Genomic DNA, 144,179 nt, shown 5'->3' with positions numbered 1-144,179 from the left:
CAGAAATCTCCACAGAGCTCTCCATAGTGGTTGGACCAGTTTGCACTCCCACCAACAGTGCAGAAGAGTTCCTTTTTCTCCACACCCTCACCAACATTTGTTGTTGCTAGTTTTTTTAATATGTGCCATTCTCACTGGTGTAAGATGGTATCTCATGGTAGTTTTGATTTGCATTTCCCTGATTACAAGTGATGTTGAACATTTTTTCATATGTCTGTTGGCCATTTGCATTTCCTCTTCAGAGAAGTTTCTTTTTAGCTCTTCTGCCCATTTTTTGACTGGATTATTTTCTTTGTTGTTGTTGAGTCTCATCAGCTCTTTGCAGATTTTTGTGATCAGTCCTTTATCATTAGTGTTGGGTGCAAAAATGTTCTCCCAGTTGGTGGGGTTTCTCTTTGTTTTTGTTATTGTCTCTTTTGCTGTGCAGAAGCTCTTTAATTTGATGTAGTCCCAGCTGTTTATCTTTGCCTTCACTATCACTGCTTTGGGTGATGTGTCTGTAAAGATATCTTTGATGTGCAAATCCCATAGTGTTTCTCCTATATTTCCTTCTATGTATTTTATGGTTTCAGGTCTTATGTCTAGTTCTTTAATCCATTTTGAGTTGATTTTTGTGTATGGTGTGAGGTAGTGGTCAAGCTTTATTCTTTTGCATGTAGCAACCCAGTTTTCCCAGCACTATTTATTGAACAAACTTTCTTTGCTCCAATGCATAGTCTTTGTTCCTTTGTCAAAGATTAGTTGACCATAAATCTGTGGGTTTATTTCTGGATTTTCTATTCAATTCCATTGGTCTGTATGTCTGTTCTTGTTCCAATACCATGCAGTTTTGATGATTATGGCTTTGTAGTATAGTTTGAAGTCTGGGAGTGTGATGCCTCCATTTCCTTCTTTTTTTTTTCAGTAGAGCTTTGGCTATTCGGGGTTTAAGCTTTCAGGGCTATGTATTAAACAAGATTGACCATGAGTTAATAAGTGCTGATGCTGGAGATATATTCTTAACAACGTCTGCTGAGTTTGATATTTACTAAAATAGAAAAATACAGGGTGACACCAAAAATCACCCTGTATTTTTCTATTTTAGTAAATATCAGACTCAGCAGACATTGTTAAGAATATATCTCCAGCATCAGCACTTATTAACTCATGGTCAATCTTGTTTAATACATAGCCCTGAAAGCTTCAACTATCTGTGGTAAATCACAGATATCACATAATTTTATCTAAGTATCTAATTATCAATGTGTTCCAAAAGATTAAGACTTTTATAAAAGATAACACCCACTGTAAAATAAACCATATGCACAATGAAAAGGTAACCTATGGAATGGGAGAAAATATTTAAAAAACAAGTATATATGACAAAGACTAATATTAAGTATATAAATAATTCATATAGCTCAAAATAGAATAAAATGAAAATCAGTTTGATTAAAAATTGTCCACAGGATTGGAACAGAATACTTCCTAAGAAAATATACACGGAGCTAACAAGTACATGTAAAAGTGCTCAACATCACTAACAATTAGGGAACTCAACATCATTAGCCATCAAAATCATAGTGAGATCAATACCTCAAACCAAGTAGAAGTGTTATTATCAAAAAGTCAAGAAATGACAAGTGTTGGTGAGATGGGGAAAAAGATCACTTGTAGGCTGATGGTTGGAATGAAAATTGGTGTAGTTATTATGAAAATAATATGGTTTCCTAAAAAAAATTAAAAAAAAAAGAGTTACCATATAATCCAACAATCCCTGAGTATTTATCTAAAGGGAAAGAAAATGTTAAAGATATGTCTTCACCTCCAAGTTCACTGCAAAATTGTTTATGGAAATGACTTAGCTATCTATTGATAAATAAGTGGATAAAATAAATGAAGGGTTTGATTACCAGCCAGGGATCTGCCCACATTGGTGTGGCGGACCTCTCCTGGCTTGCCTGCTGCTCCCTTCAGCAGTATATTTCAGTCAGTCTGCCTGTTCTGTTCCCTGCTCTGTCTCTGGTGAATCGTCTCACCCCCTGCACCTCTGGCCTATGCCCCAGCTCTTGTATGAATAGATAAATAAATCTTTAAAAAAATTAAAAAAATAAATGGATAAATATAATGGAATATTATTCTTCTATAAAAAAAGAGGAAACCCTGTCATTTGGGACAACATAGATGGACCTTGAGGAAATTAGGCTAAGTGAAATAAGTCAGACAGTGAAAGACAAATGTTGATCATTTCACATAGAATTATTATCTAAAACAACAACAGTAAGAAAAACTTATAGATACACAGAAAAGATTGGTGATTGTAGAAGTGTGGGATTGGGAGTGGGCCAAAATGAAACAAATAGGAATAAATGAAACAAACAAACCAAAAACATAACCACACATTAGTGCACCAGTACCAATGTTGAAAGTTTATTTGAGTTATTTCATAACTCAACTATTTCATAACTGCCCTTGTGGAGTTTACCAAAACTTGACTTTTTAGTCTGAATTCACTTAACCTGCTGTCTTAATCTGTGAACCCCAGGCATTCCACAATTGACTCTAATAGAAACATATATCTCAGGTCCTGCCTTCTCTCTCTGCTGACACCCAGACTTGAGACATGCTTTGTAATTCCTACAGGACATGAGAGTAATAATCTTCTCTATTTCAATTTATCTGTGGTCTATTGTTGAACCACAATTCAGCATCTGACACCTTGTGTTGCAGTTAACATGTAAATTTATTGAAATCATAGCAACCTAGAATGATAAAAAATAAATGGAATAGGATGCAGAAATCTAACATCTTGGGACCTCCTTGGTAGCCTACAGTTTACATTTCAGCACTACCACTGCTATGGCCTGAGTTCCATTCCCAGCCAGGGAGCTAACCCACATATGGTACAGCTGACCTCAGCTGTTTCACCAACTATTCCTCTTAGTCCTGCTTTCCATTCTGCCTCTAGTAAATATTCTCACCCCCACACCTCTGGTATATACCCCACTTCTATGCAAAAATAAATAAAAATAAAAAAAAAAGAAACTTAACAGGCTGACAATCTTATAAATGAAGGAAGGCCACATCTATTCCTTGAAGTGTGAACTCCTAAATCATGAATAGTTTGCATTTTTTTAGATTACTTTTTATGCTAAGTTTATTTGCTGTTAATGATTTCCAGTTTCACTAAAAAATACAAGTAAAGAAAATCCTTGATATTGATTTAAAGAAAGGAAAATACAACTAGGCAATACTAATTAGGTAATTTGACAAGCTCTTTTTGAGCATTCTAATAATAGAGTTGTCATTATATTTGCATTAACCCAAGTCGAAGAGAAGTTGATCAGTAATGTAAAACATATTCTTGACAGTATTTTCCTGTTATTTCTTATGGTACCTATTGCTTAAGGCTTCCAAGTATTTGTAATGGGTAGTGATTTATAATTCACTATGGGGAAATTGTTTTCTTGATATAAACAAAAGTAGTCAATTATTAAAACACACCAAAATCTTCGAACATCGATAAACAAGTAGGATACAATAATAGGGCCAGTTTCTTGCCAGGTATGTCTTTAGACACAACTGAAAGTTTGTGGTCCATTTATTTTGATAATCCTAGACTTAGCACAGTGTGTAATAAATACTCAATACATTTTGTGGGAAAAAGACTGAGTTACTTAATAGCATTTAATTTTAAGTTTTCTCCTGGATCACAATCATGAGATGAGGAAATATTTTCTAAAGTAACTTTCCTAAGATAATTATTATAAGTATGCAATAATTGTTCTGTACAATACTCAAGGAAGGCTTTTCCAAGACGACAGTTGTATAGCTGGGGCTTGATAACAGGTCAATACTCCTGACTCCTTATTTTACCTCTATAGAGAATGAGGTCAGCATTATGGTGTGCTCAGAACAGTCAGAATGGTTAAGGCTGATGGTACACTTAGCTCCAAAGTACCAGGATAAACTCTGGCTGAAATATTTAAGATATGTATGTTAACAGTGATTATTGCCAATTTCTTCAGAAAATTGTTATTCTTGTTCTTTTGCTGGTAGTGATCTCAATCACCTTTTCATTAACATCACTCCTCCTTTCTAAGGGGGAAAATTAATTAAATTTAAATTTCTTCTTAAAGACAAACACTAAATACCAAACAAAACATGTTTTTTCCCAGTAGAGGTTATGCTTTGAAGGGTAAAAGACCATGGAAGGGTAAAAGACCATAATATATATATATATAAATTTATAATATATACACTACTGAAGTGTACACAGTGTCTTTGATTTTTAGCAGTTTGAATGTTATGCCTGTGTGTTTGATATATATTTCTACTTGACATTCTATGAAATATTTTGATTATAATTTATTTATCAATAATTTTGGAAAATCATTCACTATGCTTTTGAAGTAGTTGTGCTTTCTTATCTTTCTTTACCTACTTACTTCATTTGTACTAATTTGTTAAATTTCTACAGCTCTTACTTGTGCTGTTCTCCAGGGTTTTCCCACTTCTTTTTTTCTTCTTGCTGTTCAGTTTAGGGTATTTCTGTTCACCTGCTTTCAACTTGACCAACTCTCTCCTTGATTCTACTGATTAAGGAATTCTTATTTTCTATTACTATGTCTCTGGAGAAATTGCCAGTTTCTTTTCACATATAATTTACTTTTTCTACAAGAGCAAAATTTAATAACAGCAGCATTATTGATAACTTGGACTAGTTAATTTTTGTTGTCAGGTGTTTTTCTTTTGCATTGTAGGATATTTAGCAGTAGCTCTGGTCTCTATCCCCTAGATGCCAGTAGCATTTCCCAAGACAGAAAATCAAAATATACCCAGAAATTGTCAGAAATCTCCTGGGAAGGGCAAATATATTCACTCACTCTCCACGGGAGAACCTGTGATACATCTACCACACCCTGGATGCATCTTCTATGTCCTATCTGAGTGTGATTCTGGTGATAGACTCTTCAGACTATATTCTCATTTTTTATATACATCATAATTTTCATTAAAACCATACATATTGTATGAAACAGAGATATTAAGGTAAATATTTTTTATGCTGAACATAAGCACACTTAGGCTTTAGTGCTTACTTGCATTAATGTTAATCTTTTATTTTATTTTTAAGATTTATTTATTTATTTTATATAAGAACTGAGGTACAGGCCAGATGCACAGGAGGATGAAAGGATTCACCAGAGACAGAACAGGGAACAGAACAGGCAGACTGATGAAATACACTGCTGAGGGAAACAGCGGGCACGACAGGAGAGGTCTGCGGACCATGTGGGACCCTCACAGGCTGGCCAGGATTGAACCGGCTCTGCAGAGGCTGCAGACAGCTTCAAAGCACAGCGCTCAACCACCTGCGCCACCAGGGGAGGCCCAATGTTAATCTTTTAAAAATTAAAAAGTTTTAAAATTATTATTTTTAATGTTAATCATATCAGGAGGTAAGCTGTTCTTTTTTTTTTTTTTAAGACTTTATTTATTTTGAGAAGAAGGGATAAGACCAAACATGTTTTATGAGGCTAATATTACACTAATACCAAAACCAAACAAGGACAACATAAAAAAGTAAAACTGCAGGCCAATCTCTCTAATGAACACTGATGCTAAAATCCTCAACAAAATCTTAGCCAACAGAATCCAACAATGCATCATTATGATAATTGGCCATGACCAAGTAGGATTTATTCCAGGGACACAAGGATAGTTCAACATCTGAAAATCAATTATGTAATCTAATACAGCATCAAAAATAAAAATAAAAACCATACGATCTTATCAATTGATGCTGACAAAGCATTTGACAAAGTTCAAAATCCATTTATGATAAAGGCCCTTGAAATTCTTAGGATAGAGGAACATAACTCAACATAATAAAGGCCATATAGGTCCTTCCTGGTGGTGCAGGCAGTTGAGAGCAGGGCTGTGAAGCTGTCTGCAGCCTCTGCAGTGTGGGTTCAATTCTGGCCAGCCACAGAAACTCCCACATGGCGCGGCAGACTTCTCCTGTGTCACCTGCTGCTCTCCTCAGCACTGTATTTCGTTAGTCTGTCTGTTCTGTTCCCCACTCTGTCTCTGGTGAATCCTCTCACTCTCCTGAACCCCAGTTCTTGTATAAATAAAATAATCTTTTTTTAAAAAAAAGGCCATATGTGACAAACCCATACCCAATATCATTCTCAATGGTGAAAAGCTGAAAACCTTTCCCTTAAGATCTGGAACAAGACAAAGATATCCACTCTCACCACTGCTTTTTAGTATAATACTGGAAGTCCTAAACAGAGCAATAAGACAAGAGAATAATATACAAATAGGGAAAGAAGAAGTAAACCTATCACTATTCACAGTTGACATGATAATATACATAGAGATCCCCAAAAACTCCATAGAAACACTAATCAAAATAATAAACCAGGTAAGTAAAGTAGCAGGAACAAAATCAACACACAAAAAACATTTCCTTTTTTATATGCGAACAATAAATCTGAAGAAAAAGAAATCAAGAAAACCATCCCTTTTATTATTGAAACCAAAAAAAATCAAATACTTGGGAATAAACCTAACATAAGAGGTAAAGGACCTAAAAAAGGAAAACTATAAAACATTATTAAAATAAAAAAGGAGACACAAAGAAATGAAAGCTGTCCTCTGCTCATGGATTAGAAGAATTAATATTATCAAAATGGTTATCCTACCAAAAGGAATTTACAGATTCAGTGCTAGCCCAATAAAAATCTAAGTGACATTCTTCAAAGAAATAGAACAAATATTGATGAAATTCATATGGGACCACAAAACCCTGAATAGCCAAAGTTCTCCTGATTAAAAAGGAAGGGAATGGAGATATCACAGTCCCTGACTTCAAATCGTACTACAAAGTCATAATAATCAAAACTACATGGTACTGGCTCAAAAACAGATACAAAGACCAATGGAATTGAATAGAAAATCCAGAAATAAACCCACAGATTTACAGACAACTGTTTTTTGACAAAGAAACAAAGAATATGCAATGGTACAAGGACAGTCTGTTCAATAAATGGTGCTGGGAAAACTTGGCTTCTACATACAATAAAATGAAGCTAGATTACTACCTCTCACTATGCACAAAATCTAACTCAAAATTGATGAAAGAACTATACATAACACCTGAAACCCTAAAACACATAAAAGAAAAAAAATAGGTAAAACATTTCATGACATATACCTCAGTAACATCTTTTTTTTAAAATATTTATTTATTTATACAAGAACCGGGGTATAGGCAAGATTTGTGGGAAGGTGAGAGGATTCACTAGACAGAACGGGGAATAGAACAGGCAGACTAACAAAATACACTGCTGAGGAGAGCAGTGGGTGCGACAGGAGAGGTCTGCCATGCCATGTGGGACCCTTGCCGGCCGGGATTGAACCAGGGCTACAGAGGCTGTGGACAGCTTCACAGCACTGCGCTCAACTGCCTATGCCACCAGGGGAGGCCCACCTTAGTAACATCTTTTTTTATTTAAATATTTTATTTTATATAATTCTTACATCTTTTTTCATCTTTGCACAATGTATGCATTTTCATTTTGGTTATATTCCCCATACAATTGCTCCCCCTCCCCTTATTTTGACTCTAGTCCTTCCTTTCCCCACCACCCCTGTAGTGTGTCTCTGGTTTATAGTTGCTTGTTGATTTTGATTTTTACTTTGTATTGATTAGTCTTTTTCCTGGTCTCTAATTTAGGTTTTCTAAATTCCTGCTATGAGCGAGACCATCTGGTATTTTTCTTTTTCTTTCTGACTTATTTCAGGAACTCTCCTTTACTGCTGGTGGGAATGCAAACTGGTCCAACCACTATGGAGAGCTGTGTGGAGATTTCTTGAACTACTAAACATAGAGCTTCCATATGATCCAGCAATTCCACTCCTAGGTATTTACCCAAATGACACAGAGACAGTAATACCATAGGGCACCTGCATCCCTATGTTTATAGCAGCACTAGTTACAATAGTTAAGCTATGGAAGCAACCCAAATGCCCAAAAATAGATGACTGGAGCAAGGTGATGTGGTACATATACACCATGGAATATTACTCAGCAATCAAAAAAGATAAACACATGCAGTTTGAAGCAACATGGATGAAGCTAGAAGGGATCATGCTCAGTGAAATAAGTCACCTCAGTAACATCTTGAAAGACACATCACCCAAAGCAAAGATAGTGAAGGAAAGGATAAACAGCTGGGACCGCATCAATTAGAGAGCTTTTGGGCAGCAAAAGAGACATTAACCAAAATAAACAGACACCCCCCTGACGGGGAGAACATTTTTGCACACAGTAGAACTGATAAAGGGCTTATCAAAAAGATCTACAAAGAACTGATGAGACTCAGCAAAAACAAAGTAAACAACCCACTCAAAAAATGGGCAGAATCGTTAAAAAGACACATCTCCAAAGAGGAAATATAAATGGTCAATAGGCATATGAAAAAATGTTCAACATCCCTCATAATCAGGGAAATGCAAATCAAAACCACAAATGAGATAGATACCATCACACACCAGTGAGAATGACACATATCAAAAAAACTAGCAACAACAAATATTGGTGAGGATGCGGAGAAAAATGAACTCTACTACACTGCTGGTGGGGATGCAAACTAGTCCAACCATTATGAAAAGTGCTGTGGAAGTTCCTCAAACTTTAAAAATGTAGCTTCCATATAATCCAGCAATTCCACTCCTAGGGATTTACCAAAAGGACACAAAAATAATTCAAAAGGACACTTGCACCCCTATGTTTACCGCAGCACTTTTTACAATAGGTAAGTTATGGAAACAACCCAAATGCCCAAAAATAGATGACTGGATCACGAAGATGTGGTATATATATGCAATGGAATATTATTCAGCAATCAAGAAAAGATAAACTCATACTATTCTCAGCAACATGGATGGAGCTGGAAGGGATCGTGCTCAGTGAAATAAGCCAGAAAGAAAAGGAAAAAATACCGAATGGTTCCACTTACAGGAGGAATGTAGAGGATCCAAATAAGTGATCAGGAAATAAAAGAAAGTAAATATACTAAAGTAAAAATCAAAAGTAAATATACTAAAGTAAAAATCAAAATCAATATATACTAAATATACTAAAGTAAAAATCAAAATCAAAGCAACTATAAACCAGAGACATTCTGCTGCGGGTGGGTGGAGAAGTGAGTAGGATCAAAATAGGGGTGGGGATAGCACAAGGGACTATGGTGATGGCACATGGGTGAATTGGTGGTGGGAATTTCATGGGGAGTATAACCAAGATGAGAAAGCATACATCGTACCAAAATGAAGAATGTTGTAAAATAAATAAATAAACAAATAAATAAATATCTGTTTATTTATTTTTGCATAGAAGACCTGGGGTGTGAGAGGATTCACCAGAGACAGAGTGGGGAGCAGAACAGGCAAATCTACTGATAAACACTGCTGAGGATAACAGTGGGCGAGACAGGAAAGATCTGCTGCTCCAAGTTTGTTAGCTTCCTGGTAGGGATTGAACTTAGGCTACTGTGGTGATCGTGCTGGGACTTAACCCCTAGGCCACCAGGGAGGCCACAGTTTAGCTGGTTTTAAGTCCATTGTTGCACCAAGGACTAAAGTTATCTATTGTTTGCCTTCTTGATTACCTTTATTTTTCCCTTTTTCCCTGTTCCCTAGAATCTCTCTTGCAACATTCCCATGTTTATTCCACTGATAATTTTACTCATTGCTACTTAACATTTGTGGTAGGAAAGGGGAATGTTGAATTTTCTGATACTCTGATTGAGAATCAGTTTTATATCTTCTGAAGTAGTATTCCTACTCTTCCTCAAGCTGTAAAGCTGGGTTTAACAAGCATTTCTACATGTTCCCAGGACCAGAGTTTATTTTTTGTTTCTTTTCTTCCCCAACTTTACTTTATTCCCATCAGTGCTCTTAGAATAATTTGTGTTTCCCTAAACCCTACAACTGAATGAACATGTTTGTTCCTGAGAGGGGATATAAGCAATGGACTGGGTAGCTTCTTGTTGCAACAGGATTCCATCACCATACAGATTTGCAGGAATATTTTTTCCCTGCATATTAAGCCTTTGCCTTCATATTAGAAGCCAAATAAGGTATCAAGTCAGATGATTAAATTTGGAGAGCAGGAGATCCACGGTTGGTTTTGTAAGGGAAATTTAGAATGTTTGGATTTGCAGGACCAATGTAAAATTTATGCTGAGAACTAAAAGGAAAATAAAGCATGTACAATGTGGTTTTATGAGCAAAGAAAATCCAATGCACAGTGAATGCATGTCATAGTTCATACTAAATATATATATATATATATATATATATATATATATATATATTTATATATATTTGTTAAGTGATGTGAGGAAGGAAGCAACTAAGGGATCTGGTACACAGAACTAAATGTAGATTAGATGTTCAGTGAAGACAACAGATGAAGTAGAAATTTATTTGAATAAAGAGAGGATGATCTAATTCACAGATGTGAAACTAATACTTATAGTAATAGTACTATTAGCATTAGTTCACACTTACATGGTGCTTAAGCTGAAAGTAGCATAGAGTTAAATATATTAAAAATTCAGATATGAGATGCTACTAAGAAAACAAGTCAGAAAGCAAAAGACAAATACTGTATTATTTCACTTATATGCAAAATGTAAAGAAACTAAGGGTCAGACTAAACCAAACCAATATGAAACTAAACATCAAATTATAGAATTGAGCATCCAGAGGAGGGACAGGAGTGTTGGGAGCTAAGTGTGGAGGGTGACAATGGGCTATGGTAGAGGGTTATGGTGCCTTGGTGGTGGGAGTGGTATTGGTGACATACATATTAAAAGGTATTTATCTATATTTCTGAATAATATGGGGTATTAAGAACTTTACCAAATGTTCTATCTATCTATCTATCTATCGTCTATCTATCTATCTATCTATCTATCTATCTATCTATCTATCTATCTATCTATCATTTAACATCTGTTATCTATGGAGAGCTCCTCTATCCATAACTACTAATATATTGTGTATATCATCTCTATGTATATCTACACATAGCTATGTCTATGTATATAATCTATCTGCCATCTACTAATAAATCATCTATCATCTATGTATTTATTCTTATTTGATTTTTAAGTCTTACAAGTTTATATATTATTATGTGTTTCCATTTTTTAATGAAGTCACTGTCACATAGAATACTGAAGTTTCAAAACTGGGTGCTTTGGTCTTAGGTATGTTGTGGTAACATAAATCTGAGGAGATATAAACCTATTTCCATGTAACCTATGAATTATTATAAATGAGTGTTATGTAATAGTGTGTGTGTATGTGTGTGTTTCTATGCACACAATTTACCAAAGGACACTTATAGCTGATGAGAGGTATAATAGAGGGTGAAACTGAGCTGGGCTTGGCAATGGCTCATATTTCTTTACTTGTTTTTTTTTTTTTTTTTAAGAATTATTTATTTGTGTATACAAGAAAGAGCTGGGAAACAGGCCAGAGGTATGGGGGTGGGAGTGAGAGGATTCACCAAGACAGAGTGGGGAACAGAACAGCAGATTGACTGAAATACACTGCTGAGGGGAGCAGCAGGCGAGTCAGGAGAGGTCTGCTGTGCCATGTGGGTAGCTCCCTGGCCAGGGATCAAAATCGTGCTGCAGTGACTGGGGATAGCTTCATAGGTTGTGTTTGAACCCTTTGCACCCACAGGGAGGCCCAAGAATGGCTCATATTTCCAACCTCTGTGCTTTATTGAATTTCGTGTTTGTGAAGCTGGTTCTTTTAAGTGATCAAAGTCCATCTAAGGTTTTCTGGAAAGATGTTTCTGCTTCTTTTATCATCTCATTTAGGACTTGTCTATCTCCTTCAGACAGGGTCTCATCTGCTGGGCTAGTCAGCTGCCCCCATTACCTGATTTTAATTTTGTTGCTGAATTGTATTACATTTTTTTAGGGTAAATTATAGGGACAAATTAAGAAAACTTTTTTTAAAGATTTATTTATTTATGTATACAATAATTGGGCTATAGGTCAGAGGTGTGGGGGGTGTGAAGATTCAGCAGAGACAGAGTGGGGAACAGAACAGGCAGATTGACTGAAATACACTGCTGAGGGGAGCAGCAGGTGAATCAGGAGAGGTCTGCTGCACCATGTGGGTATCTCCCTGGCCGGGACTCAAACTCGTGCTGCTGTGGCTGTGGAGAGCTTCATAGGTTGCATCTTAACCCCTTGCACCACTAGGGAGGTCCAAATTAAGAAATCTTAGGAACAAACAACTACTTCACTAACATACATCAAATTCAGTTAAAAAATAAATACAAAAACTCAATAAAATGCAAAAACAAATTATAGGGCACATCAAGTATGAACATACTCCCATAAAGAAACTAAGGATATAAATATATGTCATATTTGAAGGAAAATTAGACAACATTAATAAACTTCTTATCTAGTTACTTCTTCAACTGCTGCCTAGTAACTCTTTCTCCTTATTTTTTTTATTTTCAAAATTTCAACAAATGCAATATAATTATGACTGCAAAGTAAATATTTCCCTAAACAGCTGTCAAATGAACTTTATGAGACACTTCTGTAATTCATCACTCTGCCATACCACTTTCATAAAGATAACACTGGCATGCTGTCAAGTTCGTCCCCTTTGTCAGGAGCTCTGTCTCTGTCCCTCTTGTTTATGCTATTCTTTTGCCCCTTTGTCTCCCATGTTATAACAGTGGTTAAGTTTTATTAGAATTTTCCATCAAATTGAATAAAAATTGCTGGGTTAAAATGTCAATTTACATTTTGGAAATTTTTAATTAATGTTCTTTTTATTTCCTGTTTACAAAGTAACATGTTTATTGCAGAAGTGGAAATAGTTCACTAAAAAGTAAATATTGTCCATGTTCTGGACTCAGATGATAACTTGATAATTTTTATATCTTTTTTTTTTTTAAGATTTATTTATTTATTTATTTATATAAGCACTGGGTACAGAAGCGCAGGAGGATGAGAGAATTCACCAGAGCCAGAGCAGGAAACAGAACAGGCAGATGGACCGAAATACACTGCTGAGGGGAGCAGTGGGCACAGCAGGAGAGGTCTGCGTGCCATGTGGGACCCTCGCCGGTGGCAGGGGATCGAACCGGCACTGCAGAGGCTGTGGGCAGCTTCACAGCCCAGCGCTCAACCGCTACGCCACCAGGGGAGGCCCTAATTTTTATATCTTATTGTCTCTTTATAATATTTTGATTATGAAAACTGCAAACACATGCTAAAGTAGAAAGAATAATATAATGGATATCCATATCCCATAATGACTCTTTAGTTATTTTCTAACAATCAATATTCTCCACTTATCTCCCACCAATCCCACTGGGGTTATTTCAAAGAATTTTCATGAGATCATATTTTTTTTTTCCAGTGAGTGGCTCAGTGTAAATTTTTGAGAGATAATATTTTTAAAATTTAATTTAATTCATTATTATCTTTATGTGAACATTTACATGTTTGGTACCAGTTCATAAACATAAAAGACTGCATGTTCAGCAAAGTCTTACTTTCACCCAAATTCTCTTCCTTTTTCTACTAATCCATCTTTCCTCATGTGGGGAAACATTTTTGATTTATTCTTACATTCTTCTTGGAAACCATTTGCAAATGATTACATAGGTTTCCTATTTCTTTATTAAATAAAAAGCATTGGATCAAATATTTTTCTTTACTTTGCTTGTTTGAAAAATTGTGCCCTTCATACTCATTTTCCACAGTATATATATATATATATATATATATATATATATATATATGCATGTGTGTATATATATCTCCTTCATTACTTTTTTAACACTTGCATAAAACCCAATTGTGTGGATTTATTGATGATTCGATTTTCACTGATGGGTGTTTGCCATGTGCTCAGGTTTTTGCCATTATATATAATGGTTCATAGAATAAATATATGCATGCATTAGCTTATATATTTGTCAGTTTGATTTGGGGACACATATACAGAGGAATACTCCCCAAAATAAATGTGATTCAGAGGAAATTTTCTTCTGAACAGTTAACATTTTCTTTTTTTTTTTTAATGATTTATTTATCTATGCGTACAAGAACTAGGGCACAGGCTAGAGGTGTGTGGGGTGAGATGATTCACCAGAGACAGAGTGGGGAACAGAACAGGCAGACTGAAATATACTGCTGAGGGAAGCAGTGGTGGGCAAGACAGGAGAGGTCTGCTGAGCCACGGGGGTCACCTCCCTGGCCAGGGATCTAACTCATTCTGCAGTGGCTGCAGGTAGCCTCCAAGTGCTGCATCTTAACTGCTTGCACCACCAGGGAGGCCCCAACAGTTAACATTTTCTACAAGAGTTCCTTTGTTTTAGTCTTTCCACCAGATTATGATGTCAAGCATTTAGATTTTAGTCAACCTGATATGTGAAATATAACATTTTTTTTTACCTTAAAAATTATCAAACTTGGGCTTCCCTCGTGGTGCAGCGTTTGAGTGCTAGGTTGCGAAGCTGCCCGCAGCCTCTGGAGCGCCACTTCTATCCCCCGCAGCCGGCGGGCGAGGGTCCCACATGGAGCGCAGACCTCTCCTGCTGCCCCCTGCTCCTCTTGGCTGTATACTTCGTCAGTCTGCCTGCTCTACTCTCCGCTCTGACTCTGGTGAATTCTCTCACCCTCCCGCACTTCTGACTGTACCCAGTGCTTGTATAAACAAATAAATAAATCTTAAAAAAAAAATCAAACTTTGGGCTCCCCTGGTGACACAAGGGGTTCATATACAGCACTATGAAACTATCTGCAGCCACTGCAGCACCAGTTTGATTCCTGGCCAGGGAGCTGACACACATGGTGCAGTAGACCTCTCCTGTCTCGCCCACTGCGCCCCTCAGCAGTGTATTTCAGTAGATCTGCCTGTTCTGTTCCCCACTCTGGCTCTGGTGAAGCCTCTCACCCACTCCCTCCATTTCTGGCCTGTACCCCAGCTCTTGTATGCATAAATAAATACCTCTTAAAATATATATTTGTTATTGAAGTATCATTGTCCCACTGTTACCTGTTTCTTTATATTTTATTTGATTATTTCTGGGTCATAAATCACATTTTGAGCTTTTATTTTTTATGGTTGTATTTATGATTTAAATTAAATCTGTCAAGCATTTATTTCATTAGTCTTTAATTTCCAGGAGCCTGCTTTAACTTTCCTATCAGTGAGCTGCAAAATTAATAAATATGTGAATACAAATCTAAGCAGAATTCTCATATAAAACTGAAGAAGTCATGAGAAAACAAAATACCAATTGATACGTTTTACTGTTCTAGGGGCCTCCCTCTTGTCCTAGGGGCTGATCTCAGTGCTGTCACCACCATGGCCTGAGTTTGATACTCCGCCAGGGAGCTAACCCACATATGGTACAGCAGACCTCTCTTGTCTCGCCAACTACTCCCCTTTAACTGTGCTTTTCAATAAATCTGCCTGTTATGCTCCCCACTCTGTCTCTGGTGAATCCCCTCACCCCCTGCAACTCTAGCCTACACTTCAGTTCTTCTTCACACACACACTCACACACACCCCACACACAGGACACACCCAAATACTTTTACTGTTCTAGGAATCTAAGGTGGTTGAAGTGAGTTATGTGGAATTAATATAATTCAATGGAAGAGATGAATTTTAAATGAAGGGAAGAATTGTAAAGCCATGTAATATTTTATTTTATTTTTTATTTTTTAACATTTATTTATTTTTGCATGCAAGAACTGGGTACAGGCCAGAGGTGTGGAGGGTGAGATGATTCACCAGAGACAGAGTGGGGAGCAGATCTGGCAGGGTGACTGAAATACACTGCTGAGGGGAGCAGCCGGCAAAACAGGAGAGGTCTGCTGTGCCATGTGGGTCACCTCCCTGGCTGGGGATCAAACTCATGCTGCAGTGGCTAGGGATAGTTTCATAGGTTGCATCTTCACCCCTTCCCTTGCGCCACCAGGGAGGCCCTATATTTTATTTTTTTAAATATTTATTCATTTATCCATACAAGAACTGTGGTACAGGCCAGAAGTGCTGGGGGTGGGGTGGGGGGGGAAGATTCACCAGAGACAGAGTGGGGAGCAGAACAGGTAAACTGATTGAAATACACTGCTGAGAGGAGCAGCAGGTGAGACAAGAGAGATGTGCTGTGCCATGTGGGTCACCTCTCTGGCCAGCCCGGGATGGAACTCATGCTGCAGTGGCTACAGATAGCTTCACAGTGCTGTGCTTAACCCCTTGTGCCACCAGGGAGGCCCCATGTAATATTTTAAAAACATAGGCATTGATAAAATATTGGAGTTTACTTTTTGTGCATGTCTTGTTTCCTCATTAGACTGTTATTGGCAAGTTGTATGGAGGATGCCAGTTCCCTGTCTACCCCCCATGAACTGTTTATTCATTTTGTTCAGCTACAATTGTGTCTTCTCATCCTCCATTTTTTAGTTTAGTATCCAAAATCAGACATTCTGCAGTGATTACCTTCCTTTTGTTTTTCTCCCTATATATTTTGTATCCTTTTGTATAGCCTTTCCTGATGAAGTCTTCACGTTTTCATTTTTTTATTATTTTATTTTAATAACTATCCTTGAATATTCCTCTTTCAATACTTTGCAACAATACTTTCTCATTAAATGAGATATGTTTAGGTAGCATGATCAACACACTCATCAAAATAAAACAAAACAAAACAAAACAAAAATAAAAACCTATAAGATGCTGTAAATGCAATGAGTAAAATCAGGCTATTTTTCACCTTCCACACAACAGACAGTCCACAACTTGAAATGTTATGTTTCCCATCATTTGGACATTTAGCAAACAACTGATGGGCCTTTTATTTGCAACTATGTATCAGTTGTATGGTATTGGCACTTTGCAGTGTAAAGAGGGCAGGGGAGTTGCTGTTCTGCCTCTCTGTCTTTTGGAGTCTCTTGCTCTGTCAGCCTGCCTGCATGCATGGTCCTCAGTTTCTTTATTAAAAACCTGCAAAATCTGAAAGGCCCCAAATTCTCTTTTTGTCTGACAATTAACCTACCTGGCCTGGGATGGTTGCACAATCGATGCCCAATTAAATTTGAATTTTAACATAATAATTTAATTAATATGTTACAATTAATGTTGAGGGAGTAGAGAAGCAGCTAGCTAGAGAGCTGGCCTGCCAGAGATGGCTGGCAGGGGCTGGTTGCAAAATAGCAGACTAAAGTTAGATGCTTGAGAGAGCAGAAAGCTGACAGGTAAAGTCTGCTAGCCACAGAGCAGCAGGTAGAAGCTGGTAACCACAAGTGGCATATAGAGGCACACAGTAGCTTCTTCTGGCGTCACACCTCTGGGTGGCAAAGTGGGATAATGAGGCAAAGGAGGGTAATGGAAAAGCACCAGAAAGGGGAAAGTCCCCATGAGACATTATAAAAGTAAAACTATCCCCAATAGTAATGGGCTCCTCCTTTGGACCCCCTCTTGCTCTCAGGAGTCTCTCTTGCAATAAACCTGACATTGCTAACGTACAGTCGAGTGTGTCGGTGATTACTCTTCAATGGTTTGAACACAAGAATCTAAATTGGTGACAATATCATAATTGACTGAAAGTATGTAATAATTTGCTGAATCTGGAAAACTTGCCTCTAACATTCTCCGTATTTTACTTTAAAAATTCTGTTTATCTTCATTAAATTACAAACCTGCAAAGACAAGGTTTTTGATTATGTTGTTAACTGCTGCATCCCCATTCATAGAATAGTACCCAAAAAATAGCCTATGGTCATTTAGCATTTGTGGAATGAATTATTGGAACAGACTTTTCATGTAATTACATTTCTCTCATAAAACTATACTATAAAATGTAGATTATAGTGTTTGGCTCACATAGCCATTGTATAGTTCTGTTTTAGTATGGAGACACAGGATTTTAAGACATTTCTAATCAAAGTCATTGAAGATATTTATCTACTTACAGTATACTCCCTCTACTAATTTCATATTTGGTGAAATGTTCAAAGCTTGCAGATCTAGTATGAATTATTTGCATTTTTGCTTGTAGATGTGGTAGTTTTTATTCACTAAATATGCTAAACTTTCTGGATTTTGTTATTGCTTTCATGTAACTGGTAGTAGTGATTCCTTGATACATGTAGTTCAACTACATTTTTTAATTATTAAAAATTACAACACATAAATCTGAGCATTTTAACCATTTTTAAGTGTACAGTTAGTAACATTAAGTACATTGACATTGTGGTACAACCTTCTTTAGAACTTTTTCATCTTGCAAAATTAAAACTTTTTACCCATCAAATACTAACTCCCATTCTCATTTTACCTCCCCAATAACCTCTAACCCTGGCAATCACTGCTTTATTTTCTATCTCTCTGAATTTGATGATTCTTTTAGGGAGAAAGGATGTCATGAGCAAACTACATACAGGCTTTGTGGACTCCACCCCCAATTCATCAAGACACTGGAAACTACAAATCCCATAATCACCAAAGGGAGGGTTGAAAGGACCTGAGGGCAGAGTTAAGCAGCCATGTTTTCTGTTTGGATATATAAGCAGCCATGTGAGCTGGGGTCACCCTTTTGGCCCCATGGTGCTTGGATATTCACGAGCTCTCATGGGTCATGGGAATTCCAGGTCAGTGGAACAGGCAAGATGCATTTACAAATTTATCTCCCTCTTTTTCTCCCTGAGTTATTCATTTCCTCATTTCCCCTTCCCCATTTCCTCATTTCCCCTAAACCTTTGATTAACCTTTTGTGTGTCCCTGCAGTTTAGCATTAATAAGTCCTTTTTAAGCATGCAGGTGAGGACCCACAGTCAGGCTGTGGGTTTCATATTGAGGTTGCTCTGTAACAATTCTATTAACTCTATATAAGATAATTTTATTTTATTTTATTTTTTTTAATTAAGATAATTTTATTTTATTTTATTTATTTTTTTTAATAGAGGCATGTTTTATTTATTTATTTGTTTGTTTGCTTGTTTGTTTATACATGTACTGGGTACAGTCAGAAGCATGGGAGGGTGAGAGAATTCACCAGAGCCAGAGCGGGGAGCAGAGCAGGCAGAAGGACCGAAGTCCACTGCTGAGGGGAGCAGCGGGTGGCAGGAGAGGTCTGCACGCCATGAGGGACCCTCCTCCGGTGGCCGGGAGCAGCCCCCTCTATATAAGATAATTTCAAAGTGTTTTCCTTTTGCATTTTTTCTTCACTTAATGTCTTCAAGGTTCATTCTTGTTGTACTAAGCATCAAAATTTCCTTCCTCTCTAAAGCTGAATACAATTCCACCGTATGTATATACCACATATTTTCTGTTGAATTGTCAGTGGACACAAGTTGCTCCCACCTAAAAAATATTTTGAATATTCCTTCTATGGACACCCGTCTATGGTTGTACAGATATGTCTTCATGATTTAGTTTCCACTTCTTTTGGAAATATACCTAGAATTGAACTTTCTGGATTATATAGTAATTCTATGTTGACTTTAAAAGATATCACCCTGTAATTTTCATGAATGCTGCAACAATTTACCTTCCCACCGGCAATTCAGAAGGATTCCAACATCTTCACACCTTTGACAAAACCTATTTTCTTTTCTTTTTTTTTTTTAATAGCTATCTTAGTGAGTGTGGTATGGTATCACACTATGGTTTTCTCTATCCCATTACATCTCTGATTTCAATTTGAATTTTCCTAATGACAGAAAAATTCAAATTCTTCATGAATAAAGAAGGCCTTCTGTAACATTTCTGGGAACTTAGTCTTATTTTCAGAATAGTTCCCATTCCAGTGAGAAGGCTAGTCTTTGAATCGATATGCAGGAAGAATGTAGAACATCTGAGGTCTTTCAAACATCATGAGCCAGAACAGCTTGCCCTCTTCTTACTTTATTTGCATTTGGGTTCTGAGAAAATGTGTATTACATTAAGAAATGGCTTAAATGTTTAAAATGGTTTAAATAATAAATAATGAAAACTTAGACTGAACAATTTGCAAATCTTGATGCATTTGCTTCAAAATGTTTATTTAAAAATCCTATTGACAGTGTTTTATAGTTTTCTTTGTATAGGTCCTTTACCTCTTTTGTTAGATTTATTCCCAAGTATTTGATTTTTTTTTTGTTTCGATAATAAAAGGGATGTTTTTTGATTTCTTCTTCTTCAGATTTATTGTTTGTGTATAGGAAGGCTACTGATTTTTGCATGTTGATATTGTATCCTGCCACTTTACTGAACTGATTGATGAGTGGAATTAGTTTTTCTGTGGAGTTTTTGGGGTTCTCTATGTATATTATCATATCATCTGCAAATAGTGATAGTTTGACTTCTTCTTTTCCTATCTGGATTCCTTGTATGTTTTCTCTTGTCTTATTGCTCTGGCTAGGACTTCCAGTATTATATTGAAAAGCAGTGGTGAGAGTGGACATCCTTGTCTTGTTCCAGATCTTAATGGGAATGCTTTCAGCTTTTCACCATTGAGAATTGTACTGGCTGTTGGCTTGTCATATATGGCCTTTATGATGTTGAGGTATGTTCCTTGTATCCCAAGAATTTCAAGGGCTTTTATCATGAATGGGTGTTGCACTTTTATGAAAGCTTTCTCGGCATCTATTGATATTGTCATATGGTTTTATATTTCTTTTTGTTGATGTGTTGGATAATGTTGATTGATATTTGGATGTTGAACCATCCTTGTGTTCCTGGAATGAATCCCACTTGGTCGTGGTGAATTATCTTATGGACACATTGTTGGATTCTGATAGCTAAAATTTTATTGAGGATTTTTGCATCAGTGTTCATTAGGGAGATTGGCCTGTAGATTTCTTTTTTTTCTGTTGTCCTTGTTCGGTTTTGGTATTAATGTAATGTTGGCTTCATAGGACGTATTTGGTATTATCCCTTCCTCCTCAATTTTTTGGAAGAGGTTGTGAAGGATAGGCACTAATTTGTTTCTGAACGTTTGGTAGAATTCATTTGTAAATCCATCAGGTCCTGGGCTTTTGTTTTTGGGGAGGTTTTTGATTACCATTTCAATTTTGCTGCCTGTAATTGGTCTGTTGAGATGTTCTATTTCTTCTTTATCTAGCTTTTGTAGAGTTGTAGGAATTTGTCCATCTCCTCTAGATTGTTGAACTTGTTTCCAAATAACTGTTCATAGTAGTTACTGATTATTCTTTTGATTTCTGCTGTGTCCATTGTGATTTCTCCTCTTTAATTTATGATCCTGTTATTTGTGCTTTCTCCCTTTTTTCCTTTGTGATCCTGGCTAGGGGTTTGTCTATTTTACTGATTTTTTCGAAGAACCAGCTCTTGGTTTCATTGATCTTTTGGATATGCGCATCAAAGACATCTTTACAGACACATCACCCAAAGTAGTGATAGTGAAGGCAAAGATCAACAGCTGGGACTACATCAAATTAAAGAGCTTCTGCACAGCAAAAGAGACATAACAAAAACAAAGAGAAACCCCACCGACTGGGAGAACATTTTTGCACACAACACTAATGATAAAGGACTGATCACAAAAATCTGCAAAGAGCTGATGAGACTCAACAACAACAAAGAAAATAATCCAGTCAAAAAATGGGCAGAAGAGCTAAAAAGAAACTTCTCTGAAGAGGAAATGCAAATGACCAACAGGCATATGAAAAAATGTTCAACATCACTTGTAATCAGGGAAATGCAAATCAAAACTACCATGAGATACCATCTTACACCAGTGAGAATGGCACATATTAAAAAAACTAGCAACAACAAATGTTGGCAAGGATGTGGAGAAAAAGGAACTCTCCTTCACTGTTGGTGGGAGTGCAAACTGGTCCAACCACTATGGAGAGTTGTGTGGAGATTTCTGGACCTCTAAACATAGAGCTTCCATGTGATCCATCAATTGGACTCCTAGGCATTTACCCAAAGGACACAGAAACATCAATTCGAAAGAGCACCTGCACCCCTATGTTTATAGCAGCACTGTTTACAATAGCTAAGCTTTGGAAACAACCCAAATGCCCAAAAATAGATGACTGGATCAAGAAGATGTGGTACATATATACCATGGAATATTACTCAGCATTCAAAAAAGATAAACACATGCAATTTGCAGCAACATGGATGGCGCTGGAAGGGATCATGCTCAGCGAAATAAGCCAAAAAGAAAAAGAAAAATACCGGATGGTCTCACTCATAGCAGGAATCTAGAAAACTTAAATAAGGGACCAGGAAAGTGAATAACTATAAGAAAGTGAAAATCAAAATCAACAAAAATCTATGAACCAGAGACACTCTTTGGGGGGTGGGGGCAGGGACGGGAGGGATTGGGGTCAAAATAAGGGGGTTGCAATTGTATGGGAATATAAAAATAAAATTTATTTAAAAAAAAAAAACAGAGATTCATAAAGAAAAAAAAATTCTCTTAAAAAGAGCTTGAAAAACATGACTTTCCTGGGAATGACTGGCAATAGCTTTCATGAGGCGTCTCACCTGAGTAGTCTGGTTTCTAAACATGGTCATTTTGTTTGAGTTTTTATTCCTACATTTTACTTATAATCGCTATGGGTTTGGAAAAAGACAGCACTATGATTTTATGCATCCATTTTACCCATGAATCTTATACCCAGTATGTTTCTTTTAAAAACCATTAATTGTTATGTGTTGAATGGGGAAGTTACCATATGGGACTAAGTGAATTTCTCATCTAATTAAGATTTCATTCACTATAGAGACTAAAATAACAATAACAAAGAACTGCATGGCCCTATGTCCCTTTCTGTTCCAACTCTATTACTAACCCGGCGCTATTACCAGTCTGGCAGGACTCTGAGTGACAGGGCTAAATCTTTTCTGGGTTGGTTTCTAACTCATCAGAGCTTCCTTTCCTTCTTTCCTTTTAATCTTCACTCAAAGAACAAAAATAATGACAGTCAATATTATCTCAATTAATTGGGAAAGTGATCAGTTTCCCTCTTGTGGCTATAAATCAAAGAACACTGCACACATTTAAGAAATGTCAACTCTTTAAAAGTTAAATGGTGTGAGGCAGGCATATGTCTGGGTTTCACCGTGACTGATGCTTATAGCATTTGAATCCATTTTAGAAAAATAATTATAAAATCATGAATAACATTTAGAAAAAGAAATGGGAAAAAATGTTTATGCAATCAAAATGTCCGATGGATCAAAAGTTGTGGTATATGTACATAATGGAATATTGGATCAGTGATCAAAAAGGTCAAACATATGCCATTGTGGCAACATGGATGGATCTAAAGGGATTATGCTAAGCAAAATAGGTCAGAAGGAAAAACAGAAATATCAGATGGTTTCACTTATATGCAGAATATAGCGAAAGCAAGCAAAATATGAAGAAAAAAAATTAGCAAGCTGGCCATAGATCTGAGGCATACAAGGGAGGAGAAGGGAGAGGGGTCATAATAGGGAAGGGGAGAACCCAAGGGAATATGGTGATGGTTCCCAGGTAATATGGTGGCAGGAGAACTATGGGGACTGAGCCTGAGGGGAGATACCAATTATTGTACAAAAATGAAAAACAATGTAAAAAACTTAAAAAGTTTATGCTTCTTATTAATTTTCTTTTTCTTTTTACTTCCTGTTTGTGTCTTTCTTAGTACCATTAATTAATGGTACTAAGTAACTTAAGTAACTTCTTTCTGATATTTACTCACACCAGACACTGCACTGGATATATTCATAGAGAAAACACTGATTAAGTAATTACTATGGGGTTTGTATTTATAATTTAATGAAACCATCATCATAACCAGGATGAGGTTCTTCTGTGGTCTCCAGCTTTCAGGAGAGGAAACTGAAGTAAGGAATTTAAATATCCAACTAAAATGTTATAGACGGTTGAGAATGCAAGAAGTTTTAATCCAACATGTGATTCCCCTGGTTAGTACCCCCCACTGAGAAGAAGCAATATCCCTTCCTGTCAAGTTGCTGACAAATTGCTGAGGTCTAAACAGCATGTGCAATGACAGAGAGATGCACAGGATGCTATCAGGCAAGTAAGGATGCAGTCTGTTAACTCTACCTGAATAAAAAGATGTTTCAGTCTTGAAATTGAAATGTCTAATTCAACTTTGTTAAGAATGCAGTGAAAAAAAAAAAAACACACACCAAATTTCTTTTTTTTCCCCACTGATGCTCTATGTACAGGGGACCTTCTTTGTCAGATCCCAGTAGAAGAAGTACACCCTGACAATATGCCTTTCCTAGGACAAGAGACACCTCCAAGTGACAGCATTGATGTTACTACCTCAGAGGGAGTTGGTTGCTACCAGCTCAGATGCCTAGTCTTCTTAGTGCTCAGATGAGCACTCATCAATGAGAACAATATCACACATCTCAAATCTATACTTTAAATAAAAACTTTGATCAGAAACAGCACCAGGTTGACTCTTTAGCAAAGACAGAAGTAAACTTCCAAATTAAAAACTTGAGGCAGTAGTAAAAAAAAGTTTGATATAAATACCTTTGTCATAGATTATTTTCATCTTAGGTTGATTGTTGCAAAAAAGTAGATTAACAAAAAGACATATCCAAAAAAAATTTTCTTCAAATCTAGAAAACAACTGAGAATGCCAGTGATCTGCTTCATTCCCAGGGTGCATTGTTAGAATAGTTCTTAAAGCTAGCACCTCTACCTCTGAGGTGTGGGAGAATGCATTTCTACATGGAAGAAGTTCCATCAACTTTCTTTTCTCCCTTCCCCAAGCTTACCTGAACCTCAGAACTTTGGTGGGGTGCACATTTCTATCACCTCCAACTCTTACTGAAACCCACTCTTGATGCCACTCTGATGTTTGAGCACTGCCCCTAGAATCTGGGGCCAGAGCACAGCTTGGGAAGAACCCAGATTTCAGAATTCCACATACCTGCTAGGGAGGGCTGTCACTCTGTTTCTGAGCATCATGAGTCCCTGAGACTACTGCTGATGTATAAAATAGGAAGGTAACCCATGCACTGAGTTATTCTGTGAGCACCACGTGGAGGCACAGACATGAAGCCCCCACCCTGGGAGGACAATCAGATACACGTAGATCTGAGAACTCTTGTCCCTATTGAAATAGCTTAGACTTATGCCCTGCTAATGGCTCAGAGCACCAAATAAACCAGGGTAACTTGCTGCTCTCCAAGAAGAAACTCCCTTCCCAGGCTCTCTGCCCTTTTTTTACTGACCTCCCCAGGTCAGTTTATCTGTCATCTGAAAGATGGGATTCTCCTCAGTGTTGACTCTGTTTACTACAGTTTCCCTTGCTTGCATTGGTGCATTGGTGGACAGTTGGCATTTCCATTTGGGATTGTAAATTGCTATTTCCTTCTTTTGACCTAAACTTCTTTTAAAAACTCTTCACAGAACAATTTTTTTTGTTGTTGTTGTTATCAGTTTGACACTGGCATATTGAAAGGAAGAGAAACTGTCTTCCAAGTAAATATATATGTATGAATTTAGTGAGCAGAAAAAGGAACAGTCTGATCGCCCTGCATGATATTTTACCAGAGAATGGGAAATGTTCAGGAAGAGTGGAGCTTATTTGTAAGGAGATTTTTGGGCCATTTCAGTCAATATCATTAGAATTATTATTTAGCCAAATAATTCACAAGTAAACGTTAGTAAATACAGACATTTAGAATGGCCCATTAGACTTCTGTGTTTTCTGAAGGAACAAGGGGGGATAAGATATTGAGAAAGAACCTTATTACTATGTATTAACACCAAAATGTAACTGAGACACATGAGACAAACATTTCATAGTGTAGATATAATAAAAGCTAGAAAATTAAGAATTTTTTTGTTACTCATATACTGGCTACTTAAATGTGTTGTCAAAATACATAATGAATGGAAGGAAGAATAATGATATGGTTTTAAAATGAAAAATTCAGGCCTCCCCTGCTGGCGCAGGCGGTTTAGCACAGCGCTGTGAAGCTGTCTGCAGCCTCTGCAGTGTGGTTGGATCCCAGCCGGTGGGTGAGGGTCCCACATGGGGTGCCAGACTTCTCCTGCCATGCCTGCTGCTCCCTTCAGCAGTGTATTTCATCAGTTTGTCTGTTCTGTTCCCTGCTCTGTCTCTGGTGAATCGTCTCACCCTCCTGCAAATATGACCTGTACTCCGGTTCTTATATGGGAAAATATATAAATCTTTAAAAAAATAAAATGAAAAATTCAATAATTTATATTTATAAGACATAACTGGCTTGATTTGATTTTTTTCCTAATCTCCCCTCATTGAGCAGTAACTTGAATATTGAAGATACAAGTTGAAGAAATAGACTTTATTTCTGAGATATCAACTTGTCATTAGCTACTTATTTGATGAATAGTTATTTGTCAGTTGTTTACCACCCTCAAGCTCAGCTTTTTCTCATATAAAGTTGGAATGCATTCTTCTACCGTCTATAACTCTGACAGAGTTATTGCTCATTGCTGCTACTGCTTCTACTACTATTACAACTGCTACTTATGTCACTGCTGTGACAATCAGGATATCCATAAAGTGTGAAAAACCACTGGCACATATGCAAAGCTCAGGTGAATTGCACTTTCCCATAAATATCCCAAAGATGATGAAATGAAGTTCCTTAGATCAAATTTTGATAATAGTGTTGGTCTACATCAATTTTCTTTCTTTTTTTAATATTTATTTATTTATTTATTTATTTATTTATTTATTTATTTATTTATTTATTTATTTATTTATATATACAAGCACTGGGTACAGTCAGAAGCGTGGGGTGGTGATCATCAGAGCCAGAGAGGGAAATAGAATGGGCAGACCAACAAAATACACTGCTGAGGGGAGCAGCAGCGGGTGGCAGGAGAGGTCTGCATGCCATGTGAGACCCTCGCGGGTGACTGGGGATCAAACCTGTGCTCAACCGCTGCACCACCAGGGGAGGCCTGGTCTACATCAAATTTTATGATACAATTATGTGAATTGAGGAAATTATAAGTAGACTATAACTATTATTTTTCTAACAAATTTATGTATCCCCTTGTTCAAAAATGACTAGATTTGGAAGTCTGAGAGTATTATGGAAAGGGGAGCCTCTGGGAAAACTTTGAAAGATGTTTGGGGTCAGAATTTGGAAGATTATCTTGAAATATTCTCTGGTCCACTAGGTCATCATCCTCCCACTAGAATTATATTCAACTGAGTCTATCCCCAGTATGAAAAGGAATATAGATAACTTTATTTGCAGAACCATGACAGTGAGAAGAGACCTACAAGAAGGTCAGAATGGTATTTCCTGAGAAGTGGTAATTGTGCTGAGAATTTAAGTCAGCGGGGCTATCTCAAGGGATGTAAGGGATGGTGATTGCAAGCATTGAGTTGAATGCAAGAACACGTAGATATGACCCATATAAGGGGTGGGGGTTAGACAGGCAAGGTGAAATTTAGAAACTGAAAGAATATCAAGGAGATTCAAATGTTGAGAGTGAGTGAAAGGATGGCATAAAGTCAGAGTGTAATTGTTATAGCAACAAATTATGTGGGATGCCATATATCATTTGATGTATTTTGATATTTATTAGAAAAACAATTAAAAAACAAAAACATTCAGATTAGAGCTTGAAATATCTTTGGTTGTATGTAGAAAACGGAATTAATAGTGAGTAAAACTCATGTGTATAGATTGCTTAATAAGTTCTTAGTGTACTCCAGGACAGGAAAGAGATTATGACTTTGATTAAAATACTAATAAGGCAGCTATAACAAAGTGAGGAGATTTTCTAGAAATAAAACACCAGGACAAAGTAATATATTATAATTGGAGGACAAATTGGAGAATGTTATCCAAACCTGCTTGTAGTTTTCTAAACAGCATAAAAATTATGAATATTGGTAACATTAATTTTCTTTTTTAAAGGAAAATATAGGTTTAATGATGGGTCTAGATCATAGTCAACTGTTTGAATACTTTAATTAAAGTGTGAGCATGGGTAAGAATATCTAGGGAGAGAGAAGAGATTAGGAAGACAATATGTGAAAATGAGAAATTTTCTTATCTAAAAAGAATAATGTGTAGCTCATTATTATAAAAAATGAATATAAGTATTCATAATGAGAACTTAGAAAAATGACAAAACACTTAAAACAAGTAACAAAATCTATTCTTCTTAATTTGCATTCTAAAACTGTTGCCAATTTTCAAGTAACCCAATAGTAGGCTTATCATATAGAGTAAGTTATCTATGATTTCAGTGAATTCCAAAGCCACTGTATCTACAGGTGAAGAACAAATTCAGAACTCCTCCTGACTTTAAGACATTGAATTGTAGCACTCCACATCTGAATTTGGCCTGGATGATTGTGTGAGGGAATAGACAATAGGTAGAGAAGTGTGGGGGATATTCTTTAATTTAGCCCATTACTCCCCACTTTTCTTGTAGAACACAGTTCTACTCCTCTATTTGAAATATTATTAGAAATGTTGAGTTTACCAGCGGGAAAAGTGAATGGGATAAAAACTTGGGAGTCTTTTATCTTTTTTTGAGCCACTCAGAACTTCTGCTGAGAGAAGCCAACGGGTGATAGAACAGTAACTCAAAAATGTTCATCCCCACCCAAATACACTAATAACTAGTGATCTTCTGGGAATGAAAACTCCTTAATGTGGGAACCAAATATGTATAGCTGATCCAGGTAGCATGCATGAGGCAAAAATCTTCAAATTGCTTGAATTTGATCAGCCAGAATAAAAAAAAAAAAAGGGCACATTACTCAGCTTAGATCATGAACCATGAATCAGTTACAAACTAAAGAAGTTTCAGAAGACCTATAAAAAGCATAAATGCATCCAAAACTTAAAATCCCACAGGAAACTTAGGAAGCTTAATGAATATGAGGTGGAAAAGTGAAAAAATTAGTGTGGCTAATGTAAGAAACACCTCATTTTAAGTCACAAGGAAATTGATTGGACTCGTGAGATATCTGATTAACAAAAGACTGATCTCAACTCTCTCATATTGCCTGTACCTCCATAGATATTTAAGCTTGGTTGTTAGCCATTATAAAAGCATTATAGAGTGTTGTTTTATAGGTATGTAATAACAATATCATTTGATAATGCCATGAAAATCCTGAGAAATGTTGAAGTTCCCTGTTACATAACCGTTACTTCCTCATCTTACCTACTATGCTACAATCAGAATCCCCCAATTTCATTATCTACTCACTTCCTTACACCAGGTTAGAGATATAAGTATGTTCTGTTCCTGTTGTCTCTGGTCTGTTGTGAATAGACTCTACTATTTAAATTTGCTATTATGTAGATACAATAACATAGTAACAAAACAAGTATTTTAACATTTTCTCCAGTGAAAGAGAAATAACTCAACTATGATATCTTTTGGAATTTTAAACATTTATTGATATTAAGAAATATATGCCATATTTAGACTATTTGAATATTTGAAACCCTTATTACAATATGACATTTAAGGAGTATAATACACCTGGTCTTAAATAGTGCTTTTGGCAACTTTCTTGAATAAGTTGTGGAAGATTCAGTGATAAAATAAATGTGTCATATCATCATCTTAAGGCTTAGTTAAAATCTTTCTCTAGGCATTGGGCTATTTTGTTGGGAAGGAGAACATTTTTATTTCTAGTGCCTGGACATTTTTTTTTAAGATTTGTTCACTTATGCATACAGGAGCAGGGGTGTAAACCAGAGTTGTGGGGTGTGAGGATTCACCAGAGACAGAGTGGGGAGCAGAACAGGCAGATTTACTGAAATACACTGCTAAGGGGAGCAGCAAGCAAGGCAAGAGAGATCTGCTGTGCCATGTGTGTTGCTCCCTGGCCAGCTGGGGATCGAACTCATGTTGCAGTGGCTGCAGATAGCTTGTTAGTGCTGTCTTTAACCCCTGTGCCACCAGGGATGCCCAAGTGCCTAGACTTTCTGAGAAGAAAATATGTGATGCTCACAGAAAGAGAAGACAGATATTCAGACTAAAATAAATGCAGAGTGTTTTACAGAACTTGGAGAGATTGGAACAGCAAGTTGGAGACATTGGTTTGCTTTTCTAGCTGCTGTTTTTGGAGAATTTCAGTCTAGTTACACATTGTGCCTAATTTCATGCTCACACATCAAGGGGGAAACATGAACCTAATAATCATGCCTGGAGGCTGGTGAATAATTGGGAAGGGGTTTCATTTTTACTTCAATGGACATAAGCAGGGTATGCATGAAGATTTATGTCAGTGTTAATTTTAAGGGAGAGGACAAAATGTTAATTTCCTTTTCTGGAAACTATATGTCTTCCCATATGTATATGTTTATACACACATATCTAGATAGAGAGATGGATAGATAGATTTACATTTGTTTCTTTCATATATAAATAAATGTATTAGATAAAAGACCATAGTGAGTTAATGATACTATGAGTTTAAGACTTTTCCTCATTCTTTAGTTCTCACCGAACTCTGATTACCATATAGAATATATATAATTATAGTCCCCATTAGTATGTGAAAGTTGTTCATGCTTTTTGCTTCAATAAGTTCATTGGGAGTCTATTAAATGGGTATTACAAGTTATATTTTCATATATATACATTAAAGTGTAGAGAAGTCATGGGCATGTCAAAAATCAGCTACCCATTAAAAGAAAATATGACCCCATTGTATACTTTTTATTCCTCCATTTTCTGACTTGATGGGTAAGAATGAAACCCAACTTTCATTAACATGCAAAATCTGCCTTCTTTCTGCCAATTTGCACACTACATAAAGATAAAATGAGAACCATTGTGAGACAAGCAATTTATATCTACCTAGTTTAGATAACTGGGGTTTTTATAAGATCTGTTCCACATGGTCAACCCAGTTTCCAGAGGTAGTAGTCTATGAGCTTAGGGCCCATAGCTTAACTTTGGATATAATGATGTTTGTTTTATCTCTCAATCATTTTGTTTCTCAATCTCCCTCTCTCTTTACTCTATATTAATTTCTTTCTCTTTCATGATAAGGAAGACTGTGCTTACTGATTAGTAAATCAGTATAGTAATGTAACAGAATATAAAATCTATTTACAACAAAATTAGTTGTATTCTTATATGCAGCAAGCTGAAAAGAATCAAGAAAACAATTCTATTTACAATTTCATTAAAAATAATTAAATACTTAGCATATTTAATAAAATAATTAAATAAACTTAGCAAAGCAAAGCAGGTGAAGGTGCTATTCAATTAAAACTATAATATACTGTTAAAAGAAATAGAAGACACAGATAAATGAAAAGAAGTGTATTCCTTGCTAGTAGAATGGCATGGGAGGTTTAATTATTAAATGTCCAGCTAATCCAAAGAATTCTATCCAATGCTTATTCAAATTTCAATGTCATTCTCCAAAAATATAAAACAAATATCATAGATACTTAAACAGAGCCATAAAAGACTGTGACTAGTCAAAGCAATCCTAACGAAAAAGAAGAAAGCGGGTATCACATGCCAGACTTCAAACTTATATAACAAAGCTATAGTAATCAAAGACAGAAAGGTACTAGAATAAAAACAGACACAGAGATCAGTGGAATAGAACTGAGAAGTAGGGGGCCTCCCTGGTGGTGCAAGGGGTTAAGCACCATACTGTGAAGTAATACACAGCCTCTGTAGCATGAATTTCATCCCTGGCTGGCCAGGGAGAAACCCACATGGTGAGGCAGACCTCTCCCATCTCATCGGCTGCTCCCCTCAGCAGTGTACTTCAATCTGCCTGTTCTGTTCCCCACTCTGTCTCTGGTAGATCCTCTCACCACCTGCATCTCTGGCCTGTGCCCTAGCTCTTGTATGCATAAATAAATGAATCTAAAAAAAAAACAAATTGAGAAGTAGAAAATGAACACACATTTATATGGACCTTCAACCTATGACAAAAGAGCCAAAACTAGATATTGCAGAAATAAATGTGTTGGGAAACGGGACAACCACTTGTAAAAGAACGAATCTAGAACAATCAGACACTACAAACAAAAATAATTCAAAATGGATTAGACTTGGATGTATTACCTGAAATTATATACCATCATAGAACAAAATATAATGAAAACATTGCATGATATTGGCTTCAGTGATGTCTCTATGGATGGAAAGAAAAACAAAATAGAATATAAATAAATATAAATAAATGGCATTACAACATACCAAAGAGCTTTATGAGCTATGTATTTAGTGATGCCAGGGCAGTATAACCCATGAGAGAGAGGGGTGTCTGCTGTGGAAAACACCCTGTAGTTATTGGCTCAGGGGAACATGCCAACATTGGGGACTATGGAGATCCAATCCTGTAATAGACAAGAGGGGGTGTACAGAGTTGCCATCTAGGACAATGGCTGTATAAGAACAGAAGTACAAAGTGATCGTTATAACTTGAGACTGAAGCTCTCAATACAGAACAGTTAGAGCCAAAAATAATGGGGAGAGCCTGGTAAGATCACCTGTGTCTTCTCATAAAGGAAGGGTACTACTTGAAAGCTAAGGATGGGATATTCATAACAACTTCCAACTCAACAACGATGGATTAAACCAAGGCAACAAATAAACACCTTCATTAATCAGTTTAAGCACCTGCTTACAAAAGGAGTAAGCATCATAAAATAAGGCTTTGTGCTGCAAAAACTAACAACAAAACTCCCTGCTTGTAACCCTGTACCAACTACAAGCAGTGTTCAAGACTATATCTGGTGACAATTTCAGTGTAGAGTTGTAAACTGACATCAGTCAATAGGAGATATTTAGGTCAAGAAGTCAGCCTTGGGAATAGTGGTGGATACCCACCACACAATTCTGGTAGCAAAACTCACTGGAGGTGATCCTTTGCTGCCCTACTACCCTAAATCTTCTCTACCTACTATCCCTTGCAAGTAGCACATCTCCAGTCAGTTTATTATAACTGATAACAATTAAAAATGAAGACACAGAAGACAATACCACAAATGCTAAGAGAAAAAAAACAAAACAAAACAAAAACAAAAAATAGAGACAGAGAAACCAAGGGAAGTATTAATTTAACAAAAATGCAGAATATTCCTAAAAATAAGTTCAAGGCAGCAATGATAACATTGCTCAAGGAACTAAAAAAAAAAAAAAATAATAGCGGATGATATAACACCTGAAAATAATAAATGTCAAATATTAGATGGGTGCAATAAGATGTGCAATCTAAAATAAAAAATTATATACTATAACCATATAAAAATATAACAATGAGGGTTACAAGAGTAGATGCATGTCAACATTGGAGATAATAAGGTTGAAAACAATGTCAGAGAACACAGAAATAGAACAATGGAAAAATAATCTAAAAAAATATATAAAACAAAAACATTTGTATCATGGGGATCCCAGAGGAGAAGAGAAAGAGAATGGCAACAAAATTTATTTAAAGAAATAAAGACTGAAAACCATTTCAATTTGGGAAATGGTGCAGACACCATGATCTAAGAGGTATAAAGAGTTTCAAATAAATTAATATCAGAAAGACACAATAAAATAAAAGTTTTAAAACCCAATGTAAAGGATTGACTACTAAAAAAATAAAAAAAAGGCAATATATAATGGAGCATCAATCAGAATGTCAGTGGACTTTTCAGTAGAGACACTTCAATCAACTAGTGAATGGCTGCAGATATTTCAAGTATTAAAAAAAAAAATCCAGGGCCTCCTAGTGGCACAAGGGAGGGGTTAGACACAGGCTATGAAGCTCTCCTCAGCCACTAAAGCATGAGTGTGATACCCAGCCAGGGAGATACACACATGGCACAGCTACACACCTGACTCGCCCGCTGCTCCCCTCAGCAGTGTATTTCATCAGTCTGCCCGTTCTATTCCCTGGTCTGCCTCTGGTGAATCCTCAAGAAACATAATAGTAAAGCTCCCAAGAATCCAGGACAAGGAAAAAATAATGAAGCTGACAAGAGGGAAGAAACAGATAACATCCAAAGGGAAACCAATCAGGCTGACATCAGACTTCTCCGAAGAAACACTACGGGCAAGGAGAGAGTGGAGGGACATGGTCAACAGACTCTAAGAAAACAAATGCCAACCAAGAATACTCTATCCCGCAAAGCTCTCCTTCCTCTATGAAGAAAGAATAAGGACCTTCCCAGACAAACAGAAACTCTGGAATTTCATTACAACTAAACACCCACTCTAAAAAATACTACAAGGGGTCCTAAAGCCAGAACCTCAGAGGGACGAATAACAACAAAAGAAGGCCAAAAAAAAAAGTTATTAAAAGAATAAATAAATAAAATCAAAGGAAAGACAAACACAATGGCAACACAGATGCTAACATATCAATATTAACTCTAAATGTAAATGGACTAAACTCTTCAATAAAAAGACACAAAGTCGTAGGCTGAATTAAGAAACAAAACCCAACCTTTTGTTGTCTCCAGGAAACACATTTAGCTACAAAAGATAAAAATAGACTCAAAGTTAAAGGATGGAAAACAATCCTACAAGTATATGGACCAAAAAAATAAAGCAGGAACAGCTATACTTATATCAGATAAAACAGATTTCAAACTCAAAAGTTAAAAAGACACCCCAATGGTCACTACATTATGAACAAGGGGACAATACTTCAAGAAGAAATAACATTCATTAACATATACTCCCCAAATGAGGGAGCACCAAACTATATCAGACAACTGTTGTCCTCTCTGAAAACAGACATCAGAGAAAACACATACGTAGTGGGAGACTTCAACACACCACTATCAGCAATGGATAGATCAACAAGACAAAAAATAAGTAAAGACACTAAAGCTCTAAATAAGGATCTAGAGTGCTTGGGCTTAACAGACATCTATAGAACAATAAACCCCCAAAAAATATGAGTAAATATTTTTCTCAAGCTCACACGGATCATCCTCCAGGATCGATCACATACTGGGACACAAGACAAACATCAACAGATACACCAAGATTAATATCATACCAACCATCTTTTCTAACCATGAAGGCATCAAACTAGAAATAAACCATAAGAAGAAGGCAAGGAATTCTCCTGCCTCATGGAGATTGAAAACCACACAACTGGAAGACCACTGGACTAATGAGGAGATCAAAGAAGAAATTAAAAAATTCTTTGAATTGAATGACAAGGAGGACACCAATTTCCCAAATGTATGGGATGTGCAGCAAAAGCATTAATAAGGGAAAATACAAAGCAATAGACGCTCACATCAAGAAACAAGAAAGAACTCAAAGAAACAACCTAATCTCAAAGCTCAAAGATCTGGAAAAAGAACAACAAAAAATCCCAAAACCAGTAGAAGAAAAGAAATAATAAAAATGAAACAGAAATAAATGAAATTGAAACTAAAAAAACAATCCAAAAGATCAATGAAACCAAGAGCTGGTTCTTCGAAAAAATCAATAAAATAGACAAACCCCTAGCCAGGCTCACAAAGGAAAAAAGGGAGAAAGCACAAATAAACAGGATCATAAATGAAAGAGGAGAAATCACAATGGACACAGAAGAAATCAAAAGAATAATCAGTAACAACTATGAACAGTTATTTGGAAACAAGTTCAACAATCTAGAGGAGATGGACAAATTCCTACAACTCTACAATCACCCAAATCTAGATAAAGAAGAAATAGAACATCTAAACAGACCAATTACAGGCAGCAAAATTGAAATGGTAATCAAAAACCTCCCCAAAAACAAAAGCCCAGGACCTGATGGATTTACAAATGAATTCTACCAAACATTCAGAGACGAATTAGTGCCTATCCTTCACAAACTCTTCCAAAAAATTGAGAAGGATGGGACAATACCAAACACGTTCTATGAAGCCAACATTACACTAATACCAAAACCGAATAACACAAAAAAGAAAACTATGTCCTTTGGGTAAATACCTAGGAGTGGAATTGCTGGATCATATGGAAGCTCTATGTTTAGTAGGTCCAGAAATCTCCACACAGCTCTCCATAGTGGTTGGACCAGTTTGCACTCCCACCAAAAGTGCAGAAGAGTTCCTTTTTCTCCACACCCTTGCCAACATTTGTTGTTGCTAGTTTTTTAAATATGTGCCATTCTCACTGGTGTAAGATTGTATCTATGGGGGGTAGGGGGCATGAGGGGAGGGATTGCGGTCAAAATAAGGGGGTTGCAATTGTATGGGGAATATAAAACTAAAATTTGTTATTAATAAAAAAAAAAAAGAAAACTACAGGACAATCTCCGTAATGAACACTGATGCAAAAATCCTCAATAAAATTTTAGCTATCAGAATCCAACAATGTATTCATTAGATAATTCATACGACCAAGTAGAATTCATTCCAGGGACACAAGGATGTTTCCACATCCAAAAATCAATCAACATTATCCAACACATCAACAAAAAGAAATATAAAAACCATATGATAATATCAACAGATGCCGAGAAAGCTTTTGACAAAGTGCAACACCCATTCATGATAAAAGTCCTTGAAATTCTTGGAATACAAGGAACATACGTCAACATCATAAAGGCCATATATGACAAGCCAACAGCCAGTATCATTCTCAGTGGCGAAAAGCTGAAAGCATTCCCATTAACATCTGGAACAAGACAAGGATGTCCACTCTCACCACTGCTTTTCAATATAATACTGGAAGTCCTAGCCAGAGCAATAAGACAAGAGAAAGACATACAAGAAATCCAAAAAGGAAAAGAAGAAGTCATACTATCACTATTTGCGGATGATATGATAATATACACAGAGAACCCCAAAAACTCCACAGAAAAATTAATTCAACTCATCAATCAGTTCAGTAATGTGGCAGGATACAAAATCAACACGCAAAAGTCAGTAGCCTTCCTATACACAAACAATAAACCTGAAGAAGAAGAAATCAAAAAAACCATCCCTTTTATTATCGAAACAAAATAATCAAATACTTGGGAATAAATCTAACAAAAGAGATAAAGGACCTATACAAAGAAAACTATAAAACACTGTTAAAAGAAATAGAAGAAGACACAAAGAAATGGAAATACATTCCCTGCTCATGGATTGGAAGAATAAACATTATTAAAATGGCCATCCTACCAAAAGCAATATACAGACTCAATGCTATTCCAATCAAAATTTCAATGTCATTCTTCAAAGAAATAGAACAATTATTGATGAAATTCATATGGAATCACCAACAACCCCGAATAGCCAAAGCTCTCCTGGAAAAAGGAGAAGGGAATTGAGGCATCATACTCCCAGACTTCAAACCGTACTACAAAGCCATAATCATCAAAACTGCATGGTATTGGAACAGACCAATGGAATCAAATAGAAAATCCAGAAATAAGCTCACAGATTTATGGTCAACTAATCTTGGACAAAGGAGCAAAGAATATGCACTGGAACAAAGAAAGTCTGTTCAATAAATGGTGCTGGGAAATCTGGGTCACTACATGTAAAAGAATGAAGCTTGACTACTGCCTAACACCATGCACAAAAACCAACTCGAAATGGATTAAAGAACTGGAAATAAGACCTGAAACCATAAAATACAGAGAAGGAAATATAGATGAAACACTATGTGATATGCACATCAAAGACATCTTTACAGACACATCACCCAAAGCAGTGATAGTGAAGGCAAAGATAAACAGCTGGGACTACATCAAATTAAAGAGCTTCTGCACAGCAAAAGAGACAATAACAAAAACAAAGAGAAACCCCACCGACTTGGAGAACATTTTTTCACACAACACTAATGATAAAGGACTGATCACAAAAATCTGCAAAGAGCTGATGAGACTCAACAACAACAAAGAAAATAATCCAGTCAAAAAATGGGCAGAAGAGCTAAAAAGAAACTTCTCTGAAGAGGAAATGCAAATGGCCAGCAGGCATATGAAAAAATGTTCAACATCACTTGTCATCAGGGAAATGCAAATCAAAACTACCATGAGATACCATCTTATACCAGTGAGAATGGCACATATTAATAAAACTAGCAACAACAAATGTTGGCGATGTTGTGGAGAAAAAGGAACTCTCCTGCACTGTTGGTGGGAGTGCAAACTGGTCCAACCACTATGGAGAGCTGTGTGGAGATTTCTTGACCTACTGAATATAGAGCTTCCATATGATCCAGCAATTCCACTCCTAGGCATTTACCCAAAGGACACAGAAACATCAATTCCAAAAAGCACCTGCACCTATATGTTTATAGCAGCACTATTTGCAATAGCTAAGCTTTGTTAACAACCCAAATGCCCAAAAATAGATGAATGGATCAAGAAGATGTGGTACATATACACCATGGAATATTACTCAGCATTCAAAAAAGATAAACACATGCAATTTTGCAGCAACATGGATGTCGCTGGAAGGGATCATGCTCAGTGAAATAAGCCAGAAAGAAAATGAAAAATACCGGATGGTCTCACTTATAGCAGTAATCTAGAAAACTTAAATAAGGGACCAGGAAAAAGAATAACTATAAGAAAGAAAATATCAAAATCGACAAACAACTATGAACCAGAGACACTCCATGGCGGGTAGGGGTCAGGGAAGGGAGGACTTGGGGTCAAAATAAGGGGGTTTTATTTGTATGGGAAATATAAAAAATAAAAGTTAAATAAAAAATATAAGATATAGAGACATTGTATTATGAATAAGCACCTAATTAAACAAAAAGTAAATAATATTAATAAATACATGCACTGAAAGATACAACATTAACATACATATGGCAGATAATAAAAGAATAAAGTTATTGACAACAATATGAGAATATTAGGATATTTTAATACCCTATTGAAAGTATGAAAAGATAAAGTAGACATAGAATAAATGAGGAAAACATACAGTAAATTAAAATGTTAGGCAAATTAGGCTTAACAGATATCTACACAACACTCCACCAAAAAACTGGTGCAAACACTATTTTGAAGTGCACACATAACATGTCAAAGAGTATTATCATATATTGGGACATAAGTCAATTGTTAATAAAAATGCAAAGATAAAAATCAAGTACTCTTTCTTGATCATATTAACATAAAACTAGAAATCAATTATAAGCAAACTGGAAAAGCTGTGAATACTTAAAGACTAAACACTATGCTGAATATCTGTTGGATAAAAGAGGAGATAATTAAAATAATGCCATAAATAACAAAATTGAGGTTACTATCTTCCATAATCTATGGGATGCATCCAAATTGATCTTAAAAGGGAGGGTATTGGCCTCCCCATTGTCGCAGCAGGTGTAGCGCAGCAGGTGTAGCGCTATGTCTGTAGCCTCTGCAGTGCAGGTTTGATTCCAGGCTGGCTAGGGGAATTCCCACATGGCATTGCAGACCTCTTCTGTCATGCCTGCTGCTCCCCTCAGCAGTGTTTTTGGTCAGTCTGCCTGTTCTGCTCCCCTTTCTGTGTCTAGTGAATTCTCTCACCCTCCCATGACTCTGGCCTGTACCCCGGTTCTTGTATAAATAAATAAATCTTTTAAAAATAAACAATAGATGAATATAGCAAAACAGCATATTACAACATCAACATACAAAAATTATAGTTTTCATATATATAAAAAATGAAGTGGTAGCAAAACACAGAGAAAATAATTCCATTTACAATTGCTTCAAAAAGAATCCAATACTTCAGAATTAATCTAACTAAAGAGGCAAAGGAAAAATTACAAGACATTATTAAAGGATTTAGGTATTGATATAAGGAGATGGATAGCTATCCTATGCTCTGAATGGGGTGATACAATATAATAAAAAATACTAGACTGCTTAGAGGGATATATAAATTTAACACAATCACCATCAAAATAATAATATTTTTAAAGAAATTGAACAAAAGTATTAACACTGCATGGAACCATACAAGAGCTCAAATAACAAAAGCAATCTTGACAAAAAGGGAGAGAATCAGAGTCATCACATTTCCTGACTTCAATCTTTTTTATAAGGCAATAGCACTAAAAATGTGTATGATATTGGCATAAAAATAGGTACATATATTAATGAATGTGCAAAAATAAACACATACTAATAGTAGTTATTCTATAATAAGGTAACTATTACCATAAAATGAAATAAGGACAGTCTTTTTAATAAGTGGTTATGGAAAACTAAAAAGCCACATATAAAAGAATGAAATTGGGTCATTCTCTGACTCCATACCCCAAAATAAATTCCAAATGGACTAAAAATTTAGATATAAGACTTACATCAATACAATATATAGACTAAAACATTGGCATTACAGGGCCTCCCCTGGTGGCACAGAGTTTGAGCGCTGGGCTGAGAAGCTGTCTGCAGCTTCTGGAGCACCAGTTCGATCCCGGGCCACAGGTGAGGGTCCCACATGGCATGACAGATCTCTCCTGCCACACCTACTGCTCCCAACAGTAGTGCATTTCGTCAGTCTGCCTGTTCTGTTCCCTGCTCTGGATCTGGTGAATTCTCTCACACTCCCATGCTTCTACTATACCCAGTGCTTGTATGAATAAATAAATTAAAAAAAAAAACATTGACATTACATTCCATAACATTAACCATAGATTTTGCTTTTTTTTATTTTTTATTTTTTTAAATAATAAATTATATTTTTATATTCCCCATACAATTTCAACCCCCCCATTCTGATCCCAATCCCTCCCCTCCCGCCCTCCACCCCCCAAAGAGTGTCTCTGGTCCATAGTTTTTTGTTGATTTTGATTTTCACTTTCTTATATTTATTCATTTTCCTGGTCCCTTATTCAAGTTTTCTAGATTCCTGCTATGAGTGAGACCATCCGTTATTTTTCTTTTTCCTTCTGGCTTATTTCGCTGAGCATGATCCCTTCCAGCGCCATCCATGTTGCTGCAAATTCCATGTGTTTATCTTTTTTGAATGCTGAGTAATATTCCATGGTGTATATGTACCACATCTTCTTGATCCAGTCATCTATTTTTGGGCATTTGGGTGGTTTCCACAGCTTAGCTATTGTAAACAGTGCTGCTAGAAACATAGGGGTGTAGATGCTCTTTGGAATTGATGTTTCTGTGTCCTTTGGGTTAAACACCTAGGAGTGGAATTGCTGGATCATATGGAAGCTCTATGTTTAGTAGGTCCAGAAATCTCCATACAGCTCTCCATCGTGGTTGGACCAGTTTGCACTCCCACCAACAGTGCAGGAGAGTTCCTTTTTCTCCACATCCTCACCAACATTTGTTGTTGCTAGTTTTTTTAATATGTGCCATTCTTACTGGTGTAAGATGGTATCTCATGGTAGGTTTGATTTGCATTTCCCTGATTACAAGTGATGCTGAATATTTTTTCATATGCCTGCTGGCCATTTACATTTCCTCTTCAGAGAAGTTTCTTTTTAGCTCTTCTGCCCATTTTTTGACAGGATTATTTTCCTTGTTGTTGAGTCTCATCAGCTCTTTGCAGATCTTTGTGATCAGTCCTTTATCATTACTGTTGTGTGCAAAAATGTTCTCCCAGTAGGTGGGGTTTGTCTTTGTTTTGGTTATTGTCTCTTTTACTGTGCAGAAGCTCTTTAATTTGATATAGTCCCAGCTGTTTATCTTTGCCTTCACTACCACTGCTTTGGGTGATGTGTCTGTAAAGATATCTTTGATGTGCATATCATGTAGTGTTTTGCCTATATTTCCTTTTATGTATTTTATGGTTTCAGGTCTTATGTCTAGTTCTTTAATCCATTTTGAGTTTATTTTTGTGTATGGTGTGAGGTAGTGGTCAAGCTTCATTCTTTTGCATGTAGCGATCCAGTTTTCCCAGCACCATTTATTGAACAAACTTTCTTTGCTCCAATGCGTAGTCTTTGCTCCTTTGTCAAAGATTAGTTGACCATAAATCTGTGGGTTTATTTCTGGATTTTCTATTCGATTCCATTGGTCTGTGTGTCTGTTCTTGTTCCAAACCATGCAGTTTTGATGATTATGGCTTTGTAATATAGTTTGAAGTCTGGGATTGTGATGCCTCCATATGCCTGCATTTTTTTTTAAAGTATTTTTTTAAAGATGTATTTATTTATTTATACAAACACTGGGTATAGTCAGAAGCGCGGGAGGGTGAGAGGATTCACCAGAGCCAGAGCGGGGAGCAGAGCAGGCAGAAGGACTGAAGTGTACTGCTGAGGGGAGCAGCGGGCGGCAGGAGAGGTCTGCGTGCCATGTGGGACCCTCCTCTGGTGGCCGGGGAGCAGCCGGGGATGGAACCGGTGCTGCAGAGGCTGGGGGCAGCTTCACAACCCAGCGCTCAACTGCTGCGCCATTGGAGAGGCCCCCATATTCCTGCATTTTAACTGATAATTTTGTGTTAGGTAAAGAGTGAATAGACAAATATTTTAAGCAAATATAAACAAAACTAAAAAATTCATTAAGCAGAATATAGATATAGTGGATAATTATTAAAAATAGCATTCACATTGTATATTATCCAGATATATTATTTTAAAAATAGTAGTTGTATATTATTTCTAACCTTAAATTTTAATTGATTTATAAAAAAATATTTTGTACCATTTTTACATTAATGTAATTTTATTTTCTCACTGTTTAAAAACTATGTATATATAAATTATTGCTGTCCTTTCATCTTCCCCTTCAAATATCATTCATGGTTACATTTATTGATTCTGAAAAATAAGAATTTCAAGACACATAAGAAAATTTCTGGACGATTGAGGATTTAAAATCCTTATTAAACAATTAAAAGTTTTTCATAAAGTTAAGCTTTGAAAGATTCATTTCTATGGAAACATTAAATTAATGGCACCATGAATGCTGAATTATTTACTTGAAAATGTAAAACTATATGAAAATCTAATAGAAATTTTGCTTTTTTAATTTTTAGATTTTTAGATTTTGTTAATGTAGTACTCTTTTATCATATCATTGTTAATTTTGGGACAATATATGACTTAACCCCTCAGTTGTGGTCACTGTAGTTCTCCAAAAAACAAAGCACCCATAGTCCATCACCATATTCCTTGGTTCTTTTTCTCCAACCCAATTTTTACCCCTCCTCACTTTCCAACCCCTCCTGGAATCTTCATATCTATGGTCACTTTTTAAGGTTTGACTTTGTCTGACACTGTATTTGGGTTTTCCATAATTCCACATATAATGAAAACATATTATATTTTCCCTTTTTTTCTAAACTTAATTCACTTAGCATCAACAATTTCAGCTCCATATATATAGTCACAAATAGCATGTGTTTATCTTTTTCTTCACTGAGTAGTATTCCATTATGTATATATACCACATCTTCTTGATACACTCATAAGTTTTGGGGCACACAGGTTGTTTCCACAACTTGGCTATTATAAATAGTCCTGCAATTAATATAGGGGTACAGATTTCCCTTCAATTTATTCCTTTTTTGTTCTTTGGATAGATTCCTAGAAATTGAATAGCAGGGTCATATAGTAGATTCATTTATAATGTTGTGAGAAACAGCCACACAACTTTTCATAATGGCTGGAACAGTTTAAATTACTACCAATATATTGAGTTTCTTTTTCTCCACATCATTGCCAGGACTTGAATTTTTTTTTTGAAAGATTTGTTTATTTATTTATTTATACAAGCACTGGGTACAGTCAGAAGCGCGGGAGGGTGAGAGAATTCACCAGAGCCAGAGCGGGGATCAGAGCAGGCAGAAGGACCGAAGTACACTGCTGAGGGGAGTAGCGGGCGGCAGGAGAGGTCCGCGCGCCATGTGGGACCCTCCTCTTGTGGCCGGGGAGCAGCCGGGGATTGAACTGGTGCTGCAGAGGCTGGGGGCAGCTTTGCAACCCAGCGCTCAACCTCTGCACCACTGGGGAGGCCCTTTTTTTTTTTTAAGATTTATTTATTTATACAGGAACCAGGGTACAGGCCAGATGCATGGGAGGGTGAGAGGATTCACCAGAGAGAGCGGGGAACAGAACAGGCAGACTGACGAAGTACACTGCTGAGGGGAGCAGCGGGCAAGACAGGAGAGGCCTGCCGCGCCATGTGGGATTCTCTCCGGCTGGCCGGGATCGAGCCGGTGCTGCAGAGGCTATGGACAGCTTCACAGCGTGACACTCAACCACCTGCATTACCAGGGAGGCCCAAAATGTTTGTTTTTTTCCTTTTTTACATATGGATCATTTTTCCAAGTGTGAGGGAATATCTCATTGTAGTTTTGATTTGCTTCTCCCTGATAACAGGCATGATGAAAATTTTTTCTTATGCCTTCAGTGTGTTTGCATTTCTTCTTTGAGAAGTGTCAATTTAGCTCTTCTGCCAATTTCTTCATTGGGTCGCTGCTTTGTTTATATTGAGTTGTGTGAACTCCTTGTCAATCTTTGATAACAGTCTTTTATCACTTGTATGGTGTGCAAATACTTTCTCCCATTCAGTGGGATGCATTTTCATTTTGGTTACTGCCGCTTTTGCTGTACAGAAGATTTTTGGTCTGATGTAGTCCCAATATTTATATTCTTTTTTTTCCCCTTGCTTCTGGACATAAATTCTTTCTGAAAGTTTGTCATGGAGTGCTTTGTCTAAGTTTTTATCTAAGTCTTTTATGCATTTGAGTTGATTTTTGTATATAATGTGACATAGCAGTCTAATTTCATTCTTTTCCAAGAAGCAGTCCAATTTTTCCAGCAAGAGACATCGTGTTCTAGTGTATATTCTTTGCTCCTCTGTCATAGATTAGTGGGCTTCTTTGCAGATGAATGAAATAGAGAATTATTGTTATACAGTATTGTTGTATAAATACATATTATATAACAATGCACAATATGCTATGTAACAATATATAATACTGCAATATAATACACAATATAGATTTATATAATATGTTCTACTGGAATACATATTGTATAGAAACAATATTTGGAGGAAAAGAGTTCTAACTCTTTGAGTCTTCTATGTCTCTTAAGAATGTTCTATAATTTTCTGTGTATAGGTCCTTTACCACCTTAGTTAGGTTTATTCCCAGGTATTTAATTTTTTGGAACACTGTAAATGAGATTTTTTTTTTTAATATCTTCTTCAGGCTGATTATTTTCATTATAGGACAACTACTGGTTTCTGTGCCTTTATTTGTGTTCTGTCACTTAACTGAACTGGTTTATTGTTTTAATTAATTTTTGTGAACTTTTGAGTGTTTGCAATATATATGATCATGTCATTTGCATATAATAACAACTTTACTTCTTTCTCAAGTTGGGTTCCTTTTATGGAATCCTTATGCCTAACTGATCTAGCTAGGACTTACAGTACTATGTTGAATAGGCAATACAAATTTTAATATTAATTTTTATTATTGTGAATTAGTTCTGATCTAGAATTTGTCATATATACCATTGATTTTATGTATTTCTTAATAACTTTAAGTGTTTAAAATTTGAATGAGAATAGACCTGCATCTTTGATTCAACAGAAACAATTTTGGAGATTTTATTTTTCCATAGAGTATATTTATAAAATTTTGAATAAAGGTTTATGTTAAAAAACAAAAGAAAACAAAACAAAAGAAGACTGAAAAATATCCCCATGGAGGGAATATATTGCCTTTCCCTATAACATGGGATCATGAAGACAATGCTCAATTCCTATTTTAGGGAAGCAAAATTTGCTACCCTTTAATATCTGTCTTTGGCATGAGAATATTTTTAAGCTAATTATTTTTTTAAATTTATTTACTTATTTATACAAGCACTGGGTACAGTCAGAAGCGCGGGAGGGTGAGAGAATTCACCAGAGCCAGAGCGGGGAGCAGAGCAGGTAGAAGGACCGAAGTACACTGCTGAGGGGAGCAGCAGGCGGCGGGAGAGGTATGCGCGCCATGTAGGACCCTCGCCCGGTGTGGCCAGGGAGCAGCTGGGGATTGAAACGGCGCTGCAGAGGCTGCGGGCAGCTTCGCAACCCAGTGCTCAACTGCTGCACCACCAGGGAGGCCCCTAAGCTAATTATTTTTTAAAAAGATAGTAAGGTTGGGAACTTTGTCTTTATCACTACCAGATTACCTAAAATAATTTAGATAAAGCCTTTAGCAGGAAGAGTTACTATCAGAAGTACAAAGAGTATAAACTAAGTGCAATAAGCTGACAGAACTTAATAAGGCCTGTTTGTCCTCTCTATGTCCCTTTGTCTCTCATGATTGGTTAAACATTTGTTTACTAAACATCTATTCTTTCAGTTTCTTGTGAATCTTCCTCCCATTTGAAGTTCCAGACACACCCCACTTCTCCCTAACTTACAATGGCACATAAAACTCAATTTCTTGTCTTTGAATGGAGTATTTTTGGGATACCCCACTAATCCTGTACTTAAATAATCTGGAATGGTAGAAAGAAAACTTATTATTCCTTCCCTATACTGCCAGTGACTAAGGTGGTAAAAAAAATCCTTAGTGTGCACAGTCAGCTGTGCATATGTTCTCCAACTGGAGTGATCTGTGATCTGCAAATGATAGACCTCAAGGCAGGCTTAATAATTTCAACCACTTGGGTTAGGCAGGAGGTAGGGTCTAGTGGATCTCAAGAATCTGGACTTTAACCTAGGCTGAGGCTGACCAAGTAATTATTAGGTAGAAAGAAGTATTTTCTCTACCAAAGATGAGAGACGGGCCTCCCTGGTGGCACAAGGGGTTGAGCACAGCGCTGTGAAGCGGAAGTTTGATTGCTGGCCAGGCAGCTACCAACATGGCACAGCAGACCTCTACTGTCTTGCCCACTGCTCCTCTCAGCAGTGTATTTCAGTCAGTCTGCCTGTTCTGTTCCCCAATCTGTCTTGGTGAATCCTCTCACCCCCCTCCCCGCACCTCTGGCCTATACCCCAGTTCTTGTAATCATAAATAAATAAATCCTAAAAAAAAAAAAAAAAAAAAAAAAAGATGAGAGACAAGGTCACCTACCTTTACTCTGATAGTGACTGTCCCTATCTCTAAGAAGGAATTCTTCTTAAATGTATACTTAGGGGCCTTCCCAGTGGCGCAGCGGTGGAGCGCTGGGGTGCGAAGCTGCCTGCCACCTCTGCAGCGCAGGTTCGATCCCCGGCCACCAGCGAGGGTCCCACATGGTGCGCAGACCTCTTCTGCCACGCCTGCTGCTCCCCTCAGCAGTCTGCTTTGTCAGTCTGCCTGGGGCTCTGGTGAATTCTCTCACCCTCCCGCACTTCTGACTGTACCCAGTGCTTGTGTATATAAATAAATAAAATCTTAATATATATATAATCTTAAATATATATATAAAATCTTATATATATATATATAAAATCTTATATATATATATAAAATCTTATATATATATATATATATATATATATATATATATACTTTAGGCAAAACAAAGATTTTACTACTAACAAATCCTTTAGGCTAACAACTCTCTAAGCTAACGATATAAAATCCATTATGAAGAGGTCATATGTACCTGATAGCATGAGTTTCAGAAATGGAATTACCTCATGGAAGGGAGAGCAAAGAAAGGACTCCAGTCCTTTAATTATGTTGGATTAAAACTGCTTAAATAGAATCTTCAGCTATTTCTCAGGGAGCAGCATAATGACTCTCTCCCTGATGCAGACCTTATGATGAATTGCACAGATTAATACTTGATACTTGATACTTGCAGGATTAGAATCTTCATTATTTTTTATCTCTCAGAGACTTCAAGAACACAGAGTTCAGTAACATAATGTCTAAGCCTCATGTGAACTTTTTAAGTCTTTTAAATCTAGATCTTTATTTTTTTTCATTATACCATACATATAAGAAAATATTTTAAAAATCATATTTGTACTGTTCAAATATAATTGAAATATATTAAAATCATTAAGAATTCATTTGAACAACAAGAATTTATTTGAACAACAAGATGGTGCAAGGGGTTAAGTCTCAGCATTATGATGCTATAAGCAGTCACTGCAGCTCCCCGGCCAGGGAGCTAGCCCACACGGTGTAGCAAACCTCTCCTGTCTCGCCCGCTGGTCCCCTCAGCAGTGTATTTCAGGGGATCTGCCTGTTCTGCTCCCCACTCTGTCTTTGGTGAATCCTCTCACCAACCCCCACCCCGTACCTCTGGACTACATCCCAGTTTGTATATCCATAAATAAAATAAATCTTTAAAAAATGAATTATAATTGGGTAGCAGCCAAACAAGCAGAAAGAAAGGAGATCCAAGCAGTTGTATAAAATGCAAGTCTTTTATAGAAATAAGGAAAAACCAGAATGTTATACTATGCAAAAAAAAAAAAAGTAGTTTAGTGATTGTAAGATTATTTTTCTTTAGGGGATAGCAAGGCTCTATCATGTGAATAAACTTAGTACTGGTCTAACCAATCCTAATGGGATGATTTAAGATTCTGTTGTTGAGATCCTAACCATAATTTAGTTAAATCTTGGTTTGATGATGTAAGGATAAGCATAGGTGACTTCATTTCAGGCATGTTGTCTTTCCTTAAATAAAATTTTGCTGTTTAAGCTTTGATATACAATACTGTATACATTTTGGGAACATAGCTTCCCATTTTGATATGTGCATGTACTGCACACAACATTAACGAAGTAGTGCGTTTCATACTATCAGATTGAACCCCTTTGCCCATACTCCCCCCTCTTTTCCTTCCCTCTGGTGACCACCATATTTTTTTTTTCAGTCAGAGGAGTTATTTTTGTTGTATTTTATTTATTTGTTTGCTTTGGTTATTTATATTTAACATGTAGAGAAACTATATGGTCCTTTTCTCTCTCTTAGTTACTTTGTTCAACAAAATTCCTTCAAATTCCACCCATTTTGTCACAAAAGTCAAGGATTCATTTTTTTAATTGTTGAGTAATATTCAATTGAGTAGACATAGCACACATTATTTCCAGGCATTCATGAATGAGCATTTAGATTGTTGCCTGTTGTAGAACAGTGATACTATGAATATAAGGGTTTATATATCTTTTTCATAATCATTTTTATATTTCTTGGATAAATTCCTAGGAGTGACACTGCTAGATAATATGGCATCTCTTTTCTAGTTTTGTATTATTATTATCATTGTTTCACATCCTTGTTAATGCTTTGACAGTAACAAAGTTGGCACTCTCCAACCAACAGAAAGGAGGAAAAACAACAACCACCACAAAAAAAAACAAAAACAAACAAAAAACCAAAAAACAAAACTAAAACAACCAACAAGAACAAACTATTCATCAAGCGGGACTTGGCACTCTCCAACCAACAGAAAGGAGGAAAAACAACAACAACCACAAAAAAAAAAAAAAAAAAAAAACAACCTAAAACAACCAGCAAGAACAAACTATTCATCAAGCGGGACTGTGAGTGTGTTACGGAGCAGCCCCAATATAAAATGGGTTGCCTGGCTGTGGGTCCTCACCCACGCACTTAGAAAGGGACTTATTAATACTCCACTATAGGCACACACAAAAGGTTAATAAAAGGTTTATTTACAAGGGAAAAGGAATTGAGGAAATGCACAACTTAGGGAGAAAATAGGGAAATAAAGTCTTTAATGTGTCCTACCTGATCCGCCGACCTGGAAACCCAAAGTCACTCTCAGAGCTGGCCCTGAGCTGCGAGCTGGCAGGGAGCCAAAATGGGGAATCCCCCAAAGCCCACGTGTCTGGTTTTATACCAAACCTGGCTGCTTAACCCCACCCTCAGGTTCCAGCAACCTTCCCTTTGGTGGCGATGGGATTTGTAGTTCCCAGTGTCTTTTGGGGTCTGGAGTGGGGCAGAGTCCACAAAGCCTGTATGGAATTAGCTTTAGAACATCCTTTTCCCCCTAACAAGTGGAAAGGAACTATTTCAGGTACTGCACCCTGTGAACTAGAACCATGGAGAACCATGTGGAGAACCATGCAGGAATCGCAGCAGAGGTGAGCAAATAACTCCAGAATCATTAGAAGAGAACAAATACTCCAAGAGACCTACAAATAGCCCAAGGCCAGCTGGTAAGCTTGTGAGGAAAAGCAGCACTCTCAAAAACCATATGAGGATCGTGGATCATGGCTGCCCAGGTCCCTGTGCCTGCAACCTAGGCTTGTGGGGAGATGCAGGGGAGCCCTCATTAAGGTGAATGTCCCTCACTGAGTAATCAGAAACCAGGCATCCAGACTGAGGAGCAGGGTGCATAAGGCACCATTTCTGCAGACACTGAACTGGGCTACAGTCTGCTTCCTGGATATGAGGGCTTTGGAATTGAGACGTGGGGCATGAAATTTGGGGCATGGGATCCCCACGATGGTGGGGCACAGGGCAGATACAGCACCCCCACACCATTGAGATGCTCCATGCCACTCCACTCTGTTCCCCTGGACCCATGGGGGAAAAAAAAGTACAGTTCTGGAAGGACACTAGTAAAGATCTCTGGTGCCACCTAGCAACCAGGAAAAAAAATCACCAATATCCTTGATAGTTGGAAACCAGGGATCCCCAAAACACCCTCAGCCTCTGAGAGAGGGTGGGCCATGCAAATGGGGGTAAGGAGGGAAATAAGGCGTGGAGCAAGACCCCATCCAGGAACTGAGAGCCAGGCGCAGGATCCGGGCGTGGGATGCACCATAGCAGCAGGCATTGCATAGGGTGACAGGCAGCATTTTGGATCTGATAGCCCTGAAACTGAGACCTATAGTGCAGAATTCAGGGTGCAGGATCCATATAGCTGCAGTCACAGCACCCGGTGACCACCGGGCAGACACAGCACCCAGCTTGAATAAGAGCTCCTGTGTTGAGGTGCTCCCCTCCACCCCATATCTCTTACTCAGAGAACCATTGGGAAAAAGCACAGGTCAGCAAGTAGGGGTTTCTGGCGCCACCTTGTGGCCAGAACAAAATCACCAACTAGCTGACTCCCTCTTGGAACTGAGTAAATACAGAGGGCGGGAACTGTAAGGGACAGTGCCAGCAACACAGCATCAACACCCTGGTGGAGTTTTGGCCTACTGGTGCTGGTCTCAGTCTGGTAAACAGTTTCCAACACCTCTAAAGCAGCACTCCAAAGAGATGCCTGCCAACTCCAGTGGCACAACATCCCAATTCATAGAACTAATTAGAAAGCAAAAAACAGGGAGAAGAAAAAATATAAATAACCAAGCAAGCCAGTAGGAGGACACACCACAAAAAGAAATACAGGCACCAGAGCTCAACAATGATGGAAGAACTTCTCGGCCTTTCAGATAGAGAATTAATGATCATCATGATTAAAAAGCAGACAGAAACGAAAAAGAAAAAAAAAAATATTTGAGACAAATAATTGAAGAATGAAATTGAGACCTTAAGAAAAGAGAGGAAAAAAAAACACAGGAGATTAAAAGATTACTAGAGGAGATAAAGAACTCTGGGAAAAGCAACGAAAACAAAATAGATGTACTGGAAGAACAGATCGGTACTGTCAAAGATACAGAAATAAAAAGAGCCAAAAAAGAAAAGGAGAGAGAAGTGCAAATGAAGCAGTATGAGGAAACTCTTAGACAATTATCAGACTCCATGAAGAGAGGAAATGTAAGAGTTATAGGCATTCCAGAAGGTGAGGAGCAAGACAAAGGAACTGAGAAATTATTCAAAGAGATAATCGAAGAAAACTTCCTGAACATGAAAAAGGAGACAAATATAGACATACAAGAAGCGAGAAGAATTCCCAATTACCACAATGAAAAGAAAACTACAGCAAGACACATAATAAGAAAGATTGCAAGAGTCCAAGACAAGGAAAACATAATGAAACTGGCAAGGGGGAAGAAAGAGATAACTTATAAGGGAAAACCAATCGGGTTTATTTCAGATGTCTCCAAAGAAACATTATAGGCAAGAAGAGAATGGAGTCACATATGCAGCAAGCTTCAACACAGCAAATGACAACAAAGAATACTTTACCCTGTGAAGCTCTCCTTCCTCTATGACAAAAAAATATGGGCCTTCTCAGAAAAACAGAAACTCCAGAAATTCATTACAACTAAACCCCCACTCCAAAAAATTCTACAAGAAGTTCTAGAGCCAAAACCAATGGAGGAATGAACAAGAAGAACAGAATAAAGCAAGGAATAAAATCACAAAAAAGACAACAAAACGGTAAGCACAGATGCCAACATACCAATATTAACTCTAAATGTAAATGGATTAAACTCATCAATAAAAAGACTCAGAGTAGTACACTGGATTAAAAAACAAAATCCAAGCTTTGCTGTCACTGGGAAACACATTTAACCACAAAAGATAAACATAGATTGAAAGTAAAAGGTTGGAAAACAATCCTACAAGCAAATGGACCAAAAAAGAAGGCAGGAACAGCCATACTTATATCAGATGTAATAGACTTCAAATTAAAAAAGGTAAAAAAAGACATAGATGGACACTACATTATGATCAAAAGGACAATATATCATGAAGATTTAACACTCATCAACATATACTCACCAGATGAAGGGGCACCAAAATATATTAGACAATTATTATCAGCTCTGAAAACAGACATTAAAGAAAATTCATATATAGTGGGAGACTTCAACACCCCACTCTCACCAATGGACAGATCAATGAGACAAAAAATAAAAAGACACTAGAGCACTAAATAAAAACATAGAACTCATGGACTTAACAGACATCTGAGGACACTGCACCCCAAAAAATCCAAGTACACATTTTTCTCAAGTGTGCATGGATCATTCTCGAGAATTGATCACATACCGGGCCACAAGACAACATCAATGGATACATGAAGAGCAAATCAATCCAACTATCTTCTCTGATTATAAAGGCATCAAGGTAGAAATAAATCATGAAAAGAAAACAAGTAACACTCCCACTTCATGGAGATTGAAATCCACACTACTGGAAGACCACTGGACTAATGAGGAGATCAAAGATGAAATTAAAAATTACTTTGAGGGCCTCGCCAGTGGCGCAGCAGTTGAGCGCTGGGTTGCGAAGCTGCCCGCAGCCTCTGCAGTGCCAGTTCGATCCCCGGCTGCTCCCCGGCCACTGGAGGAGTGGACCACATGGCACACAGACCTCTCCTGCTGCCTGCTGCTCCCCACAGCAGTGTACTTCAGTCCCTCTGCCTGCTCTGCTCCCAGCTCTGGCTCTGGTGAATTCTCTCACACTCCTGCGCTCCTGACTATACCCAGTGCTTGTATAATTAAATAATTAAATAAATCTTAAAAAAAAAAAAAGATGTCAAAACTACCACTTTAAAAAAAAAACTAAAAATAAAAATTACTTGGAGTTGAAAGACAAGGAGGACACCACTTTCCAGAATGTATGGGATGCAGCAAAAGCAGTAATAAGAGGAAAATATATAGCAATAGAGGCTCACATCAACAAACAAGAAAGAACTCAAAGAAACAACCTAATCTCACATCTCAAAGAGCTAGAAGAAGAACAACAAAAAAACCCTAAAGCCAGTAGAAGAAAGAAAATAATAAAAATAAAAGCAGAAATAAACAAAATGGAAATTAAAAAAAAATCCAAAAGATCAATGAAAACAAAAGTTGGTTCTTTCAAAAAATAAACAAAATAGGCAAACCTCTACCCATGCTCACAAAGTAAAAATGGGAGAAAACACATATAAACAGGATCATAAATGAAAGAGGAGAAATCACAACAGACTCAGTAGAAATCAAAAGAATAATCAGAGATTACTATGAACATTAACATGCAAACAAATTCAACAATCTAGAAGAGATAGACAAATTCCTAGCATGATATAATCATCCAAAGCTGGTCAAAGAAGAAATAGAACAACTAAACAGACCAATTACAAGCAGCAAAGTTGAGACAGTAATCAAAGCACTACCCAAAAACAAAAGCCCAGGCCCAGATGGCTTCACAAATGAATCTTACCAAACATTCAGCAGTGAATTAGTGCCTATCCTACACAAACTCTTTCAAAAAATTGAAAAAGAAAATTACAGGGCCTCCCCTAGTGGCGCAGTGGTTGAGTGCTGGGCTGCAAAGCTGCCCGCAGCCTCTGCAGCTCTGGTTCAAGCACTGGTCTCTGGCGAGGGTCCCACATGGCACAACAGACCTCTCCTGTCTCGACCCGCTGCTCCTCTCAGCAGTGTATTTTGTCAGTCTACCTGTTCTGTTCCCACTCTGGCTCTGGGGAATTCTCTCAATCTCCTGCACTTCTGACAGTACCCAGTGCTTGTATAAACAAACAAACAAACAAGCAAGCAAATAAATAAATCTTTGGGGAAAAAAAAAGAAAATTGCAGGTCAATCTCCCTAGTGAACACTGATGCAAAAATCCCCAATAAAATTTTAGCTATCAGAATCCAACAATGTATCCATAAGATAATTCACCACATCCAAGTAGGATTTATTCCAGGGACACAAGGATGGTTCAATATCCGAAAATCAATCAATGTCATCCAACACATTAACAAAAAGAAATATAAAAACCATATGATAATATCAATAGATGCTGAAAAAGCATTCGACAAAGTGCAACACCCATTCATGATAAAGGCCCTTGAAATTGTTGGAATACAAGAAAAATACCTCAAATCATAAAGGCCATATATGACAAGCCCACAGTCAATATCATTCTCAATGGCAAAAAGCTGAAAGCATTCCCATAAGATCTGGAACAAGAAAAGGAGGCCCACTCTCACCACTGCTTTTCAATATAATACTGGAAGCCCTAGCCAGAGCAATAAGACAATAAGAAAGACATGCAAGGAATCCAAATAGGAAAAGAAGTAAAACCATCACTATTTGCAGATGATATGATAATATACATAGAGAACCCCAAAAACTCCACAGAAAAACTAATTAAATTAATCAATCATCTCTCATAGCAGGAATCTAGAAAACTTAAATAGGAGACCAGGAAAATGAATAACTATAAGAAAGTGAAAATCAAAATCAACAAAAAACTATGAACCAGAGACACTTTTTGGGGGGCGGGGGTGGGAGGGGAGGGATTGGGGTCAGAATGGGGGGGCTGCAATTGTATGGGGAATATAAAAATAAAATTTATTATTTAAAAAAATAAAAAAAAATAAAAAATAAGCTAATCAATCAGTTTAGTAAAGTGCCATGATACAAAATCAATGCACAAAAATCAGTGGCTTTCCTATACACAAACAATAAATCTGAAGAAGAAGAAATCAAGAAAACCATTCCTTTTATTATTGAAACAAAAAAATATCAAATACTTGGGAATAAACCTAATAAAAGAGGTAAAGGACCTATACAAAGAAAACTATAAAACATGTTAAAAGAAATAGAAGACACAAAGAAATGGAAAGACATCTCCTGTTTATGGATCGGAAGAATTAACATTATCAAAAAGGCCATCCTACTAAAAGCAATAAACAGATTCAATCCTATTCCAATAAAATTTTCAATGTCATTCTTCAAAGAAATAGAAAAAATATTGATGAAATTCATATGGAGCCACAAAAAACCCCAAATAGCCAAAACCCTCCTGAAAAAAAAAAAAAGAAGGGAATGAAGGCATCACACTCTCAGACTTCAAGCTATACTACAAAACCATAATCATCAAAGCTGCATAGTATTGGAACAAGAACAGACACATGGACCAATGGAACCAAATGGAAAACCCAGAAATAAACCCACAGATTTATGGTCAACTAGTCTTTGACAAAAGAGCAAAGAATATGCGCTGGAGCAAAGAAAGTTTATTCAATAAATGGTGCGGGGAAAACTGGGTCACTACATGCAAAAGAATGAAGCTTGACTATGACTCCACACCATCCACAAGAATAACTCAAAATGGATTAATGAACTAGATATTATACCTGAAACCATAAAATATATAGAAGGAAATATTAGGCGAAACACTATATGACATGCACCTCAAAGATATCTTTACAGACACATCTCCCAAAGCAGTGATAGTGAAGGCAAAGATCAACAGCTGGGACTACATCAAATTAAAGAGCTTCTGCACAGCAAAAGAGAAAATAGCCAAAACAAAGAGAAACCCCACCGACTGGGAGAACATTTTTGCACACAACACTAATGATAAAGGACTGATCACAAAAATCTACAAAGAGCTGATAAGACTCAACAACAACAAGGAAAATAATCCTGTCAAAAAATGGGCAGAAGAGCTAAAAAGAAACTTCTCTGAAGAGGAAATGCAAATGGCCAGCAGGCATATGAAAAAATGTTCAACATCACTTGTCATCAGGGAAATGCAAATCAAAACTACCATGAGATACCATCTTACACCAGTGAGAATGGGACATATTAAAAAAACTAGCAACAACAAATGTTGGCGAGGGTGTGGAGAAAAAGGAACTCTCCTTCACTATTGGTGGGAGTGCAAACTGGTCCAACCACTATGGAGAGCTGTGTGGAGATTTATTGACCTCCTAAAGATAGAGCTTCCATATGATCCAGCAATTTCACTCCTAGTTATTTACCCAGATGACACAGAAACATTAATTCCAAAGGGCACCTTCACCCCTATGCTTATAGTAACACTATTTACAGTAGCTAAGCTTTGGAAACAACCCAAATGCCCAAAAATAGATGGCTGGATCAAGAAGATGTGGTATATATATATATATATATATATATATATATATATGCACACACACACAATGGAATATTACTCAGCATTCAAAAAAGATAAACTCATGCAATTTGCAGCAACATGGATGGAGCTGCAAGGGATCATGCTCAGCGAAATAAGCCAGAAAGAAAAAGAAAAATACCGGATGGTCTCACTTACAGCAGGAATCTAGAAAACCTAATTAAGGGACCAATAAAAAGAATAACTATAATAAAGGAAAAATCAAAATTTGTCTTTGACCTTTTGGTGTCTCTATAATCCACACATAAATGAGGTTGTCATTTTGTATTTATCTTTCCCCATTTGGCTTACTTCATTTTGTATAAGCCTTCTAGCTACATCCATTTTATTGCAAATGGCATGAGTTTATTTCATTAGATTGTTGAGGAGTATTCCATTATGTATGTATGTGTGTATGTATACATATATACATGCATATATATATATATATTTTTTAAGATTTATTTATTTATACAAGCACTGGGTAGTCAGAAGCACAGGAGTGTGAGAGAATTCACCAGAGCCAGAGCGGGGAGCAGAGCAGGCAGAAGGACCAAAGTACACTGCTGAGGGGAGCAGCGGGTGGCAGGAGAGGTCTGCATGCCATGTAGGACCCTCCTCTGGAGGCCGGGGAGCAGCCGGGGATCCAACCGGCGCCACGGAGGCTGTGGGCAGCTTAGCAACCCAGCACTGAACCGCTGCACCACCGGGGAGGCCGTGTATTTTTTTTTCACATCTTGTCTATCCACTGATACATTTTGGGGAACTTAGTTTGTCTCCATATAGTGACTATTGCAAATAGTGTTGTTATAAGCATAGGAATGCAGGCTTTCTTTCAAATTAGTGTTTTATAATTCGGAGCAGATACTTTGGAGAAGTATTACTGGGTCATATGGCAATTCTATGCTCAGACTTTTGAGAATCTTCTACACTGATTTCCATAGGGCTTGTTCAGTTTACACTCCCACCAGCGGGGAAAGAGGCTCCTTTTTCTCCACATCCTCATCGGAATTTGTTGTTTCTGGTCATTTTCGTATGAGCCATTGTCAGCAATGTGAGGTAGTGTCTTAATCTGGTTTTGATTTTTACATCACTGATGAGATAAATGATTATAAAATTTTGTATTTGTCTATTGACAAAGTATTTGTCTTCTTTGGAGAAGTGCTTGTTTAGTTGCTGTGCTCATTTTTTGATTGAGCTATTTACTCATTTTATTGATTAGTTTATTTCTCATTTGTGGTAGCATTGCTATGCTCCCCATCAGGTATAACCCCCATGGAATACCCACCACCAAATCACCCACAGTCCACCACCACAGTCCATTTTGCTCCTTCTTTCTTGGTTCTTACCCTCCCCCACCCCCTTGAATGCTTCAGTTCTTTAGTCAGTTTTCAAGGTCTTGATTTTAAGGTTGTTTTTCTCTGGTTCTTGGTTTGGTTTCTCTATATTCCACTGAGTAGTGAAACTGTCCAGTATTTATCTTTCTCCTTCTGACTTGTAGTGCTTTGCATTATCTCTTCCAACCCCATGCATATTGCTGTAAATGGCATGAGTTTATCTTCTTTTTTAATTTTTTTTTAATTTCTGAATAGTATTCCATTGTGGGAGAGGGATGGGGGACAAATATTTTGTCCCACTCAGTGTTGTTTTTTTTTTTTTTTTTTTTGGTTATAGTTTCTTTTTCTTTGCAGATTTTTTTAGTTTTATGTAGTCCCATTTGTTTATGTTCACTTTGTTTTCCTTGCTACTAGAGATGAATCCCCAAAGATGTTCCTGAAGCGAATGTTGTGGAGTGTTTCGCCTATATTTTCCTCTACATATTTTATAGTTTCCTATCATATCTATTCAATATTTTATCCACTTACAATTTATTTTTTTGTATGGTGTAAAATAATGATCTAGCTTCATACTGTTGCATATAACTGTTCAGTTTTCCTAGCATCAAATATTCAAGAGGCTTTCCATGATCCAGTGTAAGCTCTTGATTCTTTTATCATAACTTAACTGTCCATAGAGATATGGGTTTACCTCTGGATTCTCTAGTGCATTCCATACATCTGTGTGTCTGTTTTCTTCCAATGTATTATTATGGCTTTCTAGTACAGTTTGAAATCTGGAAGTGTGATATCCCCAGTCTTTTTTTTTATGAGAATTGCTTTGGCTATTTGAGGTTTTATGTGGCTCCATAAGAATTTCAGTGGTTTGTTCTATTTCTTTTAAGAATGTCCTTGAAGTTTTGATAAGGATTGCATTGAATTTGTATATTGCTTTGGGTAGAATGTCCATTCTGACAATGTTTATTCTTTCTATTCATGAGCAGGGACTATCTTTCCACTTTTTTGCTTATCTTTTTATTAAGATTACACTACAGCTTTCTCTCTCCCTCTCTCTCTCTCTGTCTTTTTAATCTCCTTTGTTAGATTTACTCCTAGGTATTTAATCTTTTGAGGTGTAATTGAGAATAGGGTATTGAAAAAAATCTTCTTCTATCTCATTGTTTGTGTAAATGAAAGCCATTGATTTTTGTGTATTGATTTTATATCATGCCACTTTGCTGAACTGATTTACTGATTCAATTAGTTTTTCAGTGGAATTTTTAAGATTTTTTTTTATTTTAAAAAAAATTATTTATTTTTATATGTTTATTTATTTATTTATACAAGCACTGGGTACAGTCAGAAGCACGAGAGGATGAGAGAATTCACCAGAGCCAGAGCGGGGAGCAGAACAGGCAGAAGGACCAAGGTACACTGCTGAGGGGAGCAGCGGGCATGGCAGCAGAGGTCTGCGCACCATGTGGGATCCCTGTCAGCGCCAGGGATCGAACCGGTGCCACAGAGGCTGTGGGCAGCTTCCCAGTCCAGTGCTCAACCACTGCGCCACCAGGGGAGGCCCATTAGGATACTTTATGTATGTTATCTTGTCTGCAAATAATGACCTTTACTTCTTTACCATAGAATCCCTTTTATTTTTATTTTTTTAATTTTTTTACATCATTGTTCATTTTTTGTACAGTGATTTGCTTCTCTCTTCAGTTCTAGTCCCCATATTTCTGCAACCACCATATCATGAACTATCACCATATTCCCTTGTGCTCATCTGTCCCCTTTTTTGATCCCTTTGTTCCCCTTCTTTTCCTTCATGCAAGTTTTATCTTTTTTCACCTTTTTAAATAATTTATGTATATTCTGCATATAAGTGAAACCATCACTATTTGTCTTTCTCCTTGTGACTTATTTTGGTTAACATAATTTCTTCCAGTTCCATTCATGATGTATATTTCTCTTCTCTAGTTGTTATAGCTTGGACTTCCAATACTATGTTGAATAGTAGTGGTGAGAGTAGACATTCTCATGTTTTGCCAGATCTTAGTGGAAATTATTTCATTTTTTCATCACTAAGAATATATTAGCTGAGGTCTCGTCATGTATAGCATTTATTATGTTGAGATATATTCCCTTTATCACCAGTTTTTTTTTGGGTTTTTCCATACATGGATGTACTTTTTTAAATGCTTTCTCAGCATCTATTGATATTATGTTTATTTTTATTGATGTGGTTACTCAATTTGATTTTTCCTTGTATTTTAAACCATCCTGTGTTCTTGGAATAAACCTCACTTTGTCACTTCATATAGTTCTTTTTATGCATTGTTGGATTCCATTTGCTAAAGTTTTCTGGGGGGGAATTTTGTTCAATAAGAGAGATTTTCTGTAGTTTTCCTTTTTACAAGATTTATTTATTCATGCATACAAGAACTGGGGTATAGGACAGATGTGCGGGAGGGTAAGATGATTCACCAGAGACAGAGCTGGGAACAGAACAGGCAGATTGACTGAAATACACTGCTGAGGGGAGCAGCAGGCAAGACAGGAGAGGTCTGCCATACCATGTGGATATCTCACTGGTGGGCTGGGATCGAACCCTCACTGCAGAGGCTGCAGACAGCTTCACAGAGCTGTGCTCAACTGCCTGCACCACCAGGAGAGGCCCTATAGTTTTCTTTTATCATTGTTTTTGGTTTTGGTATTAGAATAAGTTTGAAAGTATTCCTTCCTTCTTAAATTTTTTGAAGGGTGTGAGTAGCATAGGTGTTAGCTTATCTTTCAAGGTTTGGTAGAATTTGCGAAGCCATCTGGTCCATCTGGTTTTTGATTTGGGGAGCGTTTTGATTACTGTTTCAAATTCCTGTTTATGATTGGTCAAGTCAGACATTCTCTTTCATGTATTTTCTCCCTTTTTTTTTTTTTAATTAAGCCTGACTAGAAATTTGCCATTTTGTTTATTTAATTAAAAAAAAATCCAATCACTTGTAATCAGGGAAATGCAAATCAAAACTACCATGAGTTACCATCTTACACCAGTGAGGATGGCACATATTAAAAAAACTAGCAACAACAAAAGTTGGCGAGGGTGTGGAGAAAAAGGAACTCTTCTGCGCTGTTGGTGGGAGTGCAAACTGGTCCAACCACTATGGAGAGCTGTGTGGAGATTTCTGGACCTACTAAACATAGAGCTTCCATATGATCCAGCAATTCCACGCCTAGGTATTTACCCAAAGAATACAGGAACATCAATTCCAAAGAAGACCTGCACCCCTATGTTTATAGCAGCACTGTTTACAATAGCTAAGCTTTGGAAACAGCCCAAATGCCCAAAAATAGATGACTGGATCAAGAAGATGTGGTACATATATACCATGGAATATTACTCAGCATTCAAAAAAGATAAACACATGCAATTTGCAGCAACATGGATGGCGCTGGAAGGGATCATGCTCAGCGAAATAAGCTAAAAAGAAAAAGAAAAATACCGGATGGTCTCACTCATAGCAGGAATCTAGAAAACTTAAATAAGGGACCAGGAAAATGAATAACTATAAGAAAGTGAAAATCAAAATCAAGAAAAAACTATGAACCAGAGACACTTTTTGGGGGGTGGGGGCAGGAGGGGAGGGATTGGGGTCAGAATGGGGGTGTTGCAATTGCATGGGGAATATAAAAATAAAATTTATTATTTAAAAAAAATCCAGTGTTTATTTTCATTACTTTTTGGACTGGCCTTTTTAATTTCTAATTCATTAATTTTGGCATTAATTATGACTATTTAATTTCTCCTATTGGGTTTTGGGTTTATTATTCCTTTTCTAATTCATCAAGTTGAGAGAAAAGGATATTTATTTGATTTCTCTCTTGATTCTTTTTTTTTTTTAAGAATTATTTATTCATTTACACAAGAACTGGGGTACAGGCCAGATGCGTGGGAGGGTGAGAGGATTCACCAGAGACAGAGCAGGGAACAGAGCAGGCAGGCTGATGAAATACACTGCTGAGGGCAGCAGCGGGTGAGACAGGAGAGGTCTGCTTCACCATGTGGGACCCTTGCCAGCAGGCTGGGATCAAACCGGAGCTGCAGAGGCTGCAGACAGCTTCACAGCGCAGCGCTCAACCACCTGCACCACCAGAGGAGGCCCAATCTCTCTTGATTCTTATTGTAGGTTTATTTTTTTTTTAAGATTTATTTATTTTTATACAAGAAATGGGGTACAGAGCCTTCCCTGGTGGCGCAGGCGGTTGAGCACAGAGCTGTGAAGCTTTCATCAGCCTCTGTAACACTGGTTTGATGCTGGCCGGCAGGCTGGCCAGCCAGCAAGGGTCCCAGAGGGAGTGGCAGACCTCTCCTGTTGCACTCACTGCTCCCCTCAGCAGTGTATTTCATCAGTCTGCCTGTTCAGCTCCCCACTCTGTCTTTGGTGAATCCTCTCACCCCCCCCCCCACACCTGTGGTCTGTACCCCAGTTCTTGTATGCATAAATAAATAAATCCTAAATAAATAAAATATTGTCTGGGGGTCTCTCAGGTGGAGCAGTGGTTAAACACAGCACTATCAAGCTATTACCAGCCACTGCAGTATGAGCTCAATCCCCAGCAGGCCAGGGAACAACCCACATGGCACAGCAAACCTCTCCTGTTGCACTCACTGCTCCTGTCAGCAGTGTATTTCAATAGATTTGCCTGTTCTGCTCACCACTGTCTCTGGTGAACCCTCTCACCCCCCACAACTCTGACTTACACCCATGTCTTGTATGTGCAAATAAATCTTAGAAAATGTATTGTTTGAATGTGTAGAAACATGAGATATATTCTTTGAACTCCTCCTTATAGCAGTAACCACATCTCCAGCAGATGACAAATTTATTGCAAACTGATCTGGTGGCAGGATCAGAGGCCAAATGACCCAGTCTTTTGATATTAAGAGTTTATGAGGCTTCCAGTCAGTCCCCCAACCTACAGGTCCATACAATTCCAAAGTAATCGCTGGTGCTTAGACATCCAAGGAAAGTGTCAATCTTTCTGGGAGTAGTTGATGCCCATATCTCACTCACAAGGTTCTCCCATGACTAGGGCCTGTGGCCCTGGGAAATTGCCTACCCTCCACAGCCTGGGCTCTGTAGACTTGCTAATATCCTCACAAACAGTGACAACTGTAGAGTCTGTAGTGGTGGGGAACAGGTAGTTGTCTTGACTTTGGCCAGCTCATATAACCAGCAAAGTGGGCCCCCCAACCCTTTTGTACTTTCCTAAGCCTCAAGGGGGAAATCATTGTGTGCAAAGTCTCCTGAGATAAGAGATTTTTACCTAAGGGATCAGTTGAAACAGGAAGCCTATGGAAAAATTATGTTTAGAAAATCAGTAATGAGCTTTTAGTGATTCATATCCTTTCTTCAGTTCAAGAAACTGCAGTACCCAAGGAGATTTATGATCTAAATATTACATAGCAGCAACCCCCTATTACTTCCACCTCTCATTCCCAGCATGTAGACTGAATATTTGCATCATTTGACCACACTCGCTCTTGTGTTCCAGTTGTCCTTATTATAGTGATGAGTCTTAAGTATATACATGGACAGAAAGCAGAATATTCATGACAAACACCCTATACCTATACATTGCAACCTTCAACTTCAAGATCTTCACAGCAATGTTTGGAAGGCAAGTTATTTGTTTAACCTAATCTATAGAATTAACTAGTTAAAACTAAACAAAACAAGGAAGAAGAGAAATTTATCTCAACCAGTCAATCGAGACAAAACCTGCTTTGTCATTTTATTTTTTAGTGCTGAATAATATTTCATTGTCTGGATATACCAGTTTATCTATTAATCTGCTAGAGGGCATCATGATTACTTTTAAGTTTTGGAAATATGAATAGAGTAACTATTAACATCCATGTGCAGGGTTTTTTGTGTGAATATAAGGTTTTTGTTTTTGTTTTTTATGGGACCCTTGCCGGTGGCAGGGAATGAACCAGCACTACAGAGGCTGTGGGCAGCCTCGCAGCCCAGCACTCAACTGCTGCACAACCAGGGGAGGCCCTGAATATAAGTTTTCATTTGAGTAAATATTAACTACAGCAATTGCTGGATCATATGGTCAAAATATATTTAATTTTGTAAGAAACTACCAAGGTGTCTTCTAAAATGATTGTACCATTTTTAATTTTGACCAGAAAAGATCATAATTCCTGTTTAACCATTTATTCACAGCATTTGGTGTTTTCAGTGTTCACAGTATTGAACATTTAAAAGGCAATAAGTGTTGTCTCCTCATTTTTTTTCATTAAACCTCTCAAAAATCTCAATTTATCATCTGTCTAGCTTTCTAATTCATCCATCTATTATTACCTATCTATCAAGTGCATTTTATTATAATATTATGTCTCAGTGTGCATCATTAAAAATATCAACACGTGTATATATTACCTTACATGTGCTACTCAAATTTCAATTTTTTATTTCATCATAAAATTGACCCATATTTCTTGTAATGTAAATGTTTATGTGTGCTCTATATTTAATTGATTCATGTCTTTGATTTCTTTACATACCACATATGAGTGAAATAACGTATGGTGTTTGTATTTTTCTGTTTAATTATTTTATTAAGCATAACATCCTTTATGTCCACCCTATTGATGCAAATAGCAATATTTCATCTAGTTTTTACAATTCATAGCCTCTTCCTTTTTGCAATGGATTTGTTGCCAAAACATAGGTGTCATCAAAGTCACAGTTAAACTAAGTCAAAATGGGAAATAAAAAGACGTAAATCAACATCAGCATTACACACACTGATTCAGACATGTTTACCACTACTGGTCATCTTATCTACAAAAGAAATAGTATCAATAAATGGTGTTGAAAAAATTGGAATGACACATGCAAAAAAGTGCAATTAGACTACATTCTCACACCATACATAAAAATCAAGTCAAATGGATAGAAGTACTGACACCATACAATATGTAGATGAAAACATAGGCAAAACACTCCAACACATGAACTTCATAGATACATAGATTCATCCCCAGAAGCAAGGGGAAAAAAAAGAAATATGTACTATTGGTACTGCATCAAATAAAAAGCTTCTGCACAGTGAAGGAGACTGTCACTAAAATGAGGACAGAACCTACACAATGGAAGAAAATATTTGCATACCATACACCTGACAGGTGACTGATATGAAAGGTCTGTAAAGAACTCATACAACTTAACAAAAGGGACATAAGTTACTGAATCAAAAAATGGGCAGAGGAGTTAAATAAGCACTTCTCCAAAGAAGACTTACAGATGACCATCAGGGACATGAAAAAAAAGTTCATTATCACTTATCATCTGTGAAATGCAGATCATAACTACAATGAGATACCACCTCATACCAGTGGGAAAGTATTGTATGAAAAAGACCAGAAACAGCAAGGGCTAGCAAAGGGTATGGAGAAAAAGTGAACTTCTTAAGTATTGGTGGGAATGTAGACTGACCCAACCTTTATAGAAGTAAGAGTGGATGTTTCTCAAAAAAACTAAAAATGCATCTAACATATAACCCAGCAACCCCACTCCTAGGTATCTACCAAAAAGAATACAAAACACTAATTCGAAGGGAAACCTGCACTCCTGTTTCTAGCAGCACTATTTACAATAGCCAAGATATGGAAACAACCTATATATATGGAAACAACCTATATATATATATATATATATATATATATATGTGTGTGTGTGTGTACACATATATGCACACATACATATATATGCACACACAAGCACATATGCATATACATGTATATACATGCATATACATACACATACATACAATGGAATACTACTCAGCAATCAAAAAGGTAAACCCATGCCATTTTCAGCAACATGGATAGGCCTGGAAAGGCATTTTAAGTGAATTGAGCCAGAAGGAGAAACAAAAATACAGGATGGGGTCACTTAAATATGGAGTTTAGGAAAAGTAAAAGGGGTCAGGCAAAACCAACCCTTGAAAAATAGCCATCGATTTTCAGGTTTTGGTAGGTTAGGGGGAGGGAGATAGGTGAAAACAGGGGAAGGCGACCAAACAAAATTTGATCTGTTGGAGGACTATGGGTGCTTTGTTGGTGGGAAGGCTATAGTGAAAACAAATTGGGGGCATCCTTATATAATAAGGATATAAAAAAATGGTATTTATTTTACCCTAGCAAGGATGTAAAATAATGGTACTTCAATAACAATAATAAAAATTAAAAAAATAGATTTCTGAAATGAAAAAAAAAGGTTCCTTTAAGTATGTCTGGGTCTTAGCTAAACTGAATGCTGAACATGAGTGTGGTATCACCATTAATATATCCCTGTGGAAACTGGAGAACCACAAGTATTATGTGACCATTATTGATGACTCAAAATATACTCCATCAGGAACATCTGAGACTGGATGTACTATCCTGATTGTTGTTGTCAATGTTGGTGAATTTGAAGCCAACATATCTAAGAATAGGCAGATACATGAGCATAAGCTTCTGACTTAAATGCTGGGTATAAATGACCAGTTGTTTGGGCTAAAAATTGGATTCTACTGAGTCACCCTACAGCCAGAAGAGATATGTGAGGAAATCTTTAAGGAGGTCTGTTCCTACATCAAGAAAGTTGGCTACAACTCTGCCAATTTCTGGTTGGACTGGTGACAAGATCCTAGAGTCAATAGTTAATACACCTTGGTTCAGGGGATGGGGAGTCACCAGTAAAGATGGCAGTACCAATGGAATCACACAGCTTGCAGTTCTGTATTATATCCTGCTCCCTCTCATCTCAATGATAACCCTTGCTTCAGCCCCGCCAGGATATCTACAAAATTGGTGATTTGGGGACTATGTATGGGCTGAGTTGAGACTGGCATTCTTAAAGCTGGTGTGGGAGTCAACTTTGCTCCAAGTCAATGTCACAACTGAAGGAAGTTCTATTGAGACACATCATGAAGCTTTAAGTGAAGCCTTTCCTTGGGACAATGTAACTTCAATGTCAAGAACATGTCAGTCAAAGTTGCACTTGGTTTCACAGCTAAGGTGATTAATCTGAACTACCCTGACCAAATCAGTGCTGGATATGTCCCTGTGCTGGAGGTTACGCGGCACAAATAACTTCTTTTGAGAGCTTCTCTGATTCTCCTTTTGGGCTGCTTTGCTGTTTGTGAAATGACAGGTGCTGTGAGTGTCACCACAAAGAAAAACAAAGTCACCAAATCTGCACAGAGGCTCAGAGGCTAAATGAATATTACCCCAAATACCTGCTACCTCAGTCTTGAACAGTGGTGGAAGAATGGTCTAAGAACTGTTTATCTCAATTTGCCATTTAAACTTCATAACAAAATAAGACTAAATGTAGCAATGTATCATAAAACTTTCAGAAGGAAAATAAAATGATGTGGGCATTTTGTGTGAGTGTGTGTGTGTGCATGGCAATTTTAAGCTACTAATTTTTTAAATCAGTATTTTTAGTGGAAATAAGATAAAAAATCTGTCACAGATTTTGAGATCTATTAATACACAGTTTAATGAGAAAATAAATCGCAATCTCCTAAAGCTTTCCTGAACTGGACACGTATCACATGGCATTGGCATTAATTGCTTCATTTTCCATCTCTTCATTACACTGGTTTTCTCTGAGAGGTGCCTAGGAATTATTAGTGTAGTTTGTTTACCTAGCACAAGTTATGAAGTATGACCAAAACTTCTAAACAATTCTTCAATCTATGGATTTATAAAAGCATTTTAAAATTGTTGCATTACAAGTAGTCCCTCCCCCCAAAAAATATATTGCTGAACAATTCAATGCTCAGGGATGTCAATGATAAACCAACTTACTCACTGTGTGCTTGAAAAATTATTTTTGGAATTGAACAAAATCAGCTGATTCAGTCCTCAGCACTCTCACTCTCCAACAATATAATTATTTAGCCTTTTTCCTAATTAACCCTTTCAAAATTCCAAGCAAACTGACTAAACATTTAGGAAGCATGGGTTATTTTTATGTTTTAATCTACACTGGATGTTTCAGCTGAAAATCAACTAATTCAATCACCCTAGTTTAAATGAATATAGGCTCTGATTTTGGGTGATGTTATGATAAATACCAACTGAATGCAGAATGAGTCATAATATTGCTAAGGTATTTAAGCAATCAAGTGTCAGAGACAGCAGGAAGGAAAGTTAAATGATATAACTCATCCAGGACACAATCATTATTAGAAGTTATATTTCTGCTTTAGCAGTGCATTTTGAGGGACACTAAAAGTATTACAATGAAAAGTTAAGAAAATAATCCTGTCCTCTTAAGTTCATGAATGGAGCAGATTATTTTAAATAAATATAACTGCATAAAACTACTTAACCTTCAACACAGGAAACACATCAAGCCTCTACATACATATTAATGGTACAATGGGTGATTATAATGTGTCCATATTTATGCACATGGTCTGGTTAGAGAGTGAAATGTAGATAAGGAGAGAATGAAGAAGGTTTTTTGGCCACTTAGGAATTCAAAAGTAGGGTGAGTTTCTGAAAGTATTAAACACTGTTTCAGTGTCTTCCAGATATAGTCACTTTAGTGTGAAACTGCCCAGAGATAATCAATCTTTTCTTACTTGAGTATCTTTTGTTAGGTAACCAGTATTTTATTTAGTATTAAATAACATGAAATAAAAATCTACCATTTAAAATCACATGCCCCTGCTTAAGAAAACATAAGTCTCAGTATTTATTTGGACCATAACCCATAGATTATATAATACAGCTTATTCTTAACTAGCAAACTCATGGAAGATGTATTAAAGCAGAGGTGCCGAAGAATCTGGGAGAAGTTTAGAAGATACTGAAGCATAAATCAACCCCACCCCCCCAAAAAAAATCTCATTGAATATTCTTGGTGCAGCCTGTATCTCAGGACTTTTCCAGTCTCCTCCCGCAGTTCATTAACATGTGGCCTAAGTGGAGGCCAGTCTATTAAAAGTGTACAGAGATACCATCTTACACCAGTGAGAATGGCACATATTAAAAAAACTAGCAACAACAAATGTTGGCGAGGTTGTGGAGAAAAAGGAACTCTTCTGCACTGTTGGTGGGATTGCAAACTGGTCCAACCACTATGGAGAGCAGTGTGGAGATTTCTGGACCTACTAAACATAGAGCTTCCACAGGATCCAGCAATTCCACTCCTAGGTATTTACCCAAAGAACACAGAAACATCAATTCCAAAGAACACCTGCACCCCTATGTTTATAGCAGCACTGTTTACAATAGTTAAGCTTTGGAAACAGCCCAAATGCCCAAAAATAGATGACTGGATCAAGAAGATGTGGTACATATATACCATGGAATATTACTCAGCATTCAAAAAAGATAAACACATGCAATTTGCAGCAACATGGATGACGCTGGAAGGGATCATGCTCAGTGAAATAAGCCAAAAAGAAAAAGAAAAATACCGGATGGTCTCACTCATAGCAGGGATCTAGAAAACTTAAATAAGGGACCAGGAAAATGAATAACTATAAGAAAGTGAAAATCAAAATCAACAAAAACTATGAACCAGAGACACTTTTTGGGGGGTGGGGGGCGGGAGGGGAGGGATTGGGGTCAGAATGGGGGGATTGCAATTGTATGGGGAATATAAAAATAAAATTTATTAATTAAAAAAAAAAAAAGTGTACAGAGGGTTTGAATAGTTTCTTGTGGTGAAAAGATTGTGACTCAGAAAGGAAATAACTTTTTCACAGACACCTGGGGCTGAGAAAGACAGAATGCTAAATGAAACAAAATCTAATTCCAGAGTCCTCTTATACTACTTACAATCTTCTATGTTTCATAAAGAGATGAGTGACTTCTGCCTGTAGATACACCCAGCCTGAAAATGTTAATTTGGATTCCAAAAAAAAAAAAAACAAAAAAAACAAACATTATTTGAAGCACATTTTTCTTTGCTATTAGTCTCAACTGTTTTTTTTTTTTTTTTCCCCTCCATTAGATTCTGACCTGCTGCTAAATTTCCTGGGCTTTTATTCTTATTTGTTCCGGATAAGGATTCAGTTGTTCTATCCTGGCTGTTTTCACTGGGACTGTCTCAACTAAATATTCTTTGAGGAATTGCTTCAGGGGGAGAAAGGAATATGCCTCTACTCTATCTCCTTGTAACTGCTGTGCTAGTGAACAAACTACAGTGTTTACTAGGAAGGTTCTCTTCTGTGGAAATCTTTTAAGCAGTATTTGGTTGTTTAGGCTCGTGAGAAACACACCAGGGATTAAGGATATAATAGGGCTTGATAGTTTGTAACACATCATGTGAATTAGATAGTTACCTATAAATAAATTGAGAATAAGTTGGAGTTGTTTCTGATCCAGATTTTTCTCTTTCTCCTAAGAATGAAGTCACTTAAATTACTTGCATATATTAAATTATGCTAAAATACACCAGATATATCCAATCTGATAAGAGGAGATCTAGAGACCAAGGGCCACATTTGAGACCTCTCTCTGCTTCATTTGCCTCCTGGGTGGTTACTTGTACCTTTGAAAGTATAAATAAATACTGCTGGGAGATATCTACAATTTGTGTGAATCTGGTAAGCCCACATGCGTAGTTGTAAAGACTGAGCACTGCACAACACTAGAAGCTGCGTGTAATTCACTCTTTGTAGTACAGCCTGGGAGATCACATGTGGTGAATCTCCTGCAGAATAGCCCTGATGTTAAATATAAGGATTAGGGACTCCCTGGTGATGCAGGCAGTTGAGCACAGTGCTGTGAAGCTGTCCTCAGCCTCTGCAGTACAGGCTCTATTCCGGCCGGCCACAGAGATACCCACATGGCACAGCAGACCTCTCCTGTCTTACCCGCTGCTCCCCTCAGCAGTGTATTTCAGTCAGTCTGCCTGTTCTGTTCCCCACTCTGTCTCTGATGAATCCTCTCACCCTCCCGTACATCTGGCCTGTACCCTGGTTCTTGGATAAATAAAAAAATAAATCTTTAAAAATATATAAGGATTAGAACTCTTCATATCACTACACACTGTTATCAAACAGAAATCTTCATATTACTGCACACATTATCAAGATAAAATGTTTAAAATATGAAAATGCTTTGAATACATATGATATGTTCAACTACAGATTATTGTGATTCTTATGGATAACTTTGAAATTGAACTGTAAATATATTCTGTATAATATTCTTTATGAAGAATCACCACCTATTAGGGATAACTCCTATTCTGGAGAACTCACCATTCATTGCCTGCCTCAATAAATTTCAGGAAAATCAATTATATGTACTGAACAGGACAATTGATAACAGAGAATCATATAATGCAAGCAAAATTAAACACCATCGTCACTATAGTCCCATGTGCTCTGTGGTGATACTGCACAGGTGAATTGGTGATGGGGAAATCATACATTTTACAAAAATGAAGGATGGTGAAATATATATATATATATATATATATATATATATATAAAATGAAGGATTTTTTTTTTTTTTTTTGAGCCTTATAGTCTCTGCAGCTACATTTATCTCTGCCAAGAAATGGGAATGCAACCATGGCTACAGAAAGTAGTGGTCATTAATTAAATCTTTATTTACAAAAAATGGCAATGTTCTGTTGTTTGTTGGTTATTGTTCCAGAGGGAGGAAGTTATGTATACTATCTGTTGAGTGCTTGCTGTAGATGGCTATTCCAGTTTTCTAGAGTGGATATAGAGCTAACCTAAGAAGGTGTGCCTATTAGAGTTACTGGGAATAATTTGTATGTAGAGAAAGAGAAATTTATAAAATCCCACTGCTCCGCTACTGGAGTAGGAGGACTACTCTCAGCAAACTTTAGTCTCTGAGCAGTTTACCAGTTAATGTTGCATTACCTTGGGGGAAATTCCACACATTCTGAATAAGTGTTAAGAAGCTGCATGGGAACATAGTCCATGTTCAACCACTCACCAAACCCTTCCCAAAGACCAGTATTTCATCCACCTTGATAATCTTTGGGGGTATTATAAATCCAGTTCATGAAGATGAAAGCTATCAGAAATCTTGGCAAGCAACGTGTTTGAATGACTTTTCCATTCCCAAGTATTTTAGATTATTTTCTCTAATGTACAACTGTTGAGTAGAATGTTTTAAAAGTGAAAGCATTCTACATAGAACACTAAATCTATTTAAAACAAGACTGACGGGAAGGAAGGACTGGATTAATTGGTGAGGTAGTCTACTGGATGGTGGGGGATGGTAACTAGAACATTGGGTGGCCTTTGTGTGGTATCATGCATTTGGATCTGTAGTTACAAAACTTATGGAGTATTACCTCATTCAGAATAAGTAAGTAATAGAACAAGCACTGCACACAGTCTTTCTGAATGTCTCTTCCTGTCTTATGGACCACTCTTCATATCTACAGAGTTGATTTCAGGAGGAAATCTAGATATCTTTATCCTCCTCAGAAGTGAACTGTGGTAAGTAACATTTGTGTTTGTGTCACAACGTATAACCCATCTGGCAAAGTGTAACCCATCTCTTGTATGCACACTGACATAATGACAATAGACATAGAACATGTATTGGCAGCTTTCAGATATCATAATGCAAATCTTTAAGTTTCATTATATTGATCAAGCACAATAGAGGGATAACTGACTTTTTTTTTTTGGTATGGCAAAGTTCCATTATGCCATTTTTTTTTAATGTGATAAATATCAACTTGACCCTGTTTCAGTATTTAAGTAGATAAGCATTTGTAAGAACAAAGGAGAAAGCTAATCATTGTGGAGGCGCTTATATCACAGGGAACACAAGTACATAGTCAAATTGTTGCAAATGATGTGCTTTTTACACAAATTCCTTCCCTTAGAATTTGGGTTATGTGGGAGTACAAGTGTCATATAAGGACCCAGCTGTCTTCTTGGGCTGTGCCATTTATAGCAGTCCCATGATCTGGATTCTGGTTCTCAGCTTTGCAGTTTCAGCAATTTACAGTTTTAAAGGCACCCAGTGTTGATCAGATGCAGGAAGAAAAACAGATGTTGATCCAGTACCAAAAGACTGGCTTATACTGAAAGGCCAGTCTGTTAAATGAGAATGGGGAATGTCTTACCCAGGGACAAGGGTAATATGTCTCCTAATTAGATAGAACTCTCTGTCCTACCTAGAAAGCTGAACTGGAGCCACAAAATATATGGATGGTTTACAGCAGATAGTTAGGAAGAAGAGTCCATATGCTTTGTGTGGTATAACATTCATATGTCAGATCTGATTTAAAAATTGTATTTACCTGTAAGTTAGGTTCTATCATTATTTTCCATTTCCAAAGAGAATATTAAAATTTTCTTAGCTAGAAGTGACATAAATAGTGGTGAGGTTGCATTTGGATTGTGTGCTCTGGCTTCAAATGGTCTCTTAAGATTTTACCCACTTACACATCAGTACACATATGCCCTACATACTGCAAGATGCTTAATGATGCTATTCTGTCCTGTATTCATCAGACCAGGTGAGATATGGTGTGCTACTAGGGCTTGTTTTAAGACTTTCTATGGCACAAAGATTTTGAAACCACACATCTTCCATAGATATGATGCCATCACATAATTTCAGTTTATTCAGTTCATTTCAATACAACTTAATTCAGCATATGTTTAATATGTACTGTGTATTCAATACCTGATATATTTTATTCAGTTGAATCCTCGCAATAACTAGACAGTTATCTTGTGTTGTATGATGTTGAAAGAGAAATCTTTGGGACACAGAAGAACCTGGTTCTGATCAAGTTACTGCTATTTATTACCTAACTTATGCTCAGTGTTTAAATACCTTGGAGATAATAACCACACAGAATTGGAATCAGTCACTATGTAGTTCTTGTCAGAAAAATGAATAAAATTGTAGTTACTACATTTGCTGTTTAAACATATTCACAAGCAAGGGTCTCCCCGGTGGCGCAGTGGTTGAGCACTGGGTCGTGAAGCTGCCCGCAGCCTCTGCAGTGCCGGTTCCATCCCCGGCCGCTGGGTGAGGGTCTCACATGGCACACAGACCTCTCCTGCTGCCCGCTGCTCCCCTCAGCAGTGTACTTCGTCAGTCTGCCTGCTCTGCTCTCAGTCTGCCTGCTCTGCTCTCTGCTTTGACTCTGGTGAATTTTCTCACCCTCCTGCACTTCTGACTATACCCAGTGCTTGTCTAAAATAAAATAAATAAATAAATCTTAAAAAAAAATTCACAAACAAAAAGAATGAGAATTAGGAATTCAAACTCCATCATCAACAATAGTAGGAATATCTGTAATCCTGAATCATAGTGCATGAAAGAAGTCCAAACAGAATCATGGGGTGTTGAATTCTGAAGCTAAAGATTTGGACAAAAGAGACAAAGTCACAGAGCGCTGTCCTCCTGAGAAGCAGAACAGCTTAATACAGAAGAGCTAGACCTTTGTACTTACTGCTGTGGGCTGAGGAGGACAAGGAAAGGCACTGACACCTGATGTATAAGCATTAACTTATAGAGTGGCAACAATTCTGACCAGCCAAATATGCCTTCTTCCCTCTCCTAACAAACTTTCTGCAAATGATGTCTCCTAGAAAACGTCCTGCTCTTATGTGAATAATGATTAAAAAAAAATCAAAAAGTTCATCCATGTAGGAGCATGTTAGTACTTAAAACTTTCTGTTGCTGAATAACAGTTTATTATACGAATATACCACATTTTGTTATTCACTCATTTGTTGATGGGAGTGAGTAGGTATGAGGTCTCTTTTGAGGATGAGGAAAATGCTTTGGAACCAGATGGGATGATAATTGCACCACATTGTGAGTATACTACTGTTACTGAATTTCACACTTCAAATTATTAATTTTATGTCAAATGAATTTTATTTCAAATAAAAAATATGTGAGAGTACAAAATTGATATTATAATAATAAAAAAGTAACAGAAAAGTTAAAGCAACAAAAAATAGGACAACTTAATGACAGTAAATTCTTTGCCAGGAAAATAACTTGAGAGGAAATATTATGATTAAACGTCTTACCATGATTCAAACATTTCAGTGGATTAATCATATCAAAAACAAATTTTAAAAAGACAAACAAGATGTCAGAGTATAAATAATCTAGCAGGAGAAAAAATGAACTTCCACAAAACCAAATGCCAAAAGTCCAGCAGAAATGTATGCTGATTAAGAAAGTTCAGTTTATTAGAATTTATAGAAATACAATGCAATTCAGAGATTTCAGGTAAATAACTAGGGTGCAAAGCTACAGAAGAATAAAATCTCCAGGCTGACAACATAATTCTACATATTTCATTTAGACACACCATAAATGAGTCTTACACATTGAAGAGTTTCAGATACCAATAATAGAGAGTGATGGATGACATTGTACCTGGAAAATCAATATAGTGAATTAATATATACATCTTTAAATTATTAGAGGTTAGATCTCCAAATATATCCAAAATATATGCATGCACACAACCCCCAAAATATGGAGTCCAAAGATAACTGTCAGAGATTTTTACCTGAAGTTATGAGAAATGCCACAAGACTATAGAATCTAACTCTATAGAGGTGACTAAATGGCACCCACCCAAGGGTATCCTAAATATTGTTGCTTGCACACAAAATAAAATGTTATATAGCAATAGCTATAGGTAGTCAGAAAATTGTGGGGGGAAATTAATAAAATCAGTAAATAATAATTCAAAAATACCTCATTTTGGATAGTGGTATTGGTTGCATAACAATGTGAATATATTAATGCCACTAAATTGTACCATCAAAAATATTAAAAATGGCAAATTTAATTATTTATATATTCCCCCACCACACACACACCAAAATGGAAGCACTGATCAGTGGAAGCACTGATCTGGTTTCTTCACTTGCCTCCCTAGGAGAGGAATCAATCCTGCAATCAGGAAAGAAATTTTAAGTTAGATATTGGCCTAAATCATATGTGGGATTATTAAAAAAATAGGAAAAAGTATTTAAACAAAACATTAGAACCACATTTATCCATCAGCATTAGTATCAGTTAGAAGAAAAAAATATTGCTATAAATAGTAACCTTTAGAAAACAAAAATGCTGAAACATATAAATGAAAGCTTCATGGAATGAAGGGATATAGGACATGGGGCAAAAGTTAATAAATTCTTCTCAGATATCAAGTAACACACACACACACACACACACACACAAAACTAAGGCCCACCTGTGCAGTAACAGAAATAGACTTCAGCCTCCTGAAGAAATCCAGTTATTGGAACTCCCTGGTGGTGCAAGGGGTTAAGATGCAGTCTATGAAGCTATCCACAGCTACTGCAGCATGAGTTCAATCCCCAGCCAGGGAGCTACCCACATGGCACAGCAGACCTCTCCTGTTGTGCCTACTGCTCCCCTTAGCAGTGTGTTTCAGTCTATCTGCCTGTTCTGTTCCCCACTCTGTCTCTGGTGAATCCTCTAAACCCTCAATACCTCTGGCCTGTGCCCCATTTTTTTATGTGCATAAATAAATAAATCTTAAAAAAAGTTAAACTTTGAAAAAAGAAAGAAAGCCAGTTATCAAGATTGCAATGTTAAAAATGTAAGAAAACAGGGAAGTATGGGCTGAGTTACAAGATATGTTTTGGACTTCAGTAGGTATGCAATAGCAGGTGATAATAAAGTTAGGTGTTCAGTGATGTACAAGGTATGACAAAGTCAAATTGAAGATTATTAAAATGACAGAGATAACCAGAGTGTGTAGCTGTGGGAATGAACAGCTTCCTCCAAACTGAACAGGTGATTTGAGTTCAAAGAATCACGAAGGCATATCCACTGATGACACAAAGATTTAAGGGCAATTTACAACACAGGGTTCTTGTCACAAGGAGCTGGTGGATAGGCCGTCCATTTGAGACAGGATCCATACCATCCACAATGACAGGGACCTTCTTGTGTCATGCTTAGTAGTTGTGAATATTTTTGTGTACAGTTAATATCACTAGATGTCCAGGGTGGGGGCATGCCACATGTGTCTTTGTACTATTACTTTGTATTCTTAAGACTAATAATTTTGTGTATGGATAATGAGTGCAGTTTGATACACTTAAGTGAAATAATGGATAAACTGGCTATCTTACCAGAGTAGGGCAACTATTGATTCACAGGCATGCAATGTTGTTAAGATAGAGTCACTTTTGTTTTCCTACACAGAGTAATGAATCATATAAAGCAATTGAGTCTGCACAAAAAAAAAAAAAATAAATAAAGTATTGAATAAAGTCATTAATGACAGGATCAAAGAAATTGGTTAAAGATATGGATGGAGAAAATGAAATGAAATATATAATCCAAATGTAGGTTAAAAAATGAACAAGAACTTAAAAAGAAAAGCATGGTAGTTATGCTAAGAGAAATTATCAAATAAATTAGAAATAAATTTTGGAGGGAAATAAAATTATTGCATTTGGCTTTTCTATTAGACCTATAATTAGCACATCACCCTTAGCATAATAGACAAATAGATGATAGAAGACAAAATCTACTGTTGAAATCATGTGGTTAAATTTGGGGGAAAGTTTAAGCAAGTGCCTAGTGAGAAATGATTCATATAAATTATTTCTTAAACACACCAACAAATAAATATAAAAATTGTGAAAATATTGTCTTTCTAGATTAAAATCAGAAACCAAAGAATTTAATGTGGGTGTTGGAATATACCTCAAATAATGAATATGAAAAAAAGGAGAAAATACAGTGTCATAAAAAAAGAACAGAAAACTTGGGAGTATTAATGAGACAAGAGGGCCCTAAGACATGTACAGGACAGGACTCAAGGACAACATTTTGCTGTTCCAGTAGGTGATTACTCTCAGTCAATAAAGTTTAATTCCTTTGTTTCCCAACCCCAGTCTTAAAACCTACATAGAACCCTTTCCCCACCTCAGACACCACAGAGATTTCCCAAGAGACTTTCCCCTTGCTCTTTCACTAATAAGTCAACACTGACCCCTTGCCTGCCCTCACTGGCGTCTGTGGAGTCCTCAGTCTGATCTGAGGCTATCAAGAGGCCTTTCCCACCTTGGACCAGGGATCCTTGATCTGACGCATCCCTCTGTCTCCTGGATGGTGGAACAGCAAATAGTGGTTGGTACATTCTTAGCTCATCCACCTTTGTTGTGGGGGATGTTAGGTAGGGCTGAGGGACCCAGAACCCACTCTCACGTCAAGGGACACTAAGAGGAAATCTGGATTGCATTCATTTTAGATTTTTGTACTACAAGACTGTAGGGTAAGGTAAAAGGTATCAGGCTTTTCTGCCCTCCCACCATTAGGATAGATGACAGAACCCTGAAGTCCTGAATGCATGCCTGATGGCAGGCACCTGGAGTAGGGTGTGGGCATAGGTAGATGGGATTCGACTATCACAGGGACACCAGCAGAAGCTGAGAGAGAACCCGAAAGAGAAGCCAAAAATCAGCAGAACGAATGGAAAAGCAGAGATGCAGAGAGAAGGTCGGAGAGCCCAGATAGAGAGCAGACTTGCTGGGGGCTGGGAGGACTGCCAGCCTCCCAGCCCCCCAACACCCCTGCCTGCCATATGCTGGGTAAATAAAACACCCGTAAAAACCACTAAGGACTCTGACTCCTCCTTTACCCGTTCTGCATGGGATCCTAGAAAACCTGCTCAGCAGTCATTCCTGACCCTACAAAGACCTATACGCTTTCTGAGGAAATGGCATAATTATAAGAAATAGTCTCCTCACTTACACTACATAACAAAAGTATTTACATAGTGATATACCGTAGCCACGAGATGGAGGAGATAATCAAGATAACAGCTGTGGATACTAAACACGCAAATTTAATGACAAAAAATTCCCTGGCAAATATATCGACTAGATGCAATATTAGGTTCATCACCTTTTTATTCTTCAAAAATTTTATTTATTTTTTGCATAGAAGAATTAGAGTGTAGGTCAGAGGTGCGGGGTTGAGAGGATTCACCAGAGAGAGACTGGGGAGCAGAGTAGGCAGATCTACTGAAATACACTGCTAAGAGGAGCAGTGGGTGAGACAGGAGAGTTCTGCTGTGCCATATGTGGGTTAGCTTCATGGCGGGGATCGAACTTAGGCTCTTGCTGTGGGTCTTCCTGGTGGCAGTGCTGAGACTTAAACCCTAGGCCACCAGGGAAGCCCAGGTTCATCAACCCTTGATTTGAGTGATTGGAAAGACCACCAGTTTGTAATCATTTTATATTACCAAGTTAAACACATATATTATTCTAATAGGCACCGTGGCAATATATATTTTATGTTTCTTTTTATAGAGGAAACATTACTTTATAACACTGTATAGGTTTCAGGTGCACAATTTGTTACCTCAACAACTGTATATATTACATATGAAATGCCCACCACCAAACATCCAGTTATCATCCACTGCTGACCAGTCAGTCCCTTCTACCCAGTATCGCACCCACTTTACTCCTCCAGTAGCCAAGCGGGTTGAGCATAGCATGGTGTGAAGCTGTATGTAACCTCTGCAGTGCAGGTTCGATTCCTGGCCAGCCAGGGAGATACCCATATGGCATGGCAGACCTCTCCTGTCTCGCCCACTGCTCCCCTCAGCAGTGTATTTCAGTCAGTCTGCCTGTTCTGCTCCCCACTCTGTCTCTGGTGAATACTCTCACCCTCCCCCACACCTCTGGCCTGTATCCTAGTTCTTATATGCATAGATAAAAATAAATCTTAAAAAATTATATTTCAGAATGTAAGGGTTTGGTTTTAATTTTTTGTACTTGTTTAACTTTTTTTATTTATATTCCACAAATGAATGAAATCATACAGTATTTGCTTTTCTCCTGACTAATTGCATTTAGCATAATCCCCATAGCTTAATTCACTGAACATAGATTCATCCTTGTTGATGTAACAGCAAGATTTCATCTTTTTATGATGGAGTAGCATTCTACTGTGTATATATACCACATGTTCTTTATCAATTTATTGAAAGTTTTCAGGAATTTGTTTTTTTTTTTCTGTATGTTGGCTATTGTGAATAGTGCTGCAATGATCATAGAAGAACATATAATTTTCAAATTAGTGTTTTCATATCCTTTGGGTCAATACCGAAAAGTGAATTACTAGATCATATGGTAGTTCTATTTTTAATTTGTGGAGGAAACTTCATACTGTTTTTCATAGTAGCCACAACCGTTTACATACTTACCAACAGTACAATAGGGCTCCTTTTTCTCCACATGATCGCTAAAGCTTATTTATTGTCTTTTTTTTTTATAATAATCTTTTTAACATTGTGGTTTTGGCTTGTATTTCCATAAGCTATGTAGAATCGTTTCATCTGTTTTTTGGCTATCTATACATTTCCTTTGTTGGAATGCCTTTTTCACCAATTTTTAATTGTGTTCTATTGTATGTATTGTTGTTGAGTTCTATGCATTTTTTAAAATATTTATTTATTTATGTATACAAGAGCTGGGGTACAGGACTGAGGTTTGAAGGGTGAGAGGATGTACCAGAGACAGAGTGGGGAACAAAACAGGAAATTTGACTGAAATACACTACTGAGGGGAACAATGGATGAGACAGGAGAGGTCTGCTGCTGCACCATGTGGGTAGCTCCCTGGTTGGGGATCTAACTCTTGCTGCAGAGGCTGCAGATTGCTTCATAGTGCTCTGCTTAACCCCTTGCACGATCAGGGAGAACCTGTATGGATTATTTATATGCTTTACCTATGGTTCCCTTGTCTGATGTTAGGTATGCAAATATTTTCTCACATACTGTAGCCTGCCTTTTAATTTTAAAGATCCTTTTTGGCTGTGCAGAAACTTTTTAGTTTGACATATTTCCATTTGTATTATCTTTTGTCACTCTTAATGTTGGAGAGTACCGTGACAATATTATTGTGGGTAATAAGTAAGAAGATGTAACTGTTAAATTTTATTGATGGAACATGTCTATATTGTGGTGTACAGGTATCATTAGCAAATGTTGGTATAAAAGGAACCTCAACCGACAGACATAATCATCTAATCCCACTATTAAAAGATGTATTTAATGTCTTTGAGATATAAATTTATGCACAAAATGTGTACATTTAAAGTGGACAATTCAATGGTTTTAAGTATATTTATAATATGCAACCCTCTCATAAATTAATTTTAGAATATTTAATCATTCCCAAAATAACCTTATACTTTGTTCACAGTCACTCCCATCCCAGCCACCTCCTGCACCCCCAGCCTTAATAGACACAATACTCTACTGCCTATCTTTATGGATATTTTTAGGTCCAAATGGGTTTACATGGCATGTCATCCTTTGACACAGACATTTTATTTATTTATTTATTTATTTATTTATTTATTTATTTGTTTGTTTGTTTGTTTGTTTGTTTGTTTGTTTTTGTGGGACCCTCGCCAGCGGCCAGGGAATGAACCGGCGCTGCAGAGTGTGCGGGCAGCTTCACAGCCCAGCACTCAAACACTGCGCCACCAGGGCATGCCCAACACTGACATTTTTTAATTAAAATAATATTTTCAGGGTCTCTTCATGATGTAACATGTACCAGTACCTCATTACTTATCATTGTTGAAAAATATTCTATAGTATTAATATTCCATAATTTGTTAATCCATGCATCATCTTTTAAAATTTTATTTTTATTTATTTATGCAAACAAGAACTGTTGTGTAGGTCAGAGTTGCGGCGGTGGGGGGGGTGGTGTGTGTGTGAAAGGATTCACCAGAGACAGAGTAGGGAGCAGACCAGGCAGATCCACTAAAATACACTGTTGAGGGGAGCAGCAAGCTGGGCTATGTGGGTGAGCTCCCTGGCTCGGGATCGAACTTATGCTGGTGATATTTTGATAGCTCTGAAACCCTAACCACTGTGCCACCAGGGAGGCCCTTCATGCATCATTTTAAAATGCATGTTTGAGGTTATACATTTTCCAAAGCTTCGTTAGTAATACCATGTAGTGTTACTCCACTGTCAGGATTTACCATGAAATCATTACATAATGATATGAAAGAGTTTTAAAAACAAGATTTCTAGGTAGGTTATATTATTGTGTAAATTGAAAATGCTTTCTGAATCGCATTTTAATATGTCTGTATAAAGTGTTACTTGTTAATATGTTTGCTGGATTCAAAACTGAATTTCCAAAAAAATGTATAAATTTACTGATTAAAATGTTTTTGGTTTTATTGTTGTTATTAAAAGTGATCATCTTGAAGTTATAGATGATTTGTAGTCAATATACTTTTATTTCTTTTTTTAAAGATTTATTTTTTATTTATGCATACAATAAGTGGGGTATAGGCCAGAGGTGCAGGGGGTGAGAGGATTCACCAGAGACAGGGTGGGGAGCAGAACAGCCTGATCTATTGAAATACACTGCTGAAGGGGGTCTCCCCAGTGGTGCAGTGGTTGAGCGCTGGATTGCGAAGCTGCCCGTAGACTTTGCAGTGCCAGTTCGATCCCCGGCTGCTCCGCGGCCACCGGAGGAGGGTCCCACATGGCGTGCAGACCTCTCCTGCCGCCCGCTGCTCCCCTTAGCAGTGTATTTCGTCAGTCTGTCTGTTCTGCTCCCTGCTCTGGCTCTGGTGAATTCTCTCACCCTCCCGCGCTTCTGACTGTCCCCAGTGCTTGTATAAATAAATAAATAAATCTTTTAAAAAAAAATCTTCTTTAAAAAAAAAAAATAGAAGTACACTGCTGAAGGGAGCAGCTGGCAAGACAGGAGAAGTCTGCTGTGCCATCTGGGTTAGTTCCCTGGCTAGGGATCAAGTTTAGGGGCAGCAAGCAATAAAGAGTGCTGAGACTTAACCCCTGCATCACCAGGGAGGCCCCGATATGCTTTCATTTTTATTTTTTTTTTAAGATTTATTTATTTATTTATACAAGCACTGGGTACAGTCAGAAGTGCAGGAGTGTGAGAGAATTCACCAGAGACCAAACGGGGAACAGAACAGGCAGACTGATGAAATACAGTGCTGAGGGGAGCAGTGGGCATGGCAGGAGAGGTCTGTCGCACCATGTGGAACCCTCGCCAGCGGCCCTGGGGATGAACTGGCGCTGCAGAGGCTGCCAACAGCTTCTCAGCCCAGTGCTCAACCGCTGTGCCACCAGGGGAGGCCCACCAATATGCTTTTAATAGTACAGATAGCTTAGGGGATGCATTGATAAAGAGTTATTTTACTACTAAACAAGTATATATACTCGGTTGTGCAATGAGGTGTACTACTTTGGGTGGAAAGAAGAATATAGCGATGCAGCTATAGACTAATACAATAAAAGCTACATTCAAAGAGTCCAGGGCTGGGCCTCCTCTGGTGGCCAAGGCGGTTGAGCCCTGCACTGTGAAGCTGTCCACAGCCTGCAGTGCGTTGGATCCCAGCCGGAAGGCGAAGGTCCCACATAGTGCAGCAGACCTCTCCTGTGGTGCCCGCTGCTCCACTCAGCAATGGGACCCTGCTGAGAACAGTCTGCCTGTTCTGTTCCCCGCTGTCTCTGGTAAATCCTCTCACCCTCCATCGCATCTGGCCTGTACCCCGGTTCTTGTATAAAATAAATAAATCTTTAAAAACAAAACAAACAAATAAACAACAAAACAAAGAGTCCAAGGCCCCTTTATTTAGTATATTATCTAACTTTCTTAAGTGTTTGTAACATTGAATCTTTGCACCTCATTATTACTTAGTGTTGTGCTACATATTGAACATAAAGAGGTTCTATTCCCTGTGGGCTTGTGATGACATTGTGAACAGAGGTTACAGAATACATGGTCTTGGAATGATCAGTAGATAAGACATAGGGTGGGCAGGAGATAGAAGGGGAGGAGAAGGAACAGGAGAAGGGGAAGAAGGGGAGAAAGAGGGAATAGAGAGAACAAGAGCAAGAGGAACAGTTGCCTTCTCAGAGACACTATTAACTTGCTGAGGAAAACAAATAATACTTCGTTAACTAAGTGTGTTTTTTTTTTTTTTTTTTTTTTGCGGGGGAGGGGGGTGGGCAAAATTCTGTTGGTATTGCCTGTTCATAGATACTTCAAAGAAAAGGAATTGTGTTAATTGACTTTTGGGTAACTAGTAATAAGGGATAGAAAGTAGACTTATTTCTTACTCATGTCATTTTGTTTATACTATAAATGATCAATTATGAGCTATATCCTGTTGAACGATTAATTAAATAATTTTAAACAGCAAATTAAAATTGTAAAAGTGGGCACTAGTATAATGTTTTTTTGATTCGTTTTAACCTGGTTGACAGAGTTTTATTGATCTTAGACTATGAGATATCTGGGTTTATATCCCAACGGTATTTAGTGACAGTCAGGCAAGCTTTTCATCACTCCTGACGTCCTGTTTTTCATCTGTGAAATGGAGATTGTGATTCCTACTGTAGCTGCTTATTGTGAGGCATAAGGATAGGATGAACATAGCACAATGTGTGGCACATGAAGCATAATCACTAAACTATGGTTTTCATGTCACTGTTAAATTGAAATATTTAAGTTTCAATTATCAGGAAAAAAGATTAAAGAAAGATCTAAATAGAGAAACTGATTTGTGACAACAAGTGTCATGGAAATGATAAATGGACATTTATAATCAAGGGTAGAAATGCTGCTTAGAGGTCAGCATGAAATAGGAAGATGGGATTTAAAGCTTTTTCCTTTTAGAACTTCTAGGTTTTTTGTTTGTTTGTTTGTTATCTTTATAGCTTCCTGTTCTCTGCCATTATGTGGAACTTATAATCATAAACTAAGGCCATTAGTGGAAAAATGAGGAATGCAGTTCTTGGAAATGCAGGAAGGTACACTTTGAATTAATGATTAGTCTTCACCTTGCTAAAAATTGCTGCTAATGGGAGCTCTTAGATGAACTGAACAATGGAACAATTTCCAGAGTGACTTTGTGAACCTCCAGATAGAGTGATGAATCTCATTGCCGCTGGCTAAACTGTACTATCTCTTTGTGAGATAGAGAAATTATCCCAAAGTGAAACTGCACTGGAATTATGAAGGTTCAGTCCAGTGGAAGGGTTGAGGCATGTATAGAACTGAATTAAATAGTCTGTGATTTGAAAGCATCTGAATTCATTCAGGGAATCAATCATGTGTAAAAGCACTCTGATGTAGTCTCAAATAGCATCTGGGTAACAACCCATGATTTTTCCTCTTCTGATTTTCAACATGCTTTATAAAAACACACAAGAATTTAAACACTTAAAATCTGAAATTGACACATGACTCATGATTGACCCATTTCAAGAATATGATAATAATATCTCTTCATTTTAAGCCATGGAAAAACAACTATGGGAGAGAAATCTGTGACTGGATACTCTTGTAGTCACTGAAGAGAACTTAAACTTTCAACCCCTGCCATTCTTGCTATGTTTAGTATTTGAGCTATTTCCTTTTTTAAAAAAGATTTATTTATTTATTTATACAAGAGCCGGGGTACAGGCCAGGTGCGCAGTAGGGTGACAGGGTTCACCAAAGACAGAGCCAGGAACAGAACAGGCAGACTGACAAAATTCACTGCTGAGGGGAGCAGCAAGTAAGACAGGAGAGGTACACCCCACCATGTGGGACTCTCACCAGTTGGCAGGGATCAAACCCACGCTGCAGAGGCTGCAGACAGTTTCACAGCACTGAGCTCAACTGCCTGCACCACCGGGGGAGGCTCTGAGTTATTTCCTTTTACCCCTGTCATGTGACTTGTCTTTTCCTATTTATACGGTTCCCCACAAAGAAACTAAAATTTTCATGAAATATATTAAAATGAAATCCATTACTTTAAACAAAGTTTAAAATACACTTTGTTTAAATATATTAAAATGAGACATATTACTTTAACAAAGTTACACTTGTGAAGTGACAGTGTTATTTAAAATTAAGATTAAGTTATTTCTATAAAGTAGATTCATCTGGTCACTTTGAGAATTTTTTTTTTTTCAGTGCAAGTTACCCAGCTACCTTTCTACTTGAATTCAATATTTGAGGTATATCGAAAGAGGAAATTTAGATACTGGTGTTCTAATTGAGAGAGGGCATTTGGAACTTGATCTTATGTATTCCAATCAATTTGGTATGTATGTATACAGTATGATAAGATGTAATAGAGTAAGAGATGGACAGAGAGAGATGGAAACTTCAATTTATTTGTCTTTTCTATGAAAAGATACATAGTACCAGACTAGCTGTGCAGGTATTAGGAGGTTTGATAAAGTGACTCCTCAGATGACAGCAGACAAGGAATAATGAATTAAGCCATTTGATAGAACTTAAAGAAGCAGGGGTTCTGTATTTGTATTTGGATATTATGGTTGCTTCACAGGTCATTATTTCAATTTTGAGAGGAATTGGGGAAACACCAGGAAAGTGAAGTTGCATGGGAAAACCAAGTTGTGTTTAAAATATGAAAAAAAAAAAACAAGAGTAGTGTTTCTTGCCTTTTGCTGTGTTATTAATTTATTATATATTTTGGCATAAAATTGGGGCAAGGTCTGTATATCATTATGTGGCAACAGAAGTCTGTACTAGAAATTTAAGGATTATGTCCATGACCACCACTAAGTGAGAAGTGGGGGGTTGCTTGTTAAGCAGATAAGATAGAATGCCTCCATTTTTTCTTACAGAATTCTAGAAACTTTTTCTTCAAAATTATATCCCTGGTACTGTAAATCTATGTTAGATTCCTGAGTTTCAGAAACTGTTACTGACAATCTATATCAGATGAGTATTGGGTTTACTAGAGAAAAAGTTCTATAATTATTGTCCATGCCTTATAATTTCAAACCAACTTTGAAACTTACTCAAGATCCCTGAATGCTTATAGAACTAGATTTAATCTATTTGCATGATAGCTGACTTTTTACCTTATAATCATGTGTTTTTAGCTTTGATTTTATAGTCAATGAATTATACCCCATAAATGACAGCAAATGAGGATAACTTTATTTTATAATCTGATCATTTGATGACCTCTGTCAAATAGATGTTGGCAATTTAGTCTATGAGCTTGTAGATGGATAATATAATTTGTTTTCTTTTTTGTTTGAACATTTATGTATTTGTGAGATCAAATAAAATAAGAAAAAGGTTTAGATAAAAAGGCAGAAGAGTAAAGATGCTGGACTCACTTCCTCCACATATTTACAATCAGATAAGACCGAAGTAAAGATTACAGTCTCTGGAGAATGACCCAACTAACCACTGTATGTATAGAGAGGGATGCCACAGCACAAGGGTAGGAAAAAATGAAATTTAATTGTGTTTTCAGGATTAAAATGCATCCCAAGAGTGGGAGGGGCAGCTGCAATATGGAGCCCCTCTGTTGTTGACTAAAGAGTTTGCTTTCATACCTCAGACTTTAGAATCTGGAAACTACATTTTAGAGTATACACATAAACAGTGTACAGGATGAAGGTTTCTATATGGAGATCTATAAGAGTAGGGGAATATGCACCCATGATAGAATGGCAGAGTATTTGATCAGCAAAAGTATTTGATCAGCAAAAGCATGTTCTATACCACTAGATAGCAAATAAACACACAAAATTGGAAAGTGAAACACTCTGCACCCATAAATAGGATCACTGAAAGTCAGTGGACAGTTGTGAGATCTGTGTTAGGGGCCCATTGTTCACTTGAGCTTGGGTCACATAAATCTGTACCTCCGTATAGAGATTTTTCTATACAGCTAGTGGTAGTGATATAAAAAGCACCATTAAGGCCAAAGCTGACATAATAACTACATATGGTGCATGCTGTTGTTAATCAGAGTTCAGAGCACTTGAATTCTAGCAACAGGAGCAAGTACCTCAATACAAGTCTCTGTAACTGACAAAGAGAACAAATCCTGGCTGAAATCATAACATAACACTCAAACATCACTCCTCCTAGTACTTCAACTTTGAAAGAGATCGGAAAGGGTCAGTCTTTTGTGTAAAACATGTCCAAACCTTGAGAAACAGACGCACTTCACTCATCTATAATCAGAATCATGATAATAATGTCTGCAATTTGAATGGAACATCTCAGATAATTTTGTTCCTGCACACACACCTGGGGTGGGAGTACCTTACTGGTCACAGAATCCATATACCAGAGCTGAACCAGAGCTGAGAGGTTGATGATAGCTTGAGATTATTCAGGATATTTCATTTGAGGACTTGACTTACAGAAAAGGGTCACCTACACTCTTGTGCTTCCATAAAACTTTAGGAGACATGAATAGTTGCTTCTTGCTATCAGCAATATCCTGGTATCCTCTTTCAACAGCTCCTATCTTATATCCCCAATCTCAGTCACCTAAACAGGGGCAGAGACATTGGTCTATGAAGCAACAGAAATCCAAGGATGCTTGGTAAACAACCTAGGATAATATCACACATCCTGTAGCTGTAACACAAGGCCAATTTACCAAAATGGAGAATAAAACTCTTATCTCATTCAATGAAAGCTAAAATGTAAGAAACAGAAAACATATCAGAAATAATGAAACAAAAGTCCCAGAGAATTCAAAATCCAGTGGAACTGAATAACCAGTTTGATGAGAAGTTTAAGGTAACAGTTAAAATATGCTTGTTAAAATAAGAAAAACAATACAAAGGGGCCTCCCCGGTGGCGCAGCGGTTGAGTGCTGGGTTGCGAAGCTGCACGCGGCCTCTGCGGCGCCAGTTCGATCCCCGGCTGCTCCCCGGCCACCGGAGGAGGGTCCCACATGGCGTGGAGACCTCTCCTGCTGCCCGCTGCTCCCCTCAGCAGTGTACTTCGGTCCTTCTGCCTGCTCTGCTCCCCGCTCTGGCTCTGGCTCATTCTCTCACCCTCCCGCGCTTCTGACTGTACCCAGTGCATGTATAAACAAAACAAACAAACAAACCAGCAAACAAATAAATAAAAATAAAGCATGCCTCTAAAAAAAAAAAAAAATACATGGACAAAAGCATGAATAAAACAGTACAGAGAAAATATGAGAATGCTTCAAAAGGAATTAATTTACATAAATACTATAATTAAATTAAGAAGTACAATATAAAATCTCAATAATAGGAAAACACAAATAGTTGATAGATTCAGCAAGCTTGAGTGCACAATGGAAAACAAAGAAATAGCTCTCCTTGGGATAATTTTAAAGTAAACAATATCCATGTCATGAAGACCCTAGAAGGAGACAAGAGAGAGAAAAATCATTGAAAATTTAGGGTCAAAATAAAGGGGGGGGGGCGTGCAATTGTATGGGGAATATAACCAAAATGAAAATGCGTACATTGTGCAAAAACGAAAAATGATGTAAAATTATATAAAATATTAAAAAATAATAAAATCAATTTGAATCTTAAAACCTAAAAAAAAAATTAAAGAAAAGAAAATTTATTTAAAAAAATAGCAGCCAACAGCTGATATGGGAATGGAACTAGATATTCTGATCAAAGAGGTCCACAGATTCCTAAACAAAATAAATCCAAATACACAAAATCAGGACACATTAAAATCAAAGTGTTTTTAAAAAATAGACAACTAAAAGACAATAAAATCATCAGAGAATGGAAAGTTACAGAAAAAGACACACCTGTTAGACCATTTTCTGACTTATGATTAGAAATGTAGCAGACAAGAAGGGAATGTCATGGAATATTTAATTCCTCCAAGAAAGGATTTCCAACCAGAATACTTTATCTGGATAGGAAATTTATAATAAAATAGATTACATATAGCATCAATAACAAATTTGCCTTGAAAGAAATCTGAAATGGGCTATTATAAAGTAACAACAAATTTCACCTAAGTCTAGCAGATACCAAAATTATACAATGTGGATCAAGGTAGCTCAACCCCTGTAAGAAAACATCTAGTCCAGAACAGGATGAGGGGTTATCCCCAATGTGGAAGCCACCAACACTGCCACTAAAGCAACCAAGAAAGCAGCCAAAGTCCCCAAGAAAGTAACTTAGTCCTGTAAGAACACAGAAAGAACATCCCTCAGTCCAGTAGTTTGGAGGAGCCATGTGACAGCTGGGTGTCCTTGAAAGAAAAATATAAAATAAAATAAATGGAGAGTCAGACAACTATAACAAAAGATTAGTTGAGTCCATGGGAAAGACCAAACGACTGCAGGAGAAAAAAAAAATCTCCAGAACCCAGTTATGTATACACAAAAGATCTGTTCTTCCTATCAGTAACAATTAAAAAATGCCATGATACAAAAAAAAATCAATGAAATATAAAAAAATTCAGAAAATCAAATGAATGTAGTTAGAAATAGTTAGCAATCATAAGATCAAAGATGATGTTTTGAATAAAAAGACAACAAAAAATCAGGATATAAAAAGATCAACATAGGAGAGGTGAATAATTCAGGAGAAAGCTTCTAGAAGTAGAATAGACCAGAGAGAAGGAAAAAAATGAGTGTCATTGAAGATGTGAATAGACAAAGAGTCTGAGATGAAAAGAAAGAAACACTGCAATAAGTATCTACCTACAAGAGGAAAGGCAATATAAGAAAAATGGGCATACTAGAAGATTAATAGGCATACTGCGTGGAACATAGAACACACACATATTAATTAAATTTTGTTTTCTTATATTGTTGCTAATTTTTGACAACATAGGATTTCTCCCCTGTTACCATAATTTCCCCACCATCCTAGCACCCATAGTTCATTACCATAGCCCCTTGTGTTCTTTGTATCCCTGTTTTCACCACTCTCTCCTCCTCTTGATGCCTCAGATATATGGTCAACTTTCAAAGTTTATCTTCATCTGACTCTGTTTGGTATCTCTGTAGTCCACATATAAGTGAAACCATTCAATATTTACCTTTCTCCTTCAGGCTTTTATGGCTTAGCATAATTCCTTCCAGCTCCTCCCATGTTGTCAAAAATTTACTACATGAATTTACTGGACAGCTGTGTATATATTGTGTATATGTACAATGTCTTTTCGATCCATTGGGACATTTAGGGTGACGCCATATCTTGGTTAGTGCGTCAATAAATATAAAAGTGAAGTTGTCCTTTTGAATTGGTGTTTTTGTGTTCTTTGAGTAGATTCCTAGTAGGGAAATAGCTGAGTTATATGGCAGATTCGTTTTTAGTGTTTTGAGGAATCTTCACAGTTTCCATAATGGATAAACTAGTCTACATTCCACCCAAAATTGTAAGAAGGTTTCCTTTTCTCCACACCTTTGCCAGAACTTGTTCTTTGTTTTTTTTTCTTAAAAAAAAAATGCACACACACACACACACACACACACATATATATGTTTTTACATCATTGCTCATTTTTGTACAATGTTTGCTTTCTGCTCTCAGGTGTAGTCTCTATAAAATTCCCACCACCAATTCATCTGTGCACCATCACCATAGTCCCTTGTGCTCTTCCCTCCCCTGTTTTGATTCCTCTTCCTCCCCTTTCCCTGCAGATTGCCTCTGATTTATAGTTCTCTGTTAATTTTGTTTTTTATTTATTATTATTTTTTTATCCTGATACTTTATTTGGGCCTCCTATATTCCTCCCTTTAAATGAAATCATCCGATATTTTCCTTTATCCATCAGGCTTATTTTATTGGGCATAATCCCATCCAGCTCCATCTATGTTGCTATGAATGGCATGACTTTATCTGTTTTATATATATATATATATATATATATATATATATACACTATATGTATATATGTTCTTCACATCCCTATCAAAATTTGAAATCTTCTTGATTAAATGATCTTCTAAGAAAGTGTCAAAATTCAGCCAGTAAAATTTTCGGTTAAGAAACCTGCAAAAAGAGGCTTTTTCTCTGAAGCCTTGAGTTCTTAGCACGGTAACTGTTCATTTGCTCTTATTCTCCATTTCTTTTTTTTTTTAAGCTTATGTATTCATAGATATAAGAAATGGGGTACAGGCCAGAGCTGTGGAGGTGTGTGTGAGAGGATTCAGCAGAGACAGAGTAAGGAAAAGAAAGGGCAGATTGACTGACATACACTACTGAGGGGAGCAGTGGATGAGCCAGGAGAGGTCTGCTGTGCCATGTGGGTAGCTCCCTGGCCGGCTGGGAATCAAACTTGTGCTGCAGTGGCTGGGTAGCTTCATAGTGCTGTGTTAACCCCTTTCACCACCAGGGAGGCCCTTATTCTTCTTTTCTATTGTCAAATGGTTCTTCCTCTTTTCAGAATGAAAATAGGTGCTTTCAAACTATCTCAAATAACTAGTTGGGAAAGAAAGAAAAGAGAGAGTTCTTTGAAAGTCCCTTTGGGGTTATAAATTATTACTTGAGATTCAGGGATTTTAAAACTCTTTGCAAAGTTCATTTTCTTTTTTTAAAATTAATTAATTAATTAATTAATTAATACAAGCACTGGGTACAGTCAGAAGCGCGGAAGGGTGAGAGAATTCACCAGAGCCAGAGCGGGGAGCAGAGCAGGCAGAAGGACCGAAGTACACTGCTGAGGGGAGCAGCGGGCGGCAGGAGAGGTCTGCGTGCCATGTGGTACTCTCCTCAGGTGGCCGGGGAGCAGCCGGGGATCAAACTGGCGCTGCAGAGGCTACGGGCAACTTTGCAACACAGCGCTCAACCACTGCGCCACCGGGGAGGCCCCAAAGTTCATTTTCATTGAAAAATACTGGAAACATACTTCAGCATTTAGATCCATGCTCAAAATCATTTTGAACCAATTGCAAATGAACTTTATTTTTTTTTTTAAAGATTTCTTTATTTATGCATACAAGAACTAGGATACAGGCCAAAGGTGTGGTGGTGAGAGGATTTATCATTGACAGAGTTGGGAACAGAACAGGCAGATTGACTGAAATACACTGCTGAGCGGAGTAGCAAGTGAGTCAGGAGAGGTCTGCTGCACCATGTGGGTAGCTCTCTGGCCAGGGATCAAACTCATGCTGCAGTAGCTGCAAATAGCTTCATAGGTTGTGTCTTAACCCCTTGAACCACCAGGGAGGCCCCACACATGAACTTTATTTCATGCCACTTTTTCTGATGTCCTCAAAGATTTAGCAAAGTGTGTGGATGGATAGACGACTCATAGAAAGACTATGTGAAGAGTGGTATTAGATCACTAGTAGTGGATGATGGAGATCACTTGTGTATTTTTTTTTAAGATTTATTTATTTATTTATACAAGCACTGGGTACAGTCAGAAGTGCAGGAGGGTGAGAGAACTCATCAGAGCCAGAGCAGGGAACAGAACAGGCAGACTGACAAAATACACTGCTGAGGGGAGCAGCAGGTGGCAGGAGAGATCTGTCGCACCATGTGGGACCCTCGCCAGGGACTGAACCGGTACTGCAGAGACTGTGGGCAGCTTCGCAGCCCTGTGCTCAACCGCTGCGCCACCAGGGGAGGCCCTACACTGCAGGGTTTTATTGGAGTAAATGTGTGATGTCCCCTCCACCCAGGGGTCCACCCTGTTCCCTTGACTCTCTTGCTATTATTGATCTGCCCCCTAAGTAGTAGCTGGGCCATCATACATGGAATTTCTAAGCCATCATTTCACAAAGAATACAAGAAGGGATTTTGAAGAAAAGTCTCCAATTAACTGTTGCTCTACTGTGAAATTTTTGTCTCTATAATAGATCAACAGAGAGTGCAATTCTACCTGTGATATGATTTTCTAGACTCTTTACATGAGTCCTGAAAGTCCTTCAAAGATAGATCATATGTATAGGTCTGTCATGATGGAATAGCTTTGTTCTTCACTAGAGATTTTCTCATGAGAACAGTAACTATCCCTGCAGCTTGAAGTCCAATAAGAAACAGCTTCACAGACAGAGATTCATATGAGTCTGTGTTGCACAGTTAGTCACATTTATGATGGAGAGGTGTGAAGATAATTAAGATCCTGAAATTGCCAATCCTCAAGCAGATTAATGCTCATGCTTTTTATGTATTCATGAAAGGATGTGGCACATCACTGGTGAGCTACTTTATGTATTCCAACAAGCTTTCGCACTCCGATGGATTTGGCCACCAAGAACACAGGAGTCCTTTTGTTTATCTCAGGCCAGCTTCATCACTTAGCTCAAAAGAGACTAGGTTTTCTTCTTGGGTTATTTTCTCTATAGTCACTCAGTATTGACTGGAGAACTGAACTGGAGGAAAAACTCCTCAGACAATATAAGCAGCATTTCCTGTTAAAGTTTAGAGCAGAATTTTCTCATTTTTCTTTGCTTAATAAGCTGACAGTGGTAATGAAGACAAAAATTTAGAAAATATTTCAGTTCAGTGAAAGTAGAATAGAGCCACCATCCTGAGACAAAGACAAAACAGGAGTATTAAAGGCTACAATAGATGAATCTGTTTTTTGGGGTAGGAAGCTAAGGATAGATGAAATCTGTAGATGCTTTATATTGATAAAAGTGAACTGAAGAAACTAACTACCAACACTAAGTTATATTTTCTTTAGAAAATCAAGTTGAAGTGAACTGGGTATCTTTTAGCTTTCTTTAATATGACAATGGGGATATAAGGTTTAGGTGGGAAAGTTCATCATCATGGCATCTGTTAGAAAGTATTCATGTTGTCAGGATTGTGAAGCAGGGGAGAAAAATGTGGAATGCAATAAGTTCTTTAGTTAATGATATTGGTCAGCTGGGGAAAAAAAGGTAAATTTTAAATCACTGCATGAAAAATGAACAACTTGATGGGCCTTGATGCTAACCACAGACAGGTCTAACTAACTAGTAAAAGATATAACTGGTATAAATGAGAAAACTTTACACAGCAGAGAAACTTCAGACAAGGCATGTAAGATGTCTGTGAATAAATCATTTTCTTGTTTCATCCTTACCTTATACATTACAAATACCTACCTGAGAAAGTATAATCCTTATCCAATAATGAGGGCTAACATAGGACTGATATTTTGATATTGTAAGAAATTATTTAAACAAATAGAATAGGGAATAGAAATATCTTTTGTTTACTGTGAGAATGGATTAGGGTCAAATGGGTGGGGGGTGGAATTGTATGGAGAATATAACCAAAATGAAAATGCATACATTGTGCACAAATGAAAAATTATATAAGAATTATATAAAATAGGCACGAATTCGTCTCTGAATGTTTGGTAGAATTCATTTGTAAATCCATCAGGTCCTGGGCTTTTGTTTTTGGGGAGGTTTTTGATTACCATTTCAATTTTTAGCTATCAGAATCCAACAATGTATCCATAAGATAATTCACCACGACCAAGTTGGATTCATTCCAGGGACGCAAGGATGGTTTAACATCCGAAAATCAAACAACGTTATCCAACACATCAACAAAAAGAAATATAAAAACCATTTGATAATATCAATAGATGCTGAGAAAGCTTTCGACAAAGTGCAACACCCATTCATGATAAAAGCCCTTGAAATTCTTGGGATACAAGGAACATACCTCAACACCATAAAGGCCATCTATGACAAGCCAACAGCCAGTATCATTCTCAATGGTGAAAAGCTGAAAGCAATTCCATTAAGATCTGGAACAAGACAAGGATGTCCACTCTCACCACTGCTTTTCAATATAATACTGGAAGTCCTAGCCAGAGCAATAAGACAAGAGAAAGACATCCAAGGAATCCAAATAGGAAAAGAAGAAGTCAAACTATCACTATTTGCAGATGATATGATAATATACATAGAGAACCTCAAAATCTCCACAGAAAAACTAATTCAACTCATCAATCAATTCAGTAAAGTGGCAGGATACAAAATCAACACGCAAAAGTCAGTAGCCTTCCTATACACAAACAACAAATCTGAAGAAGAAGAAATCAAAAAAAACATCCCTTTTATTATCGAAACAAAAAAAATCAAATATTTGGGAATAAATCTAACAAAAGAGGTAAAGGACCTATACAAAGAAAACTATAGAACACTGTTAAAAGAAATAGAAGAAGACACAAAGAAATGGAAAGGCATCCCCTGCTCATGGATTGGAAGAATAAACATGATTAAAATGGCCATCCTACCAAAAGCAATCTACAGATTCAGTGCTATTCCAATAAAAATTTCAATGTCATTCTTCAAAGAAATAGAACAATTATTGATGAAATTCATATGGAATCACCAAAAACCCCGAATAGCCAAAGCTCTACTGAAAAAAAAAGAAGGAAATGGAGGCATCCCACTCCCAGACTTCAAACTATATTACAAAGCCATAATCATCAAAACTGCATGGTATTGGAACAAGAACAGACATACAGACCAATGGAATCAAATAGAATATCCAGAAATAAACCCACAGATTTATGGTCAACTAATCTTTGACAAAGGAGCAAAGACTACGCATTGGAGCAAAGAAAGTTTGTTCAATAAATAGTGCTGGGAAAACTGGGTCGCTACATGCAAAAGAATGAAGCTTGACCACTACCTCACACCATACACAGAAATCAACTCAAAATGGATTAAAGAACTAGACATAAGACCTGAAACCATAAAATACATAGAAGGAAATATAGGCGAAACACTACAGTATTTGCACATCAAAGACATCTTTACAGACACATCACCCAAAGCAGTGATAGTGAAGGCAAAGATAAACAGCTGGGACTACATCAAATTAAAGAGCTTCTGCACAGCAAAAGAGACAATAACAAAAACAAAGAGAAACCCCACCAACTGGGAGAACATTTTTGCACCCAACACTAATGATAAAGGACTGATCACAAAAATCTGCAAAGAGCTGATGAGACTCAACAACAACAAAGAAAATAATCCAGTCAAAAAATGGGCAGAAGAGCTAAAAAGAAACTTCTCTGAAGAGGAATTGCAAATGGCCAACAGACATATGAAAAAATGTTCAACATCACTTGTAATCAGGGAAATGCAAATCAAAACTACCATGAGATACCATCTCACACCAGTGAGAATGGCACATATTAAAAAAACTAGCAACAACAAATGTTGGCGAGGGTGTGGAGAAAAAGGAACTCTTCTGCACTGTTGGTGGGAGTGCAGACTGGTCCGACCACTATGGAGAGCTGTGTGGAGATTTCTGGACCTACTAAACATAGAGCTTCCATATGATCCAGCAATTCCACTCCTAGGTATTTACCCAAAGGACACAGAAACATAAATTCCAAAGAGCACCTGCACCCCTATGTTTATAACAGCACAATTTACAGTAGCTAAGCTTTGGAAACAACCCAAATGCCCAAAAATAGATGACTGGATCAAGAAGATGTGGTACATATATACCATGGAATATTACTCAGCATTCAAAAAAGATAAACACATGCAATTTGCAGCAACCTGGATGGCGCTGGAAGGGATCATGCTCAGCGAAATAAGCCAAAAAGAAAAAGAAAAATACCGGATGGTCTCACTCATAGCAGGAATCTAGAAAACTTAAATAAGGGACCAGGAAAATGAATATAAGAAAGTGAAAATCAAAATCAACAAAAAACTATGAACCAGAGACACTTTTTGGGGGTGGGGGGCGGGAGGGGAAGGATTGGGGTCAGAATAGGGCGTTTGCAATTGTATGGGGGAATATAAAAATAAAATTTATTATTTAAAAAAAAAAAAGAAAAGAAAAGAAATACCCAGGTTTCCAGCCTGCAAAAAAAAAAAAAAAAGAATTATATAAAATAAAACATTAAGTAAAAATGAATGAAAACTATTTAAACCAGAATTTCCCCATGTCTGCACATAGATATTACAGGCACTATAAAATATCAGATGCATTCAAAGAAATATATGGTAATAAAAAATAAACACTTATGTGACAAAAGGTAATGGCGGTTGATTTAACATGACTGAAAATTCATGAATCTCAAGTTTGAAGAAAAACAGTAATTGATGAACATAATCTGATAAAACACAATCTAAGAGAAGGAGCATCCGAGAGAGCCAATAGTCCACTACAAATCTTAAAAAAGCAAATCTTTTTTTTTAAAGATTTATTTATTTTTATACAAGAACAGGGTACAGTCCAGTGGTGTGGGAGAGTGAGAGGATTCACCAGAGACAGAGTGGGGAGCAGAATAGGCAGATGGACTGAAGTACACTGCTAAGGAGCAGCAGGAGAGACAGCGAGGTCTGCTCTGCCAGGTGGGTATCTCCCTGGCCATCCAGGAATCGAACCAGCTCTGCAGAGTCTACACAGCTTCACAGCACTGCGCTCAACCCACTGTGCCGCTGGGGAGGTCCCCCAAAAATACAAATCTTAAAAAAATCTGCAACCTTAAAAAAATCCAGTAAACACAAAAACCAACAAAATTATTTGCATTCTTCCCAAAGAAAATAATAACTGAGGATCCTTTAATAATATTTTCAATGTGTTATGGGAAATAATTACCATCCTGAAATCTCTGCTCATCTAAAATATGAATCAGGAGAGACAATGGAGTAAAGAACATGTCAAATTTTGAAGTGTTTATATCTTATTCATACATTAGGCAAAATATCACATATTATCATGCAAATTTCATCCCCCAACCCATAAAATAGATGTATAATAGTATTTAGAAAATCAAAACTTATTTCCCCAAATTCCTCACAGTTATAATTGTGGAAATAAAATAAATTTTGCTGAGATTTACTTTAACTAGAGTTAGCAAAGGAGAAGAGAGATGAGAATGATTTTCTTGTCTGGACTCATCAATTATACAAGGCATAGACTCTTGGAGGGACCAGATTTTATATTTATCCTTAATCGCAAACTTCAAATTATGGGGAATAGCTTTGCGGCAGCAGATACCCAACCTATGAATTGTAATTGTAGTCAATACTTTAGAAAATAAAGAAAGTCTATATTCTAATTTTAACTTTTAAAGATTCTTTTGGCCAATGGTATTCATATCCTATATTATGCTGCTCTAGGATAATAGAGTTTTGTGACACATGGGAAGTGGGTCTTACAGTAACAATAAACATAGCATAAGATTATAATAGTAAGATGAGAAAAAATTACTCTTAACTAAATTAAAATGACATTGGAAAACTTACTTTGGTTCTCTGAATCACTCTTAATCCATCTTAACAATAAACACAACAACAAAACTATGTACTCCATAATATGTAATTAAGTTGGGATATATACCAGGGTGTCTCCCAAAGCTGGTATATAGCAGGTTAGTCTATGTGAACTCAAGGTATCTTCTGCAGTCAAACTCTATGTTTCTAATGCATCATTCTATAGTTTCTTTGACAATTTTCAGGTTTTATTATTCTACTGTTCAAATAATTTGTGTTATTTCATCTGCTGAAACTGATAGTTGGTAGTATACATATATATATATATATATTTGAACTTCTGACATATAACTATAATTCTTCATACACTTGATGCATATGAAAGGTAACATCACCAAATTATAAATTGAGTAGGAATTTCATAAAAATGAAAACAGTTTGCTTTTCACTTCTATACTTATTTCTTCTTTCAGCTATTTCACTCAAAAGAGGACAATGCCCTTTTGAATGAAATGGCAAATTGTACCACTTTTCACAGAAAATTGTTCACTGTTAAATTCTATACTATCATTTCTTCTCAGGATTGTTGTCATTTCTTTTTACTGGAACAATCAGTATTCATAATCTCCTTTTGAGAAAAGACTCATTTCTGGAAAATCACTATCATTGTTCCAGCATTAAGTCATTTAAGATCAGAATCACCTATGAGTTCAATTTTATCCAGACTTATTATTTGCCCTCGTCACTGTCCTTTCCCTCAAACTACCTTTCTGCTAACCTAGGAAATATTGGGACCATCATCAAGCAATTTACCACATACTTTTTTTCCAGAGTAGATGAAACAACTTATAGTAGACTGGAGATATTCCAAAAATTGAAGTTTGTTTTTTTTTTTTTTTTTAATGTGTATTTTCCTTGTTTCGATTTCCTGGCCTGTTTCAAGATCAGGAGTTGGAGATCTGGATCTGATCCTTACTTGGAAGACAATGTCAGAAATGGAGAACTTACAGTTGAGGATAAAGGAGGGGTCTAAACAGAAGTTTATTGAGATATTTGCTAAAACTAATTATGTCAGAGTTTTCATAGGTAATGTATAAATGGCATTTGAAAAAGCTTCACCATTATAATTCATAATTTGAAGTGGACATTATTCAACTTTTATATTTGAAAAAATTGTGAAGTAGCTTATTAACTTGACAAGGTAAATTGTAGGCATGGAATTTTATTTAGCCTTGTGATCATGTTTGATAGTAGCTAGAAATGAATTATTAGCTGTAGACCAAGTATTTGCCAAATTCTATGAACAATGGGCCTTATAGATTATCTCTGGCAGTAATTTCATACTCAGAAATCAAGAAATAACATGAGGGCGTGCCCTGGTGGCGCAGCGGTTGAGCTCAGCACTATGGGGCTGTCTGTAGCATCTGCAGTGCTGATTGGATCCCAGCTGGCTGGTGAGGGTCCCACATGGCGCGGGAGACCTCTCCTGTCTCACCCGCTGCTCCCCTCAGCAGTGTACTTCATCAGTCTGCCTGTTCTGTTCCCCGCTCTGTCTCTGGTGAATCCTCTCACCCTCCCGCACATCTGACCTGTAGCTTGGTTCTTTTTTTTTTTTTTTTTTTTAAGAAAGGAGTTTTCTGTTACTCAGGATTGCACACATACACTCTATTAAAGATATATTTATTTATTTATTTATACAAGCACTGGGTACAGTCAGAAGCGCGGGAGGGTGAGAGAATTCACCAGAGCCAGAGCGGGGAGCAGAGCAGGCAGAAGGACCGAAGTACACTGCTGAGGGGAGCAGTGGGCGGCAGGAGAGGTCTGCGCGCCATGTGGGACCCTCCTCTGGTGGCCGGGGAAGCAGCCCGGGATCGAACCAGCGCTGCAGAGGCTGCGGGCAGCTTCGCAACCCAGCGCTCAACCGCTGTGCCACCGGGGAGGCCCTGTACCCCGGTTCTTATATAAATAAATAAATCTTAAAAAAAAAAAAAAACTTGAGAAATTTAACCCATGAAGTAAACAGAACAAAAACATCATCTAACACAATACAATTGAGCTAGAATATACATCATGGCTGTGCCTGTGGGTTTTTTTTTTATTATTTTTTATTAAAAAAAAACAAAAACAAAAACAGCTTTATCCAAATAAAGTTCCAAACCCTCAGTTACCTGGAGGTAGGCTCCAGACCATAAAAAAAAAATCCCACCTGGTTGCAGTGTCTAAGTTTCCCTGGGACTTTGATCCCCAGAAAGTCTAACAATGGCATTCATTATGACAATTAAAAAAAAAGTCCATATCAATTCTAGCTTCTGAAGAAAGTTGAGACTAAAAATGCCTATGCAACCCCAGCCTCCAGGAGGAGCAGTAGACTGAAGGTGAGTAACACTGGTGTTATATGACTAAGCTCCCATAAAATCTCTGAAGACCAAAATGGGGGTAAGATTTCCTGGTGGGCAGTATCTTATATGTATTCTGACTTACTATAAAAGGAGGTAAGGCCTTCTGGGACTGCCTGAGAGGGGATGATTGGAAGCTTCATATTTGACCTTCCCAGACTTTGCCCTGGATATCTTGTCCTTTGCTAGTTCCAATTTGTTTCCTTTACCTAGATAAAACTACAATTATAAGTATCAAGATTTCCTGAATTGTGTGAGGTTTTTCAGCAAATATAAAATTTGAAGTTGATCATTAGGCACCTCTGAATATTTAACTTGTTGGTTTCAAGTGAGAGTAGACTTCAGGACCTGCAAACTTGCAATAAGTCTCTCAAATGAGGCAGTTTTGCGGGGACTGACCCTTCAGACTATATAGTGGGTCTAACTGCACTTCCCAAAAACTTTCGTAATTTTATAAATATTTCACTGCTGCTGAAGCTCCTTGTGGCCTTGTGGTGAGCTCCTTATTCAAAGTATGTTAATTCAGTGGTTCTGAGGTTAAATGTGATCACTAACAAGTAGATTGAGCCTATGTCTTTGTCTTTCATTGCTCTCAACTCTTCAAATTCTGAAAAGGAAAGTGGGAAAAGTGAATGAAAATAAACAGAGTGAGATATTCTTGATCAATTAACACATGGAAATGAATTCAGACACACCAAAATTTGAACAATTATCATCCCATGCTTTTTTTTTTAAGTAGAATTTCTTATTTTTTTTTTTTTAAGATTTATTTATTCATTTTACACAAGAACCAGGATACAGGCCAGATGCACGGGAGGGTAAGAGGATTCACCAGAGACAAAGCGGGGAACAGAACAGGCAGACTGACGAAATACACTGCTGAGGGGAGCAGCTGGCACGACAGGAGAGTTCTGCTGCACCATATGGGACCCTCGCCGGACAGCCGGAATCCAATTCACATTGCAGAACCTGTGGACAGCTTCACAATGCGGCACTCAACCTCCTGCGCCACCAGGGGAGGCGGTATCATCAAGTGCTTTTCACTCTTCCTAGTTTGGTAGGTTGACAGTTGAACTATGTATTCTACATTGTTGTGTACAGGGTAGAATTTGAAGACAAAAACTTTTTAGTATATTTTAGGGATTAAAAAAATGACAATTTTACTCCATAACTCTGTTGCTAGGAATTCTCTCCTAAAGAAGCAATAAAACTAAGAATGCAGATTTATCCACAAAAATTACATCATGGTATTACCTATGATATTTATTAAGTAACTATATTATAAAAGAATAATAAATGAAAACTATTAGTAATTGATTGAATAGTACAAATCCAACAACAAAGGAAAACAAAACATATAAATGATGCTTAAAAAGAGAAGTCAATGCTATGGAAAAAAACACCAGCTAAGTATAAGTTTGAAATAAATCCAAGATATGTATAAAGTGTTTTACTTGCTGCATAAAAACTCATGTTTTTGAAGACTGATTGGAAACACAGCAACATTTCCTCTGTGTTTTAGTCTTTGGGTGGGGGATTGTGAAAATGATTATAGCATTTGTTTATGTGTGTTTTCCCTAAAATGAGGGCATGCCAACTTTATAAATTGTTTGCTTTGTTATTTTTATTTTTAAAAATCTTTTTTTTAATTATTTTATTTTATTTTTTTAAGATTTATTTATTTATTTATACAAGCACTGGGTACAGTCAGAAGCGCGGGAGGTTGAGAGAATTCATCAGAGCCAGAGCAGGGAGCAGAGCAGGCAGAAAGACCGAAGTACACTGCTGAGGGGAGCAGCGGGCGGCAGAAGAGGTCTGCGCGCCATGTGGGTCCCTCCTCCAGTGGCCGGGGAGCAGCCGGGGATCGAACCGGTGCTGCAGAGGCTGTGGGCAGCTTCCCAACCCAGCGCTCAACCGCTGCGCCACCGGGGAGGCCCTATTTTTAAAAATCTTTTTAAAGATTTATTTATTTGTGCATACAAGAGCTGGGGTACAGGCCAGAGTTGTGGGGGGTGAGAGGATTCACCAGAGATGGAGTGGGGAACAGAACAGGCAGACTGACTGAAACACACTGCTGAGGGGATCAGCGGGCGAGTCAGGAGACGTCTGCTGCACCATGTGGGTTGCTCCCTGGCCAACGGGGGATGGAACTCCTGCTGCAGAGGCTGCAGACAGCTTCATAAGTTGCATCTTAACTGCCACCAGACAGGTATCATTTTTTTTTAAGATTTATTTATTTATACAAGAACCAGGGTAGAGGCCGGATGTGCGGGAGGGTGAGAGGATTCACCAGAGACAGAATGGGGAACAAAACAGGCAAACTGACTGAAATACAGTCCTGAGGGGAGCAGCGAGTGAGACAGGAAAGGTGTGCCAAGCTATGTGGCTATCTCCCTGGCTGGCCGGGATCGAACCCACACCAGAGACTGCAGACAGCTTCACAGCACTGCGCTCAACTGCCTGTGCCACCAGGGACACCCTACTTTGTTATTTTTTTAAGATTTATTTTTATTTATGCATGTAAGAACTGGGGTGTAGGCTAGAGTTGCAGGGGATGAGAGGATTCACCAGAGATAGAGTGGGGTGCAGAACAGGTGGTTCCACTGAAATATACTATTGAGGGGAACAGTAGGTGACAAGAGAGGTCTGCTGCACCATGTGGGTTAGAACCCTAGCCAGGATTGAACAAATGTAGCACTGCTTGCCAATAGCTTGATAGTGCTGAATTTAAACCCTGTGCCACTAGGGAGGTCCCTAAATTGTTTGCTTTGTGATTAAGATATAATCAACACATTAAAATCCTTTACCATCTAGTCATAAAGACATTTTGACTCATTACACACTGATATGAAACAAGACAATCCAACCCCAATAGAGTCAGATATCCAGGTCCATGTGGGACCAGTAGTTTCTAGAATAAACACATCTGTACATATTACTGAAATGGAGAAAACTGGAGGGAAATGGAGAAATACATTCTTTGGGTCCTCAAACTTAAGATTAAAAATGCAAGATGCACAAAGAGAAACAACAATGACACGATTTATTTATACAGGAAGTGAGAAAATAGAGAACTATGAGAGATAAAGAGAGAAGAAAAGATGAGAGAGAGAGGAAGAGGGCTGGAGAGAGGGAGAGAGAGAAGAGGGATTTTTAGATGTTCTAGCACATGATTGAATGCCAGCCTGTCCTAACCCAGATAGTGTCCATGAGGCAGAGAAAAGAGTCTAAGCAGGAGTCAGCCATGGGAAAATGCTTGGCCTGCTCAGACGAGGAATCAGGTGCTGAAAACGTGGAGCACAGCTGTCTGCTGAAGCCAGAGGAGGGTGCACATAAGGGAAAGTCAGGGTAGCCAACTGCAAAGAGAGAGCCAAATACTTTGCAAAAAGGGAGAAGTGGAAAGGTGTGTGGATGACCTTATTTGAAATCCTCAAGGAGTCTGTCTTTTTGTTCCAATTTCCAATTTTGCTGAGGATGTCAGGAGTAGGGCCAAAATAGCTAAATCAGGATCCAGTGGGTACTTAGTAGTGTAAACTGACATAAGAGAGAAGAGAAATACACTGAAGTGTCAACCCACCAGCTCTGTGATCACTTTCTTTCTCCACTCAACTATAGTGCCTCTTGATCACCATGCTGAGGTGGACATGGTAAAGCACACCGGGCCCAGTGTGAGCAACCCCAAATGTTTAAAGGGTGCTATGAACCCCTCTCACCTGCACAAGGTTATTGCTGGAACTAATTAAATTTTGAACAATTAAGTCAAAATTTCTTAATAGGAACTCTGATCCTTTATTTTATATATGTATAGGTATGGTACTGGAACAAAAACAGACATACAGACCAATGGAATCAAACTGAAAACCCAGAAATGAAGCCACAAATATATGGACAGCTAATCTATGACAAAGAAGCAAAGAATATGTAATTGAATAAGGCCAGTCTGTTCATAAAATGGTGTTGGAAAAATTGGACCATCACATGCAAAAACAAAACTAGACTACTACCTCACACCATACACAAAACCAACTCAAAATGAATGAAATACTTAAACATGAGACCTGAAATCATGAAATAATAGAAAAAAACATAGGCAAAACAGTTCATAACATACACCTCAGAAACATCTTTGAGGATTCATATCCAGAAACAAAGACAATGAAGGAAAAAATAGCTGGGACTACATCAAACTAAAAATGTTTCTGTATAGCAAAAGAGACAATAACCAAAACAAAGAGATGCCTACCTGATTGGGAGAAAATAATTGCACTCCATACAACTGATAAGAGGCTGATTTCAAAGATCTACAAAAAGACTCTCAATTTTTAAAAAAGCTTTTCAGAATGTTTTATTGCGAAGTGGGGTTGAAACTAGTAGGCAAGACCAAAAGTATCAATTTCCAATTAAAGGGCATTGGAAATATTAAAAAATAAAGGTCAGACAAGGTAAACATCCAGAAAAAGTACGTAGATTTTCAAAGAACCAAACAAAAGTGTCTGAAAGGTGATAGGGCTTTAGAAGCCTAAATTAAAGTTACATTATAAAGTTGTTTTATTACATGCATTTCTGGGCAGTGAAAATCTAAAAGTTTGGCAAAAATGAGATTATACTGATCTTTTTAGAAACATGCAAATAAAGTATTTGATAGATAGTTAAAATAACTTATCTTCCATCTTAAAGAATTAGTGATAATACTCACCAGCATATTAACAATCCTTGGAAACTGATTTAGTCTAATCGAGTTCCTATTCTCCTTTCATACTAAATCCTTTCATACTAAATGCTTTTTCTTAATAATGTCTTATGCAGTATCATGACTTAAGTCAAACAGTGTAAGCTTCCATTTTTTTTAAGATTTATTTATTTTTATACAAGAGCTGGGGTACAGACCAGAGGCACGGGAGGGTGAGAGGATTCACCAGAGACAGAGTGGAGAGCAGAACAAGCAGACAGTCGAAATACACTGCTGAGGGGAGCAGCGGGTGAGAAAGGAGAGGTCCGCCACACCATGTGGGAATCTCCCTGGCCAATTGGGAATCGAACACATGCTGCACAGGCTGTGGACAGATTCACAGCACTGCGCTCAACCCACTGCACCACTGGGGAGGCCCCAGCTTCCATTTTTTACTGGGACAGGAACTGCTCATGTTACAGCTCACACTGCTACATGATCCCTATATATGGAAGAGTGAGCGATGGATTACTTGCTGTCACAGATAGGACTCCCAAAGTATCTATATATATTGTAGTTCTGGAGATTGAAGAAAGCCTAATATAATCATGGGGCCAAAATAAGGAAAGAATGCCACTATCGGGCCTCTCCTGGTGGCATAGCAATTGAGTGCTGGGCTGCAAAGCTGCCCACAGCCTCTGCAGCACTGGTTCAATCCCCAGCCCCTGGCAAGGGTCAAATATGGCACAAAGACCTCTCCTGCCACCCCGCTGCTCCCCTCGGCAGTGTGTTTCCTGAGTCTGCCTGTTCTGTTCCCCTCTCTGGCTCTGGTGAATTCTCTCACCCTCCCCCACTTCTGACTGTACCCAGTGCTTGTATAAATAAATAAATTAATTAAAAAAAAAGAATGCCACTATCAATGATGGTGCATGGGTGAATTGGTGAAGGAAATTCTACGGAAATTCTATGGGGACTACATCTGAGGTGGCAGAGGGGAGGAAGCAAACATTGTTTAAAAATGAACAATGATGGAGACCAAGGGTGCTCGGAAGTGCCCAACCAACTCCCCATCTTAGATCAGGGACCTTTTGTGTGTCTACAACACACCTAGACTGTGTGGAGCTGGGAAAGGGCTGTGTTCACAGCCAGAGGTGAGCTGAAGAGCCCCCACAAGCCTGGCCCCGTCTGGCCACCAGCCTGAGCCCAGAGGGGGATCCAGCAATTTGGAGCCCATCAGGCAATCCTGCCACCACAGGGTAGACTCTGGGACCATGAGACCCTCCTTGGAATTAAATAAATATGGAAGGAAGAGATTCTCTGTGACAGCACCAGTTAACATATTCATAGTACTGCTGCTCTACTGGAATTCAGACATAACAGATATTGACTCAACAGGACCACTAGTTTCCAACATCCCATAAAGAGCACACCAAAAAATGCTGGCCAGTACCAGTGACACAGTGTCCCAAAGCATAGGAAAAATTAGAAAACAAGCAACAGAGAGAGAAAAAAATAAACAAACAAACAAAAAAAAAACTACATGCAGCCAAGCAAGTCCTCAGGAAAAAGACACACCACAAAAAGAAAACCACCCACCAGATTGCAACAAGAGTGACTTGGAAGAATTTCTGAGCTTTCCAGAAAGAGAATTTAAAACTGCCACGATAAAAAAAAAAACAAAAAAAAAAAAACTGACAGAAGTCATTAAGGTAAACAACGATCAGAAGAATAAAATTGAGACCCTAAAGAGGGAAGTGAAGGAAATGCAGGAGATCAAAGGATTAATGGAAGAGCTAAAGAACTCTGGGAAAAGCAGTGATAACAGAATGGATGAAATGGAACAATGAATAATGAATAAGTACTCTCAAAGACACAGGAATAAAAAGAAACAAAACAGAAAAGGAAAGAAAGTCCAAATGAAAAAGACTAAAGAAAGACTTTGGGAACTATCTGACTCCATGAGGAAAGGAAATAGAAGAGTTATAGGAATCCCGTAAAGAGAGGAAAGACATAGGAATAGAGAAAATATTCAAGGAAATACTTGAATAATTATTGGGAAGCCAAATGTGAAGAAGGAGCTGAAAACAGACAACCAAGAAGCAAGAAGAACACCAAACTTCCATGATGAAGGGAAAAATACAGAAAGACACATAATAGTAAAGCCCCCAAGAATCCAAGACAAGGAAAAAATAATGAAGCTGACAAGAGGAAAGAAACAGATAACATACAAAGGAAAACCAATCATACTGACGTCAGACTTCTCCAAAGAAACACTACGGGTAAGGAGAGAGTGGAGGGACATAGTCAACAGACTCCAAGACAACAAATGCCAACCAAGAATACTCTATCCTGCAAAGCTTTCCTTCCTCTATGAAGAAAGAATAAGGACCTTCCCAGACAAACAGAAACCCCAGAATTTCATTACGAATAAATCCCCACTCCAAAAAATTACTACAAGGAGGCCTAAAGCCAGAGCTAACAGAAGGATGAATAATAATGAAACAAGGCCAAAAAAGTTATTAAAAGAGTAAATAAATAAAATCAGAGGAAAGACAGACAAAATGGTGAATATAGACACTAACGTATCAATATTAACTATAAATGTAATTGGACTAAGCTCTTCAATAAAAAGACACAGTCACAGGCTGGATTAAGAAACAAAACCCAACCTTTTACTGTTTCCAGGAACACATTTAAGTCAAAAGATAAAAATAGACTAAACGTAAAAGGATGGAAAACAATCCTACAAGCAAATGGGCCAAAAAAAAAAAAAAAAAAAAAAAAGCCAGGAACAGCTATACTTATATCAGATAAAACAGATTTCAAACTCAAAAAGGTAAAAAGAGACCCCAATGGGTCATTACATAATGATCAAAGGGACAATACTTCAAGAAGAAGTAACACTCACTAACATATACTCACCAAATGAAGGAGCACCAAAATATATCAGACAACAATTATCATCTCTGAAAACAGACATCAGAGAAAACACATATGTAGTAGGAGACATCAACACACCACTATCAACAATGGATAGATCAACGAGACAAAAAATAAGTAAGGACACTAAAGCTCTAATAAGGATCTAGAGCGCTTGGGCTTAACAGACATCTATAGAACATTAAACCCAAAAAATTCTGAGTACACATTTTTCTCAAGCGCACACGGATCATTCTCCTGGATCGATCACATACTGGGACACAAGACAAACATCAACAGATACACCAAGATTGAAATCATACCAACCATCTTCTCTGACAATGATGGCATCAAACTAGAAATAAGCCATAAAAAGAAGGCAAGGAACTCTCCTACCTCATGGAGATTGAAACCCACACTTCTGGAAGACCACTGGACTAATGAGGAAATCAAAGAAGAAATTAAAAAATATTTTGAGTTGAATGACAAGGAGCACACCAATTTCCTAAATATATGGGATGCAGCAAAAGCAGTAATAAGAGGAATATATATAGCTATAGAGGCTCACATCAAGAAACAAGAAAGTACTCAAAGAAACAGCCTAATCTCAAAGCTAAAAGAACTAGAAAAAGAACAACAACAACAACAACAACAACAAAAAACAGTAGAAGAAAAGAAATAATAAAAATCAAAGCAGAAATAAATGAAATTGAAACTAAATAAACAATCTAAAAGATCAATGAAACCAAAAGCTGGTTCTTCAAAAAAATAAAAATAATAGACAGGATCACAAAGGAAAAACAGGAGAAAGCACAAATAAATAGGATCACAAATGAAAGAGGAGAAATCACAACAGACACAGCAGAAATGAAAGAATAATCAGAAACTACTATGAACAGTTATATGCAAACAAGTTCAACAATCTAGAAGAGATGGACAAATTCCTACAACTCTACAATCACCCAAAGCTAAAGAAGAAATATAACACCTAAAGAGACCAATTACAAACAGAAAATTGAAATGGTGATCAAAACCCTTCCCAAAAACAAAAGTCCAGGACCAGACGGATTTACAAATGAATTCTACCAAACATTCAGAAACAAATTAGTGCCTATCCTTCACAAACTCTTTCAAAAAACTGAGAAGGATTAAAAAAACTAGCAACAACAAATGTTGGTGAGGATGTGGAGAGAAAGGAACTCTCCTGCACTGCTGGTGGAAGTGCAAACTGGTCCAACCACTATGGAAATCTGTGTGGAGATTCCTCAATCTACTAAAGATAGAGCTTCCATAGGATCCAGCAATTCCACTCCTAGGTATTTACCCAAAGGACACAGAAACATAAATTCCAAAGAGCACCTGCACCCCTATGTTTATAACAGCACAATTTACAGTAGCTAAGCTTTGGAAACAACCCAAATGCCCAAAAATAGATGACTGGATCAAGAAGATGTGGTATATATACACCATGGAATATTACTCAGCATTCAAAAAAGATAAACACATACAATTTTGCAGCAACATCGATGGAGCTAGATGGGATCATGCTCAGCGAAATAAGTCAGAAAGAAAAATAAAAATACCAGATGGTCTCACTCATAGCAGGAATTTAGAAAACCTAAATAAGGTGCCAGGAAAAAGACTAATTAACACAACATAAAAATCAAAATCAACAAGCAACTATAAACCAGAGACACACTATGGGGGTGGGGAAGGCAAGGATTAGGGTCAAAATAAGGGGGGGGGGTGCAAGTGTATGGGGAATATAACCAAAATGAAAATGCATACATTGTGCAAAAATGAAAAATGATGTAAGAATTATATAAAATAAAATATTAAAAAGTTCATAAAAATGAACAATGATGTTAAATATATATAAAGAAAAAAACTCCCCATTGTGAATATTTAGGCATTCTGAAATAATTCCTATATATTTATTTTTTTAATTTTTTTTTAAGTTTTATTTATACAAGAACCGGGGTACAGGCCAGATGCACAGGAGTGTGAGAGGATTCACCGGAGACAGAGTGGGGAACAGAACAGGCAGACTGACAAAATACACTGCTGAGGGGAGCAGCGGGAGAGACAGGAGAGGTCTGCCCTGCCATGTGGGACCCTCGCTGGCTGGCCGCGATCAAACTGGTGCTGCAGAGGCTGCAGACAGCTCCACAGCGTGGTGCTCAACTGACTGCGCCACCAGGGGAGTCCCGACTCCTATATATTCCTGTCAAACCTCTTTCTTTTTCTTTTTTTTTCTCAAGATTCATTTATTTATTTATGCACGCAAGAACTGGGGTACAGGTCAGAGGTGCTGGGAGGTGAGAGGATTCACCTGAGACAGAGTGGGGAGCAGAACAGGCAGACTGACTGAAATATACTGCTGAGGGGAGCAGCGGTTGAGTTAAGAGTGGGTACCTCCCTGGCCTTAACTGGTGCTGCAGAGGTTGTGGATAGCTTCACAGTGCTGTGCTTAACTCCTTGTGCCACTAGAGAGGCCCTATTTTGTCAAATCTCTAAATCTCTCCTCACTTTAGGGGAATAGGGAAGACCTCCCAGCTCTCTTAACAATATATTAAGAAACATGTTTCCAGATCTCTGTAAGTGGTTACACATAAAAGTAATCTATACTATTTACATTCAAAGATAATTGAGAGCAAAGATGATTGTTTTCACATGAACTTTGTTGCAGAAAATATAGAACTATATGTTGAGTGACATATAGTGACATCTATTGTAAAACACTGTATTTATAATTACCAACACAATATTGAATGCTTCCAGTTATTTTGAGAGAGAGAAATACCACATTGTTTTTACTACACATGCACAAAAAAATATGTAAAAACAAAGGGACATAGGAAAATGTTGGAGGATTTAAGCATGTCTGTTAACTTTAGGGTGGTGATGGTATCATGGGTGTTTGCATATGTCCAAACTCGTTAAATTGCATATAAAAATATGTGAAGTTCACTGTATATCAATTATATTCAAGAAAACATGTTTATAAAAATATTGAATACTGGACCTCCCCGGTGGTGCAGCGGTTGAGCACTGGGTTGTGGAGCTGCCCACAGCCTCTGCGCCGCCGGTTCGATCCCTGGCCTCCGGCGAGGATCCCACATGGGCAGACCTCTCCTGCCACCCGCTGCTCCTCTCAGCAGTGTATTTTGTCAGTCTGCCTGCTCTGCTCTCCCCTCTGGCTCTGGTGAGTTCTCTCACCCTCCCGCGCTTCTGACTGTACCCAGTGCTTGTATGAATAAATAAATAAATCTTATAAATAAATGAACAAATAAATAAATAAATGAAATATTGAATACTTCCTGAGCCCCAGTCCCTGAGTCACATAGGAGAATAACAAGTTAGGCAGACATGTGCTGGACATAAACCTCATACAAGAAACAAAAGTTTGGTACGGTTTCACAAATATTTTGGGATTAATTTGCAACATAATTTCTTGCTCTCTTAAAGGATATTTTATTAGCTTAACATAATTTCATGCTGTCTTAACTAAAGTATATTTTATTAGCTTAAACATATATTGGTAGAGTCTACAATCTCTGTGTTGTTTTTATAACTGATAGTTTTCTTTAGATTTTAGATCTATATACACACACACAGAACACCTTAAAGGGAATGATAGTTATGTATCAATTGACTAATCTAATTATAGAAATTGACCTAGCCCTTGTCAAATGTGATTGGTGTATATTCAGTGTTACTCAATAATATATAAAAGGTATTGGCTATGACACACTGTCATAAAATTAGCTGATGAGAATAAAATATGCCAAATGAATCATTCTTTCCAATAAGGAACACACATTTTTTTCTTCTATATTCAAATGTAATTGAGGAATTCAGGAAGCAATGATTATGAATGGTTAATCACAGTGTTCAAGAAATGGTCAATTAGCTAGAAAAGGAAATTGCATCATATATTTTTAAAGTAGGCCAATATATGAAATCCCAAAAGTAAATGGGATCCTAAAAAGTATAGAGAGAACAATGTGTATATCAGATATCAGATAAATTCCAATATAAAAGTTAGCAAGATATAAGGATGGTCCTTATATAATAATAAAGATAATACTGTATCAGATAGATAAAACAGTTAATGACACATATGCACAAAATGAATGGAAATTAAATATATTTAAGGAAGTATTAAGAAATCTGAAAACAGACATTGACAATAACAAAGTACTTGTAGGAGACTTCAACACCCTCCTTTTCATCAACAGGCAGAGTAAGCATACAAAAAAACAGAAGGAAAAAAATGTTTTATGAGGACATAGATCACATGCATCAAATGTATAAAGGAAAATGCATCAAATAAATAAAATAACCTAAGCATATATTCTCCTCAAGTGCAAATGAAATATTCATCAGTATAGACCGCATGTTGGGTCACAAAAAAATTGCCAATAACTTCCTAAATGGGGCCTCCCTGGTGGCAAATGCTGTTGAGTGCAGCACTGTGAAGCTGTCCACAGCCTCTGCAGAACGGGTTCGATCCCAGACAGCAGCAAGAATCCCACATGGCGCAGCAGACCTCTCCTGTCTCACCCGCTGCTCCCCTCAGCAGTATTTCATCAGTCTGCCTGTTCTGATCCCTGTTCTGTCTCTGGTGAATCCTCTCACCTTCCCGCACATCTGGCCTATACCCCAGTTCTTGTATAAATAAATAAATCTAAAAAAAAAAAAAAAAAAAACTTCCTAAAGATTGAAATCATACAAAGTATCACAGTGGTTTCAAAGTAGCAATCAATCACAGGGAACCCTCTGGTGGCACAAGGGGTTAAGTAGCAGCATTGCGAAACAATAGGCAGCCACTGTAGCAGGAGTTTGATCCCTGGCCAGGGAGGTGACCCACATGGAGCAGCAGACCACTCCTGTCTCACCCGCTGCTCCCCTTAACAGTGTATTTCAATCCATCTGCCTGCTCTGTTCTCTACTCTGTCTCTGGTGAATCCTTTCACCCCCCACACCTCTGGCCTGTGTCCTAGTTCTTCTATGCATAAATAAATAAGTCTTTAAAAAAAAAATCAATCACAAAAAAGTACAAAAAAAACTTTAATATAGGAAGACTCAGCAAAATATTCTTGAATGACTAGGGTTAGTGAGGAAATCAAAGTAAAAATTTAAAAAATACCTGGAGATGAATCAAAGACACAGACTACATGGACCTATGGGATGGGGGCAAACAGTATGCTAATGGGAAAGATTAGCAGTAAAGGCCCACATCAAGAAACAAGAATGATCTCAAACAAATAACCTAACCTTACACCATAAGGAAATAAACAAAAATTAAAACAGTAGAAATGAGGAAATCATATTTTAAAAAAGAGCATAAATAAATGATATAGAAATTAAGAAGATGGTATTAAAAATGAATGAATATGAAAGATGATTCTTTGGGGAAAAAATCAACAAAAGAAAAACCTCTAGCTGGATCAAAAAGAAAGAAGTAGAAAACTCTAGAATAAAAGAGAAGAGAACCAACAAACATCTCAGAACTAGAGTCATGAGAGATTACAATGAGCAACTGCATGCTAATATTGAATAACTGAGAAGAATTACATAATTTCTCGGAGGCATGCAACCTTCTGAGATGAAATAACAAAGGACAGAAAAAAAAAGAACAGAATAATTACAAGCAAGGGAATTGAAACAGTAATTAAAAGTCTCCCCAAAAGCCCAAGTCCAGTACCAGATGGTTTCATTATTGCTTTCAAACAAATGTTCAAAGACCAATACCTACCCATATCAAACTCTTCCCCAAAAATTGAGAAAGAAGGAATGCTTCCAAATATACTTTATAAGGCCAACATTAATACTCAAAACAAACAAGAAAATCAAAGAAAAAATATAGACCTACATCACTGATGACCTTAGTTGTAAAAAATAAAAACTTCACCAAAATATTAGCAAACAAAATGCAACAATGCATTACAATGTTATACATCATGACCAAGTGGGATTTTTTCCACAGATACAAGGATGGTTTGACATCTGATAATATATCAACCTATGGCCAGCCACTGCAGCATGAGTATGATCCTGGCCAGGGAGCTAACCCACATTGTGCAGCAGACCTCTTCTGTCTCGCCCTCTGCTCCCCTCAGCAGTGTATTTCAGTGGATCCACCTGTTCTGCTCCCCACTGTCTCTGGTGGATCCTCTCATCCCCACACTTCTGGCCTACAGCCCAGTTATTATATGCATAACTAAATAGAATAAATCTTTTAAAAAAGAAGTGAGATTTAATTCATTAATGCAAGATTGGTTCAATGTCGGTAAATCATCAATATCATTCACCACATCAGTGAAAAGGTAGATTAAAAAAATGGTCATTTCAACACACACTGAAACAGGATTTGACAAGATTAAACACTCATTTCTAAAAATTCTCAGTAAAATGGGCGTAAATAAAACATATGTCGATATAATACAGGTCATATTTTACAAACCTACAGCAAACATCATACTCAATGTTGACAATCAGTGGCATTTTCCCTAAGATATGAGGTATGACAAGGATGTCCACTTTCAGAACTACTGTTCTACATAGTTAAAAGTCCTAACCAGGGCCTCCTGGTGGCACAAGGGGTTAATACACAGCACTATGAAGCTATGCACAGCCGCTATGTTACAAGTTCTATCTCAGCCAGGGAGGTGATCCACATGGTGCAGGAGACCTCTCCTATCTTGCCCTCTGCTTCCCTCAGTAATATATTTTGGTAGATCTTCTTGTCCTGCTCCCCACTTTGTCTCTGGTAAATCCTCTGACCCCTGCATCTCTGGCCTGCACCCCAGCTCTTGTATGCATAAATAAATAAATAAATCTTTAAAAAAAAAAAAGTCCTAACCAGAGTAATTAGGAAAGTAAAGGATATAATAGTCTGAAAGTTTTTGAATGAATGTCTAAGGTTAGAATGATCCTCTTTTAAAACCATTATTGCAGTTTGGCCCTGTAGTTTTAACCCTAGCTGAATGTATTTTCCTTTAAGATAAAAATTAAAATTCCCATAGTTAATATAGCAATTATATTCTAAGAGCTCTTGATTGTTAAGCACCTTCATTTCATGCCCTTTCTAACATTCATAGGAGGTTAAGCAGAGGACTGCCTAACACATTCCAAACAATTACTACTTTCTGTCTCCCAAAGTCTGCACTCAGCACACATTAGAAAATTAGTATCCAAATTTGAATCACTCAAGGGATAAAGAAACTCACACTGCATTTTATAAAACAGTGTCATGCTTCATAGGTAATTTTATAAACAGTGGACTCAAGGAAATGCAAAACAAATTGAAATTCACACCATTAGAGCTGATTCCACTTTCAATTTCCACAGTGACTAGATCCTTTTTGAACCTGGCTTTCTGATGTCCCTCAAGGTAACCAAGGATTTCCAGGGAGCACAGAATCACCAAATTGTAGCAAGGGAAATCATTCCAAGAATCCTAACAGCCCATTGTGGCATGCTGCTTTTCCAGTTCTTTGGGCATTGTAATCACAGTAGCATGTGGGGTGTCCTGGCCTTTACAGTGAACAATGCAAATCTGAGATTTTCACACCCAGTTTAATGATTGCCTGCTAACCTCACACTTACTTATGTTTTACCCAAATTTTCAGTTTTCCTTATATTAATAATTTTAACTTTAGTATTTGGATGACTTGGGAATACATGACATACTGAAGGTGATGATTATGTTTTACTGTTAAACCTTGCTTAAATATCCTTTGGAGATAGGAATTTTCATGAGTGGTAGAGGAACGTAAAGACAAAATCTCATCATTTTGACCATTGATTATACAAATCAGTACATTTAAGTGTGGAAAAGATACTATTTAAATTAAGGTAGGATCTGAAGACCTGGGAGTTGGTGACATCTTGTTTAACATCATTGATTTAAAATTAAATTCTTTCTTTTGTTTGAGCAATGGAAAACTTTAATACTGTTGATGAATAATAAAGCCCTGTTTTATAAAATAAGAGAAATTAAACATTCACTACTATGTGAGGGGACATGTATGAGGCAATGTGTGGAAGTAGGGGCCATGGATGATTCCAATCATTGCCATGTAACAACTCCTCACACAGTGTAGGATTACAGATTATTCAAACAACTTTAGAAAGTTTTGTAAGGTAGAACACTTCAAAAAAATTTAGGTACATTTTGTGCAACTGATTTGGACTTTTACTGGGAAATATGCTAAAGAATTTCTTTATATAAAGCTGTGCATTTTCAAGAAACTACAGTAGTCTGTGTCTTTTATTCATAACATAAGTCTGATTTATTGGGTGAAAAATTTTTTTCATTAGCAATTGCTCATTGCCAAAATGTTACATATGGATTGATAAGTATCAGATATTGCTTTGAATCATTCAAGAATATTAAACATCAAACTTGTACTTTTTAAGAAGTGATGTGTGAGGAACAGTATTAAATTTATCTCTAGGGTGGAATAAAATGGTTGTCATGGGAACACATGTTTATATGATAGGGAAATAAATCAGTATTTTTATGAAAAAATATAACTCTGATCTGATATAACTCAGAACTAATTCCTTTGTCAATAACATCAAATTTTGGTAATTACGTTTGATGACAGATTTTTCCATGCTTGAAATGAGCTGGATCTGACTCCCACATTTTTGTCAAGAGAGGAAAGCATTCCTTGACACCCAGGAGCAGACCTGAGGGTTGCCTCCTGTCTTTCTTCTTAGGCTGACTTACAGAAGTCACAGACAACACCACCCATGGCCATACGGTTCAAGATGAAAACACGAACTCCTGTTGTCAGTTCTGCATGCACAGAAACATAAACATTGTTCAAAAACACACACAAAATTCATCCACTGGGCCTCCTGGGTGGTGCAGCGGTTGAGTGCTGGGTTGTGACGCTGCCCGCAGCCTCTGCAGTGCCGGTTCTATCCCTGGCTGCTCCCTGGCCACCGGAGGAGGGTCCCACATGGCGCACAGACCTCTCCTGCCACCTGCTGCTCCCCTCAGCAGTGTACCTCGGTTCTTCTGCCTGTTCTGCTCCCTGCTCTGGCTCTGGTGAATTCTCTCACCCTCCCCGTGCTTCTGACTGTACCCAGTGCTTGTATAAATAAATAAATAAATAAATAAATAAATAAATAAATAAATAAATAAATCTTAAAGAAGAAAATCATCCACTTTCCTGGCTAATATGAGAAACTGCTACCTGCTAACTGATCTCATCTTTCTTGTCTATGTCCCCATTGCTAGATTTAGTAAGAAGCCCAGCCACAGAATCATCTGTGTCCTGCTCCTGTTGCGTTTCTGCATATACAGTGTATTGAGCACTGTTTGTAAGGGAGAACAGTATCAGGTCTGCCAGATGTGTCACCCAGCAGGTTCAGACTAGTGTCCTTGAATAAACTTTGCATCAGGTCACCATTCTATAAGGAAGTCTCCCTCAGCCTTGTTTGTATGTCTGAGTCCGGCAATGTGAAGCTTCCTTTGTTTGGAATTAGGGTTTATTCCTGGCCCTTGGTATCTGATGATAGGCTTTTGGTCAAGTTGCAGCAACATAAATTCAACATAAGAACCAGCTTTATAGGCCTTTCAGTTTCCATAATTCTCTTCCAAACTAAATATCTACTTTCATATTTGGTTAATACAATGGTGGTACATATATTCTAACTTGCTGGCATGGTTTCACCAGCAACAATCTCTAATTCCAGAATCTTCGATGAATTTTAGGCAGAAACTATATTGCTCATTTGAGAGGTATCTTTTAACAAAAATTGAGGAACTTCATGAGGAATTTGTCTTGTTTGTCTAAAAGTTATATCATAGTGTTGAACACAGAAGACATCCTTATAAAAGAGGCCCTGAGAGCTCTCTCATGCCTCCCCCTAGTGAGAACCCCTTGTGAAGCTAGCCATCTGCGATCCCCATCTGATTAGGCTGGTGTACTGCTCTCAGAATTCCATCCTCCATAACTGTGAGGAGTAAATCCTTGCTGCTTGCAAGTACCCCATTTGTGGTATTTTGTAGCAGCAGCCCCAGTGGACTAGTATATTAACCTCTGGATCTTTTTTAAAGGACTTAATGAAGAGTAGAATCCCTCCCATACTCAAGGGCAGACATTATCTAGGAGTACAATCCAGGCTACCTGGAATCATGGAGTAATTCTGCAAATTCTTCTATGACCAATGCAGACTGGAATAGTAACTATCACAAAACTTGTGTCTAGATTTCCAAATACATAAACTCTTTCTGTGAAAGTTCTCAACAGACACTGACTAATGATTTGGATATTATCAGCAGAGACCTATTGTTTTCTTAGTATCCCTAACAAATCCATCTTGTATAAGAGCAATAGAAGCAAAAACAAGTAAGTAAAACTTTAGTTGATCTTCGCTGAACTTAATGATTTGCTTTGCTGGCTAGACAGAAAGGTGTCAGTATTTTTGAGCTGTTGCCTAGCTTTTGCTCAAGTTGTTTATTATTATTTTCTTAATTTATGCAACCACTGATCTAATACTTTAACTTAGTCATTCTTGCTTCATTACCTGAAAAAGTACAATCTCACATCAGCTTACCCTCTGTCAGTGAACAATGCAGGCACAGTTGAAATCTTCCAGAGAATGATTATTTAGGATAATCCTGATTTGTATGTGTTGATAGTTCACACTTAAAAAGGATTTTTTTTTGCATTCCATAAGAGACTATGCTGGGCCTCCCCGGTGGCTCAACGGTTGAGTGCTGGGTTGCGAAGCTGCCTGCAGCCTCTGCAGCGCCGGTTCGATCCCAGCTGCTCCCCGGCCACCAGAGGAGTGTCCCACATGGCGTGCAGACCTCTCTTGCCGCCTGCTGCTCCCCTCAGCAGTGTACTTTTGTCCTTCTGCCTGCTTTGCTTCCCGCTCTGGCTCTGGTGAATTCTCTCACCCTCCTGCGCTTCTGACTGTACCCAGTGCTTGTATAAATAAATAAAAAAATAAATCTTAAAAAAAAAAAAAGAGACTATGCTGCCACAGACATGTTTACCTTTGAAATACAAACTTTTCATAAAAAGTAAATCAGTTTAGGTCCTCCCTAGTGGCTTAAGAGTTAAGTCTCGGCACTATTACCTCTACGGCCTGAGTTCGATCCCTGGCCAGAGCAATAACGCACACTCACATATGTTGCAGCAGACCTCTCCTGTCTGGCCTGTTTCTCCCCTCAGCAGTGTATTTTAGTAAATCCACCTGTTCTGTGCCCCACACTATCTCTGGTGAATTCTTTCACACAAATCCCCCTAGTCTACACCCCAGTTTGTCTATGCAAAAAGTGTTATAAAAAAAGTAAATAAGTTCAGATGATTAAATTGTCTTTGCCCAGAAGTTCTGACTGACAAGACATAAAACAGCAAATTTTAACTGGCCAGAGGTGTATGATCTTTTATTATTCAGTGATTTTGAATTTCTTTAGAAGCAAAGATATTCTGATAACTCCTAGAACCCATATGAAATGCACTGTAAATTACAACAATTTTGCGGGTGATTTTGCTCTTACCTAAGGTAATAGGCATAATAAAGGAAAAGTTTAGCAAAAGTGTTTCATGACATTACCCGCAGTAACAGAAAAAAAAAAAAAAAAACAACTGGAGATGACATTAAACCAACTTTGATAGGGCAATTTAAGAGATATTGCTGAGGCAGTTTCCAATGCATATATATCTGCTAATAACAATCTGGTGAGAAAGTAAACATGACACAGACACAGGAATTGAAATGGGACATAAGTCATTATTTAAGTAGACTTTTTTCCTTTTGGAAAACAATTGCTATAATAATCATAAACATTAAAGAAATAATAAATGCCATATTTTATTTTGCTATCTTGGTGTATCCTAAATTTCCTCTCCTGTGGCATATTTTGCTGGTACTGTCTCAAACTCCCCTGATGAGTTCTCCATTTACTCTATGAGTTCTACTCTTTTTACAATCCACAAACCACAGGAATTAAAGGAGAATAACTAGAGGTATTTTAAAAATAAAATATTCAAAGCCTAAAATCTTCAACATTTCCAAGGCCAATTTGTTTTCTTTTGTTCTTTTTAAAGATTTATTTATACAAGCACTGGGTACAGTCAGAAGTGCAGGAGGGTGAGAGAACTCACCAGAGCCAGAGCAGAAAGCAGAATAGGCAGAGTGACTGAAGTACACTGCTGAGGGGAGCAGTAGGCTGCAGGAGAGGTCTGCGCACCATGTGGGACCCTTGCCTGGTGCTTGGGAATAGAACCAGTGCTGCAGAGGCTGTGGGCAACTTCGCAGCCTAGCACTCAACCTCTGCACCACCGGGAAGGCCCCCGATTTGTTTTCTTTGGTTATTTATACTTTGCAAGTGAGTGGAACCATCTGCTAACTGTGTTTCACTTACTGACTTATTTCACTTAGCATCATCACCTCACAATCGATCCATTCTGTTCCAAAAGGCAATATTACATGGATTTTAATATCTGAGTAGTATTCCATTCTGCATATTTTCCATAATTTCTTTATCCAGTTGTCTGTCAATTGGTGTTCAGGTTGGTTTCATGACCAGATGTATAGTGCTGCTATTTACATAGTCATGGATAAATCTTTTCATATTAGTGTTTCCAAAGTCTTTGAGTAAATGCCTAAAAGTATTATGTTGGTTGACTGAAAAAATATAGTTCTTGCCAGAAGGAATGGGTAGGGGTTGAGATGAGGTTGTAGAGGAGGGAAGGTGGTAGGGTATTATCACTGGACTTATGGTGAAAGGTGATTGAGATATGTATACATATAAAGTGTGAAATTTAATCCCAAAATTACATAGTATGCAAACAATGGGAAATTAATTAAAAATCCCTTCAAAATTAAAAAAAAAATAATAAAGTCTTCTAGTACATAATCCTAGATTCTATACTGCAGCAAGCTTGAGCTGATATATTCCTGCTCTATTAGAAATTGGTACAAATTAATTTCCATATTAGCCAATCAAGTCGACGCCCCAACAACCGAAGTATGAATTTTGGTTTACTAAAAAGTAGCTTATGAGAAACCTGATCTTGGACTCAGTGGAATGGCTTCAATCTACTATTAATAACTAACAGAATAGTAAACTGTCAGGTGTTTATTATATTTATTTTTTTATAACACAGGCCTTTGCTTTTTTTTAAAAAAAAATATTTATTTATACACATACTGGGTACAGTCAGAGCGCGGGAGGGTGAGAGAATTCACCAGAGCCAGAGCGGAGAACAGAACAGGCAGACCAATGAAATACACTGCTGAGGGGAGCAGCGGGCGAGGCAGGAGAGGTCTGCACACCATGTGGAACCCTCACTCGGCGGCCAGGGATCAAACTGGAGCTGCAGAGGCTGCTGGCAGCTTCCCAACCTAGTGCTCAACAGCTGTACCATGGGGGAGGCCCTGTCAGGTGTTTATATTGGAACTCATATTTCTTAAAGGGTCAGCACCAATATCTCTTGACCATCCCACATTCTATGCTGAGGTCAGAATAATAGTGTTGGCTGTAAAAGTTTACAGTTGCTATCAAATGACCATTAATGATAGTGGAAGATTATTTTTTTTTCTCATTATTCAACTTTGTATGACCCCTGTTCTGCTGCTAATCCCACCTGTTATTACAATTTGACAATTCTCATCTAGGGACAACTTTTTCCCTTAGTGTACATTTGACAATTTCTGGAGATATTTGTGATTGTTGTAACTGAAGTAGCATGGAGGGTGCTACTAATATTCAGCAGGGAGAGATTATAGAAACTGCTAAACATTCTACAATGCACAGGCCAACCCACATACCAAAAAAAGTCTGGGTTAAAACACCAGTAGTGCTGAGGTTGAAAAACCCTGCTCTAAAATATTAACATGGTTTCCCTTTCTTCAGCTTGTTATATTTAACAGCTTTTAATTGCTTTTATTAATGATGGATCATTATTTTACATTGCTGTTTGCTTTTTCATAATATAAGATTTCTCCCTTCATGTGTTCAACATAGATCTCCCACCAAGAGAGTACTCAAAGTCCTCACCTTTGTACTCTCCTCCCCCACCTCCTGTTTTCTCTCCTTTCCTTCTCCCTCCACTTCCCCTCCTGACACTGCACATCTATGGTTTGCTTTCAGGGGTCAGTTTTAAAGTTTGTCTTTCGATGATTCTTTGTTGGTGTTCTCTATATTCCACCTATAAATGAGGCCATCCAGTATTTATCTTTCTCCTTCTGATTCACTTCACTTAGGATAATTCCTGCTAGTACCATCCATACTGCCACAAATGGCAAGTGATTATAATTTTTGTTCACTGAATAGTATTCCATTGAGAGAGAGTGTGTGTGTGTGTGTGTGTGTGTGTGTGTGTGTGTACCACATTTTCTTGATCTTATCTGTTCTGGGAATTAAGGTTTTTTCCATATCTTGGTTATTGTAAATAGTGCTGCTATAAATATAGGAGTTCATGAATCTCTTCAAATTAGTGTTTTTGTGTTCTTTGGGTAGCTACCTAAAAATGGAAATTCTGGGTCATATGGTACTTCCATTTTTAGTATTTTGAGGACTCTTCATGCTTTTTTCCAAAGGGACTAGAGCATGCTAGGCTCCTATCAACAGTGTAAGAGCATTCCTTTTTCTCTGAGCAGCAAGAAAAACAAAGGGAAAAATAAACAAGTGGGGCTACGTCGAGCTAAAAAGATTCTGTACTGCTAAAAAGATAATATGCAACATAAAGGGAGTCCCTACAGATATATGTACACCATATATCTGACAAGGGACTTATCTTGAAGATTTACAAAGTGTTCAACAAAAACCAACAACACAATCAATAAACAGGCAGATGAACTAAATAGGCATTTCTTCAAAGAAGACATGCCAATGACCAACAGTCACGTGAAAATTATTCATCAGTTATTATCAGGGACATGCAAATTTAAATCTTAATGAAATACCAACTCACACCTGTGAAAATGGCCCATAACAAATAACCCAGAAACAACATGTGCTGTAGAGAGTATGGAGAAGATTTGTTTTTCAACTGAAGAAACATAGTAGTAAAATATTGTGCAAGTTTCAAGTGTACATTATTGTTGATCAACACATATGTATTAATTGAGGACAACACAGAAATAATTCCCTTTTCTCAGTGCATGATATTTAGAGTACAAGATTTTGAAATACATTACTGGTAATATTTACCTTTATCACTGAACCATACTGCCTTATTTATAAACTAAATAGATCAGTTTAAGTCAGTGTAGACAAATAGAAATTTGTATTATTTCTTTTTTATTCTTTTCTTTAAAAAAAAAGATTTATTTATTTATGCATACAAGAACTGGGGCACAGGCCAAAAGTGCAGGGGGGTGGGGATAAGAGGACTCACCAGAGACAGAGTAGGGAACAGAACAGCAGACTAACCAAAATACACGGCTGAGGGGAGCAATGGGCAAGTCAGGAGAGGTCTGCTGCGTCATGTGGGCAGCTCCCTGGCAGGCCGGGTATCAAACTTGTGCTGCAATAGTTGCAGATTGCCTCATAGGCTATGTCCCAACCCCTTGCACCAGCAGGGAGGCCCTATTTCTTTTATGACAGTAAAATATGTATGCATTTTGTTGTTCAAGTAATATTAACTTCGGTCAAGGGGAATTTTTAAGAATGCTTGTTCAATATTTCTCTGTTATTGATTTTGTTGTTATTGCAGGTTGTTTCTCTCTGGCACCAGAACATATTCTATATTCATTTTGTCCCTATCCCAACTCTGGAATTAATTTTCCAATAAGCTCTCGTTTTTCAATTTGAGAATGGCAATTAGAAACCACTAGATGAGTTCATAACTTCTGTGGTGTCATTAGCTCTTGGCGGATGGAAATAGGAAATGTATATAAATATGCAATTGGTGTTCACATATCAATAATTATGAATATGTATTTTTTAATTTTTATTAAAGTAACATTGCACATAGCATCATATAGATTTCGTTATAAATCATTATCTCTATATGTTTACCATTAAAAGTCTACTCCATTTTAATAATATAATTGATAATATTTCCCCATTTTTTCGCCCTCATTTCCCCTTCCTTTCTTTCTTGTAACCACTAATTTGGCTTATACACTAAATCTGCAATTTTGTTTTCTTTAATTCAGTGTATGTATGTTTTGTTTCTTTGTTTATAACATGTAAGTGAAACCAGATGCCATGTGCTTTATTTATGTTTTTATATTTTTATTTTTCCCACCATCCTTAGGCCCTTTTTATGTGTTCTCCCCTCCTTAGAAACCTTAGAAACCTCACTTCATTTGTTAGTGTCTACTAGCTTTTATGAGTTAATTTGTGGAGAGAGTCATCTGCTTCTTGCTTTACTACACATAATTCAATTGAACTCCTTTCATTTTTGATGTAAATGGCAGCATTCCATCTTTCCTTAAGGCTAAATAGTATTCCATTGTGTGGATATGCTACATATTCTTGATACAATCCTCAATCAATTGGCTCATAGGTTGTGTCCATATCCTAAATATTGTAAATAATGCTACAATCAACATTGTAGCTTACATCATTTTCAGGTTGATGGTTTCAGTTTCTTAGAATAGTTGTCAAAAGAGAGGAAGGGGCGGAGCAACATGGCAGCGAGGAGACGCTGCGAGTAAGATCTCCCATTTAAAAAAAAGTTAATAGGGAGAAAAAGCGGCAGGTCCCAGTGAGAACTGGGACAGGGAACATAAACGGACGACTCCAGCAAACTACCTGAAGAAGAAAGTTGCTATAAAAGAGGACTAGAAGGGAGGAAAGCGCAGAACCCTGCTCCCCTCCCCCACCCACAGAGTCTGCACTCTCCGACTGGCAGAGAGGAGGAAAAAACAACAAACTAAAATGACCAACAAGAACAAACTACGCATCAAGTGGGACTGTGAGTGGAAAGGAACTATTGCAGCCACCACACCCCGTGAACGGGAGCTGTGGAGAACCCTGCAGGATTCGCTGCGGCACCAGTAAATTCTGGTGGCATCTATAGTGCTTTTCATTCTTCTCTATATATTTTCTTTATTTTTAAAGATTTATTTATTTATGCATACAAGAACTGGGGTACAGGCCAGAGATGCTGGGGGTAAGAAGATTCGCCAGAGACAGAGTGGGGAGCAGAACAGGTGGATTGACCGAAATACACTGCTGAGAGCAGCAGTGGGCGAGTCAGGAGATGTCTGCTGTGCCATGTGGATTTTCTCCCTGGCCGGGGTCTGAACTCATGCTGCAGTGGATGTGGATTGCTTCATAATGCTGTGTCTTAATCACTTGTGCCACCAGGGAGGCCCCTCTCTACGTATTTTCATTTTTTTCTGATTTCCCTTTATCCACATGTTGTTAAGCTGGGTATTGTTTAATATCCACGTATTTCATATTTCATACATTTCCATGTAATTTCATATTTTTTCTTATAGTTGATTTCTAATTTCATTATATTATAATCAGAGGAAGTAATGGCTTATATAATTTTGATCTTTGTGGTTTTATGGACAATTGGCTTGTGTCCTAACGTATGGCCTATTCTTGAAAATGTCCCATGTGTGGGGCCTCCCTGATGGCAAAAAGGGGTTAAGACACAACCTATAGAGCTCACTGCAGCCACTGTATCACGAGTTCAATCCCTGGCCTGGGAGCTACCCACATGGCACAGCAGACCTCTCCTGACTCACCTGCTGCTCCCCTTAGCAGTGTATTTAAATTGATCTGCCTGTTCTGTTCCCCACTCTGTCTCTGGTGAATCTGCTCACCCCCCCACAACTCTGGCCTGTATCCCAGTTCTTGTATGTCTAAATAAATAATCTTACAAAAAAAAAAAAAAAGAGAAAACATTCCATGTGCATTTGAAAAAAACGGTGTGTGTAGCAGTTTTTGAGTAAAGTGCTCTATAGACATCTGGTAGACCTATTTGGTATGACTTCATTTAAAGTTGCTATTTCTTTATATCTTGTTTGATCTGTTCATTGCTGTATGTGGGTATTTTGTTGCACTCATAATATAGTATTGTCAATATCATTCATAAATTCAGTTATTAATTCATATATATTTCTGTACCCCAAGACTTGGTGCATATATATTTATGGGTGTCTTTTTTTCTTGTTTCATTAGTCCCTTAATATAATATAATGTCCTTCTCATTGTATTACTTTTCCTAATTGGAAGTCCATTTTAACCTCTGTAAGTAAAATTCCTGTTTTTTATGTTGTTATTTGCTTTTACAACTAACTTCCACCTTCAAGTCTACAGTTGTGTTTGTTGACAAGGTTAATCTTTGTAAGTTTTGTAAGCGGCAGAGGTTGAAATTTGTTTTGAAATTCATTAAGTCACTCTAAATCTTTTTGATTAATAAGTTAAGATCACTTATGGTAAAGGTGATTATTGAGACATAAATGCTCATTGGAATTTTGCTATTTTTTAAGAGTTTTTTTTTTTTTTAAGATTTATCCATTTATGCACACAAGATCTGGGGCATAGGATTCACCAGAGACAGAGTGGGGAGCAGAACAGACAGATTGACAGAAATACACTGCTGAGGGTAGCATTGGGTGAGTCAGGAGAGGTCTGCTGTGCCATGTGGGTAGCTCCCTGGCTGCAGATAGCTTCATAGGCTGTGTCTTAACCCTTTGTGCCACCAGGGAGACCCATTTTACTATGTTTTTCTTTTGTCTTGTCTTTTTATTTTTGTGCTTCCTAGTTTATTTTGTTTAACTTGCATTTTCATTGTCTTATGTGTTACTTCTTTTATTTTATTGGTATTACTGTTTGAGTTTAGCATACAATAAGCTATTTATGTGACCTGTTGGGCACTGTGGTCTCTGTCTGGTTCTGGTAAGCCAGACTGGCATTTTCCTCCTCCTCTATGTTAAGTAATTCAGCATTGATAGTTTGTTGTCTCAATATTCATTGTTTTATGGCTTTGTAATAAGGATTTATTTCATTTGTGCTTGGTGTTGATAAATTCCTTTAGTTTTGTTTCTCAGTGATGCTGCTCTTCTATCTTGATTGTTAATCTTGCTGGGTAAAGGATCATGTGCTGAAAGTCTTTTTTATGTCCTTTTAATATCTGGTCCCAGTCCCTTTATGCTTGTAATTTTCTGCTGACAGTCTGATTGTGTTCCTCTGTAGACTATCCTGTAATATTAATATTTTTAGTATTCTGTTCTTGTCATGGGTGCTCAGCATGTTTGTTATGTGTCTTGGTGTATGTATGGCTGTATTATTTTGTTTGAAACTCTGGAATTCTTGGGTCATAACTTCTGGTTCATTTGCCAGATTTCAATGACTTTCAGGATTACTTCTTAAATATATGATATTTTCCATGCTTTTCATCTCTTCTTCGGGAATCCCATGACATAGGTAGTATTTTTCTTTAAGTTGACCAAGAAGTTTCTTATCCCTTTTTGATTTTCAGTTCTTTTGTTCTCTACATTGCTCTCTTTTTGTGTTCTCCAACTCTTTAATTCTTATCATTGCTCCTTTTTATCTTCTATTTCTTTAGCACCATAAGTATTTTTTTTTAATCAGCTATGATATTTCTTGGATCCATCATTTCGGTGTTTAGCTGCTCTATATTCCATAATTGTTGTTGTTTTATATCCTCCACTGCTTTGTTTTATTTTTTATTTCCATCAGGATTTCCAAAACTGTTACCCTGAGTTCTGCTCTCTCATTTACCACACACCTACTGAGTCAGGTTTTCATAGGGATAGATTTTTAGCTCTTGTCTTTGCATCTCTTAAGGTAATCAGAGGAATGTTAACAGTGGGAGTAATAGTTATAAAAGGGACTTGGGGAAATGGATATAAAAGGATGCGTTCCAATAGAATCAGGAACTTGACTATACTGTTGTCCTGTGGGTGCAAATTGTGTGTTGTGGATTTACAGTGATCCCCTCCTCAGGCCAGCACCTTGGTTTCATTGTCTCCAGGTCAGGAGTTCTCTTTTCCTGCACAACACATTCTTATCCTGGCATGTCCTCCAACTGTTTGTAGGTGCTTGAATGTTTCATTTTTTAAAAAAAAAATTATTTATTTATGCATACAAGAACTGGGGTACAGACCAGAGGTGTGTAGGGGGGGGTGAGAGGATTCACCAGAGACAGAGTTGGGAGCAGAACAGGCAAACTGGACTGAGAGAAATACCCTGCTGAGGGGAGCAGCAGGTGAGATAAGAGAGGTCTGCTGTGCCACGTGGGTTGCTCCCTAGCTGGCCAGGGATCAAACTTTTGCTGCAGTGGCTGTGGATAGCTTCATAGGTTGTGTCTTAACCTCTTGCACTACCAGGGAGACCCCCTTCATTTTTTTTTAAGATTTATTTATTTATGTATACAAGAACTGGGGTTCAGGCCAGAGAGAAGTGGGGGGCGGAGAGAGGATTCACCAGAGAGGAGTGGGGAACAGAAAGAGGGGAGCAATGAGTAAGACATGTTATGCCATGTGGGTCACCTCCCTGGCCAGGGATTGAACTGCTACAACCCCTTGCACCACCTGGGAGGCCCGCTTGAATGTTTCTTTATTGGAGATGATGACCTTTCAAATATTTCAACCTGGGGTAAGGTGTAACAGTTGTTTTGAATATCCCAGCTTTTGGTTGGGAAATGCAGGTGTTTTATATCTATCTGGCTGCTCTGACCCAATACAGGCTACAATTGTTCTGTGTTATGAGCATCACACTCAAGTGAGACCTGTGCTCCCACTTTGGTTTTCCAGCAAATGAGACCTCTGTCCTGGATGCCTGCTTGTGTACTCCCCTATCCAGTGCTTGGTCTCAGGATTCCCTGTGATGGGATGTGTGCCCTAGAGCCTGTCTGAAAAGAAGCCACTCCTCCCCCTGGGTTTGTTCTGACCCACACAAGGTTTACTTAAAGTTTTCCTACATGTTTCCAGTGTACATATTCTTCTAATGTATGTTGTGGTCTTTGTTCTTTTCCACAGGATTTTTTTTTTTTTCTTTTAAAGATTTATTTATTTATTTATACAAGCACTGGGTACAGTCAGAGGCATGGGAGGGTGAGAGAATTCACCAGAGCCAGAGCTGGGAGCAGAACAGGCAGAGTGACGAAGTACACTGCTGAGGGGAGCAGCGGGCAGCAGGAGAGGTCTGCGCTCCATGTGGGACCTTCACCCGGTGGCCGGGGATTGAATCTACACTGCAGAGGCTGCGGACAGCTATGCAACCCAGCGCTCAACCGCTGCACCACCAGGGAGGCCCAGGAAATTTTTTTATTACTTTTTTTAACGGCATTTTTGTTGTTAGTATCTGGAAGAAAGGAGCTGGTGTCTTCACAGTGCTGCTGTATTCCTGGACTCCCTATATTTATTTCCAAACCTTTATCAATATCTTAATGTTTGTGTAAGTGTATTGTTAACATTTGTTTTTTGTATATTTTGCTTTTGTTTTTTGTATATGGTAGTACAATTATTTTTACACCAATTTGGTGAAAAGTGTCAGTCTTTTCTTCTTTGAAATGCTTTTTCATTTTTTTAAGAATTCAGTGTCATGTATTTATTTCTAGGCTCTATACTTTTTTATAATAAAGATTTATTTATTTGTATATACAAGAACTGAGGTACAGGCCAGAGTTGTGGGAGTTGAGAGGAGTCACTAGAGACAGAATGAGGAGCAGAACAGGAGGACTGACCAAAATACACTGCTGAGGGGAGCAGCAGGGAAGACAGGAAGTGTCTGCTATGCCATGTGGGTCACCTCCCTGGCTGGGGATTGAACTCGTGCTGCAGTAGCTGTGGATTGCTTCATAGTGCTGATGCTTAACCCCTTGCACTACAGGGAGGCCATCATTTTATAATATTATTAGCATAGAGAAATCAAGTTGTGTGAGTTCTCCAACTTTGTTCTTTTCCAAAATTATTTTGGTTATTTTAGTCCATTTGCTTTTCCATATACAATCTATAATCAGCTTAACATTATCTGTAAAAAACCTGCTTAGATTTAAAAAAAGTTTATATATTTACTTACATCATTGTTCATTTTTGTACAATGTTTGATTTCTCCTTTCAGGTATAATCCCCATAAAATTACCACCACCAGGACACCTTGCTTGGATTTTGATTGGAATTGCATTAAATCTTTGTAATAAATTGAAAGGAGGACTTGTCATCCACAAATATTGAGAATCCATAAATATTTTATCTGAATAAAATATTTTCAAATTTTCAGTTTATTAAATTACACATAATTTGTTAAATTTATTGATAAGTCATTTTTAGTTTTATGGTTTATTTTGTTTGCTTCATTTTGAATTACAATTTTTTTTTAAGAGAATTTTTTTTTTAAGATTTATCTTATTTATTTATATAAGCACTGGTTATAGTCAGAACCGCGGGAGGGTGAGAGAATTCACCAGAGCCAAAGGGGGGAACAGAACAGGCAGACTGATGAGGTACACTGCTGAGGGGAGCAGGAGGCGCGGCAGGAGAGGTCTGTCACACCATGTGGGACCCTTGCCGGCAGCCAGGGATCGAACCATTGCACAGGTGCTGCAGAGGCTGTGGACAGCTTCACAGCCCAGTGATCAACAGCTGAGCCACCAGGGAGGCCCTGAATTACAAATATTTTTGATAGTATATAGGAGTGTAATTTATTTTAAGCTGGTTTTATATTCTGTAACACTTACTAGATAAAACATTATGACACACACCTTTATTGTGATATCCACAGACAACATAGTATAGTATCTTCCTGGCTGCTATGAACAATAAACATAACTGGTGTGAAGATATATATTTAGTGATGGTCTATGACTGAAGAACATTGATAATATATGAGACACATAAGGTAAATGTGCTTTAATTTAAAAATTTGTTTTTAGAAATTTGCATTTGAATTAATATTTTGATTGGTTAGTTTTTTATGTTAAATTAGTCTGCCTCTAAATGGAAGAATGGCAGAATGTTAATTAAAATCACTTTGAAATTCTTAGGAATGTCTCTTTGATAATGCTCAGAGACAAAACAAGCAAACAAACAATGAGAATAAAGTGGTCCTTGAACCTGACCATTTAGCTTTCATTTAGCATGAACTAATTAACTTGAAATAGAGTCATCATTTTTGAGGAAAATATTTCTTTTTTATATGACTTTTATTTATTCATGCATGCAAGAGCTGGGGTGTAGGCCGGAGGAGGAGGGGGTGGGGTGAGAGAATTCACCAAGGACAGAGTGGGGAACAGAACAGGTGAACTGACTGACACACACTACTGAGGTAAGTTACAGGTGAGACAGAAGAAGTCTGCTGTGCCATGTGGGTTAGCTCCTTGGCTGGGATCAAATTTGTACTTCAGTGGCTGTCAATAGCTTCATAGTGCTAAGACAACACCTTGCACCATCAGGACTGTCAGAGGAATATATTTCAAATGTAAATTTTCATTTATGATTTAAGTACCTTTTATGATCTTGCAAATATTTGTATTGTTTAGCTCAATTGTGAGACAACAGTACTGGACATGTAACTTGATAAAGTAGAATTTATTTTATCATTTAAAACTTTGTTATCTTGGGCCTCCGCTGGTGGCGCAGCAGTTGAGCGTTGGCCTGCGAAGGTGCCCGCAGCCTCTCCACCGCCGGTTCGATCCCCGGCCACTGGCGAGGGTCCCACATGGTGCGACAGACCTCTCCTGCCACGCCTGCTGCTCCCCTCAGCAGTGTATTTCGTCCGTCTGCCTGTTCTGCTCCCCGCTCTGGCTCTGGTGAATTCTCTCACCCTCCTGTGCTTCTGACTGTACCCAGTGCTTGTATAAATAAATAAATAAATCTTTAAAAAAAAAACTTTGTTATCTTTAAAATTTATATTTCTACTTACTAATATATCTTGCAGGTAAAAGAATGATAACATGAAGCTATAAAAAAGTTTCAAGCCTAAAACATATTATATTAAATATGCTTTCTTTGAAAGGGGTTAAAATGATTTTTAGAATAAAGTAAAATATTTTAAATTATTGCCTGTGAAAATATCTTCTTCCAATACAATTGAAAAGGATGATGGTAATGATGGGATCTACTATAGTAATTCCATTTATTATATTTAAAAGATCTACATTATAATTTTCTTCTTAAATTTTCATGTGTAATGCCCTTACACTTAGCATTACTGTTTGTCATTTAATTTTCTACACTAATTTCTAATTTATGTATATCAGAATCTCCTGGGAAATTAAATAAAAAAGTAGACAGATTTCTCAGATTCACATTAAACCTAATTACGGAAATATTTTGGGAGAAGAATTTCCAGAGATAGAATGAGTTCCAGGAAATATAGTTTTCTTACTTTATTCTATTAAAAGGATTGGCTCTTTAGTATTTGGAAACTGTTCCACTGAAATTCTCATTGTGATTGTCTGTAGTTTCTTCCGTTCATTGGTTTGTTCTTCTTTCCTTTCTTTTAAACCACCAAGTTTAATGAGATCTTTTGAATATAAAAGAAAATTAAGAGGTTAAAAATATTAAGTTTACAAGTTCCTAAAACTAGATAGGTATAACTAATTCCTACCTTTTTTTTTTTTAATTAAGCTAACACTAGTATACAGCCTGTGTATGACTCAAAGGTATAGGATCCCACCATTTCAGATGTATGCAGTCACATCCTACTTACCACTGAGGCATCCATTGTTTTACAAAATAGTCCACTGGACCCCTCTACACTTTGCTCTTCACTCTCCCGTACCCTTCTTTCACCCACAGTTATAAACAAATTATTAGAGTTTGATTTAGCTTAGTTTTTGTCTGACCCTTTGTTTGTATCTCTATATTCCACACATAAATGAAATCATCCATTATTTGTCTTTCTCATTCTCATTTATTTCACATGGCATAATATCCTCCAGTTCCATGCATGCCATTGTAAGTGACACAAGATTATCCAAGATTATGTTTTTTTTTTTTTTTTTTGGAGCTGAAAAGTATTCTATTAAGATATATATATATATATAATATATATATATTTGATATATACCACAATTTCTGTTCTTGGGCACATAGGTGGCTTTCATAACTTGCTGCTGCAGATATATAAGTACATATATTTCTTCAAATTAGTTATTTGAAGAAGAAGAGAGCAGCAGGTGAGGCAGGAGAGACCTGCTGTGTCATGTGGGTTGCTCTCTGGCCAACTGGGGATCGAAATTGTGCTGCAGAGGCTGCAGATTGCTTCACAGTGTGGTGCTTAACCCACTGAGCCAACAGGGAGGCCCCCTATGGATAATTTTTATGGTGTGAAATGGTAACTCATTGTTTTTGATTTTCATTTCCATGAATATAAGTACTGATGAGCATTTTTTCATGTGCCTGTTGTCCATCTATGTGTATTCTTTGTAGAATAGTCTGTTTAGCTAGTTTGACTATGTTTTGATTGGGGATTTTTTTTTCCTTTTTGTTAAGTTGTATTTGTAGATGGCTGTTATTAGGTCTTTGCCAGAAGTATGATGTGCAAATCTTATCTTCCATTAGAGTCTTTTTTTTTTTAAGATTTATTTATTTATTTATACAATAACCGGGGTACAGGCCAAATGCACGGGAGGGAGAGATAATTCACCAGAGGCAGAGCGGGGACCAGAACAGGCAGACTGACAAAATATACTGCTAAATAGAGCAGCAGGCAAGACAGGAGAGGTCTGCTTCGCCATGTGGGACCCTCACTGGCCGGCCGGCCGGGATCAAACTGTCGCTGCAGAGGCTGCGGACAGCTTTACAGTGTAGTGCTCAACTGCCTGCGCCACCAGGGGAGGCCCTAGAGTGTCTTTTCAATGATAATTTCTTTCACTGTGTAGACGTTTATGATATTGTTCTGTTTATTTTTGCCTTTTTTTCTCATACCTTAGGAGATAAATCTGAAAAGATGTCTCTGCATTCAATGTTGTGGATTTTTTTTATTATGTTTTCTTGTATGCATTGTATGTTTTCATACTTTACATCCAATATTAAATTCATTTTGAGCTAATTTTTGTTTATGGTGTGAGAAAATGGTATAGTTTCTTTCCTTTGCATGTAATTGTCCAACTTTATTAAAGAAATTTTCCTTTCATCATTGCATATCTTGATTCATTTTGAAATATAAAATACCAGGTAATTGTGGGCATATTTATGTATTCTCATTTATATTTCATTAGTCTTTGTGCTTACATTTATCCCAATACCATATTGCTTTGATTACTGTAACTTTGTAATACAATTTGAGGTATTGGAGTGTGATGCCTCCACTTCCATCTTTTTTGTCAAGATTACTTTGGTTATTCAGGTGTTTTTTGTGTTCACATATATATTTCAAAAATTTTTATTCTATTCCTTTGAAGAATGTCATTGTAACTTTAATAGAGATTTGACTGAATCTGTACATTGCTTTGATAACATGGATATTTTAAGTTAATTACTGTAATACATGAGTAGTGAATATATTTCCATTTTCTGTTTCCACTTGTACTTTTTTTGAAAGTTTCTTGTTTTCACTTTACTGGTTTCTTACCTCCTTTGTTAAAATTACTTCTAGGTTTTTAATTATTTTTGATGTAATTGTAAATTAAATGTTTTCATTATTTCTCTTCTAGTTTGTTGTTTGCATATGAGAGCACACTGCATTTTATGAGTTTATTTATTTATTTTTTTTTTAAATTTTTTTTTTTTTAAAATTTTTTTTTTTTTATAGAGGCATGTTATTTATTTATTTGTTTGTTTGTTTGTTTGTTTTGTTTATACATGCACTGGGTACAGTCAGAAGCGCGGGAGGGTGAGAGAATTCACCAGAGCCAGAGCGGGGAGCAGAGCAGGCAGAAGGACTGAAGTACACTGCTGAGGGGAGCAGCGGGCGGCAGGAAAGGTCTGCGCGCCATGTGGGACCCTCCTCCAGTGGCCGGGGAGCAGCCGGGGATCGAACTGGCGCTGCAGAGGCCAGTTAGCTTCGCAACCCAGCGCTCAACCACTGCGCCACCGGGGAGGCCCTTTATGAGTTTATTTTTGACCTTACAATTCACTGTACTGATTTATTATTTATAATAGCTTTTTAATAAATCCTTAAGGTGTTCTGTAAATATTATAATGTAATCGGCAAATAGTGATAGTTTTACTTCTTCATTTCTAATTTGGATTCTTCTTAGAAATTTCTCCAGAGCCCACTTGTTCTGGCTAGGACTTCCAATGTAATCATGAATAGCAATGGCAAAAGTTGACATATTTGTTGAGTACCAGATCCCAAAGGAAAAGCTTTCATTTTTTTCATAACTGAGTATGAAGCTATGTATGTGTTTGTCATATATGATCTTTTTCATGTTGAGGTATGTTCTTCCTATGACCATTTTTGAGTGTTTTCATAATAGGTAAATTCTGAATTTATTATTTCTCTTCTAGTTTTATTTAAATAACCCTGATTTATAATTTTATTTGGTTTCAGTATATGAACTTACAAATCAATATTTTCATGTACTACATTATATTCACCACCAGCAATCTAGAAAGAATACTATGACGAGAAAGATAAATCAGACTGAGAAAGTCAAACAAGACCTGATTTCACTCATGTAGTAGATAAAGAAATAAAACAAGTATCAAACAAAATAGAGTTGCTGTGGTAATAAAATATTTATATATTCATTGTGACTATTTTGTAGAATTCATAGATGTGGATTTTGAAACAGATTCAATGGCCATGAGCTACAGTCATTTTCCCTTCATATATTAAGATTTTATTTGTTCTCATTGAAATTTTATCTTTGTAACCATAAGAAAAGGTAAAAATAAAAGTTAATTTTGTAATAAAGTACACACATTTGTGTTTATTACAGATGTAAAATTTGGGAGCATAAGGAATTTAATTTCAATGTCAGGAGCTACAATCAGTTCTCTTTTTTTAGTAGCTTTTCATCTCTGGGTGAAAATTTTTTGTATTGCCTCAAATGTTCACCTTACTCAGGGAAGATGTAGAGATGCAAACTAGTGGGAAGAGAAAAAGACACTGCTGTCAACATTTAGGTATTAATATTCTCTGCCTTGTTCTGTATTAAAACTCTTTTTATAGAATGAATTAATCTGTTCAATCTTCCTGTCTTCAATATGTCTCAAAAACATAGCTGTTGTTTTACCTGTTATAGTATGTCTGGGGTAGTAGGTAACTCAATTGGCAGAACAGACAGGGATCAACATCATAAACCAATATGTGGCAACCCAAGTATTCTAAAATTCCTTTGAGGAATTTCAGTTACATACAGCTGAGTGCAGACTTAAACTGGGGAAGAATGAATTCTGCTAGTACAGACCTGGGATATTTGCAATGCCCCAGTTGATGTGGGCACTAAAATTTCCCTCACAATTTCTCTACCAGAATTGATCAGAGATGCCAGGCTGAGCCAGGCTCAATTACATAAAAGTCCAATAGCAGAGAGAAGGACTTGTAAGATAAATCACAGATCCTCTGGGAAAATAGCCCAATGCACTCAGGTATTGCAACCCCACAGAAATGGTAGCAAAGGTTGTGGTAGAACTGTGACAACCATTATGGGGACATTGCATTATGGGGACATTGCATATAGGGACAACCATTATGGGGACAATAAGGCAGCACAAACATGACTACCACACTTGAATACAGTGCAGCCTTATTCTCAAGTACAACTTAATCCCAGAGCCTTAGCCTGATAGATTTCCTTACTAGTAGATTCAATCTTGATAGATAAGAACCCATGGCAGAAAGGAGAAGCAGGGAGGTGGGTTGGTGAGTTAGGCAACCTAAGCACGGTATACAGCTTGCTATGGAATGAAAGAAAAGGAAGTTGTGACCAACTTCATTCCCCTCACTGAGATCCAGCATTAAAACACTAGATTTCCCCCCCTGCCACCTTCTCATGACAGGTCATCTAAGAAGTGAAACAAACAAAATACATATCCAGAGAAAATAAATAGAAAACAAGGCAACACACATGTGTAGGAAGCAAGGAACCTCCAACACAAGACAGAAAAGCAAAATGAGAAGGAAAGATACTTGTGACAAATATAATGGAGACAGGATTAGACTTTAAAATAATATAAAAATGTTACATGAGATTCTGGAAGGTCAATCAAAGGCAGATAGAGAAAAAGAGATCCAAGAAGAAAAATATTTCTTCACCAAAGAGATAATGAATGATCACAAAAAAGAGACTGAATTAAATTCAGGAAAATTTCAGAAAACACTTTAAATAGAATTAAACTGACAGAAGGATGGATTTCAGATATAGAAGACTAGGTGAACAAATCACCCATTTAGAAAAAGAGGGAAAATTAAGACAAAGGAAAAATGAGGAAACTCTAAAATATCAGGCTGAATTAGAATAGGAAATTTAAGAACATCTTGAATTTCTGTAGGTGAGGATAGAGAAATGGGATAAAACCTTATTCAAAGAAGTAATTGATAATTTCCCAAACTTAAAAAAAAATGAATTAAATGTGAATGACCAGGAAGCAGAGAGAACACTAATACTTTAAAAAAAATAAAGATTTATTTATTTATGCATACAAGAACTGGGGTATAAGCTAGAGGTGTGGGGGGTGAGAGGATTCACCAGAGATAGAGTGGGGAACAGATCGACTAAAATACACTGCTGAGGGGAGCAATGGGTGAGTCAGGAGAGGTCTGCTGCGCCATGTGGGATGCTCCCCAACTGACCCAAGATCGAAACCATGCTGCAGTGGCTGTGGATAGCCCCATAGGTTGCATCTTAATCCCTTACACCACCAGGGAGGCCCCAAAACTAACACTTTTAAATGTAAATATATCTATATCCAAACATATCACTGTCAAACTATCAAAAATCAGAGATGACAAACTTTTGCATGAAGCAAGGAAAAAATATAACTTACAAAGGCTTCCAATTAACTCTTCCCCCAAAACAGAGTCCTAAAAGACAAGAACTTTCAGTCAAGAATACTTTATCCTGAAAAATTATCATATAAGTATGCAAGAGAAATATTAAACAATTATTTCTGTTCCCAGACAAACAGAAACTACCAGAGTTTATCACCACCAGATCTTCCCTTCAAGAAATGTTGAAAGGAACTTTTCTTAAAGAAAAGAAACACAAATTCCTGAACAAATGACAATAACAATAGAAAACCAGAAACATGAACAAGAATATTATGAATGAACAAAAAACAATGAATGCCTTCTTGATGGTTTAAAGGTTAAGTCTCAGGGCTATTACCATTGTGGCATAAGTTTGATCTCCAGGTAGGAAGCTAACCCACAGCAGACCTCTCCTGTCTCCCCTGCTGCCCTCCGTTAGCAGTGTATTTTACCTGTCTTGTTCCCCACTCTGTCTCTGATGAATCCTCTCAGCCCCCCACATCTGGCCTACCCCCCAGTTCTTCTACATAAATAAAATAAAAATAAATCTTTTTTTTAAAGAAAAGAGACACTAAGCGGGAGGAAGAAATTGACAGCAACTGTATAATTAAATGTCAGAAGGAAGATACCAGTTCAAAAAGACTTAAGATGTTGGAATTTAAGTAAAACCCCATCGAAACCACTAATCAAAAATCCAGAGTTGGGCCTCCCTTGGTGACGCAGAGGTTGAGCACTGGGCTGAGAAGCTGCTCGCAGCCTCTGTAGCACCAGTTTGATCCCCGGCCACTGGTAAGGATCCCAAATGGCACAGCAGACCTCTCTCCTGACACGCGCACTGCTCCCCGCAGCAGTGTATTTTGTCAGTCTGCCTGTTCTGTTCCCCACTCTTGCTCTGGTGAATTCTCTCACCCTCCCATGCTTCTGACTGTACCCAGCGCTTGTATAAATAAATAAGTCTTAAAAAAAGTTTGAATAAATAAAAAAAAAATCCAGAAGAGACCCACAGAAGATGAAACAAGCAAGGAGAAACAAATGAAAAAGACAAAAAAGAAAAATAAATAAATTAAAATAAAAAACAAAGTGACTCATAATAAAAAGTTCATATAATCACCCAAAATAAAAATATCTGAGCTCACCAATAAAAAGACATAAACTAATAATGTGAGTGAAAAACCTCAGCTATCTCTTCTCTGATTACAAGAAAACTCCTTAAAATCAAAAGACAAAACAATCTAAAAATAATAGGTTGGAATTTCACAAATGCTATTCTTATATCAGATAAACTATACTTTTAACTAGAAAAGTAATCAGGGATAAGATGGACACTATATAACAGACAAGGGAAAATCACCAAGAATATTGGTTATTAATATTTGTTTCCAGTATAGGAAAACCTAGTTATTTAAGGCTACTATTACCAGTTCTAAAAAAGCATATTGATGGGCTTCCCTGGTTGTACAAGGGGTTAAGCGCTGCACAATGAAGCAATCTACAGCCTCTGCAGAATGAATTAGATCCCCAGCTGGCCCGGGAGATTCCCACATGGTGAGGTAGACTTCTCCTGTCTCACCCACTGCTCCCCTCAGCAGTGTGCTTCAGTCATTCTTTCTGTTCTGTTCCCCACTCTGTTTCTGGTGAATCCTCTCACCCTCCACATCTTTGGCCCGTACCCCAGTTCTTGTATGCATTAAATAAATAAATCTTAAAAAAATAAAAAAGCATATTGACAAAAATACAGTCATTGTCAGAGACCTCAACAGACCATTAGCATTAATGGATAGATCATCCACACAGAAAATTAAGGGGGGGGAAACCTTAAATGAATTATTAGAAGAGAGGGACTTATATATTTATTAAACTTTCCATATCAAAAGATATTAATACATTTTCTTCTTTAATGCACCTGGAACATTCTCAAGAATATATCATATACTAGGGAACAAAACATGTCTCCAACAATATAAATTACATCAAAAATCTTCACAGATCACAATGCTATAAATCTGGAAATTTACACACACACACACAAAAATAATGGAACAATCTAAAACATGAAAAGACTAAGTAAAATATTTCTGAACAGGGCCTCCCCGGTGGCGCAGAGGTTGAGCGCTGGGTTGCGAAGCTGCCTGCAGCCTCTGCGGCGCCGGTTCGATCCCTGGCTGCTCCCCGGCCACCAGAGGAGGGTCCCACATGGCGCGCAGACCTCTCCTGCCGCCCGCTGCTCCCCTCAGCAGTGTACTTCGGTCCTTCTGCCTGCTCTGCTCCCCGCTCTGGCTCTGGTGAATCCTCTCACCCTCCCGCGCTTCTGACTGTACCCAGTGCTTGTATAAATAAATAAATAAAATCTTTAAAAAAAAAAAAAATTTCTGAACAACACTTGGGTCAATGGAGAAATCTAAGAAAAGTACAAAATGTATCTAGAGACTATTGAAAATAGAGATACAAGCTACCAGATTCTATGGAATTTTCTAAAAGTAGCATTATATAGGAAGTAGGCTCACACAAAATAAAATATCAAATACATAATTTAACTCTACAGCTATAGGAATTATAGAAAGAACAAAAGCATACAAAACCAGTGGGAAAAAATAATAAAAATTTAAGCAAAAATAAATAAAATAGGAACCAAAAAGTCAATGCAAATGATGGGCAAAACCAAGATTTGGTTCTTTGAAAAATAAACTAGCTGAAAAGTCACTAGCTAAGTCTATGAAGGAAAGAAGAGAGAATGTACAAATCAATAGAATAAACAATGAAAGAAGTGAAACTACAACAGGTATTGAAGAAATACATAGAATCATAAGAATATATTACAAAAATTGAATGGAAACAAGCTGGAAAACCTAGATGAAAATAACACAGTTTTAAACTTATCCAACTTCCCGAGACTGATTCAGGATGAAATAGCTAGTTTAAACAGTTCAATCACAACTGGCAAAATTTAAAAACAAATAAATGTCTCCCCAAGAACAAATGCCCAGAAACAGAAGGCTACCCCGGTGAATAATATCAGCCTTCAAATACCTAATATCTATCTTACTCAAACTCTTCCAATTCAGAACTCCCAATCATATTCTGTGAGTCCAACACCATCTTAATCACAAAATTGAACAAAGAAAGTAAAAAGGAAAAGAAAAAATAAAATTATTGGCTAATATCTGTGATGGACACAAATGCAAAAAAAAGAAAAGAAAAAGAAACCTCAAAAAATACTCGCAAACCAAGTACAGCAACAAATCAAAAGAATCATCAACATAATCAAGTAAGCTTCATTCCAGGTATGCAGAGTTGGTTCAACATATGCAAATAACTCAATCTCATTCACAAAATCAACAATAAAGAAAACAATAGAGTGGGAATAACTGGAACTCATCTAAATATAAAAACCATATATGACAAACACAAAAATATTGTACTCATTGGTAAAAAGTTGAAATCACTCCCACTAAGATAAGGAACAAGACAAGGATGCCCTATCACCAGTATTATTTAACATAATGTTGGGAGTCCTAGCTGAAGCAATTAAGCAATAGAATATATAAAAGGTGAGCCTTCCCTGGTGGTACAGGCAGTTGAGCACCACGCTGTGAAGTTGTCTGCAGCTTCTGCATCACCAGTTCAATCCCAGCGGCCAGTGAGGGTACCTCAGGACGTGGCAGACCTCTCCTACCTTGCCCGCTGCTCCCCTCGGTAGTGTATTTCATCAGTCTGCCTGTTCTGCTCCCTGCTCTGTCTCTGGTAATCCTCTCACCCTCCCGTGCATCTGGCCTGTACCCCAGTTCTTGTATAAAATAAATAAATAAATCTTTAACATATATATATACATATATAAGGTATACAAAATTAAAAAAAAACAAATGAAATTGTCATATTTTGCAGGTGATATGTTAGTAAAATTAGAAAAACCTAAAGAATCTACCAAAAATCTTGTAGAATTAATAAATGAATACAGTGAAATTGCAAGATACAAAATCAATATCCAAAAATTATTTGTCTTTTTATATGCAAACGATATATCCAAGGAAAGGGAAATAAGAAATACAACCTCAAATATAATAATGTCAAAAAAAATGTTGGGGGTAAACTTAATGAAGGATGTGAACAGCCTATCTTTTGAAAATTATAAAACTCTATTGAAGGAAATGAGATAAAGGGGAATGGAAAGTTATACCATGCTCTTGGATTTAAATGATTAATATAATTAAAGTGGCCTATATCCTAAAGTATTTTGCAGATTCAATGCAAACTTATCAAAATATCAGTGACCTCTTTCAAAGAAATAGAACATTTTTAAGATTTATATGGAACTGCAAAATGATTCCAAATAGATAAAGCAATCCTGAGAGAAATGAAGAAAAATGGATTTATCTTATTTCCTGACTTCAAATTATATTATATGCCAACAGTAATCAAAACATTATTTCTGAAACAAAAACAGAAATTCAGGCCAATAGAACAGAATTGAAAGCTCAGATATCAGCCCAGACAAATACACAGTTTTAATCTTTGACAAAGAAGCTAAGGCCATACAATGGAGAAAAGATAGCCTCTTTAATAAACAGTGCTGGATCACCATAAGTATAAAAATTAAATTAGATTCATACTTAGCTCCTGAGATACAACTTTATTGAAAATGGATTAATGATGAGTGAAATATACATAACAATAAAAATGCACCAGCAAAATACAGTAGAAATAAATCTTGAAATCAATAAAAGTATATATGAATACCTGAGAGAACAGAGGAAAGGGAATAAGAGAAGAAGGTAGATGAATTATTGCTATTTGTTTTTTGGTAGAGGGTGAGTGAAACATGCAGATATAAGGAAGAATAAAAGTGTAACCCCAACTTTAAATAAGGATTGCCCGGTAAGCACACCAGCTGCATGCCAACTGAAAGATCACCCTGAGGAACTACTGGAGAGATATCAGCACCATCCCATACCCTACAAGTCCCCAGATATTGAAACCACCAAAAATAAATTCCTAGAATAGTGGAAAAGAAGGATGAACACAACAAAAATCCCCAAGTTCAGCAGAACAAACCCAAAGCAAACAATGGGGGAAAAGATAAATATAAATGGCCAAGTAAGTACTCCTGGGAACAATACACCACAGAAAAACAACAAAACTCCATAATCAAACCATAAAGACATGATAAAAACTTTTTTTTTTCCACCTATCAGGCACAGATTCAAATTTGTCATGATTAAGAAAAATAAAGAGTGGTGACAATACAAGAAAAGATAGAAAAACCGTTGAGGGATTTGAAAGAAAACCCAGAGAAGGAAAATTCAATGGAGGAGATGAAATATTATGGGGAAAGTCTAAGAAGTAGAATAAAACAAATTAAAGAGAAAATCAATGATTTAAAAAAGAAAATGAAGTAAGACACATAACAAAGACATACAATGGAGAAAATTGAAGCAACACTTGGAGAATTA

Source organism: Talpa occidentalis, unplaced genomic scaffold, assembly GCF_014898055.3.
Source record: "Talpa occidentalis isolate TD23 unplaced genomic scaffold, MPIMG_talOcc4v2.1 talOcc4.10, whole genome shotgun sequence".
NCBI classification, from domain to species: Eukaryota; Metazoa; Chordata; class Mammalia; order Eulipotyphla; family Talpidae; genus Talpa; species Talpa occidentalis.
The sequence above is the reverse complement of the archived record's forward strand: the minus strand, read 5'-3'. Positions refer to the sequence as shown.